The sequence below is a fragment of the Dendropsophus ebraccatus genome, chromosome 5 (assembly GCF_027789765.1).
Source record: "Dendropsophus ebraccatus isolate aDenEbr1 chromosome 5, aDenEbr1.pat, whole genome shotgun sequence".
Classification (NCBI taxonomy): domain Eukaryota; kingdom Metazoa; phylum Chordata; class Amphibia; order Anura; family Hylidae; genus Dendropsophus; species Dendropsophus ebraccatus.
In genome coordinates, this window is record NC_091458.1 from 73561572 (window position 1) to 73705750 (window position 144179).

Genomic DNA, 144179 nt, shown 5'->3' on the forward strand with positions numbered 1-144179 from the left:
AAATGGCGCCAAAAAATCCCAAAGTGCAAAATTGCGCATTTTTGGTCGCATCAAATCCAGAAAAAAATGTAATAAAAAGCGATCAAAAAGTTCAGCCTGTCATTGCAAAGTACAATTTGTGACGCAAAAAATAAGGGCTCATGTGGGTCTATAGGTGTAAAAATGCAAGTGCCATGGCCTTTTAAGCACAAGGAGGAAAAAATGAAAACGCAAAAAGGAAAATTAGCCTGGTCCTAACAATGGTTTAATTTTTTTTTAAAGCTATCAGATAAAATGAAAGTTATACAAGTTACATATCTTTCTAATCATAATGATTTGAGGAACATATATAACAAGTCAGTTTTATCCTTCAGTTTTATATTGGCAAATGGCGTAAATACAAGTACTCCCCAAATTTAAAAAAAAAAATGTTTTTTCTTTCAATTTCATCACACATTAAATTTTTTTCTGGTTTTGCAGCAAACTTTATGAAAAAATTAAGCCTTCCATTGCAAAGTACCATTAGTGGCACAGATAATAAGGGCTCATGTGGGTCTGTAGGTGAAAAAATGTAAGCGCTATGGCCTTTTAAACAGGAGTAGGAGAAATCAAAAGCGGGGAAAAAAAAATTAGTCCGGTCCTAAAGGGGTTAAACCTACTATGGACATGCGCACTCCAGCCTTGACGTCACAAGATAAAAGGATTAAGTTAAAAACAGATAACGATCAACAATTCCCTATTCCAATGCGGAACGTTTCTACTATAGGCACATTGCTTTCTAGAGGAACATACTGAGTTTCATTTTATCATTAAAGGGAACCTGTCACCCCCCGTGCCAGCGTGACAGGCTCCCGACCCCCCGCTACAGCCCCCTATACTCACCTGATCCCGCCGGGTCCCGCTTCTGGATCCGGTTGGGGCACGGAGATCTCAGCCGCTGCAGCCCAGCGCGCGCGCTGAGAGATGAGTCCAACGCTCATAGAGAATGATGGAGAGTCCGCTCCAGCCGCACCCTGGGCATTAGTAACCAAAATAATTTTTGCCTCCTCTTGTAGCAGTCTTTTATAAATGTCCATGTATCCAGCAGGATGGAATTGCTTAAGTCCCAAGAAGCTTAGACAATGATGATCTCCGTGCAGTGCAGTCTTTCCTTTACATGTTGAATTAGATGCGGTGCCCCTTTTCTGGTCTGTATTGACCTTATGTGCTCAATAAATCTTTTATTAAGGGGGAGAATAGTTTTCCCAAAGTAGAACGCTCCACACTGGCATGAAATGGCATATACAACATATGTAGTACTGCAGAAAATCATTTCTCTTATGGCATATTCAACTCCTCCTCCTTTCACATCCAGGAATTCGATACTCACTCTTGGAGGTGAAGACCATGTTCATGTCATTGGAATTCAGGTAAGAGACAAAATCCGCGAAGGCATCCTCAGTGTTATTCCATATAATGAACACGTCATCCATGAAGTGGAAATATCTAAAAATATCTTTGGCAAAGGGATTAGACGCAGTGTAAATCATCTTCCTTTCAAGTGGCACTGGATATAAGTTAGCAAACGTAGACTCAATGGGCCCATCGCCGTACCTTCACATTGCAGGTACCATTGGTTATCAAATACAAAGGTGTTATTTTGAAGAATAAAAAGTAAAGATTCACAAATAAATTCTATATGTTCAGCACTTTGGTCTGTTTTTTGCAATAGTTCTTTTATAGTGTTTACGCCAAGTTCATGTGGTATTTTGGTGTAAAGACTCTTCACATCAACTGTACATAGTACAGCTGATGGAGAGCAAGTGAAGTCTTCCAAAGCAAGGAGGAATTCATTTGTATCTTTCAGTATAAGCGGTGCAGATTTCAACATGGGACGTAGGAGCCAGTCTTAATATTTTGACAACGGTTCAGTTACAGAATTTATTGCTGAAACAATGGAGAGCCTTGGTGGTGGTATAAATCCCTTATGTATTTTTGGTATATGATACCATATTGGGCTTTTTGGATTTTTTGGTATTAATTTTTCGGCTCTTCTTTTTGACAATAATCCTTTCTCCACTTTTTGCCTCAGCATTGTCTGCAAACGAGATTGCACTTTCTCCGTTGGATTCTCCCTTAAGGCCCGGTAAGTCCGTGTGTCTTTTAATTGCCTTAAAGCTTCTGCCTTATAATCCTCCTTCCTTAGAATGACTATATTACCGCCTTTATCAGCTTTTTTTAAAATATTATATTCTCTTGTGATTTCAGCAATATTAGTGCAGATAATTCATCTGCAGTTAAATTGGAGGGTGATTTGGGGTACACTAGTGCTTTAACATCATCAATCACTTTTTTCCTGAAGAGATCAACACTGCTCCCTCCCGAGATAGGTGGTGTGAATGTAGATTTTAATCCCCCCATGAATTCTGATTTATTATCACATCTTGCAGTGCTTATGCTACCCATACCCTCCAATACCATTAATGCAGAAAGGCAGTCCTTGTCCTCACTAGTTGCTCTAGCTGACAGCAAGAATTTGCTAAAGCAGAGAAACTTTGGCAACAGAAATGTAGAATTGCATGTAGTAAAAAAAATATATATATATTGCGTGCTTATGAATAAACGTGATCAAAAGAAGACTTTAAATAGTGCGTTCATTTTAATAGAAGTCTCATTAATGTCAAGCTTTTTTTCCTTTTTTCTTTTATTCCAAATGTCCTTAGACAATAGAATTTGACCTAGAAAGTTCTTCAACACTCCCCTTTTATTTAACGAAAGACCAGGGAACGACCGAACAATGTCTTGATACACTGATCAATGTGTGAATGTTTCATGAACGATCAAAGATTAAAATAGGTCCAAATTCTATGAAACTATCAACGTTTTCTCGTTGGTCATTTAATCATTGACTGCAATTACACAAAACGATTATCTTTTCTGAACGATCTAACAATTTTTTGAACGATAATCATCCCATGTAATAAGAACCTTACTAACTCATTGCTCATACGGAGAAAACTAAAGATAAGAAGCAGCAAGCAAAATGTGCCCAAGGAACAATAGCTTTGTAAATAATGGATAGATAGATAGATAGATAGATAGATAGATAGATAGATAGATAGATAGATAAAATAAATACACCTCACTTGATCTTCTTATAGTGCTGATTATTCTTTTTAGTGTCTTGCCAGTTTGGGGGGTTTAAAGTTTGACATTTGGAAGAATTTGCATCCACACTTTGTAAAGTTTCTAGCTACTGTGATGCTCCATTTTTATACTTATTCACATTAATAGATATGCAAAAACTACACTTATATAATAGGTAACACTTTACAGGAAAGGGTACAATTCAAAACAACAAACACTTCATAATTTGCTTTTAAACTGCGGTGCATATCAGATTTCATCCTTTTTTCTCTATCTTTTCTGTTTCCATTTTTATTCTTTTTGAAGATTAAAGTCAGAATCTGTTGTGAATATGTGTACAGAGGATCTTCAAAATGTTTTCCTGTACTGTGCACTTTCATGTCGCTTTCTGAAGTAGGAGTTAGTACATGGCTTCCCTTTCTTTTCAGAGACATGACTTCTCCACTTTTCTTTGAGTTGTCTTGTTCCTTCAAGCTGTGACACAAACATCTGAAAAAAATAAATAAATAAAAGGAAATGTTACAGCCTGGAGTGACTATTACTTCCCCGTGGTGCTGATTTTAGTTCCTAAATGAACTACTGCAGTTCATCTTCTCTTCAACTGGAAAACCCCATTCTGTTGTTTGGTGTTTTTATAGTAAACTATCTAAAAATGCTGCCCTCAAACCCTAGGATATCTTTTTTCTTAAAAATACATATCATATGGGGTATTATGTTTTAAGTCGAAAGTTTAAAAAAAAACAAAAAAAACAAAAAAACAATAGTCAATATTAGAATCACACAGTGATATCAAGTATTCTGAGAACACAGTATTAAATAATGTAAGATAGTGATTTAGCTTTGAGGATAAACTATATTGAATAATTGCTTTCAGTATTTTGCAATAGCTAAAATTGAAAATTATTTTTTACATAATAAGATATTGCCTTCTTAATAATAACCCCTTAAGGACCGGGCCTAAAATGGCCTTAAGGACCGAGGCAAATTTTATGAATTTGACCTGTGTCACTTTATTCATTAATAACTTCGGGATGCTTTTACCTACAGTATCTGGCTGATTCTGAGATTGTTTTCTCGTGACATATTGTACTTCACGTTTCTGGTAAAATGGAGTCGATACTTATAACAAATCTTTATGAAAAAATCCAAAATAATGTGAAAAATGTGAAAATTTGTATTTTTCCAACTTTGAAACTTTTCTGCTTATATAGAAAATGGTTATGCCACATAAATTATATATTAAATAGCATTAGCAACATGTCTACTTTATGTTGGCGGCATTTATTAAACTATATTTCATTTTTTTTAGACAATAGGAAGCTTAAAACATTAGCAGCAAATTTCCAAATTTTCAGTAAAATTTCAAAATCAGATATTTTTAGGGACCTGTTAAGGTTCAAAGTGTATTTGAGGGGACTGTATGTTTCAAGGGTCATGTCGCATTTACAGAGCCCTAGTGCTGCCAAAACACTGGAAACCCCCCACAAGTGACCACATTCTGGAAACTACACCCCTCAAGGAATCTAATAAGGGGTGCAGTGAGCATATGGACCCCACTGGTGACGGGCACAAATGTGGAACAATGTGACGTGAAAGTGAAAATTTTCATTTTTTCACTTTCACATCACAAATGTGCCCATCATCAAGGGGTCCATGTCCTCATTGCACCCCTTGTTAGATTCCTTGAGGGGTGTAGTTTCCAGAATGGTCACTTGGGGGGGGGGTTCCACTGTTTTGGCAGCACGAGGGCTCTGTAAATGCGACATGACATTCATCATCCATTCTGGCCAAATCCAGCCTTCAAAATCCAAATGGCGCTACTTCCCTTCGGAGGCTTGCCCTGCGCCCACATGGCGCTTTATGTGCACATGTGAGGTATTTACGGACTCGGGGGAAATTTCTCTACACATTTTGTGTGTTTTTTTTCTCTTTTAACCCCTTGTGAAAATGAAAAATTTAAGGCTAGACCAACATAGTGTAAAAAATTTTATATTTCATTTTCCCCCCACATTGTTCCACATTTTTGCCCGCCACCAGTGGGGTCCATATGCTCCCTACACCCCTTGTTACATTCCTTGAGGGGTGTAGTTTCCATAATGGGGTCACTTGTGGGGGTTTCAACTGTCTTGGCAACACAGGGGCCTTTTACATGCAACAAGGCCCTCGAAATCCATTCCAGCCTCCAAAAGCCAAATGGCGCTCCTTCCCTTTGGAGGCTTACCCTGCACCCGCATGGCGCTTTATGTCCACATGTGGGGTATTTCTGAACTCAAGGAAAATTGCTCTACACATTTTGTGTTTTTTTTTATCTTTTAACCCCTTGTAAAAATGAAAAAATCAAGACAAGATCAATCATTTAGTGTAAAAATGAAAAAGAAATTTATACTAAATGTTGGTCTAGCCTTTATTTTTCCCATTTCCACAAGGGGGTTAAAAAAGAAAATGACCACAAAACGTGTTGGGTAATTTCCCCTGAGTAGGAAAATACCCCACATGTGGACATAATGTGCCATAAGGGCACAGGGCAAACGACCAAAGGGACAGAGCGCTATTTAGAGTCTGGAATGGAGGATGGAGGCCATGTCGCAATTACAAAGCCCCTGTGCTGCCAAGACAGTAGAAATCCCCCACAAGTGACCCCATTCTGGAAATTACACCCCATATGGAATCTAAAAAGTGGTGCAGTGAGCATATGGACCCCACTGGCGACAGGCACGTATGTAGAACATGTGCCGTAAAAATTTAAAATACAATTTTTTTTTTCACTTTCACGGCACAAATGTGGCCATCACCAGGGGGCCATATACCCCCTGCCCCCTTGTTAGATTCCTTATGGGGTGTAGTTTACAGAATGGGGTCACTTGTGGGGGGGTTTCTACTGCCCTGGCCGCACAGAGGCTTTGTAACAGGGGAATGGCGGCCATATCTATTTAGCTGGGGAAAAGGGACCATTCTAATTTATTTGGGGGTATTAGGCCAATTATTAGTTTATAAGGTTGAAAATGACAGGTGTCCATCAAATTCAACCTGTGTTGATCCAGAGAAAGGCAAAAAAAAAAAACCCTTGTAAGGCAGACGACAGTAGCCTCATCACAGGGGAAAAATTCCTTCTTGACTCCATAATGGCGATCAGAATAATCCCTGGATCAACGTGACCCCTGAAATAGGAATAAGGGACAGAATTTAGATAATGTAGAACCCCAATGACGTGTGGTGCGCTTTGAAGCGATCCTGTATGCAGAGGGTGGGGTGATCAGGACAGGTGCCACACTGGAAAATGGTGTCCTTCCTGATCCCCCTGTTACACCACACTCTGCACTTCTTCTGGGGTCTCCTGTTTTCCAGTGTGGGGGACGTCACCTGGAAAATGTTGCCCTGGTGCGATACAGGGTCCTTCATATCCAGAAGCGCTGGGTCCGCTCCATAGCTGCTAAATATTAGGGCTCTATTACTGCTTCTGATATTTCAGATCGTGCCGCAAGCTACAGTAGCTCAGGCAGCGAGGGACCGGAAGAGGGTGTGCTGGTATAAAAGTTATCCCCCTACAGGTGGTAACCTTTATACAGCAGTGGGAAGATCAGTTCCCAAACTATCTTCTCACTAACTCCGAGGATGGGGGTAGGGGGCATCTGGGGGCTGGATTCAGGTGTCCCTTCCTTCATACACTCTAAGGGTATGTGCACACTGCGGAATGGCGAAGGATAACCCTGTGTGCATTCCGCAGCTGGCACCCACCGGCGGACTGATGCGGGCACGCGTCTCCGCTCATGTCACACTCCATTCTATGAATGGGCGGATTCCGCCCTCTGTCCAAAGAATGAATGTGTTCATTCTTTGGACGGACGACGGAATCTGCCCGTGCATAGAATGGAGTCTATGACACGGGCGGAGAGGCACGCCCGCATCAGTCCGCCGGCGGGTGCCAGCTGCGGAATGCACAAAGGGTTATCCTTCGCCATTCCGCAGTGTGCACGTACCCTAAAGCTGGGTTCACACTACGCATATTTCAGTCAGTATTGTGGTCCTCATATTGCAACCAAAACCAGGAGTGGATTAAAAACACAGAAAGGATCTGTTCACACAATGTTGAAATTGAGTGGATGGCCGCCATTTAATGGCAAATATTTGCTGTTATTTTAAAACAACGGCTGTTGTATTGAAATAATGGCCGTTATTTACTGTTACATGGCGGCCATCCACTCAATTTCACCATTGTGTGAACAGAGCCTTTCTGTGTTTTTAATCCACTCCTGGTTTTGGTTGCAATATGAGGACCACAATACTGACTGAAATATACGTAGTGTGAACCCAGCCTAAATCTGTAAGTGTACCCTCAGGTACTCTCACAGAGTTTGGAGAATTTCACGCCATACCGTGATCTCTTATTGGGACGGTACTGGCGGAAAAGACATGTCTGGGGGGCAGCGTACGCTATGCTACCCCCAGACACATCACTGGATGATGAGGACGATGAGGGTGAATGGAGGAAAGAAGGATCCCCCCATTCATCCTCACTGGCTGTTTCAGTGTCGGAGGCAATAATAACGTATGCGTCTGACGCCGAAAACACCCTGGGGGCCATTTTTATATGGGGATTAGTATATGGGGTATTTAGATGTGTAGTGGTGTAGTGTAAAACTTTATTTCGTGTAGTGTAATAGTGTTTTTTACGTGTCTTTACATTAAGTATAAAAAAAAAAACTACGCCAAGAAAGGAGTTGCTGATAAATGCCGCACTTATGTGCGGCACTTATCAGCAAAACGTGGCTCTAGGATATAGAAAAAAACATCCTACGCCAAAAAGGAGGAGTTCCTGATCAGCGGCGCACTTACGTGCGATGCTGATCAGCACTCAGTGGCGATAGGTTGCGGAAACTAAAAAAAAAAAAAACACCTTTTTTCAACCCTATAGCAACTGATAAGTGTATAATATACACTTATCAGCCGCTAGGGGGCAGTAGGTCCTGAATTCCGGAAATTGCCGATGGGAGCCGAGAGGAGCCGAAGCCGGGACCGGCGGAAATACCCGAAGACGTGACGAAGAAGAGGACGCGATCGGGACCTGGAAGAAGTGATCGGGACGCCGGGATCAGGTGAGTATGTGCCAATACCTGCTGGGGACACCTCAGCTACCTAGCTGAGGTGTCCCCAGCAGGTATTTAACACTTTTTGGGGACTTATATCGCCGTGATCGGCCGGACGGTCCCGGCTGGCCGATCACGGCGATCGGGACGTGGCACCTTGGCCAACATTACTTTTAACAGTAATGGCGGTCGGTGCCGTCCTCGGACAGCACCGACCGCCATTTTTTTCAGATCGCCGCTATTGGCTGATCTGAATTGATCAGCCAATAGCGGCGATCGTCAGCACGGGGGAGTTAACCACCCCCCGTGCCGACAAGCTAGGATGGCCTGCTATACATTATAGCAGGCCATCTTCCCCGATCGCTGCGTGTGTACACGCAGCGATCGGGGAAACCGCGGGTGTAATTGTACGCCCGTTTGCGTAAAGGCAATGGTTTTGGGGGCGTACACTTACGCCCGCGGTTGTTAAGGGGATAATATTGACCTTGCAATAATAATAAACAATAACTGAAAAGAGAAAACAACACTTGATTCAAAATCCAAACAAAAGATTACATAAAAACAGCTGGATCGAACCTCAAAACGTTATGTGTCTACTTGTCAATGTGATATTTATTAGGGCTCAGCCATAACTTGAAAACCACTGAAACAGAGCATAATCTCTATAAAATGGCACCAGTCAAGGGGTGAGATATATCCGGTAGCATTAAAAGCCCAAGAGTAAGGATCTTTGTAATTTTGGCTGAATAGACACATAAAAGCAGAAAAAAGCAGATTGTCGGCAGAAAAAGACCACCTGGTCCATCTAGTCTGCCCTCATAGTATTTCATCACTTATTATCTTAGGGGACATACATGCTTATTTCAGGTATAATTACATTCAGTTACTGTAGATTTACCAAACATCACAACAGAATTGTTATGTTAAGTGAATGGATCAGAGTATCTTCAAAATTCTAGTTAGGTAGGATGTTTCCACTATTCAATGTTTGCCCTTGTCTTACATCCCCCATACACCTTCAATAAATGACAGACATTATATCTTCCGGCTGCCAACCTTCCTCCCCATGCCCAGGAATGTTCGGTATGGCCAAGCATTCCTGTGTTCTTTATTGAGAGTGCTCTCGCTGTGGCTAATCTCTCTGAACAAAGTGGTCGGGTATGATTTTCCATCACAGCTGACCCCTGTTATCACCAATATTTTCTGTCGGTGGTGGTTCTAGATGGTGAAGGGTTAGACCTACAGACTAAGGTATATGCAAACCTTTACTGATGCTTGTGGGGAATAAAAGCTAACCCATTTAATGCAACGCTACAAAAGAGCTACTAGAGCACAAACAGCTGGAGAAGTGCAGGGACCGCCACCCAGTTGGAGTCTGATATCTAGAACAGTTCATATAAGTAGGGACAGTGGGCTGGGTACAGTTTAAGTTCACTGTTCCCTAATGGATGTGACACTACTGCTGAAAGCACCTACTTTGCTAACACCTAAATATTATTGCAGATCAAAGTATACCCTTTTATGGCAATATTTTCACCCATAGCAATAGCTTCTTTTAGCTAGACAATGCACCTTATAACATTGAATCCACAACTCTTGGCTTGAAGAATTAAGGGATCTTCTACTAGAATCTTGGTAAAATATGACACAGGACACTTTCATAGTGTAACAGTCAGCAAGTATTCTGTTGTGCTAATCAACTGATTTGGGCCACACCAGGGAGCAGATTTTAAGGGACTTCTAGGTCTTCACCCTTTATACTGCTAGAAGTAGAAGCTGGACTTTTGCGGCTAGAGGACACCAGGTCACCTCCCAAGTGTGGTCCCAGCGACAGCAGCAGCTGGTTCCCAAGAAATCGACAGAGTCAGTACTAAGCAACGGGGAACAAGCCAAGTACACATGGTCAAGAAGCCAGGATGTTAGTAGGAGAATCGATGCCAGGGATGAGACAGGTATCATAGTCAGACAGGCAAAGGATCAGAGCAGGCGGCGTCAGTGGCAGGTCAGAAAATGCGAGTCAGCAACAGGAGAGATACATGGCTCAGACAGGGGTCAAGCAATAAGCATAATGCAAAGAAATGGCACAGGTTAAAAGACTTGCAGAAGCACACCTTCACATGGAGACAAACTGCCTCTATAAAGCAAGAGCAGTTGGCCGCCTGTGCACCCTAGTGACTAGAGGTTTCACTGCAGGAGAAGGAGGAAGAAGACAGGAACAGCCCGTGGACAAGCATGGAGCACAGCAGGGTAGCAGACAGGATGATGAGGCCGCTGGTGAGTCTCGTCTAACAGACTGTCCAGGAGTTGCCTCACAGACTGTCCAGGAAGTGAATGATGCTCTAATGCAGCTTTGGGAGTAGATCCCTCAAGAGACCATCCACCGCTTCATCAGGCATTAGAGAGAAGTCATACAGGCCCTTGGAGGCCACACACATTATTAAGCCTTATTTCCTTGTCTCAAGGTATTTCCACTAAAGTTGGATCAGCCTGTAATTTGATTTTCCACTTTGATTTAGAGTATCATTCCAAATCCAGACCTCCATGGGATATTAACCCCTTAAGGACAACCGTTGTACATTTACGCCCCCGCTGCCTGGGCCTTAATGTATGCCCTGCCGAGGTACCTGGCTATGGAGTGGGCTGAGGAGCTGAGCTCACCCCATAGCGGGTGGGGACCGGCTGCTATCTGCAGCCAGGCCCTCACCCTCAATGGCGGGCGACTGTGATCTCGCGTCTGCCCACCATTAATGCCTTAAATGTTGCAATCGTGCAGTGACCTCGGCATTCAGGTGTAAGTTACAGGAGTATCTCCTGTCACTTACCGATCAGGACCCCCGCAGCGTATCTGCGGGGGTCCTGATCACACTGCCTGACTGCTGGGGGTATACTTATTACCTCCATGCAGTCCAATCTTCTGAAAGAATCTGTCACAGGCCACCAGCAGGCTCTATCAGAAGATCACAGATAACACTGATCCCTGCTACGCTATGGCATAGCAGTGATCAGTGAATGTAAACCAATATATTAATGTAAGTTCCCTAAGGGGACTTAAAAAGTGTAAAAAAAAAAATCTATAAAAGTTACAAAAAATGTCCCATGGCCCCTCCCCCAATAAAAGGGAACACCCCCCTTCCTATTTTATAAATAAAAAACATAAAAATCATAAAGTTAATTAACATGTAATATACCATACTGTGTATAATCTTCCGATCTATTAAAATAAAAATATATTGTTTCCGCACGGTGAACGGCGTGAACAAAAAACGTTAAAAAAAAACGTAGGGATTGCCTTTTTAAAATTACATTTTATATATATTAAAAAAAAAATAATAAAAAGTGACCAATACGCCTGATCTAAAAAAAATATATATATATATATATATTAATATAAGCTAGAGATCGTGGCGAAAAATGACACCCCATATGACAATGTAGGTGAAAAAATAAAAGTGCTATAAGAGTCACAATAGGGCCATTTTAAATATATCTATTTGCAAAAAAAAAAGTTTTACTAATAAAAATAGTAAAACGTTAGAAAACCTAGCAAACATGCATATCGCTGTGTTCATACTGACCTATAGAATAAAGAAAAAAATGCCAGTTTAACCTTAAAGTGCATTACGTAAACACGGAACCCCCCAAAAAAGATTTGCGGATTTTTTGCGCATTTTTCAATCCAAATTCACTTCTTATATGATATTTTGGCGGTTTTGTTATTTATATTATGGAAGATTAAAACATGTCATAACAAAGTACACCTTTTTCTCCCCCCCCCCCACACACACACACAAAAAGCCCTCAAATGGCCCTGTAGGTAGATAAATAAAAGAGTTATGGGTCTTAGAAGACGAGGAGGAAAAAAACGAAAACGCAAAAGTGACAATTTGCCTGTCCGTAAAGTCATTTTAGCCCCCGTCCTTAAGGTGTTAATTTTGATTTACATTCAGTATGTTTTATTGTTCTCAGTGCATTCCTTGATGTAATCAATTTGTAACTAGAATACTGCTTATTTTTTTAGCAGTATAGTATTCTTACAGCCTTGGTTCATATGTTTTAAGTTAAAACCCAATATTTAAAATGTACCTGTCGTTATAACTTTCAAAATCAACAGTAGATGTGATATAAAGCAAGTTTGCAATTTACATTCATTATTTTTATTTTTATTTTTTATTGTTATCATGGAGAACATTTTTTTCCTCAAAGAGTCAGAAAAGAAGAAGTTCAGTATTTCCCAGGCTATCTTTTTTCAAGTAAAAAAAAAATCTGCCTTCAGGAGACTGGACCTGGATTTCTGGTAAGTTCAGCTTTGTTTTACAGCATGATAAAAAAATAAAAAATAAAATAATGAATGTAAATTGCAAACTTGCTTTATTTCACATCTACTGTTGATTTAGATTTTGAAAGTTATAACAACAGGTACACTTTAATACAAAATACATCCACCTGGATATGAAAAGAAGACACATTTGTTTATTTATATTAGCTATCATGGCTTATAGAAATGTAATGCTATCACTTAAACAATGTAATTTAAATTAAAACTGTAAGAAAGAAAAGGGAGAATTTTAACACATTTAATTTAAGTTTCTTGGTAACAACTCTCAGCTCATTGCCCTAGACTTTTATATTGTATTACTTAACCTTGGCTTCAAATCTACAATTTCTGCTTATAAATCTTATCCTTTCACTGAAGATTGTGTTAACAACATGTTTTCAACTAAGACACTGACATAAAGTAATTGCACATGCACAAGTAATCAAAGACATCCTCTGATGAGTGGATTTCTCTTGCAAAGCTTAGCCTTTTTGGTTTAAAGTCTAAAAAAATGCAGAATCATTTAAATTTAACTGCCATAATATGTCACATTGCAAATGAATTCAAAACATTTCAATGCCATTAACAGTTGGCCAAATTTGTAACCTAAAGAAAATGTCAACCTGACATAATTGGTGGAAAGATCTAGACTAAATGGAATGATGGTATGAGTGATTTATAGTTTGAGTTTAAAATATCTGTTATACATTCATATGGCTAAAATAGAACATTTTTTAAGTGCATGTCATGTTACAAATAGTAACATGGCCCTTAAACACATAATTGATGCACAAATGTAAGAAAGCTATAAACTAATCATGCTTATGGCATTGTATTCTCCTGGAAAGGGGTGCTACTTATAACACCCCTTTTTTAGTCCAACCAAAACAAAATTGCCCTCACTCAATGTTTCCTGTGTATTTTAGAGTACAATAGACGTGCACTCTCAACCTAAATACATGTGCTATACCTACCAATGCTTCCTCCCATGCCAATAACTACACTAGTTACCCATTTAGTGCAGAATACAATATAAATTCCTCTTACTTAGGCTGGGTCCACACTAGGTTTTTCCTATCAGTTTAATGTATACGTTTTATGGGGAAAAAAACCGATACAAAAAAAGGGATGCAAAAACGGATGCAATTGTTTGCCATTCATTTGGATCCAATTTTCATTTACTTTCATTATAAAAAGAAATGGATAGAAACAGATGCAGTTTTTTTAACGTACACAAAAATAGGGTTTACTATGTGTTTCTGTCCGTTAAAAGTAACCAAATAAAAACAGATACGTTGAACGAATAGAGAAAACCTAGTGTGAACCCAGCCTTACAAAATTCTGCACCTTCCTACCTCTCCTTTCTCATCTCTGTCTGCAGATCTACCTGTGCTCTACACTCCGCAAATGACTTATGACTAAAATCCTCCATAATCTGCATCCGTTAGATGGACCTTAGTCCCTTTGCCTTGTCTTGAATTGATGGTTAAATGTCTATCTCTGTCTGCGTAGGTATACTCAGTTTAATGAAGTGCTGAAAATGTTGGCTCTATATAAAATAATATTATATTATAACGAATAATAATAATAATACAAATAATAATTATTATTATTATTATTATTATTATTATTATTATTATTATTATTATTATTATTAATAATAATAATAATAATAATAATAATAATAATAATAATAATAATAATTATATTATTATTATTATTTTTATTATTATTATTAATAATCTGAACACTCTTCAAGCTATATGCTCTTTTATTCTTGGTGCTATCCTTCCTCTTTATCCCTAGTTTAAATACTTTACTATTCCTGCTAAAATTGTTACCCTTGAATAGCAGACCACTTTTAATCCAGGTGGTAAATGTTCTGCAGTATGTTACCTAACACATATATGGCCATTTCTTCCTAGGCTTACAAATATAGAGGTTAAAAAATCACAGATTTTTCTCAGCTTTTAATGTCAGACCTGTTATTTTGGATCCAAATTACTAAACTAAATAAAATATTCCTGATGAACAGATGCATTGATGTTTCATGTTGCCTTTTACACATATTATATGCCTTTTTACCAAGGACTGGTATTGGTACAAAATGTATTAAAATATTAAAAAATACGAAGGATAAAATGTGTTTAGAACATATGTCCTTAAATTAGCTTTTTTGGTTAGGCGCACAAAATGCTTGCTTTTGTTTTCTGTCCTCACTTCAAATTGGATGTTATTGGGGCACAGATGCGTGTATAACATGACACATAAAAGACTAGTCTTTAGTGAGGTGTTAATTTATGCTGGATCAAGAATGTTTCACAATTTTCTTTCTTTTGAATGAAATTCATGTAGCATGCACTAATGCCATAGTAACCAACACAACATCCTTTTGATGTAAGAGCATAATTACAATATTCTGGTCACATGAATGCCATCTATTCATAGAGTATTTTACATGTTCAAGTCACTTAATAATATTTAATTATAACAAAACATGCTGCAATTCCACTATATGATTCCTGGATCTGTGATCCTGTAATAAACTACACAAAGTCATACATCAGTGCTGCTAAACTTTGGCTAAACATCATACTGTAATATTCTATCTATTATAAAATATAATTAGTAATACATCATACACAAATGAGGAATTTTCAACTACTTTTTTTTGTATAGTAAATTATTTATTCAATAACCGTTTAATTTCATAATTATGGTTTGTACCATAAACCACGCTTTATAACTTAACTCTTAAAATGTCTTTAAAAACTGTTGTCAGAAAGTTATACAGATTTGTAAATTACTTTCAGTACTTATCAGCTGCTGTATGGTTTACAGAAAGTAGTATATTCTTTGTAGTCTGACACAAAGCTCTCTGCTGCCACCTCTTTCTAGGACAGGAACTGTTTAGAACAGTAGCAAACCCCTATAGAAAAGCCGAAAAGAGCACTGTGTCAGACTGGGAAGAAAAGAAAACTTCCTTCAGAACATACAGCACCTGTGTCAGGAGCAGACTATGCTCCTAGGATCACCAGAGCATGTGGCCGGCCTCCTGAAAACCCCAGCAGCATCCCTGGCAACTGGCCTGGACGGTTGTTAGTGGCACGCCAGTGGTGTCCATAGTTGCTCACCGTACCCCTGCAGCCAGTCGCTGCCAGTGTTTCTTGTTCTGGTTAGGCTGATTGGCAGATGGCTCTCCAGTCAGCTCAGGTGTATGACTGGAGGTTGGGACTCAATCCCTTCCTAAACTACTACTCCCATCATGCCTCCTTGACTGCGATAGAGCTTCCTTGTGTGTGCCTAAGCTAGCGTTTCTAACCCTGGTTGTGATTTCCCTGGTTTCTGATTCTTGGCTTGACTTCCTGACTTCCCTTCTGGTTTTGACTTTGTACTGCAACGTCCATTAGTTACTGACCCAGTTTGTGCACCTTGTATTTATTGTGTTTGCATTGTCTTGTCTCTGTCTTTTTATTTCACCATATCTAGTGTAGCAATCAGTCTTCTGGTTGGGGCCGGCATGTTTAGGAGTCAACAACTCCAAAAGGCAGAGACAGCTTGGTGGGTTTAGCGTCAGGGCTTTGCCTTGCCTTGCCTTGCGTCCCTGAGTCCTGTCCCAAAATGTATGTGATAACAATGTGTACACAGAACCTCATGATAATTTTATGTTTTTCACATACTGGAATAGTTTATGCATTATTCATTAATATAATAACATTAATTTTAATGGATGTTCATTATATAACATTTGATACTTGATAAAGCAGAAGTAACATGTGCACCAGAGCAAGGAATGACATACTTGCTTGTGGTTAGGCTTAACCAAAGTCCAGCGTGTGACAAAATACAAAGTATTGCCAGGGCAACAGTCATAATGCTATCCTCACATTATACTCCTGCCATTGATTACTGTGACACCCTGCTTGTTAATTCACTGCAGTCATTTTCATATCTGCACGTGACAAAACTGCATGCCAGGTTTGCAGAAATTTATTTAAAAACATTTCTATCTGGGTGTATTTTTTTAATCAAAATATTTTTTTTTATGAATGTGATTTATTTTTCATGTTGATGAATACATTTTTTAACATATTAATATCTGGAAGAGAAGGATTTAGAGGTAGTATTTTCTAAAAGCTACAGTCAGGTGGTAGGGAAAGCAAATCATATGCTGGGCTGTTTAGCTAGAAATGTAACCAGTAGGAAGAAGGAGATGGTGACCCCGCTGTATAGAGCTCTATTGAGACCACATCTGGAATACTGTGTCCAGTTCTTGGGCCTAGACTACAAAAAGATATTAATAAAATAGAATAGGTCAAAAGACAAGCTACAAAAATGGTGGACAGTCAGAAGCATCAAATATATTTCAATCCCATTCTAAATACCATAGTAAAACAGCCAGACAACTGCTTTTAGAGCAGTGTGGTGGTTGGTAATCTAGACATCAAGCTACCAACAATGGAAGGGGGAGAGCATATCAGGAGGAGACACATTTGCTAAATTAATGTATTTGCAAAAAATATTTATCTTAGATTATCTTATCTTAACTGTACGTCCTCGCGCGGGTGCGGGCGTTCAGAGCGGGGCTGCACAGCGACCCTGCTCTGAACCGTCACGGTCCCGGGTGCCTCATGTAGCCCAGGGTCGTGGCACTTCCCTGGTGTCTAGTGGCAGAGATCGCTCCTCCGGGGCGTTGTCCCAGAGGAGCGATCTCCATTACTGCTGCCGGCCAGGGACCGCTCCAAGATGGCGCTGTCCCCGGCTCGGCACTCGTTTGTTTTCGGCTGCAGCCGAAAGCAAACGAGTGCCAATCTCATGGATCTTTGCTGTATAAGTATACAACAAAGATCTCAATGAAAGATCAAAGTGTATATACTAGAAGTCCCCCAGAAGGGCTTCTAGTATATGTGTAAAAAAAAAAAAAAAAGTATTGTTATTAGTAAAAAGCCCCCTCCCCTAATAAAAGTTTGAATCCCCCCCCTTTCCCCATGTTATAAATAACAATTAATAAATAAACAAATATGTTTGGTATCACCGCTTGCATAATCGCCCAAACTATTAATTAATCACATTACTAATCTCGCACGGTAAATGGCATAAGCGCAAAAAAAATCCCAAAGTGCAAAATTGCGCATTTTTTGTCGCATCAAATCCAGAAAAATTGTAATAAAAAGCGATCAAAAAGTTGCATATGCGCAGTCAAGGTACTGATAGGAAGAACACATCATGGCGCAAAAAATTACACCTCACACAGCCCCATAGACCAAAGGATAAAAGCATTATAAGCATGGGAATAGAGCGATTTTAAGGAACGTATATTTGTTAACAATGGTATGAATTTTTTACAGGCCACCAGACAATATATAAGTTATACATGTTACATATCGTTGTAATCGTAACGACTTGAGGAATATATATAACATTTCAGTTGTTCCATAGGACACATGGCGTAAAAACGAAACCCCCCCAAAGAAAAAGAATTGTGTGTTTTCTTTCAATTTCACTGCACATATAATTTTTTTCTGGTTTTGCAGCATATTTTATGCAAAAGTTCAGCCTGTCATTGCAAAGTACAATTAGTGATGCAAAAAAAAAAGGGCTCATGCGGGTCTGTATGTGTAAAAATGCAAGTGCCATGGCCTTTTAAGCACAAGGAGGAAAAAATGAAAACGCAAAAATAAAAATTAGCCTGGTTCTGAAGGGGTTAACTGTTGATATGGGAATACCCCTTTAACCCCCTCACATCAGTAACATGTATATATACGTTCCTACTAAACATACCCAGTGCAGTAGGAATGTATATATACGTTCCTGACATCACTGTGTCTGGGGATCCCACAGCTGCGGCTCATTAACCCCTTAAACCCAGCTATGCTGCGGGGGTCCTGATCGCTTGTGCCAACAGGTGGGGGTAAGCTCCTTACCGCCGTCCTTTCGGATGTGCGATCCATGTATAAAGTCTGCTCTCAGGCAGGCTCTATACATAGATCGCAGATAACACTGATCTATGCTATGCTATGGCATAGCATAGACCAGTACATGCAATTTATTGATTGCATCTTTTACAGTAAACCCAAGTGTAAAAAAAAGTGCAATGAAGAAAAGTTTTTAAAAGTATTAAAAACCCCCTTAGAAACCCCCTCCCAATAAAAGTTTAAAATACCCCCTTGCCTATTATAAAAATATTTAAAAAATTGAAATAAATAAACATATTACATATTGTATCGTGCAGAATTGTCCGATCTATTAAAATATAACATTATTGTTCCTGCACGGTAAACGGCGTAAACGGAAAAAATAAACCACAGCAGGTTTGCTGATTTTAAGATATTATATTTTAGAAAAAAAAAATATAAAAAGCTATCAAAATGTTTCTGTTACACCAAAATGATATTAATAAAAACTAGAGATCATGGTGCAAAAAATGACACTCAAACCAGCCCTGTAGGTGGAAAAATAAAAGCACTATGGCGGGGAGGAACATTGCATTAATCTGACCCGGACTTTTGTGCATCAAAGGGCTCTGTCTTGAAGGGGTTAAAGAATTAAACATATACAGTTTGAAGAAAAGAAGGGAAGGGAAGCCTGATCAAAATATTTAAATATGTTAAAGGCCTAATAAGGCTTAGGAGGGAAGTATTTTAAGGCCATGTTCACTCATGGCATAACAGAGGCCATTCTGTGACACGGCCATGTGACAGAATGACCACTGTCTGAGATGTTCAACCTATCTGGTACAACAGTACTGGCCAGGTTAACATCACCTCTTTTTAGTTAGAATGCAGGCACATTCGGGTGTGCCCACGCTCCAATTAGCCATAGCAGACAATGTAAAGTACGTCCAGAGCCATACTTTACATTGTCTGCACAGTCTATTTTGTGCGTTTGCTATTCGATAAATAGCAGTCGCACAAAATAGACATGGCATTTTTCTGTGTGGCCACATGGAATCCCAGCTAGAGTGTTTACAGTGTGTATACACTCTGGCCGGGATTCCATAGTACTTACTGTGATTGGCCGCTGTGATTGACCAATGTTGTTTTTTAATTTAAAAAAAAAATACATAGGGTGAATGTGGCCTTAATAAGAAACTGAACTCAAGAACAAGGGGACAAAATCTGAAAGTTAGTTGGGAGAAAGATCAGAAGCAACAATAGAAGATATTACTTTACTAAAAGAATAGTAGTACACTAGCAAAAGAAAAGTAGCAAATTTTCAGCAGATGTGGTTGGTAAATCTATAGTGTAAGCTTAGCTTGCATTTATCTACCCTATGATAAAAATAAGAGAAATAATATATGACCAGACTAAATTGACTAGGTGGTCTTTTTCTTCTGTAAGGCTTTATTCATACTATGTTCAAAAAAGAGAAAAGGCATTTGCTTTTTCTATTTAAAAAGACGTCTGTTTTTACATTAAGGTCATTGAAGTCAATAGAATGACAGACGTCCAATGCACACAGTGTATGAAATGACAGACGTCTGCGCAAACATTAAAATAATTATCTTGACAATTATTTTTGGACTTCTTTTGCAAACAGCGGACATTATTTTTTAGTTGTTCACACACAGTTTTTCTTTTTTCACTGTCCTTTCACTATTTTTACTATGAAATTCAAGGAACTTTTCACGTAAAGACACACCCAACGTTGTCTGTACCAACAGTCATTGCACTGACGGACGGCCAAATTGAAAATGACAGACGTCCTTTTTTCTTTTTCAAAACAGAGAGAAGAAAAACATAGTGTGAACATAGCCTGCATTTGCTATGATTTTATGGACCTACTGTATTTTTCATTTTATAAGACACACCTGAATATAATGGCAGGACTACTTTAACATTTTCTATGACTGTACATTATACCCACACATAAACGCTCTGCTGCATTCACAATACACACTCTTCATAAAGACAGACAGACACACAACTCTGTTTATTTTGGTAAAAAGTGCATCTTTTAAAGCAAAAAATGCTGTACATGTCTAGTTTGAGATCCATCCACATACAGTCAAGATTGTATTTGTTGCCTAAATTCACTTTACTAAAAAAACAAAATGGGAGAGAAAAGTTATATTTCATTATTATGTGTTAAGTAATTGTAAAAAAATTGAAGAAATTTGTCTTGCATTTGACTTTACAGAGGCATTTACTGTTGAGTGGTATAAGGAAGAGCCTAATTAAAGCCACTGTAATTTAGGTACATAATAAATGTTGAGGTTGAATATTTTTTATAGTGGCCTTAACCCCTTGCCGCAAAATGACGTTTGGGGAACGTCATGTAAAACAAGTAGTTCCAGCAACATGACGTTCCCCAAACGTCATGGCTTCCCTGCCTCCCTCCGCTGTCCCTAACAGTGATCGGGCAGCGGGAGGAGGCTATGTCACACAGCATCCTCGTGTTGCCTCTGCCTGGAGGGGTGCCGCGCTCCCCGCAGGCAGTTAACCCCATAAACGTCACGGTCAATGCAACCGCAGAATCTATGGGGAGATTCTGTGTCCTCCTGCCGATCGGGCGGCGGGAGGAGGCTGCAGCACGTTGCCTCCTCCCGCCGCCACTTCTCCTATATCCCCTGGCCCCCTTCCGCAGTCCTCCGATACCGGCGGATCGCCGCTATTACTGACGGTGTTTGTTCACAGGGATGGAAATGAATAAATGATCAAAGCCCCATGCTCTCCGCCACCGGAGGTAGCGGAGAGCATGGGGCAGTGATCGGGCACCCCACGTGTGGTCCCGGTACAGGCGATTAGCGGTATATACTATATACCGCTGATCGCTTGTTCCCAGTGCAAAGAAGCACTTTTTATCCCCTGTCACCATAAATGATTGGTGACAGGGGATAAAAAGTGATGTGCCCTTACCCCCTCAGTCACCCTCGTCCCCCAGTCACCCCCCCTACCCCTTATACTTTACCTGATCCTGGGAGATCCTTCCTCCTTGACGGCCAGGCTGGTTGTGAAGTGCGCATGCGCGTCACAACCAGCCATCTCTGAAAATTTAAAGTGACAGAGACCAATTTGGTCTCTGTCACTGAACTATGATTACTGTGATAGAAAATATCACAGTAATCATAGTAATACAATGAAAATGAATGTGTAAAGTACAAAAAGTGAAAAACATACAAAAAAATAAAACACACTTTTTATTATAGTAATAATTGTAGTTTACTCCCAGATTACCCCTAAGCCCCCCAGATTACCCGTAACCACCCCTGGTTGCCCGTAAAAACGCCAGATTGCACGTAACCCCCCAGATTGCCCCTAACCTCCGCACGTTGCCCATAACCACCGCACGTTACCCATAACCACCGCACATTGCCCATAACCACAACACGTTGCCCATAACCACTGCACATTGCCTATAACCACCGCACGTCGCCCGTAACCACCCCAAATTGCCAGTGACCCCTCCAGATGGTCCGTAATCACCCGCGATTGCACATAACCAGCGCACGTTGCCTCTGACCACCGCACGTCGCCTCTGACCACTGCACCTCCAGATTGCCCGTAACCACACCAGATTCCAATAACCACCCAAAATTACCTGTACCCACCCCAGATTACCTATAAGCACTTCAGTTTATCGGTAACCACCCCAGATTGTCTGTAACCACCCCACATTGCCCGTAACCACCGCAGATCGTCTGTAACCCCCCCAGGTTGCCCCTAATCATGCCAGATTACACGTAATTCCCCCCAGATTGCCTACTACCACCGCACGTTGCCTCCGACCACCGCACGTTGCCTCCGACCACCCCAAATTGCCAGTGACCCTCTCCAGATTGCCCGTAACCACGCTAGATTGCCATAACCACCCCAAATTACATGTACCCATCAGAGATTACCTATAAGCACTTCAGTTTATCCGTAACCACCCCACGTTGCCTGTAACCACCCCATCTTGCCCGTAACCACCCCAGGTTGCCCGTAACCACCCCAGGTTGCCCATAACCACCCCAGGTTTCCCGTAACCACCCCAGGTTGCCCGTAACCACCTCCAGATTACCCGTAACCACCCCAGGTTGCCCGTAACCACCTTACATAATCTGTAAACTCATTTTTTTTATTGTATTTTAGTAACTGTGCTATTCTAATAACTGCAGTTTTGCTCCAGAAAATTGGCGCTCCTTCCCTTCTGAGCCCCGCTGTGTGCCCACATATGGGGCAACGTTGTACTCAGGAGAACCTGCATTACAGATTTTGGGGTAAATTTTTTCTCCTGTTCCTTGTGAAATTTGGAAATTTCAAACTAAACCAACATATTATTGGAAAAATATTTTTACTTTTTTAAAGTAAAGTAATATTTTCATTTTTTACTGGTCAATTTTGAATACTTTCTATTACAGATTTTTTTTTGGGGGGGGTATATTCTCCCCTGTTCCTAGTGAAATTGAGACATTTCAAATTAAACAAACATATTATTGGAAAAAATCTATTTTTTAATTTTTACTGTCTTCTTTTGAATACTTTCCTTTAATACCTGTGGGGTCAAAATGCTCACCACACCCCAAAATGAATTCTTTGAAGGGTGTACTTTTTAAAATGGGGTGACTTATGTTTTTTTTTACTCCGCTGGCACTACAGGGGCAGAAACTTCTTCAGCAAAATCTGAACTGTAAAAGCTAATTGGCGCTCCCTTCCTTCTAAGCCCTGCTTTGTGCCAATACAGTGGTTTATGCCCACATATGGGGTACCGTTGTACTCAGGAGAACCTGTGTTACAAATTTTGTGGTACGTTTTCTCTCCTGTTCCTCGTGAAATTGAGAAATTTCAAACTAAACGAACATATTATTGGAAAAATTTGGGTTTTTCATTTTTACTGTCTAATTCTGAATACTTTCTTCTAATACCTGTGGGGTCAAAATACTCATCCTACACCAAGATGAATTCTTTGAGGGGTGTACTTTCGAAAATGGGGTGACTTATGAGGGGGTTTTACTCTGCTGGCACTATAGGGGTACTGCAAACGCACCTGGCGCTCAGAAACTTCTTCAGCAAAATCTGCATTAAAAAAGCTAATAGGCGCTCCTTCCCTTCTGAGCCCTCCTGTATGCCCATACAGTGGTTTACGCTCACATATGGGGTACCATTATACTCAGGAGAACCTGCGTTACAAAATTTGCAGTGCTTTTTTTCTCATGTTCCTTTTAAAATGAGAAACTTTAATCTAAACGTATACATTATTGGAAAATTTTAATTTTCCATTTTTTTACACCCTAACTGGGTTCACACTACGTATATTTCAGTCAGTATTGTGGTCCTCATATTGCAACCAAAACCAGTAGTGGATTAAAATCACAGAAAGGATCTGTTCACATAATGTTGAAATTGAGTGGATGGCCGCCATATAACAGTAACTTACTGCCATTATTTCGATATAACAGCCGTTGTTTTAAAATAACAGCAAATATTTGCCATTAAATGGCGGCCATCCACTCAATTTCAACATTGTGTGAACAGAGCCTTTCTGTGTTTTCAATCCACTCCTGGTTTTGGTTGCAATATGAGGACCACAATACTGACTGAAATATACGCAGTGTGAACCCAGCCTTATAATGGTGTATACTTTCCTCAAGCCCCTGTAGTGTCAAAATGCTCATTATACCCCTAGATTAATTCTTTAAGGGGTCTAGTTTCCAAAATGGGGTCACTTATGGGGGTTTCCAGTATACAAGCTTCCTAAATCCACTTAAAAAAAAGAACTGGTCCCTAAAAAAATCAGTTTTAGAAACTTTCACAAAAATGTGATAATTTGCTAATAAATTTCTAAGCCCAATAACACCCTAAAAAAGTAAAATATGTTTACCAAATTATGCCAGAATAAAGAAGACATATTGGTAATGTGACTTAGTAACTAATTTATGTGCTATGACTTCCTTTTTTTAGAAGTAGAGAATTTCAAAGTTCATAAAATGCAAATTTTTCAAATTTTTCATGATATTTTGATGTTTTTCACAAAAAATACACAAAGTAGTGACCAAAATTTGCCAATAATATAAAGTGCCATATGTGACGAAAAAACAATCTCAGAATCGCTAGCATATGTTAAAGCATCACTGAGCTATAAGCGCATAAAGTGAGAAAGGTCAGATTTTGAAAAATGGGCTTGGTCAATAAGGCCAAAACAGGTTTTAGAGGCAAGGGGTTAAAGGGGTACTCCAGCGTGGAGGCTATTTTTTGATCTGGCTAGGGAGGAGGTGGCTGAGAGAAAAAACCTCCACTCACCTCCCCGGTTCCAGCGGTGGGTCCCGTATCACGGCACTCTGGTCCCCGGTTCCCGTCCTCTTCCTGATGTCTGACGCAGGCCCGAGACGTGACGTCTCAAGGCCGCTCAGCCTGTCAGTAACAGAGGCGGGATCCATTTCAAGTCCGCTCAGATCCCGCTTTGGTCACTGACTGGCTGAGCGGGCTTGAGACGTCACGTCTCGGGCCCGCGTCAGACACCAGGAAGCGGCCGGGAACCAAGGACCGGAGCACCGTGATACGGGACCCGCCGCTGGAACCGGGGATGTGAGTGGACGTCTTTTCTCTCAGCCACCTCCCCCCCGGCCAGATCAAAAAATAGCCCCCATGCTGGAGTACCCCTTTAGGGTGCGTTCACACCTACCGCATTCGCAGCTTATTTTTCCGCGGAAATCCGCAGGTCTGGTAGTGCAGATTTCAACCTGCGAGAAATCCGCGTATGTGTGCGTTTTGCGGTTTTTCTGCATCAAGTTTATCGCAACTGAAATGTCAGTTTAAAATGTCTCTCATTCTAAACGGACATTTCAGTTGCGATAAACTTGCTGCAGAAAAACCGCAAAACGCACACATACGCGGATTTCTCGCAGGTTGAAATCTGCACTACCAGACCTGCGGATTTCCGCGGAAAAATAAGCTGCGGATGCGGTAGGTGTGAACGCACCCTTAAGGGAAAAAAATGCCACAACAGTACAGATATATAAAAACAACATGCTATATATGCATTCATTTTTTTGTTTGTTTGTTTGTTTGTTTGGTTTTTCATTTATTTCTAAAATTTTATCTACAGTATGCGCCTCTGGAGGCAATTATGTAAATTATAACACAGCATCCATATACCCTGCTTGGAAAAGATTTATCCTTATCCTTCCAATACATAAGTATATTGAAGAGTCATTGTGGGATCACTGTATGCTATCTATGAATCATACCTACTGTACATTTTCCATAGTATGGGGGAGAAGCAAATTTAATCTTAATATCTTTTATTACATATACTGTAAGTTTCTATTATTTCAAAGAAAGAGCAAAGGTATAACAGTCAGGTTTTGTAAATTATAAGCTAAAAGTAACCTCTACTTATGCAGAAAATCGTTCTAAACAGTTGTTTTCCACCTGATAAGATAACTAAAGGAAATAAGACACCAGAAAGCATCTTATTTAGTACTACTGGGAATTAAATGAAAGCATACAGCTTTATACATCGAAAAAGAATGCAGTGGCTACAGAAAAACCTCTTTCTTCCACTGACTTTTGAATGTCTCTTTGTAGGTGATTCTATTTAAAGCAGCTGTGTGCATAAATATGAACATTGTACACTGACAATCAGGGATACTAATCTAAAGCCTTTTCTCCTTTGTATTTTGAATAGAACACTAGGTCAAGTCCTCTTCATATCTACATTTATGTATATTGCTATTTGTTAAATTCTTCAGTTTAGACATCTGGTGGGAGTGACCTTCTGTTTAAGTTCTTTACTAGTGATAAGCAGACCCGTGGACATTTAGGTTTGAATGGTTCGTTCAAACTCAAAGAATACCCAGACTTTTATGTGAACTCTTGCACAAGCCCGAAATACATTGAAGTAAATGGGGACCCAATCTTTGGGCCCCAAAAATGGCTGTAAGAAGGATGTAGAAATGCAAACAAAATTGTGGCAAGAACAAGGCAATTGTCCTGGGAATTATGGGGTAGGGAAAGTATTTAAAATGATATAGAAAATATGTTGAAGTGGACATGGATGTCCAGGTAGAGAAGAAAGAAGAATAGGTGGAGGTGGCCGTGGAAGGTAGAGGCTGAGGAAAAGGCAATATCCAATGTTGCAGATTTGCACCCAGTAGACAGCACTGTTTAGGATTCTTCCAACATTTCTCAGTGCAGCACATAATTGCTCATGTAATTGAGGCTGCCCTGAGTCAAGGACATGCTATTCTCAGTGAGAAGTGTCTCCTCTGCATCCTCCCAGCCACGCTCCAATGGCACCCGAAAGCTGCTCTGGGTGTTATCCTGCTGGAAACACACCTTGTCCTCCTCCAAAACTGTCCCCTGGCTGGACCGAGGTGTGAGCAGGTGGACTGATAACTGAAAGAATAGACTTTCTTCCTCCTTCTCTTCTTCCTCCTGTGCCACAATGACATCTTCCATTATAACCTGATGTGTTTTTTCCAGCAGGCGTAGTGTGGGGATAGTAGCACTGATGACTGCAATCACTGGTCTGTCTGCATCCCTAATCCTGCCCACACAGCCCTTGTGTGGTGTGGGGTTTGCCCCTCAAACAGATTAGTTTGAACACATTCTGCTGTCTCTTCCCCAGTGGCGCCGCAATGATGAGGCGACCTGAGTCGTCTGCCTCAGGCGGCGCCACCAGCTGTTATCATGGGGGCGGCATTTAGTGGCGTAGCTACCACGGTCGCAGCGGTCGCCGCCGCGACCGGGCCGCTACTGTACTGCCACTGTACTGCTCCCATCCCACTCCTTCTTGTGACCGCAAGCAATGTTTTGCCTGCGATCACAAGAGGAGGCTGGGACATCTGACTTGCGGGGCTGGGAGCATCTTGAGGGCAAAAAAACAGGTCCCGCGAAGCTCCACCCCCTCCGCTGGAAGCCCCGCCCCCAGCCGCGGTAAGCCCGCCAGCGCGCGTGACAAGAAGACTAGAGGAACCATTCAGGTGAGTAAAGATTTTTTTGTTTTAAAGGGCATGATGGGGGTGTAGTGGTATGGTGGTGGAACAAGAGGATGATGGGGGTGTAGTGGTATGGTGGTGGAACAAGAGGATGATGGGGGGTATAGTGGTATGGTGGTGGAACAAGAGGATGATGGGGGGTATAGTGGTATGATGATGGAACAAGAGGATGATGGGGGTGTAGTGGTATGATGGTGGAACAAGAGGATGATGGGGGGTGTAGTGGTATGATGATGATGACGGAACAAGTGGATGATCAGGGGTGTAATGGTATGATGATGATGGAACATGAGGATGATGGGGGTGTAGTGGTATGATGATGATGATGATGATGGAACAAGAGGATGATGGGGGGTGTATTGGTATGATGGAACAAGAGGATGATGGGGGGTGTAGTGGTATGATGATGATGATGATGATGGAACAAGAGGATGATGGGGATGTAGTGGTATGATGGGACAAGAGGATGATGGGGGGTGTAGTGGTATGATGATGGAACAAGAGGATGATGGGGGTGTAGTGGTATGATGGAACAAGAGGATGATGGGGGGTGTAGTGGTATGATGATGGAACAAGAGATTGATGGGGGTGTAGTGGTATGATGAAGGAACAAGAGGATGATGGGGGGTGTAGTGGCATGATGATGGAACAAGAGGATGATGGGGGGTGTAGTGGTATGATGATGGAACAAGAGGATGATGGGGGTGTAGTGGTATGATGATGAGGGGTGTAGTGGTATGATGATGGAACAAGAGGATGATGGGGGGTGTAGTGGTATGATGATGGAACAAGAGGATGATGGGGGTGTAGTGGTATGATGATGAGGGGTGTAGTGGTATGATGATTTAACAAGAGGATGATGGGGGGTGTAGTAGTATGATGATGGAACAAGAGGATGATGGGGGTGTAGTGGTATGATGATGATGATGGAACAAGAGGATGATGGGGGTGTAGTGGTATGATGATGAGGGTGTATTGGTATGATGATGGAACAAGAGGATGATGGGGGTGTAGTGGTATGATGATGAGGGTGTAGTGGTATGATGATGGAACAAGAGGATGATGGGGGGTGTAGTGGTATGATGATGGAACAAGAGGATGATGGGGGGTGTAGTGGTATGATGATGAGGGTGTAGTGGTATGATGATTAAGGAACAAGAGGATGATGGGGGGTGTAGTGGTATGATGATGAGGGTGTAGTGGTATGATGATGGAACAAGAGGATGATGGGGGGTGTAGTGGTATAATGATGAGGGTGTAGTGGTATGATGATTAAGGAACAAGAGGATGATGAAGGGTGTAGTGGTATGATGATTAAGGAACAAGAGGATGATGAAGGGTGTAGTGGTATGATGATGAAAGGGCAGGAGGATGAAGGGGGTGGTAGTATTATGATGGAGGTGTTTGTAGTATGATTATGAAAGGGCAGGAGGATGAAAGGGGTAGTAGTATGATGATGGAGGGGCAGGAGGATGAAAGGGGTGGTAGTATGGTGATAAAGGGGCAGAGGAGGGGACAACATGGGGGGCATCTGTAAGGGGGATAAAATGGGGGGCCATCTATATGGGGGATAACATGGGGGGCATCTATAAGAGGGACAACACAGGGGGCCATCTATAAGGGGGAAACATTGGGGCCATCTATAAGGTGGACTACATGGGGGGTGTATACAATAGGGCATGCACAGAGGGGGGCATGTACTTTAAGGGGGGTCACATAGTGTCAGGGCTACCTACTAAATGAGGGTGTAAAGTGGACAGTACAGATGTGCAGTTTTTAGAGAGATGATGGTGTCAGTGTGAGGAGCCTAATATGTCTGTCTGGCAGATTCTGTGGATTCGTGGCCCAGAGAAGTTCTCAAAATCGCCCACAACAGATGGAGAAGATGAAAAGGGAAGAACTCCTATCAGAGAAGACGTCCCCTATGAGTCACTTGATATAACTGCACTGTAATGTATATGGTGTATAGATCCTGTGTATAGTGCGTCCACCTCTATATGACTGTATGAAGTGATATTGGTCTATGTACAGAGGATTATATTCAGTAGCAGCGGTGGTGTTAGTCACTAAGAGGTGGTATTATTTGTTACTTGTTATCTGGTACTGTGTTTTATTGGATTTAGTATACTGGATTTGGTCAGTAACAATATGGTGGTGATGGTTGTGGTGTGGCGGTAATATTTCCCCTTGTGTACTGGTAATATTGGCAATATTGGTCTCAGTAAACAGGATTTGTTTAGTAACAGTATGGCGGTGATAATATTTCCTGTATACTGGTATTATTGGTAATATCAGTCTTGAGATATATATATATACCAATAGCATCGAGAAAGGGGGGGCCCAAGTTGACCTCTTGCACCAGGGCCCAAGAGACATTAGCTACGCCCCTAGGGGCGGCATTCAGTGGCAGATTATAATATGGGCGGTTCGGGCGGCCGCCCACATTATAATCCGCCACTGATTGTACCATGTACCAGAGACCCCCGCGCCCGGACAGCATCTGTAATTAGATGCTGGGAGCGGGGGAGACTGTATTCATAAGCGCCGCGGTGTAATGAATCAGCCACGCGGTGCTGTTACTACAGCGCGGCGCTTATGAATACAGTCTCCCCCGCTCCCAGCATCTATTTACAGATGCTGTCTGGGCTCGGGGGTCTCCGGTACCGGCATTCCACGGAACGTGGGAATGCAGCCTTTAGTCCCCCGGCTGATGTGGGGCTGCCGGAGGTGTCCCATCCTGTCTCCGGCAGCGCGCGCATCAGAGAGCTCCCTGTGCACTGGAAGTCACAGCGCGCGCTGCCGGGGACAGGACGGGACACCCCGGGCAGCCGCACATCAGCCGGGACCAGACCAGAGAGGCTCGACGGGGGAACGGATGGCAGGTGAGTTGTGTGCTGTTTTTTGTATTTGTTTTATCTGCTGTGCAGGGGGGGACCATATATAAGGGAGAGGGAAGAGGGGGACCATCTATAAGGGAGAGGGGACCATCTATAAGGGAGGGGGGGAAGAGGGGGACCATCTATAAGGGAGGGGAAAGAGGGGGACCATCTATAAGGGAGGGGGATAGGGAGACCATCTATAAGGGGGGGGGAGAGGGGGACCATCTATAAGGGAGAGGGGACCATCTATAAGGGGGGGAAGAGGGGGTCCATCTATAAGGGGGGAAGAGGGGGACCATCTCCTAAAAGATCAGCACCCTCCTCTTCTGACATCCTCTGTGCTGCTGGGACTTCTATAGGATTAGCACCCTCCTCTCCTGACATCCTCTGTGCTGCTGGGAGCTCTCCTATAGGATTAGCACCCTCCTCTCCTGACATCCTCTGTGCTGCTGGGACCTCTCCTATAGGATTAGCACCCTCCTCTCCTTACCTCCTCTGTGCTGCTGTGACCTCCCCTATAAGATCAGCCCCCTCCTCTCCTGACATCCTCTGTGCAGCAAGGGACCAAACATTATGTTTATTGGGGACAGCAGTTGGGGGGGGGGGGCAGTAGTGGATTATAATGTGGGCGGATTGCCCGGGTTGGGGGGCGTCATCCTATAGTTCGCCTCGGGCAGCAGAGAGGCTAGAATCACCCCTGCTCTTCCCCCTAGCTGTGCTGGCCTTACGATGGCCAGAAGAGGAGGTGGCAGAAGAGGAAGCAGGTAGGAGGAAACAGTGGTCAAGAATAGCCATCCAGTAATCCTGGATGGTGGCAAAACATGAAAGTACCATTTCCTTGTCAGGCACAGCCACCACTACATTCACCCAGTGGGCAGTTAGGAATTTTAAAATCCCTGACCGTGCTTACTGGTACACGTATCATGGTAATGTGGATCTTGGCAATGATGGCGTTGCACATAGCACACCATATCTTCTCTCTAACTTGTTGCTGCAGATAAGCGATGGCTTGCCTGGAGAAGTAGTGGCAGATATGAATGACATACTGGGGGACAGCCACCGCCATCAGGTTCTTGAAATTCTCCATCTCCACCAGCTTAAATGGGAGTATTTTAAAGGAAATATTTCAATGCTTCTGTTTATAACCAGAGACACTTCCCTGGCATGGTGTGGACATGGGTGGCAATGCTGGTGTTGGTACTACTACTGCTACAACATCTATTATTTGAGGGCAGACAGGTGGGCCTGTTACTTGGTGGGCTGACATAGAGGCTGAGACTACAGAAGCAGAAGAGTTTAAACATTGTATCCAGTTTTTCCTTTTGATGAAAAAAACTGTTGCTGTATACTACAGGGATCCTCAGCCAAGAGAATATCTCTTTTAGCACCCACATCTTACTTTTCTGGAAGTGCACTTCCAAAAAAGTTCTGAGCTACTAGCCTCTCAGCACAGACAACCCCACTGTTTTGCCCTAAAAATGTCAGTTAGTAAAGTTTTGAAGTTTTGCGGTCTACCTAGCTTTCCCTGCCTTCAGCACCAACCTCTCTTTACACTTACCAGCAGCAGAATAGTGTTCAGAAGCATGAACAGCGTTATTATACCCTAGGGTCACATGTCCCATCTAACCAACAAAGCATGGCTGGGATTGCCAGGGCAATGAGCTCAGCAGCCTTACAATAATCTTTGTAGATGAACAACGAACAGATACATGCACAGACATGTTACTGTTGGTGTATCAATTTGTGCACAAAAACACATAGGTTTGTGCACAAACTCAAAGTTGAAGATTCCAGTTCTCTCATCCCTATTCTTTACCTCGGCCCTTAATTTTTTCACCCACAGTGTGCAACAGAAACAGCCAGTCGACTCCACTATCAATGTCGATCCGGACAGTCTCTTTAAACTCTATGGAATGGCTTAATATAAAGCTGGACGGTGCGCAGAATCAGATATAGGTAGAGTCAAACTGTCCAATCACATGCTGAAGTAGTTCATACATGAATGGAGTAGTCTCAGCTGGATGAAGTGCACATGCGTACGAAACGGACATTGCTGACTTGCATTGTGCACCTGTAACTCAAGCCCTTTAATATAGCAGGAAAAAAAACATAGTGATGAGTGCCATTTTTTTTTTAGATTTCTCCAGCGTGTGATTGTTCTTTATTTTGTCAATCTAAGCAACTGTCCAGTCTACTAGATATTAACTCTGCCCAGAAGGTATAAATCATTCTGGTCTCAGAACTGGGCACAGTAGAAGTCTTTTCCTATCCTCTTGCTGCCCAATATTAGCTTGTGTTGCACTGCAAACCAGAGCCAATTAGCAAGTTTCTACTATTAGTCAAGCAACTAGCAATCGCTTTATTGTTTGTGTGGCTATTAATGTGTATTGTTCACAATTTAATAGTTTGTGCGATTCTGCACACTACAATACCAAATATGTTTTTTTCTTTACTTTATATTTCAAAAATAGGAAAAGGGGGGTGATTTTAACTTTTATGATGGGATGGCTTTTTTATATTTTAAAAAAAACCTCTGTTTTTACACTCTCTCGAGTTTTATGAGCAATTCCATGATAGATCATAGAGATCAATGCAGTACACCTGTACTTCATTGATTCATAATTTCTTTACACCTGCCTGATGCAGACTGTCTGAAACAATTGCTGATGTCAGGCCACCCAGGAAGCATCAAACTGCACTGAAATCAGATCAGGAGGAACTTTTCGAACTGCATATTGTTAATGGGCCCTCCTCAGACATCGGGACCCTGAGTGGAAGAAACCCTAAATATAAAAGTTGCAGCTAACTGTTAACTGTTACAGTTATATGACTCTCACTCAAGTACTATTTTATAACTAAGAATTCCCTATTACATAAATTGCACTCTTAAGCTATGTTCTTTTTTTAGCCATTGTTTCGTACTGACAGCCATTATTTTTACAGTCTTGTCCGTTATTGTAAAACGGTGGCTGTTATTCGCTTTGAAAATGAAGGCTGTTCAAGAAAAAAAAGGTCATCAAATGGCAAAAAAAAAAAAAAACAGAGATAAGCGAATTTAAAGTGGTCACGAAACAAAGCTTAACAAATTGCTTAATTTCGTTTTTACTGTATATTTGCTCATATCTAGAACATAGCTTTAATTTAATATAAAATTCTAAGATTATCTTTTAGTAGAGTGATTTAACATAGACATGCATTTGCATGCTTAGCACATCAACGCATATTTCCTAGATTTCAGAAACCCAAAATGAAAAAACTGAATGGAGCCTCGTGTATTTCAAAATAAGGATGTTTGGATCGTAAAATGTGATAAAGGATCACTTGTTTCAAAGGCATTACCATTTGGCACAGATCTCCAGTTCAATCTCTTTAAAATATTTACATAATAGAAGAAAGCAAATTCAAGAACTAAAATAGGTTAAATTAGTGTTCCATCAAATTCACGTAAACAGGAAAACTCTCTCATGGCAAAGCAAAGATCAATTAATCCTGCAACTTGGCATCTGGAGCCCACAACTGCCAAGCTTGCCTCTGTAGTCAGTTTTATTTGAATGCCAGACAACGGAGGATGATGTGCAAAAGCATGTTCTGCACCAGCAGCATTGGGAACCTTCCAAGCCAAATGAATATTACAATTGCATGCATGTGCTAATATGCTATGAATCTCTATCATTATAAAACTGTCAAATTAAAAAGATCTAGTTTTTACAATAATGATGCTTTAAGGTTGTGATCTATTACATACAGACACAAAAATATTAAATTTTTTTTATCATGTTCTTCAAAATCATTTACACTTGATTTGTTTTTAATCCAATTTCATATCATGACGAGTTTTGAAATCAGTCAGCTGTGGTTTTTATTTCTCATGGGGTTTCGTGTGAACTGTGGTTACTCATTGAGATTACTATGGAAAGTCACTGGCTACAAATCGTCATATCATTAAAAAACGAATGACAAATTCAGCTTTGCTGCATCTACTTTTCAGCTAGAGGGTTATGTTGCAATAATTGATGCAATATAATTCTTCCTTAGTCATTTATGTTAACTAAGCTGTAAGTTATTGAAAACAATATATATATATATATATATATATATATATATATATATATATATATAATTTTTCCCTTTGCTAATTTTTCCTAGCATCATTATATTAAATAAACTTTATAAATAATAAATGACAACTTTATTCAAGTGTAGCATACTGTATGCAAATCTCATAAAATAATAGCAGTGTCTGCACATGAGACTAATTATTAAAAATGGTATGTTGAGAAGTAAGTAGATACCATCTGAATCAACTTAGGAATAATGTACTTTCCACATAGTAGCAACTTCAGTCACCAGTATAGTATGTAAACTAGTTTTCTGAAGTAAATACAATTCAAACTATGCCACTGCTTCTGACTCTAACTAATGTATTAGGAAAAGTAGCAAGAGGTTAAAAGTTGCTCCAAAGTAAGAGTACGTGCACACTACTGAATGGCGACGGAAAACCCGTTGCGCATTACGCAGCGTGCACCCACTCACAGACTGTGGGGGGCGTGTGTGTCTCCGCCCGTTTCCATTCTATGCACGGGCGGATTCCGTCGTCCGTCCAAAGAATGAACCTGACAGTTTTTTTTCGTCGCCATTTAGTAGTGTGCCCGTACTCTAAGGTCGAGAAACTTAACATATTACTTGAATGCTGTGGCAGCATTAAATGGGTTCTCCAGGCTTAGAAAAAACATGTCCACTTTCTTCCAGAAACAAAGCCACTCTTGTCCTCAGTTTGGGTGGGGTTTTGCAGCTCAGTTCTATAGAACTGATTGGAGCTTTTTCAAAAAAGGTTTTTCAAGAAATTCTGGATAACCCCTTTAAAGTACTATAGTTAATGGAATGTATGTTTAAGGGGTTTTCTGAATTAAAATTACTTGTCCCCTATCCACAGGATAGGGGACAAGTATGAGATTGCAGGGAGTCTGACCTGGTCCTTTTCACCACTGAGATGAAAGCATTTTTGCTAAAATCTAGATGGAGCTCAGAGGCCATGGGGGTGTTCCCCAGCAAGGCAAAAGCCCAGATAAGTCAAGTCCATGTATGAGTTACCTAATTGCTGCCAGCCAGATGGTGTAGGCAGATACAAGCAGGTACAGAAGTGGTGAATAAGAGTGGATGGACTTGGCTGACCTGGGATTTTACCTTGCTTAGGAATATGCCCTGAGTCTCATTTACATATTACATATTTGGAGAGAAAAAGTTATGACCAGAGCAGGGCCATTTCTTGTGCTAGGCGGGCAAGGGGCGGGAGCTGGTAGTGCCCCCCGGGACCTCTCCCAGTGGGGTTAGTGTGCCATACGCCCCCCCCCCCCCGGACCTACACCTAGCCTGGCCACTGACACGCGCTGCCCTGCACGTGTATCTGACCTCCATTCTCCTGCTCTGGGTGCCCCCCATGCCCCAGACGCCCGCATCCTGGCTGCAAACATCAAACATCACCTGCTCAGACTATCCTGCCGCCCTGCATCCTATCCGTACCGTCAACACCCGCATCCCGGCTGCACCCCTGGCCCCTGGGCTCGGCTCCCTCCAGGTCGGCCGCCATTCCCTGGCCTGTACATTATCTCGCCCTCCAGCAAGCTCACTGATATGATGTCATTGCACCTGCTGGAGGATCTGTCCCGGCGGTGACAGGAGAGAAGATCAGAAGATAGAGGGACACACTTCATGCCAGGATTAGGTGAGTATAATTTTTTTGTGCTGGGAAATGCAGGGGACAGTGGGGCAGTATTACAACAGGGACAGCACAGGGGGACAGTATTACAATGAGGACAGCACAGGGGGACAGTATTACAATGGAGACAGCACAGGGGGACAGTATTACAATGGGGACAGTATTACAATGAGGACAGCACTAGGGGACAGTATTACAATGGGGACAGCACAGGGAGACAGTATTACAATGAGGACAGCACAGGGGACAGTATTACAATGGGGTGGAGCACAGGGGACAGAGCACAGCGGACATTATTACAATAAGGACAGTATTACAATGGGGACAGTATTAAAATGAGCAAAGTATTACAATGAGGACAATATAACGATGGGGACAGTATTACAATGGGGACAGAACACATGGGACAGTATTTCTATTAGGGCACAGTACAGGGGAAAGTATTACAATGGGACAGTATTACAATGAATACAGTATTCCAATGGGGACAGAACACAGGGGACAGTATTCCAATGGGGACAGAACACGGGACAGTATTTCTATTGTGACAGAGCACAGGGGACAGTATTACAAGGGGGACAATACGGTTCAGGGAAGAAAAAGAGTGCTGCACCTCACACCTATGGCTGATACTAGTGCCCCTAGGCTTAATAAAAAATACATCAGAATTTTGTGTATGAATGGGGGACATTGTGTACAAGGGGGGCAATATTACTATAGGGACAGAGCATCAGCTACAGTATTACAATGGGGACAAAGCACAAAGGACAGTATTACAATGGGGACAGAGCACAGGGGACAGTATTACAATGGGGACAGTATTTCTATTGGGACAAAGCACGGGGACATTAATATGGGGACAGAGCACATGGGGACAGTATTACAATGGGAACAGAGCAAAGGGAGCATTATTACTATGGGGACACTATTACTATGGGGACAGAGCACGTTATTACTATATAGAGGGTACAGCATGGGGCATTATTCCTATATGTGGGCACCGCAGGGGATCCTACATACATGGCGCAACCCACATAGCTACTGACTTCACTGCACATGACACAAAAATGTGGAAGGAAGGCTTTTCTGGCAGGTTCAGAAGAGATGAATTGTAGCTGGAAGAAATAATCATGGTGGTCTGGGCCAGATGGAGAGGGAAAGGAAAGTGATGTCTCAGATTAAAGAAGACGTCACCTGTGAGTCACTGAATGATTTCTGAAAGGTTGGGTAAGGCTGCTCTGTGCCATAATACACACACTACTTCTTTCTAGCAACATCCCGATCGAACATCACTCGGACATCATGGGGAGGGGGGGGGGGTTGAGGGGGGGGGGGTGGAGGCGCTTCTATCAAGATTCGTCCTGTAGTTAAAATTACCTAGAAACTTCCCCCACCAGGGACCAGAGCCCTATTTAGATTTCTTTTTACTCTGTTAACTTGGTCCTCCAGGTTATCATATAATGAGTTTAGATGATCTTATAAAATGCATAAATGCTAAGCATTTTAGGGCGTGAATCAGAAGCTGAAATGTTAGAAGTGTTTAGACATTACAGTAGCTTGTTGCTTCTTTGAGGTGGCTGTTTTCTATTTGCCCATAGCTAGTTTATGGTCTTCTAGCAGATAAACAGGTTGTCAGTCATCCTCAGCAGGCTTTCATAATATAATGTCGCAAGGTGGGATTTTTCATGCTTGTTTGGTGTTCACTTAGGTACTGTGTTTGCAGCAGACCAAGTTTTCTGGATTATTCTACTTGCTCTTGTGCGCTTAATTTTTTTTTTTTTTTAACAGGTTCTCTGTTTTAACATCCAGCCACTGCAGATCTTAGTCCATGCCTCCATATCAGGGGCGGTTTAACTTTACCATAGGCCCTGGGCTGTTCACCAAGCCTGGCCCCCCCACCCCACTGTAACTATGGCAGCACTAGCCTGGCGTTCATAGTAAAGGAGAGATAATGTCATGATGTACTGATATGTGCAAAATTGCCATAAAAAACCTGTGATTTTTTGGAAATCATGGAGGAAGTGTAGCCAGGAGACAGTACACCACTGAAAGTATAAGTCTTTTTGGGTGGCTATGGGCCCCCCAGGAGCTCAGGGCCCCGGGCTACCGCCTGAAACGCCCCTATTATAATCCACTACTGCTCCATATAATAAACTAAAGTCCCTATTATGTTATCTCTTATTGAACTGAGAACTCTGTACGTCTGTTCGCTGCTGTGAACAATCACTGATCAACACCAGGCTCCCACAAGCACTCTGAGACATCCAGGTATTGTTGAATTCAGTTCTCTTATGCTGGCGAGGGCGTGTTTGGGGAATAGAATTGGCAGCCAGTTGGACTGCACACTGTACGTGCATTTTTGGTGATTTGATCTTCTTACCAGTGTGATATTTGGCTTTCACATTATCCCAGTCCTTACAGACCCATTCAGTGCTGTGTTGCTTTCTATCTAATTATTAAAGTTTTTTTTGTTTGTTTGTTTTTTTACATTTACTTTCAATTGCTTACTGTCAAGATTGTACCTCATAAACCGATGGTTCCGGCTAAAGCCATTGCTGCAAAATTTACGTGCTAGCTAGTCCTTCTCATGTCTGCATTTCACTAGTGTGAACACAGTTTTATTCTGCTCTAGCTAGCTAATTGATTCAGGTCACGGTGGGTTTACACAGACAGATTTATCTGACAGATATTTGAAGCCAAAACCAGGAATAGACTATAAACAAAGAACAGATCATAAAGGAAACAATAAGATTTTTCCTCTTTTCTAATCCATTCCTGGGTTTGGCTTAAAAAATCTGTCAGATAAATCTTTCTGTGTAAACGCACCATTACTTTCATTCATTCCTTGGGAGGATTTCTATCAGCATGTATATCGTTACACCTTGTCTTATATAGTGACTGACAGCCTGGTCCTCCGGTCTGGTTTCTTGTTTCTCTGCTCCAATCATTTCTATGACCAGGACTTTGTATTAGTTAAAACTCAGACATTTCCTATGCCTGATGCCTGCTATAGGATTTTACTTGCTGTGCCTATATATTGCTCCTTATTTCTTCAGACTTGAACTCCTATTTAACTTGACCTCGACTTGCTTTTGACTACTCTTTGGTCTGTATTTTGATTGTCCTGGTCCTGACCTGTTTGTTGCCAACTATGCAACATTGTGTTTGTCTGACTTTGTCCAGTCTTTTGTTTCATCTTCTGTACTGCCGTATTCCAGTGCAGGGAACATCTCCAAGTTGTCCGCCATGATTTAGGGTGGTCTTGAGACAAGTAGGCAGGGACACTGGGTGTGGAACAGTGTCAAGGCTTCACCTGTCTGTGTGCATTTCCTTTGTGTGCCCTGTCCTGACTCATACTGTATATTTAGATGAGTCTTGTTGGAGATTTTACTTTTTATGTGTGCTATCATCTCGTGTATTATTGATTAAATTCCATATTGGCCATATATACAGTACTACAGTTTTTAAAGGGGTTATCCAGCATTAGAAAAACATGGCTTCTTTATTCCAGATACAACACAACTCTTGTCTCCATTTCAGGTGTGGTTTGCAATTAAGCTTTATTAACTTCAATGGAACTGAGTTGCAATACCCCACCAAAATTAGAGACAGGTGTGATACTATCTCTGGAAGAAAGTGGCCATGTTTTTTTAACGCTGGATAACTTCTTTAATGTAAACACATAAAGGCTTATCCTGAGTTGCTCTGTTGGTGGAAGAGGGAAGCTGGGAAAGTCTACTTACCACTCTTGACTTCTATCTGCCTTCACCAATCAATGGCTGAGGCGAGACACCACTGCAGCCGCTGAGTGGCAAAGCAAAGTCTGGAGGTCCAGATATCCGGAAGGATTGATTGTTACAGGAACATTTTTAATGCATTTCCACAGCTTTAAAGCTTATTAAAAGACTGCAAGCTTTTTGTTAACGAGCACATGAGTAACACACAGCACTCACTCTAGTATGGAGTACTACAGAGTAGCCTGATACTTGGGCAAATACTAGACCAGGGGTACTCAACAACTTTTAGTGAAGGTTCACTTACCAGGGTCTATTGTCAGTTGAAGGTCCGAATTGAACATCAGTAGGAAACGTGTTTTGTTACTTTTCACAAACGTTCAACTATTTACATACAGAATTGCTGCTTATTAGTGGGAAAACTGGCATTTTCTCTCTCTCACCAGCCCTTTCAAAATAGGTACAAAGGGGGTAATTGCCCTAGTAGTATATAGTCCCCCCTGTTGCTCCCTCCTGAAGTATATAGCCCCCCTGTGCGCTCTCCCTGTAGTATTTGGAATTAACAGCAATGTTTCTATCTTTGCAGATGACACCAAACTTTGTAGTACAGTACAGTCTATGGAGGATGTGCAGATCTTACAAGCTGACTAAGACACACTGAGTGTTTGGGCGTCCACTTGGCAAATGAGGTTCAATGTGGATAAATGTAAAGTTATGCACCTGGGTACTAATAGCCCACATGCATTATATGTCCTAGGGGGAGTTACACTGGGAGAGTCGCGGATGGAGAAGGATTCTGGGTGTACTTGTAGATAATAAGCTACAGAACAGTACACAATGTCAGTCAGCTGCTTCTAAGGCAAGCAGGATATTGTCATGCATTAAAACAGGCATGGACTCTAGGGACAGGGATATAATATTACCGCTTTATAAAGCTTTGGTGCGGCCTCATCTGGAGTATGCTGTCCAGTTTTGGAATCCGATTCATAAAAAGGATGTTCTAGAGCTGGAGAGGGTACAAAGACAGGCAACTAAACTAATAAGGGGAATAGAGCATCTTAGTCATGAGGAGAGATTAAAAGAATTAAATTTGTTTAGGCTATGTTTACACTACGTAAAATAATGGCCGTTGTTTTCAACGGCCGTTATTTTGAGGCCAAAACAACGGCGGTAGAATTACTATTGTACAGGTTAGTCGTGAAACTACGGCCGTTGTTTAATTTTTATTCCTAGCATGATTATAATCAGGATGAAACATTACTTTTACTTTAAATACTGCGCCCAGCCCGATTTTTTACATCAAAATCAAGTTTAATTCGGCAGATATTAGTTTAATGTTCGCGGCCGCATTGAAATCCACTGCCGTTGTTGCAGTATTACCGGCCGGAAATAATTGACATGTTCATTTTTCACGGGGCCATATAAACAACGGCCGTTATCTGATACGTAGTGTGAATTCAACGGCCGTAATTACATTGCATTGCAGTCATTATAGGGAACCTCAAAACCTCAAAACAATGGCTGTAGTTTTGCCACGCGGACAACGGTAATTATTTTACGTAGTGTGAACATAGCCTTAGTCTGGAGAAGAGACGTTTAAGGGGAGATATGATTAATTTATTTAAATATATAAATGGCCCCTACAAGAAATATGGGGAAAAGATGTTCCAGGTAAAACTCCCTCAAAAGACAAGGGGGCACTGCCTCCGACTGGAGAAAAAAAGGTTCAATCTCCGGAGGCGACAAGTCTTCTTTACCATGAGAACTGTGAATCTGTGGAACAGTCTACCACAGGATCTGGTCACAACAAAAACAGTAGAGGCAAGTTCTTAGACCAAAATAATATAAATGCATATGTAAAGAACCTATCACCCCTCCCCCTTCCCTGTATCCATCCCCTCCTTGGTTGAACTTGATGGACATGTGTCTTTTTTCAACCGTATTAACTATGTAAATTGTTGTATATAGCCCCCCCCCGTGCGCTCTACCCCTCCCATATAGCCCCCCTGTAGTATATGGCCCCCCTGTGTGCTCTCCCCCTCCCATATAGCCCCCTTGTAGTATAAAGCCCCAGTGTGCTCTTTCCCTCCCATATAGCCCCCCTGTAGTATATAGCCCCCCTGTATGCTCTCCTCTGTAGTATATAGCCCCCCTGTGTGCTCTCCCCCAGTAGTATATAGCCCCTGTGTGCTCTCCCCTGTAGTATATAGCCCCCCTGTGCTCTCACCCTCCCATATAGCCCCCCTGTGTGCTCTCCCCTTGTAGTATATAGCCCCCCTGTGCTCTCCACCTCCCATATAGCCCCCTGTGTGCTCTCCCCTGTAGTATATAGCCCCCTGTGCTCTATCCCTCCCATATAGCCCCCCTGTACTATATAGCCCCCCTGTGTGCTCTCCCCTTGTAGTATATAGCCTTCCTGTGTGCTCGCTCCCTGTAGTATATAGCCCCCCATGTGCTCTCCCCCTGTAGTATATAGCCCCCCTATGCTCTCCCCCTCCCATATAGCCCCCCTGTGTGCTCTCCCCCTGTAGTATATAGCCACGCCTGTGCTCTCCCCCTCCCATATAGCCCCCCTGTATTATATAGCCCCCTGTGTGCTCTCCCCCTCTCATATAGCCCCCTTGTATTATATAGCCCCCCTGTGTGCTCAACCTGTCCCATATAGCCCCCCTGTATTATATAGCCCCTTTGTGTTTTCTCCCCCAGTAGTATATAGCCCCCCTGTGTGCTCTCCCCCTCCCATATAGCCCCCCTGTAGTATATAGCCCCCCCCCTGTGTGCTCTCCCCCTATAGATGGCCCCCTTGTACATGTCACCTGGACAAAAAAAAACAACTAACTTCAACTCACTTAGCACCTCGCTCCCGCTCACTGTCGGCCTGGCCGCCGGCTGATAAGCGCTCTCTGGGGTTGTCCCGGGGATTCCCCAGCAGTGCGGTGGGAAGCTGGACACATGGGGGCCATCCCGGTACAGCGGAACATTATTGTCCCGCCGGATCCAGGTGGTTGGGAGGTCTGGGTCAGGACCGCATCCGCCAGTTGAGGACCCCTGTACTAGACTCTGTAGAGCGTGCTTGCTCAACTCTACATTCTATTCTATTACATAAAAATGTGAGGCCATGTTCCCACAATATCCTTTTTATGTAAAAAACTGCCATTTTTTGTTATTATGATGGCAGTTAATAATGATCATGATCAATAGTAATTATCGTAATTATTTAAAAAAAAAAAAAAAGCCATTATGTCACCTAAAAAGACATTGTCGGAACATGGCCTAATAGTGATTTGTAGATAAGGTAACCTCGTGCTCTATGTAACAACAACATGGTACTAATTCTCCTTTACTCACCTCTTTATGATGTCATGGAGGTATGATGTTTTGGTTAGAACTTAGTGCTACTGTATGCCAAGTAAGTAAATCCTAAATATTAATTAGAATAGATTAGTGTTCTAGGCCTACAGATTCTATACAATCTATATATCATAAGTACATACACATTACATTTTATTAATTTTTGTTTTATTCTAACCTGAACAAGTATAGGACAGCCTAAACTAAAATTTTACATTTGTTACCATATCAACTTGCTAACACTGTGTAAGGCTATTGCAAAAGTATTAAGTATTAACCCCTTAGCGACCCATGACGTATCTGAAACGTCATGGTGCCGCGGGGGGCGGGTTGGGTGCCGGCGGGACCCCACTCTGAACGGCGCTGATCCCGGCTGACATGTGCAGCCGGGCAGTGCCTTTATTAGCCGGCGCGGGTCTCGTTGCCACGCCGGCTAATTAAGCACCTGACAGCTGCATTGAAGTGCTTTATGCACAACATCCCTGGTGTCTAGTGGGATGGATCCCCCCCCCCGTGATGCGATCGCAGGGGGGAAATCCGTTCTTCTGCCCGTGCAGCAGGCCATAGCAATCTATGACCGATCCAATAGATCTTTGCTGTGTATATACACAGCACTAATCTCTATGAGAGATCAGTGCTGTTTATATACAAGTCCCCCAGGGGGACTTCTAGTTAAAGTAAAAATAAAAGTAAAAATGTTTTTTTAATTAATAAAAAATCCCCTCCCCCATTAAAAGTCCAAATCACCCCCCTTTTCCCATTTTATAAATATAAATAAATAAATAAACAAATAAATAAACATATTTAGTATCGGCGCGCGCGTAATCGCCCGAGCTATTAATTAATCACATTCCGGATCTCGCACGGTAAACGGTGTCAGCGCAAAAAAATTCCAAAGTGCAAAATTGTGCATTTTTGGTTGCATCAAATCCAGAAAAATGTAATAAAAAGTGATCAAAAAGTCATATATGTGCAATCAAGGTACCGATAGAAAGTACATGTCATGGCGCAAAAAATTACCCCTCACACAGCCCCATAGACCAAAGGATAAAAGCGCTATAAGCCTGGGAATGGAGCGGTTTTAAGGAACATACAGTATATTTGTTAACAATGGTTTGAATTTTTTACAGGCCATCAGATACAATAAAAGTTATGCATGTTACATATCGTTGTAATCGTAACGACTTGAGGAACATGCATAACAAGTCAGTTTTACCATAGGGCGAACGGCATAAATGCAAAACTCCCAGAAATCAAAACAAGTTCCTTTTTTTTGCAGCATATGTTATGGAAAAACAATGCCTGTCATTGCAAATTACAATTGGTTTCGCAAAAGATAAGGGCTCATGTGGGTCTCTAGGTGAAAAAATGCAAGCGCTATGGACATAAAGTGGAAAAAGCAAAAGTGCAAAAACGAAAATTGGCTTTGACCTTATACAATTGACAAATATACAAATCCCCAATATACACCTATTACGGGAAATGTACATTAATGGTGCGTTCACACCTACAGGATCTGCAGCTGATTTTCTGCAGCAGATTTCATTTAAATAACTGAACACAGCATCAAATCTGCTGCAGATCTGCTGCAGATCCTGTAGGTGTGAACGCACCCTAAGTGCGTTTTCCCTGCACTTACTACTGCATCAAGGCTTCACTTCCTGGATAAAAATGGTGATGTCATGACCCGACTCCCAGAACTGTGCGGGCTGTGGCTGCTGGAGAGGATGATGGCGGGGGGACACTGAGGGACAAAGGACACTGGAGGGACACTGAGCATCCCTCTGCCATCATCCTCTGCAGCAGCCACAGCCCGCACAGCTCTGGGAGTCGGGTCGTGACATCACCATTTTATCCAGGAAGTGAAGCCTTGAGGCAGTAGTAAGTGCAGGGAAAAAAGCACTTAATAAGCATTTCCCGTAATGTGTATATTGGTGATTTGTATAACTTTTGGGGGGCAATACAATACTAAATATAAATTTTCGTTGAACTTCTCCTTTAAAGAGAACATGTCTTGTTGAAAATAGGGTCCAATCTGCAGACATTGTGATGCAGAACAGGAGGGATTATGTAGTGTGATATATAATTTGTTTAGGTAACATTGCAAGCAACTCCGCTAATTGTGAGTTAAGTAAAAATGTGGGTGGTCCTGTCAATTACTTTTTGAGGAGTTTGAGGAGAGGTTTATATGACGACATGACAAATTATTAAGAAATTTGTCATATCTATCTATCTATCTATCTATCTATCTATCTATCTATCTATCATATATCATCATACTCTATAATGTGATGGGTTAACTATTTATTTTATAGGTATTCACAGTTAACCAAGCAAATATTGTCTATTTTAATGAACAAAGAGGGTACCCTTGTATGGAAAGCATCACAAAAACTAGCTTGAACAGTTTTTGAATATTTTAAAAAACTCTATAAATGGCTTTTATTAAAAACTTGATTAAGTTCACAAATTTGGAAATACAGTGGGGCCACAGAGTAGTAAATTGCAACTAAGGAAACATAATGCTGTATGAAATTATACTATGTGTTTCCAGATTCCTTAACTTTTTTTTTTCTTTTTTTTTTAAAGGTATGACATCATACCATGGGGCTGTATCTATGAGCCAGAAGTACAGTTTAAGTCATAGTCATTAGAGGGAGCACACACAGACAGACAGACATCAAGAGAGGTGAAAACGGAGGAGAGATCTATCAAAATAGATCAAATTTCTAGGACTGCAGGTTTAGTGCAATCATAGAGACATAGGGGAGATTTATCAAACATGGTGTAAAGTGAAACTGGCTCAGTTGCCCCTAGCAACAAATCAGATTCCGCCTTTTACTTTTCAAAAAGTCTGTGAGGAATGAAAGATTGAATCTGACTGGTTGCTAGGGGAAACTGAGCCAGTCTGACTTTACACCATGTTTGATAAATCTCCTCCATAGAATACATATACACAGTACATTTCACTTTTATATTCTAACTTTATCAGATGTAGGGGAAGTCTAAACTAAATTCTCTAAATTGTTATATATGATATGTCAAAATATGTAAATTGTATTAAATGTAAAATTTTAACTAAGGACTTGTAGACTTTCACAGTTAACCAAGCAAATACTGTCTACTCTACTGCACAAAAGGGAGGACTTGAATGCAAAGTAGCACAAAGGATTTGGAAATATTTTTAAAAACATACTCACTAATTAGTACACACTAATACCAGATGCCTTTATAATTCAACATTGGGATCCAAAGTTCAAGATTTGCAATTGGCATCAAAATCAAGCCTTTATATCTGTGTAGAGGATAAGCTGCCTATTCATAAAACTTTAGCCCCAAAGAGAAAAAGCCACCAGTACCAGAAATAACGTCAGCAACACAATGTCTTTGACTAGCCCCTCTTCAACCCGAGGACCACAAAACCTAAAGAAGCCATGCCCCCCCCACCCCCCAACCCGCAGCCTACTGGATTAAGTTTCGCACACCAAAATGTACACTTTCATGCTTATAAAGCTCTGGAGTAAACCTTCTTACCCTTGTAAATCAATATGCCTATAGGACACTCCATTCACTTTTGCATAAACTTAGCCTTGCCTCTGTTGGTCCACTTCTTGATTCCATTCTGGACTTTTGTCTCCAATGCTGATCGGTGTTCACATACCAATACCTTTTGAAGTGTCACTATTGAGGCCTATGGCCGACAACTCTGAAGCAGCCCTCGTTGTAAAGGAAAGAATATTCCCCAGGATGCAGACCTGGAGCTGACTCACGTTTCATTAGTGTCCTTGAAAACCCAAAGCAAATTAATGGACCTCTCTTTTTTTTTGTAGTTTATTTAATAGATTGTAAGTTTTTGCTAGCGGGGCCCTCACTTTGACAGCAATTAGCAGGTTGCTACAATTATACACTATATTAGTACTCTGTATTCCACCTGTTAGCATAATGTACTGAGCTGCCCTGCAGCCACAGCCTGGTACTCAGACATCCATAGAAGACCTGGATATCTTTAAATGCTCCCAGCTACTATAAAAAAACCATCAGCACTGGTGATCTTTTTTCAGAGAAGCCGATGGGCACAACAGTGCCCACACATTCTTTACATGTTAGGATCATGATTTTATTGAAAGTGTTAATTTATCTGGACTGTTTACTGAGCTTACATTATCCCTGCATGAAATACCCTATATTCTGTATTCTAGCTCCACCATATAAAACATGGCAGGCTAGAATGCTTGAAGTGCACTTAAAGCGACTCTGTACCCACAATCTGAGCCCCCCAAACCACTTGTACCTTCGGATAGCTGCTTTTAATCCAAGATCTGCCCTGTGGTCTGTTCCGCAGCTGGTGCAGTTATTGTCCTAAAAAAATACTTTTAAATTTGAAGCCTGTGCCAAAGGGGAGTATCTGTGCCCTAACTTTGCACCACCCCTCCATCCTTCCTCCCCACCCTCTTCAGCATTAGGAATGCCATTGAAACATCTTCTCCATGCTGAACATTGCACAGGTCCTTAACGATCCAGCCCATGTGCCGGGCTGCCACAGGTGAGGAATAGGAGGCAATCTGCCTGAAACATTCCTAATGATGAAGAGGTGGGGAGGAGGGACAGAGAGGTTGTGCAAAGTTAGGGCACAGATACTCCCATTTGGCACGGGCTTCAAGCTTAAAAGTATTTTTTTTAGGAAAATAACTGCATCACCTGCCGAACGGACCGCAGGGCAGATCTTGAAATAAAAGCAGCTATCCAAAGGTCCAAGTGGTTGGGGGGCGGGGTCAGATTGTGGGTACAGAGTCGCTTTAAAGGGAACCAATCAGCACAATTAGGCTGATATGTTTCTCTAGAGCACTGTATAAAGCTCCTGTGCAGCTCACAGCCAGAAACAGGCCTCTCTGCCTGTCACTCATCTCCATCCAGCGTGCTGACAGGCAGCGAGAGGTGACTCTCCAAGGGCAGGGAGCCGTCCAGATGACTACCTCCCTGTCTCTGCCTGCCACGCGCCCGGGGATTAAAACTTAATTTTCTCTGGTGCAAAGATTCTGCTGCAGCTGTTACATGCTGTGGGCTGCACAGGAGCTTTTTTTTACAGTGCTCCAGGGAATCATATCAGCCAAATTGGGCTGATTAGTTCCCTTTAACGACTGTCTTAAAAAGGTAACATTAAAACCAGTAGGCAGTGGTGATGGGTGGGACTTACTGCAGCAGGCATTGTACTTAACAACACACATTTCAATGATATAGCAGGGACCATATTCTATGTGGGCCATTGGGCTTTGAGTGACACAGCTGCTTATTAGTTCCTGTCCGGCCCTGATTTCATACTGTGTAAGTAAATGTCATAACTCTTCAGTGGATCATAAATGACAAAGCTTTTTTATTGTAAAGGTGGATGCTTCTTGGGAATATTATTCAACAGCTATTAGAAATCACAGTTTTATTATACTTATGGGGTTTCAGACTTTGTTGTTATTTAGCTTTGAAAAAAAAACTGAATATCAGAGAATTGTGTCTTAACACAGCCCAATAAAAGAAAGAAATATCAAAGCCAGTTGCCATTCAGTAATCATGCTATGTCTAATCTACAAAGATATAAATACACAACATTACCTTCTGTTTCTCGAAGGGGGAAGAGCAAATGATATTTCACAAGAGACTACATAGAGAGCCTTCTGTTCCTAAATTAAATATGCATGTTCCTAGTGAAGCCATATTGTGACTGTATAATATTACAGATGTGCAAAAACTAAATGTCAAACTAGATTTTTCCCTAATACTCAGTTTTATAGATCAAATGCTATCTTAATCAATAATAAATTAAAAGTATCTAAGGACAGTGCAAAGTGCAGAATGGCAGGATAAAAAGGACAGAAGATGGCAGAATCTATAGATTTGATTTGATAGAAGTAGAAGTTATAAACTATGTTACGGATAACCCATTAAGTAGTTATCTGTAGTTAGTTGACTAATGCTGTGCCTGCCCTTGCCTCCATGTTGGCTTTTGCTGGGCCTTCACTGGCATCCATGTTGACTATTGGTGGGCCTTTACTGGCATCCATGTTGACTACTGGTGTGCCTGCCCTTACCCCCATGCTGGCTACTGCTGGGCATTAACTGGCATACATGTTGACTACAGGTGTACCTGCCATTACCTCAATGTTGGCTACTGCTGGGCCTTAACTGGCATCCATGTTGTCTACTGCTGGGCCTTAACTGGCATCCATGTTGACTATTGCTTGGCCTTTACTGGCTTCCATGTTGAATACTAGTGTGCCTGCCCTTGCCTCCATGTTGGCTACTGCTGGGCCTTAACTGGCATCCATGTTGACTACTGGCGTGTCTGCCCTTGCCTCCATGTGGGCTACTGCTGGGCCTTAACCGGCATCCATGTTGGCTACTGCTGGGCCTTTACTGGCATCCACGTTGACTACTGCTGTGCCTGCCCTTGCCTCCTTGTTGCTGGGCCTTAACTGGCATTCATGTTGACTACTGGTGTGCCTGCCGTTCCCTCCTTGTTGCTGGGCCTTAACTGTCATCCAAGTTGACTACTGGTGTGCTTGCCCTTGCCTCCTTGTTGCTGGGTCTTAACCGGCATCCATGTTGACTACTGGTGTGCCTGCCCTTGCCTCCTTGTTGCTGGGCCTTAACTGGCAGCCATATTAACTACTGCTGGGCCTTTACTGGCAAATTATGTTGAATACTGCTCAACATGAAGACATGTTATCTCCTCTCCTCCTCCTCTTCCTTTTCCTTAAATTCTCAGCCAACAGCCAAGTCTTCTTCGGCCATGCAGTGTCTGGCCTAATTATTGGGAGGCTCAATTGCTTCCTCACTCACTTCTAATGGTTCTCTGTGTCCTCACGGCCATGCTCTGACGTCACACAACGTCTGCGGAGGAGCAGGGCTGTATGCCGGAGACCCGCCGATCGCGCCCCCGCCAACTAGCCAGCAGTTTTTTGTTTTTTTTTGTCTAGCCGTGGCCAGGGCCTCACCACCCCCGGTTGAGAGGCATCAGGTGTACCCTTGATGGTGACTGACAGCTGGCCTAGCCAGTTAGCTGTCAGCACCTGGGTTCGTGTTTAATTAGCTGTGAGTTTGGTTGCGTGTGACAAGGGGCGGAACCTAGTGGCGGCTCTGCAACTCGGCAGCCTCACACATGTGCCATGCCTGGCCCACGTCTTCAACTTAGTGTTGCTGCGATTCCTTAAAACTTAGCCCAATGTGGCTGACCGCATCTGTGTGCATTTCCGCAAGTCAACCAGTCAAACTAACCCCAACTGCTACAGTCAAATTCAAAGTCAAAGTCAAATTCCAAACAACGGTGGGGGGAGAAGTGGGGAGTCACATGATGCAGGGAATGTTACCCCAACTGCTAGAGTCAAATTCATAGTCAAATTCAAATTACCTTCCTTGTCTTGTCCATTTCAAACCATATTATCTGTGGATGTAATCTTATCTTAGTGGTGTCCTCTGCCATCCTTTCACCAGTACCTTCTACCTTTTTTCGATGTTGTAGCTGTTTTGAAGGCAGGATTAACCAGGCCTTTCTCCAGTACCGTCTACCTTCCTTGGATGTTGTAGTCTTTTCGAAGGCAGGATTTACAAGGTCTTTTTAATAGACACTTGCCCTCTCTTAGAGACTCTTTAAAGGATTTAAAGTGTATTCATTCGTTCAAATCAAATTCCGGGGGCCTCTTAAGAAGACTGTATTGTTATTCTTTGTCCCTACCTCTAAAGATATGCCTCTCACGCACAACTGCATGTGGGTGTGAGGCTAAATCGAGCCATAATTGTATTGTCCATCTTGGTCTGGGTCTATGGTGTCAGGCTAAGTTTTTGGGTGGTCCATATGCTACCGGTGTTTGAATGGTTCCATGTGTTCTTACTGCCATGCTGTGTCAGGCTAAATTTTGGGTTGGTTCAAATGCTAACTCTGCTTTAATGAAACTCTGTGTCCTACCCGCCATGCTGTGTCAGGCCTAATTTTTGGGAGGCTCACTTGCTACCCCCCTTTTAATGGTTCTCTGTGTCCTCACTGCCATGCTCTGACCTCACACTAAGTCTGCGGAGGAGCGGGACTGGTTGGCGGGGGCCCGCCGATCACGCGCCCGCCAACCAGCCAGCTGTTTTATTTTATAATTTTTTTTACTTTTACTCTACTGTGTCAGGCCTAATTGTGTCAGGCCTAAAGGCCGGTAATGGCCACTTTATGTTTTTTTTTTTTAACCTTCAATTTAAATTTTAAAATCAAATCGACTTCAATTCAAGTGCTATTTTGCAGGGCTGTCTGGTCACCTATTGTATCTCCAAGATACACGCCACTGTTTAAAGGAACAGACAGTGATAATGGTGGATCCTTGTGTTTTCTATTTCGTACCAGACAATCTGTGGATGTCAACTTGCGGGTGTTCTCTGCCGTCCTTTCATTTTTTAGCGCGGGGCCTCTTAAGAAGACTGTATTGTTATTCTTCGTCCCTACCTCCAAAGAGATGCCTATCATGCAAAACTGCATGAGGGTGTGAGGCAAAATTTAGCTATAATCCTGCTATTTAAGTTTTAGGCGCAGCAGCATTGCCGTGGGTAAGCGCCAACAGGGGGTGCTCAAACTGATGAACAGCACCTTCTACCTTCCTTGGATGTTTTAGCCGTTTTGAAGGCAGGACTGACAAGGCCTTTCATCAGTAGCTTCTAACCTTCCTTGGATGTTGTCGTAGCCTTTTTGAAGGCAGGATTGACCAGGTCTTTTTAATACACAGGCTACCGCAGCTCTGTGTGCTCAATGCCATGCAGTGTCTGGCCTAATTTTGGGGAGGCTCACTTGCTTCCTCACTCACTTTTAATGGTTCTCTGTGTGCTCAATGCCATGCTAGGTCTGGTATAATTTTTGGAAGGCTGACTGGCTACTGCTTTTACCTGGTTCACTCAGTCCTCACCGCCATGCTGTGTCAGGCTGAATTTTTGGCTGCTTCATGATATGCCACCTCTGTTTTAATGGTTCCCTGTGTTCTCACTGCCATGCTTTGTCAGGCTGAGTTTTTGGGTGGTACATATGCCTACATCTGTTTTAACCAGAATTAGGCATAATGGTGCCATTAGGCAACCTCATAAGCATGCGTACATACTGCCCCTGCTGTTTCCTTTCCATTTCCGTTGTGTTTCCATCAATTCCTGAGGTTGACAGGTTTTCACATGACCTTCCCTCTACCAAACTTGAGACTCCTGCAAAAATGCTTGAGTCTCCCATTGACTTCAATGGGGTTCGTTACTTGAAACAATCACTCGAATATCGGGTGAAATTCGTCTCGAGTACTGTAACGAGCACCCGAGCATTTTAGTACTTGTATTGAAGCACCCGAGCATTGTAGTACTTTTTAATATTATCCCTCTGTATTACATCATCAAAAATCCAACTGGGTAAATATTTCGAGAAACATTGTAAGGCTGGGTTCACACTACATATATTTCAGATAGTATTGTGGTCCTTATATTGCAACCAAAACCAGGAGTGGATTAATAACACAGAAAGGCTCTGTCCACACAATGTTGAAATTGAGTGGATGGCCGCCATATAACAGTAACTGCCATTATTTCAATATAACAGCCGTTGTTTTAAAATAACAGCAAATATTTGCATTAAATGGCGGCCATCCACTCAATTTCAACATTGTATGAACAGATCCTTTCTGTGTTTTCAATCCACTACTGGTTTTGGTTGCAATATGAGGACCACAATACTGACTGAAATATATGTAGTGTGAACCCAGCCTTACAGTGTTTCTAGAAATATTTACCCAGTTGGATTTTTGATGATGTAATACAGAGGGATAATATTAAAAAGCACAACTAATCAAAAAATAAATATCCCCCTTCGTACTATAAATATTTAACAAGGTGTTACCGTTATGTCAAGTGGAGAAGTGCATGCGTGGAGTCCAGATTTATCAAGTAAATATGAAATAGTAAATATGAATTTGACTATGAATTTGACTGTAGCAGTTGGAGTAACATTCCCTGCATCATCATTAAAAGTGAGTGAGGAAGTAAGTGAGCCTCCCAAAAATTAGGCCAGACAAAGCATGGCATTGAGCACACAGAGCTCAATGAGCTCACAGAGCTCATCATTAAAAGTGAGTGAGAAAGCAAGTGGGCCTCTCACAAATTGGAGTGAGTCCAGGGGCTGGGATATTTAGTGGACACGAATCCGGGTGCTGACAGCTAACTGGCTAGGCCAGCTGTCAGTCACCATCAAGGTTACACCTGATGCCTCTCGACCGGGGTGGTGAGGCCCCGGCCATGGCTAGACAAAAAAAAAAAAAAAAACAGCTGGGTGGTTGGCGGGGGCGCGATCGTCAGGTCTCCGGCAACTAGTCCCGCTCCTCAGCAGACGTAGTGTGACGTCAGAGCATGGCAGTGAGGAGACAGGGAACCATTAGAAGTGAGTGAGGAAGCAATTGAGCCTGCCAATAATTAGGCCAGATTCTGCATGGCGGAAGAAGACATTGCAGTTGGCTGAGAATTGAAGGAAGAGGAGGAGGAAGAGGAGGATGAGGAGAGGAGATACCAAGAATCTTCATGTTGAGCTGCTTTCCCTGGGTGGACAGTTGAATTCAGGTGAAATCCAGGCTTTGTTCATTTTTATAAATGTCAGCCTGTCAGCACTGTCAGTTGACAGGCTTGTACACTTATCAGTGATGATGGCACAAGCTGCACTTAAGACCACGCTAGCGGCAGGGCAGGCTAGCACCTCCAAGGTGTAAAGCACCAGTTAAGGCCACGTATGCAGCTTTGAAACCCAGTAGTTGTAGGAAGCAGAGTGATCGGTAAGGACGTTGGTATGGTCAGCAAGGTACTCCCTCACCATCTTGCTGAAGGCTTCCCCCCTACTCTGTCTAGACTGGGGACGGTTGACATAGTCTTGCTGGGGTGCCATGGCCTCTTCAGGCCATACACGTTCAACAACTAAGGATTGAGCATGGGTACCCTCTTCAGTGGCGCCAGCAGTCTGCTCCTCTTCCTCCTCTTCATCCTCTACTCCGTGGTGAGAAACGGACATCAGGGTCAGGGCAGGGCTATCTAGCGGCGGCTGTTCTTCACCCATCTCCTGAGATGAAGGCAAAGTGTCAGACTTCAGGCTGAGCAGGGAGGATTTAAGCAGACACAGCAGCGGGATGGTGAGACTGATGATGGCGGCATCGCTGCTTATCATCTGTGTTGACTCCTTAAAGGGGCCCAGTACCTGACAGATAGCACACATCCATGTCCACTCCTCATTGTAGATTTGAGGTAGCTGACTGACCTGACTACCGCTTCGCACAGAGGTTGACATCTGGCATTCCACAATGGCTCTGCGTTGCTGGTAAACCCTGGCTACCATCTGGAAGGTGGAATTCCACCTCGTGGGCACGTCGCACCGCAGTCTGTGAGCCGGCAGTTTCAAGCACCTTTGCTTTGCCCTAAGGGTGGCAGCATCCGTGGTTGACTTGCAGAAATGCGCACAGATGCGCCGCACCTTGGTGAGCAAGTCAGCCAAATTGGGGTAGGTCTTAAGGAACCGCTGCACCACAAGGTTGAACACATGGACCAGGCATGGTACATGTGTGAGGCTGCCGAGTTGCAGAGCCGCCACTAGGTTCCGTCCGTTGTCACACACAACCATGCCTGGTTTGAGGCTCCGTGGCATGAGCCAAAAATCTGACTGCGCTGTGATGCTCTGCAACAGCTCCTGAGCCGTGTGCCTCTTGTCACCTAAGCTCAGCAGTTTCAACACCGCCTGTTGGTGCTAACCCATTGCACTGCTGATGATACGGAATGGAGGTTACGTGCTCGTGGAGGGAAATAGAGAGGAGGAGGAGGAAGAAGAGGAGAAAGAGGTGTACAACTCATGAGAGACCCCAACCAAGGTAGGCCCCGCAATCCTCGGTGTGGGCAGCACATGAGCGGAACCAGGGTCAGACTCTGTACCAGCCTCCACCAAGTTGACCCAATGTGCCGTCAAGGAGATATAGTGTGCCTGCCCGCCAGCACTTGTCCACGTGTCTGTGGTTAGGTGGACCTTGTTGCTGACCGCGTTGGTTGGATGATGTTATCCGACCCTTGCTGGTGTAGGGCTGGGACAGCACACTGTGAAAAGTAGTGGTGTCTGGTGACAGAGTACCGAGGGACAGCCACCGCCATGAGGCCCTGAAAGCCTCTGTCTCTAACAGCCAATAGGGCAGCATCTCCAAGCTCAGCAGTTTGCCTATGTGCACATTTAGGGCTTGTGCATGCGGGTGAGTGGCAGTGTATTTGCGCTTCCGTTTAAAGGTCTGCTGCAGGGACAGTTGATTGCTGCGCTTGGACACCTTGCTGGAGGGTGTGGATCATCATGGAGGTGAAGGGGTGCGTGTAGGGCAGGAGGCGCTTGTGCCTGGGGCCTGGGTGGGGGGACTGACAGAGCCAGCACGTGGCACAGGGGAAGAAGCAGGGGTCTTGCAGTCACTGAACGGCCTTGGTTCCACTAAGTAGGGTGCTTAGCTCTCATATGCCTGTGCATGCTAGTAGTGGTTAGGCTGGTAGTGGTGGCTCCCCTGCTGATCCTGGCGTGGCACACGTTGCACACTACAGTCCTTCGGTCATCCGCACTTTCTTTAAAAAACCTCCAGACTTGGGAACATCTAGGCCTAGCCATGGGAGTTTGACTCCGTGATACAGTTGCTGATCTACTCACTCTGGCCCTGCTTCTCCCTCTGCCCACCCCTCTTCCAACTGGTCCTGCGGGTGAACTTGCCTCCCCCTCAGAAGCACGGTCTTCACTAGGCTTATCCACCCAGCTCAGGTCAGTCACCTTGTCCTCATCCACCAGCTCTTCCTCCAATTCCTCACTCTTCTCCTCACTTTGAGTTACATCCATGACAACAACCTCACTGTCTGACAACCGGGTCTCATCGTCATCATTAGACACCTCTTCCAACCCTGCTTGCAAGTCCCCACTCTCATCACCCACTGACTGCGTGAGATTCATAGTTTTGGCATCGGGACAGATCGACTGCCCCGGTTACTCAGAAAAGAGTTCCTGGGAGGATGGTGGTGGTGGATCTGAATCCCTTCTTTCCCTGGAGGGGCCAGGCTATGGGGAAGGAGGCTGAGCTACTAGAGCAAGGTTTCCACACCCTTGGGTAGCGTGGGTGGACTGTGTGGAAGACTGGGTGGTGGATAAGTTACTGGACACATTATCCGCTATCCACGTGATCACCTGTTCACACTGCTGCGATTTCAATATCGGTCTACCATGAGACCCCCTGAGTTGGGAAAAAAAGCTAGGCAGTAGACGTCTGAGGTGTGCCACAGCAGGTGCTGCTGTATCACCCTGCCCTTAACCACGCCCTCTGCCAACTGCATCGCTTGGAACACCAGGCCCACACCCTCGTTCTCGTCCTCAACCCTTACCCCTGGGGTTCACTATTTTATGGACACTGAACAGTATGGAACTCAGATAGACCTTGCGTATGAAATACAGAAATCAGGAAAATACTCAGGGTACTAGTTTTGGGGGTCTGAGGGATACAATCCAGTAGTGGCTGCACCTATACACACTCTGTGAAACCACCTTTACTTTGTGCAAGCAGTTGTGAACTCAGATAGACCTTGCATATGAAATACAGAAATCAGGAAAAATACTTGGGGTCCCACTAGTTTTGTGGGTCTGTGATATACAATCCAGTAGTGGCTGCACCTATACACACTCTTTAATACCCCCTTACAATGAGCAGTGACGTTCTATGCAGGTATACTACAAATCCCAGCAATACAATGTAGTACCCACTAGTTTTGGGAGGCTGTGCAATACAATCTGGTAGTGGCTGGACCTATACACACTCTGTGATACCCCCTTACAATGAGCAGTGAAGTTCTATGCAGGTGTACTACAAATCCCAGCAATACAATGTAGTACAGCAGCACCACCAGCCCCAAAATAAAAAAAGAGTACACTGAGCACATCTTAGGGGTCTGTATGCAACACCTAATGTCCCCTTTCTGCCAGCAGCCGATCACCACAGTGTGCTGCTGAAATTGTGGTAGCAGCACTGCAAGTTCTAGCCAGCAGTCTGTAGTAACACTATTAAAAAAAACGATTTTTTTTTTGTATTGCTAGTATTCCCTGCCTACTGAAACGCTAAATCCTACACATAGCTCCCGATATTTGACTATTTGATCAAATATCAAATCCCATTATAGTCTATGGGAGAAAAATCCTTGGAAATCAAGATTCGACCACTAGGAGGTCACCAAGTGCCCAATGAAACCTCAGGAAATTATGCCAACACCTCTGGAATGCATATGGGACATCAGGGGAAGCATGCCTGGGTACATGAACGTAAAGTAGAAGTGTACCTTTTGGTCTAGGGGTACTTGCCTACGTATTAGGTAGTGCGTAATATTAGCATATGTTTGTTTCTTGTTTATTCAGTACACTTGTGAAATACAATTTTTTGCAGAGTTATATATTGCCCAGCCAGTGACATGAATTGCACACATGAATATATTGCATATATACAGTATATCCACTTTTCAGTATTACGCCACTATCACAGACTATCAACTATAGACTCCAAACAAAATATAACCGCTTTTTATAATGGAAAAAATACTCGGACAACTTATTTCCTCTACATTAGCGTGGACAGAAACCCAAATATTGAGCAAAAGAAAATTTATCATGCAGCTATTTAAATCACAAAAAGCAAAGTTACTTTATACAGTCTCTCTGCCCATGCTGTTTAGCCAAACAACAGTCCTTTTATTTTTTGAGCCAATGGAAAAGCCTTGAATATGTTGGAGCAGTCGTCCCACCCGTCGCTTTGACTGCTCCAGTAAAGGCGGACCCAGATCCGCTGTGGAAACAGCTGATGCATTTAATAAAAGTGACAATAACCTACAGTTACTGTCTAAAGCTACCAGTTCACTTCACAAAGGCCAGGCACCTCGGTAACAAAGCGAACAGGACAGGGACACGGAAATGCTGCTGGGGTTTCAAGCCGCGGTCATTGTATTTCGCAAGTGTACTGAATAGACAAAAAACAAACATGTGCAATACATAAAAAATAACTTAAGTGCAATATATAAAAGTGGGACTTGTGAGCAGAGTTGGAAGTGGTGAAAAAACGCACTGTGGGTGTGAATGAGATCTAAACATGGGACAGTGTTAACACACGCAAATGCATAAGTTCCAAAAAAAAAAAAAGAATGCTGAGTGTGAACTGTGCATTATACTGTATACTAACAGTATACAGCCGTATACCGGATATACAATTGTTTTTACAACAAAAGAAATAAAGGGCTGGTCAATGCCTTCACTGGATGCACACTGCGCAAATCTGTAGTAGCAAGATAACAGCTATTATCCCACACACACTGTATACAGCCGTATACCAGATATAGAATTGTTTTTACAATAGCAATAAAGGACTAGTCAACATCTTCCCTGGACACACACTGCGCAAATCAGTAGAAGCGAGATAACAGCTATATTATCCCACACACTGTATACAGCCGTACACTGGATATAGAATTATCCCACAAACTGTATACAGCCATATTCCGGATATAGATTTGTTTCTACAATAGAAATAAAGGGCTGGTCAACGCCTTCCCTGGGTTCAGACTGCGCAAATCTCTAGAGTCAAGATAACAGCTATATTATCCCACACACTGTATACAGCCATATACTGGATACAGAATTGTTTTTACAACAATAGAAATAAAGGGCTGGTCAACGCCTTCTCTAGACGCAGACTGCGCAAATTTGTGGTAGCAATATAAAAAGTATTATCCCACAAATACAGTATAGGGGAGATTTATCAAAGGGTGTAAACTACCCCCAGCAACCAATCACAGCTCAGCTTTCAGCTCTGGTAAAATGAAACCAGTCTAAATTTTACACCCTTTGATAAATCTCCCCTATTGTGTATACACACTGCCTGTCTCACAACAGCTTATACAGTGTATACACACTGCCTGTCTCACAACTGCTTCTACAGTGTGTGTATACACTGCCTGTCTCACGACAGCTTATACAGTGTATACACACTGCATGTCTCACAACTACTTCTACAGTGTTTGCAGTGTCGGACTGGCGTATCTGGGGCCCACCAGAGGAAATAATCCTAGGGGCCCACCAATGAAGAAACAGTGAGAAAAGACATGTCAATCAGTGTTTCTGCATGTTATAAAGCTGGGAGCCCACCAGAGGATCCTTTGGTCTTCTGGTGGGCAAGTCCGACACTGAGTGTGTGTATACACTCCCTGTCTCACAACAGCTTATACAGTGTACACACACTGCCTGCCTCACAACTGCTTATAGAGAGTAGACACACTGCCTGTCTCACAACTGCTTATACAGTGTGTGTATACACTGCCTGTCTCACAACTGCTTATACAGTGTGTATACACACTGCCTGTCTCACAACTGCTTATACAGTGTGTGTATACACTGCCTGTCTCACAACAGCTTATACAGTGTGTATACACACTGCCTGTCTCACAACTACTTATACAGTGTGTGTATACACTGCCTGTCTCACAACAGCTTATACAGTGTCTATACACTGCCTGTCTCACAACAGCTTATACAGTGTGTGTATACACTGCCTGTCTCACAACAGCTTATACAGTGTAGACACACTGCCTGTGTCACAACAGCTTGTAAATGTCTGTTTTTATATAGTTTCAGCCCTAACAAGAGCTTTTGATGGTCCCTTCCTACCTAACTTCACCTAAAACCTTCCTCTCCCTGCTTTACAGACTGTCCCTCTCTAGTTCCAACCAGCAAGTGACACGAATCTTAAATGACTAGTCTTTTATTCAGGTGGTCACATGGTTTAGCCAGCCAATCACAGTTAGAGTTTTTTTTTAAAGTCCTGCCTACTCCTAGTGCCTGTCCCTACCCCCTGCATATTTATTGGCTGGAAAAATGCGCCAGGGGATGTGGGAGGGTGACTCGAATTTTTACTGCATTTTAGCAAGAATATTTGACTGTGGTCGAATACCTCAAATAGCGTACTATTAGATCGAATAGCTGTTCGATCGAATAGTATTCGCTCATTTCTAGTCATCAACTCATCTTTTGTCCATGTTTCACATCACCTCTTTGAAATGAACTCAATACATTCTCTTTTTGTTTCTCAAAGTGTAAAAATGAAAACTCTTTCTACCTTTTATGTATACATCAGCCAATAAACATTTGTGATGTAGAACAGCATATACCCATGCATGATTATCTAGTCTTTCAAAAATCCTCAAATAAATTGTTTTATTTTATGTAACAGGCTTGCAAATAACAGGATTGAAAATGTAAAATCTGCTAGTTGGAATGAAATATATATGCACTTTGCCTGACACTTAATTAAAGCAAAATTCGCTTTTCATTTAAAAATCATCAAAATGAATCCAGAACACAAAGACAGGAAGAAGATTCTTAGTGAAAACACAAAATGAGTGTTGAACAAATCAAAATGACAGTATATAGGAAAGTGAAAACGTCTTTTTAAAAATTTTCTTTAATGATTTCATCAAACAGTTTTGTAAATATGTGATGATATATGAAACGAAAATATGGTGGGAATTTTATGATAAGAAAATTAAAAATAATACTGTTATGCATCATGATTACAATTACAAGGAATATTTTTCTCCTAACTGTTATTGGAAATATTTAAAAGATGAGTTATGTCCTATTTAACTACACTATACACAACAGTAGAATAGTAGGAAAATTTAGAGAATACAGTAGTAGGCTATGTTCACACAACGTAATTTTGCAGTAAAGAACAAACGCTGATTGCAATAGAATGGCCAATGGATTTGCGGGCACACCCCACAGTGCCCGCAAATCAATAGTAAAAAAAGGACGTTCCTAGAGCCAATACAGGGGTATGAGATGCAGGAACATCCTAAATGCAGCCCAGAGGCCATCTGTTTAACAGCCTTCGTTGCTAAGCAATGGATGCTGTTAAACATGGTGTGAACATAGCCATAATCAAGAAAGTAGAAAAAATGAAGGGAGAAAAAAGTTCACATTGAAAAAAGGAGATCAATAGAGGTGCTGATAATTATAAACAAGCAGTCCTATGAAGTCAATGTAGCCTCCAACTTAACCACGCTTTGGTCTTTGTAGGTTAAGATTCCATTGATTTTCATTTAAAAAAAATATTAACTTTACTTCATTCAGACATATATGAAATATGACATAATATGAAATGTGTCATATCGCATCAAAACAGAAGCAGAATACATTTATATAACATCATTTTCTCTAGACTCAACAGATTCTTTTACCCTGGACCTGAAGTCTCTCACACCAGCTATACAGAATTATGTGTTGTAAATATCAGACAATAATTAAAGTGTATTCACATGCATGTAGGGCTTGTACAGCAATTCTAATTGAGCCCCTAACAATCATACAGCAAAAAAATCAACACTGTTTTGAAGTTAATATCTATAGTGTCCTGGTTGTAATGAGTTTCATCTGTGCTTGCTGTAAAGCCAGGTGGAGTTTTTGCATAGAACTGACATACAGGCTACTATAGACTTCTATGTGGAAGTGCAAAGAATACCGCAGGTTCTCTATGAGATCTAAAGAAATTGAACAGAAAATTTGAATAGAAAAAACAATGTGTGCATGGGTTGCCTTCTAAAAACAGCTGAGGTTGACATCTGTTTGATATAAGTACTTTGATACCTTAATCGAGAAATTTACAGAACCAATATCAAGGGTCTACAAATAATATATCAGTTTTTTTTTTTTAACTTCTAAACTGGTATTAACCCCTTGCCACAAAATGACGTTGGGAAACGTAATGTAAAACAGGTAGTTCCTGCAACATGACGTTTCAGGAACATCATGCAGTCCCGGCCTCCCCCCGCTGTCCCTAACAACAATCAGGCAGAGTGAGGAGGCTGTGTCACACAGCCTCCTCCCACTGCCACTGCCCGGAGGGGAGCCACGCTCCCCGGCAGTTAACCCCATAGGCGCCACAGTTTATGGGACCACAGCGTTCATGGGGAATCCAGAGGGAGATCTGCTCCCTCTGACCCCCCAGACTCCCGGCGAATGCTTGCGCGGCTCCAGGGAGGTTACCATAGCAATCCAGACGCTGCTTAGTGCGTCTGGGCTGCTATGGATTTCAACGATCAGGCCCCTGCACTGAGGCAGGGGTCTGATTGTATGAATGAGCTGTCAGCGTTCTGAAAGCCCATTTATTCTATAATACATTACAGCACAGATCATGTGCTGTAATGTAATATAGATGTACCTGAAAAAGTTAAAACAAAATAAATACATACATACATACATACATACATAAATGCACTAATAAATAAAATAAATAAATATCCACATTCCCCCCACCCCCTTCAAAATTGATCCCCTATGAATAAGATACACATATTTGGTATCGCCACGTCCATAATGTCTCCATCTATTAACCTGTTACATTACTTGTCCCGCCCAATTAACGACGCAAAAAAATAAATAAAAAAAATAATCAAAATTACATTTTTTTGTTAATCCCACCCCCTAAAAAATATAGAAAAAAGCTATCAAAACATCACATGTACCCAAAAGGTGTACCACTAAAAACGCCAGCTTATGCAGCAAGAAAAAATTCCTCACATAACTCCATTGGCAAAAAAAAAATACAAATATTACTGCTCTTACAATATGCAAGACACAGTTTTTATAGTATAAATGCCATGAACTATAAAAAAAAGTTATAGAAAATGGATATCGCTGTAATCGTACCAACCTTACGAATAATGATAACATGTCATATGTAACGTATAGTAAGCGGCATACAAAAAAAACAGCTGCTAAATTGTGTTTTTATTCATACCACCTCATAAAAAAATGTAATAAAAAATTATCAGGGTCCCCCGAATGGTACCGATGGAAATGTCAACTTGTCTTAAACAAATATTTTGGCACCACAAGGCCTCTGTGACATGGTAAAATGGCTAAAAAAATAAAATAAAGAAAAACTATTTTAAAAAGGCCCCAAAGTTCACCAGGCATCTGCCATGTCTGAGGCCTGTGGTTAAGTCAGGTGACAAACTAGGGCCACATATGGGGGATTTCTAGAAACATTGGAATAAGGGGAAAAATAGTAAATGGTATTTCTCAGTTAGTATTTGCTGTGTTTGAGGAAAAAAATTATTAAAATAGAATTTCTGCCCAAAAAAAATTACATTTTTTAATTCCCCCTCCAACTTGCTTACATTTCTGCGAAACACCTAAATGGTTGAAAAATCACTGGTTCCCTGGTGTCTAGTGGGGTGGATCGCTCCTCTGGGACAACACACAACCGGCTTGGGCCGGGGTCTGCGCCGTAATGGCGCTAATCCCGGCTCGGCACTCGATTGCTTCCGACTGCAGCAGCCGGAAGCAATCCAGTGCCTATCTCATTGATCTATGCTGTATTACTATACAGCATAGATCTCAATGAGAGATCAGTGTGCATATACTAGAAGTGACCCAGGGGGGCTTCTAGTATATGTGTAAAAGAAAAAAAAAAGTGTCATTAATAATAATAAAAACCCTCCCCTAATAAAAGTGTAAATCATCCCCCTTTTCCCATGTTATAAATAAAAATAAATAAATAAACATGATTGCTATCGCCGCGTGCGTAATCGCCCGCACTATTAGTTAATCACATTCCTGATCTCGCATGGTAAATGGTGCAAGCGCAAAAAGTCACAAAGTGCAAAATTGCGCATTTTTGGTTGCATTAAATCCAGAAAAATTGTAATAAAAAGCAATCAAAAAGTCACATATGCGCATTCAAGGTACCAATAGAAAGTAAACATCATGGTGCAAAAAATGACATCTCACACAGCCCCATAGAACAAAAGATAAAAGTGTTATAAGCATGGGAATAGAGCTTTTTAGAGATTTTAAGGAACATATATTTGTTAACATTGGTTTGAATTTTTTACAAGCTATCATAAAATATAAAAGCTATGCATGCTACATATTGTTGTAATTGTAACGATTTGATGAACGTATATAACAAGTCAGGGAGAACGGCGTAAAAAAATACCCTCGAAATAAAAGAAATGCGTTTTTTTTTTTTTTTTTTTTCAATTTCACCACACATTGAATTTTTTTCTGCTTTTGCAGTGTACTTTATTAAAAAATTGCAAGTGCTATGGCTTTTTAAGCACAAGGAGGAAAAAAGTAAAACTGAAAAATTTAAATTGGTACCGTCCTCTAAGGGTTAAAGAAATGTAAATTTTTCTATTTTTTGCACAAATATGGTTTTTTTTACAAAAAACTACTGAGTGTATCAACCAAAGAGTAATATGTCACGAAAAAAACAATCTCAGAATAACCACAATAATTAAAAGCACCGCAGAGTTATCACTACATAAAGAGAGACAGGTCAGATTTGAAAACTAGCCCTGGGCATTGAGGCCAAAACAGGCTGAAGAGGTAAGGGGTTAAAGGGGTTACCCAGCCAGTGCGAACTCAATGGATAGCCTGGTTGTTGAGTCTACATACTACTACATTGCCCAACACTGCAACATGGTCAACGTCACTCTCTTCTCCCACTTTCTTTACATACTGTAGTATTAAACTACTGTGAAAACCATTTACCCTTTTTTCACACTTCAAGGCCATATTGTACCACAACTGTGCACACAGATGTAGCCTGTGTTACCACAATTCCTGACACAATAATTGTATCAGAGAGCTCAATAAAATCAATCAGAATGTTCAGTCGGGATCATGTTAATACAGGCTACAGCTGTACTTATTTTATCTCACAACATTTAGTACTACTGTATCTCAACTTTCTATGAGCTGTGTCTTACACACTGTACATATTAAACTTGTTATAGAGTCATAAAGAGTTAGAGTTACATTTGTAAGTTTGTTTATTGTTAAAGGACAACTCTCACGGGACCTGGAAAAAAAAAAACACACACACACACAAACCATACTCACCATCATTCCAGTGACGAGAAAAGGCTGCCAGTGCGCTTGCCAATCAGGGCTGAGCAAGCTGGAAGCCATGTAATGCGCTCCAGCCAATGAAACGGCTGCTGGTGCGCAAGTGCACCAACAGTCTTTTCTCTCCCATTCACTTTACGTGAAGACGCCGAGGAGGAAGAAGACCTGGCCCGCCCCCCCCGGCTCTGATGTAGTCGTCACAAGATTGCGTCCGGGAGAAGAGGACGGTGACGACCGTTATTGGTAATGTATACTTTATTTAATTTCCGGGGGGTGTTGGGACCGGTTATTTAAACACATTACAAAGTTATATAACTGTAATGTGTGTTGAATAAGCTAAAAAAAAAATTCGTAGTTGTCCTTTAATACTTCCTTTATTAAGCCTCATCTATGCATCAGTTTTTCTTCCGGGACATAAGAAATGTGGATTGGTGTTGTCCTAGAGCAGAGGTCCTCAACTGGCGGACCCTGGTCTGAATGCGGACCGTGGAGGCCAGCTGTCTGGTCCCTTGCTGCAGCTTAGTATACCTGTATAATGAGCGCCTATAGTTACCGTACAGCAGCACTGACAGAGAGGGAGCCATTGGCTCCCTCACCATCAGTAGCTCTTGTGGCCGCTTTTGTGGTCACAAGAGGCCGCTCTGTCTTTGGTGCCGGTGCTCGAGTGACGTCACTGGAGCGCCAGGACAAAGGGAGAGTGGTCTCTTGTGACCGCTGCAGTGCGGCCACAAGATGGGAAAAGAAGAGGAGACCCTCAGACCCTGGTGAGTACAAGTGTTTGTTTTAATGTTATATGCTATATGGGAGAGGGAACACAGTGGGGCTATATACTACTAGGGAGCACAAAGCGGGGGTCTATATACTACTGGGGGAGTGCACAGGTGGTATGTGGGAGGGGGGCACAAAGGGGGTCTATATACTACTGGGGGAGCACACATAGGGGCTATATACTACTGGGGAGTGCACAGGGGGGCTATATACTACTAGGGAGTGCACAGGGGGGGCTATATACTACTGAGGGAGCACACAGGGGTCTATATACTACTGGGGGAGCGCACAGCAGGCTATATACTTCGGGGGGAGCGCACAGGGGTTTAAATACTACCGGGGGAGCACACAGGGGGACTCTATACTACTGGGGGAGCGCACGGGGCTAAATACTACTTGGGGAGTGCACAGTGGGGCTATATACTACTGGGGGAGTGCAAAGAGGGACTAGTTAACAAAACAACACATTTACTACTGATGTTCAGCTTGGGCCTTTACCTGACAATAGACCCTGGTAAGTGGTAAGTACCCCTGACCATTTTTAAAGTGATCAGTGATGCATCTGTTTTAATGTATTTGCAAAAACTGATGAGAGTAATAAATAAACAATAGGAGAAGCCTGCCTTGAGGTTACCAGGCAATTTTTCAGTAAAAACGGACAGCATATAGATGTTGCATCTGTATGTTGTCCATTTAAAAACGCACTGTATAAGAGCAGGTCCTACTTTTTTTGTAGAACAGATAGGTGGCCAATAATGGATCCTTTTAGAAAATAATGAATGACCACACTGAAATCAATGGGACCCTTTGATGTGTAGCTGAGACTTTAGGCTACATTTACACATCCATAAAACTAAATGAAAGGAATGAATATGGATCTTTTTTAATGCTTTATGTATTATTTTTAAACATCTTGTACAGTGCACTTTGTTATGTTTATATACAGTTGTGCTCAAAAGTTTACATACCTCAACAGAATTTTAGCTTTCTTGTCCTTTTTTCAGAGAATTTAAATGGTAACACAAACTTTTTTCTTCCATTTATGGTTAGTGGTTGGATGAAGCCATTTATTGTCAAACTAATACTGTGGGAACATAGACTTATGGCGCATTTGCATATAGAGGAATGTTGGGATTAACAAAAGTTATTCTATCTTCTTTCAGTAATTGAAGAAGGTTATTGTATCAATAAAAAATAAATGAATAAATAAATAAAAAGGTTATTGAAAAAACCATGTTAAAAAAAATCTAAAAATATTAAAAGCAACCATATTCTCTGATTTGAACCATGCACACATCTAAAACTGCTACCACATCATGGAAATTATATTACCCATATACTGTATATTATATGTCAACATGTACTTAAGCCTAGAGCCTACTTTCTCTGTCCTATTACCTAAAACAAATATTTCTGTACACAGGTGCGTTGTACTTGTTTACAGATTCCACATGCCAGCCAATCATGCTAATTATGAATGACAATGTTCAATTGTTAATGCTCAGTGGTTAATATTGATGTAGTTAGGTAAAGTACACATACTGTATTTCTCATGGCTATTCCCAAGAGAGTGAATGAATTATTTTACATTTAACATTTCTTTGATTAAACACATTTGATAAAATATAAATAGGAAAACATTTGCAAATATTGACATTTTCCCTGTCTTTGATTTTATAAAAATTAAATGATTCCAGTTTGTTTTGATACTACATGAAAGCCCAATTTAAGCTACAAAAAAGGCTGTTTGCTTAAGGCCTTAAAGGGGGAGAAAAAAGTAAGCAAAAATGCCACTTCTTTAGAAAGAACTCATAACTGCTGGAATTGGGGTTAATTCCAATCCACTATAACCTTTAGCATCGATGGTCAATACAACACAGCATCTCCAGAATTTGACAGAGTAATTGGGCTGTCTCTGTCTGGCACCATGGTTACCATGGCAACCAGTGGGCTAAAAAAATGCCCTCAGGGCTCCATTAGTGTTTGCCTATTTGGCTGCACCAGGGGACAAACAGAGAGTTATAACATATTGAAGTTTTAGGTACATTTTTATCCCTACTGCATATCGCTCAATGTTGGGTGGGGGGCTGATTTGCCAAATAAATGAACTAATTAAAAGAAAAACAGACATAAAGAAGTCAATAAATTGTATTTACACCAAAATAGTACAAATTGCAAAATGAATATTAACCCCTTATTGACAAAGGGCGTATATTTCCCTGGCTCGGCACTCGTTTACTTCCGGCTGCAGCAGCTGGAAGTAAACGAGTGCCTATCTCATGGATCTCTGCAGCATATCTATGCTGCAGAGATCTCTATGAGAGATCAAAGCACTTATACTAGAAGTCCCCCAGGGAGGCTTCTAGTATAAGTGTAAAAGTAAAAAAAAAAGTGTTGTTGAAATAAAAAGCCCCCTCCCCTAATAAAAGTCTGAATCACCCCCCTTTTCCCAGGTTATAAATAAAAGTAAATAAATAAATAAATAAACAAACATGTTTGCTATCGCCGCGTGCGTAATCGCCCGAACTATTAATTAATCACATTCCTGATCTCGTATATGCGCAATCAAGGTACCGATAAAAAGTAAACATCATGGCGCAAAAAATGACACCTCACACAGCCCCATAGACCAAAGGATAAAAGCAATATAAGCCTGGGAATGGAGCGGTTTTAAGTGACATATCTGTTGACAATGGTTTGAATTTTTTACAGGCCATCAGATACAATATGTTATACATGTTACATATCGTTGTAATCGTAACGAATTTAGGAACATATATAACAAGTCAGTTTTACCCCAGGGCGAATGGCGTAAAAACACATTTCCCCAAAATAAACAAAATGCGTTTTGTTTTTTTTTTCAATTTCATCACACATTTATTTTTTTTCTGGTTTGCAGTATACTTTATGCAAAAATTCAGCCTGTCATTGCACAGTACAATTAATGATGCAAAAAATAAGGGCTCATGTGGGTTTCTAGGTGAAAAAATGCAAGTGCTATGGCCTTTTAAGCACAAGGAGGAAAAAACGAAAACGCAAAAATCGAAATTGGCTCTGTCTTTAAGGGTTTAAAGGGGTTATCCAACGCTACAAAAACATGGCCACTTTCCTCCTACTGTTGTCTCCAGTTTGGGTGGGGTTTTGAAACTCAGTTTCATTGAAGTAAATGGAGCTTAACCCCTTAACGACATCGGGCGTAAATTTACGCCCTGATGCCGGTAAGGGAGTTCAGAGCGGGGCCGCGCGGCGGCCCCGCTCTGAACCGCGCCGGTCCCGGGTGCCGCGTGTAGCCCGGGACCGTAGGTATTAGCGGGCACGGTCCGATCGCCGTGCCCGCTAATACAGTAATCAGATGCAGCTGTCAAACATGACAGCTGCATCCGATTACCGGACGCAGCGTCATCCCTGGTGTCTAGTGGGGAGATCGCTCCTCCGGGATGTTATCCCGGAGGAGCGATCTCCGTAAATGAAGCCGGCCGGGGACCGCTCCAAGATGGCGCCGTCCCCGGCTCGGCACTCGTTTATTTCCGGCTGCAGCAGCCGAAAGCAAACGAGTGCCTATCTCATGGATCTCTGCAGCATATCTATGCTGCAGAGATCTCAATGAGAGATCAAAGCACTTATACTAGAAGTCCCCCAGGGGGGCTTCTAGTATAAGTGTTAAAGTTAAAAAAAAAATGTCATTATTAGTAAAAAGCCCCCTCCCCTAATAAAAGTCTGAATCACCCCCCTTTTCCCAGGTTATAAATAAAAGTAAATAAATAAATAAACATGTTTGCTATCGCCGCGTGCGTAATCGCCCGAACTATTAATTAATCACATTCCTGATCTCGCACGGTAAATGGCGTCAGCGCAAAAAAAATCCCAAAGTGCAAAATTGCGCATTTTTGGTCGCATCAAATCCAGAAAAATTGTAATAAAAAGCGATCAAAAAGTCGTATATGCGCAATCAAGGTACCGATAGAAAGAACACATCATGGCGCAAAAAACACCTGACACAGCCCCATAGACCAAAGGATAAAAGCGCTATAAGCCTGGGAATGGAGCGGTTTTAAGTGTCGTATATTTGTTGACAATGGTTTAAATTTTTTACAGGCCATCAGATACAATATAAGTTATACATCTTACATATCGTTGTAATCGTAACGAATTGAGGAACATATATAACAAGTCAGTTTTACCCCAGGGCGAATGGCGTAAAAACACATTTCCCCCAAATAAACAAAATGCGTTTTTTTTTTTCAATTTCACCACACTTTGAATTTTTTTCTGGTTTCGCAGTGTACTTTATGCAAAAATTCAGCCTGTCATTGCAAAGTACAATTAGTGACGCAAAAAATAAGGGCTCATGTGGGTCTCTAGGTGGAAAAATGCAACTGCTATGGCCTTTTATGCACAAGGAGGAAAAACCGAAAACGCAAAAATCGAAATTTGCTCTGTCCTTAAAGGGTTAATTGCAAACCGTACCTGAACTGGAGACAACAGAAGGGGGAAAAGTGGCCATGTTTTTGTAGCGCTGGATAACCCCTTTAAGGCAACAAAGAAGTAGTATTTTTCTTCTAAATCAACTGTTTTCAGAAAGTTATGTAGATTTGTAATTTACTTCTATTTAAAAATCTTGGTCTGAGATAGAGCTCTCTGCTGACATCTGTGTCCGTGACAGAAACTGTCCTGGGCAGTAGCAAATCCCCATAAAAAACCTCTCCAGCTTTGGACAGTTCCTCTCTCGGACAGGGATGTCAGCAGAGAGCACTGAAAAGAAAACAACATTCCTGCAGGAAATACAGAAGCTGATAAGTCCGAGTAGCCTTAAGATTTTTAGATGTTTATAACTTTCTGAACCCAGTTGATTTGAAAGAAAAAGATTTTCAATGGATAACCCCTTTGAGGGAAATAAGGCATTGCAGGGCTCTGTCTTAAATAGTCTTTAATACATAAATATTTCCAGTACTCGCCTATTTAAATTTCTCTTAGCATTATATTTAATATCACAACACACTACAGTTTAAGGTTGTTTTTCGCTCACAGATACTTTCCAGCTGAAAGCACATCTAAGACACCAATTAAAGCAAGGAAATCTTTAGAGATAGGATTATAGGCATCTTGTCACAACACCTTGATCTAACATGAATTTATGGCTAATATGTGGAAATACAATGTCCTCACTGCAATATACAAATGTATGAGACAGATGTTTAAATGTATTTTACAAAATAAATTCCCACAATAGCACAATAACTCCATGACTACTCATCTTTTAAAGATTGCATGTGTTGCAGTATGCACAAGCTGTTCATACTATTTCAATTGCTGTAATCATTTAGATTTTTTTTTCCTTTAACCCCTTCAAGACTAAGCCTTTTTGGGCTTTAACCCCTTAAGGACCGGGCCTAAAATGGCCTTAAGGACCGAGGAAAATTTTATGAATATGACCTGTGTCACTTTAGTCATTAATAACTTCGGAATGCTTTTACTTATCTGGCTGATCCTGAGACTGTTTTCTCATGACATATTGTACTTTACATTTCTGGTAAAATGGAGTCGATACTTATAACAAATCTTTATGAAAAAAATCCAAAATAACTTGAAAAATTGCATTTTTCCACCTTTGAAACTTTTCTGCTTATACAGAAAATGGTTATGCCACTTAAATTATATATTAAATAGCATAGGCAACATGTCTACTTTATGTTGGCAGCATGTATTAAACTATCTTTCATTTTTTTTAGACAATAGGAAGCTTAAAACATTAGCAGCAAATTTCCAAATTTTCAGTAAAATTTCTAAATCAGATTTTTTTAGGGACCTGTTCAGGTTTAAAGTGTATTTGAGGGGACTGTGTGTTAGAAAGCCCCACAAAGCACCCCATTTCAGAAACTGCATCCCCTAAACTCTGCAAAAGCACATCCAGAAAGTTTTTAACCCTTTAGGGAAGGCACAGAAATAAAAGCTAAGTGTGTAAGAAATTTGAAAATTTTAATTTTCTGTGTAGAGATTTTATTGTAATCCAATATTTTTCAAAATTATAAACTTATTACCAGAGTAATGCACCCTAATATTGATTGCCCCATTTCTGCAGTTTATAGAAATACCCAATATGTGGCCCTATTACGCTATTTGACGCAACCACAAACCTCAGATGTAAAGGAGCGCCTAGTGAATTTCAACGCCTGTTTTATTTGGTCATTTTTGAACGTACCACTTCAGGTTGGCAGAGGCTCTGAGGTGCCAAAACATAAAAAACACCCCTAAAGGGATACCATTTAGAAAACTACACCCCTTGAGGAATGTAACAAGGGGTGCGGTGAGCATTTGGACCCCACAGGTGCTTCACAGATTTTCGGAACAATGTGGCGTGAAAAAAGAAAAATTTATTTTTTACACTAAAACGTTGTTCTAGCCTTCAATTTTTCATTTTCTTAAATGGATTAAAGGAAAAAAAACACAAAACGTGTAGCGCAGTTTCTTCCGAGTACGGAAATACCCCACATGTGGACATAAAGTGCTAAGCGTGTGCAGGACGAGCCTCCAAAGGGAAGGAGCGCCATTTGGCTTTTGGAAGCTGGATTTTACTGGAATGGATTTCAAGGGCCATGTCGCATTTACAGAGCCCTCGTGCTGCCAAGACACTGGAAAACCCCCACAAGTGACCCCATTCTGGAAACTACACCCCTCAAGAAATCTAAGGGGTGCAGTGAGCATATGGACCCCACTGGTGATGGGCACAAATGTGGAACAATGTAAAGGGAAAGTGAAAATTTTCAATTTTTCACTTTCACGGCACAAATGTGCCCATCATCCAGGGGTCCATATCCTCACTGCACCCCTTGTTAGATTCCTTGAGGGATGTAGTTTCCAGAATGGGGCCACTTGTGGGGGGTTTCCAGTGTTTTGGCAGCACGAGGGCTCTGTAAATGCGACATGGTGTTCATCATCCATTCTAGCCAAATCCAGCCTCCAAAATCCAAATGGCGCTCCTTCCCTTCGGAGGCTTGCTCTGCACCCACCTGGCACTTTATGTCCACACATGGGGTATTTACGGACTCAGGGGAAATTGCTCTACACATTTTGTGTGTTTATTTCTCTTTTAACCCCTGGTGAAAATGATAAATTCAAAGCTAAACCAATGTTATAGTGTAAAAAAATTTAATATTTTATTTTCACGCCACATTGTTCCACATTTGTGCCCGTCACCAGTGGGGTCCATATGCTCACTACACCCCTTGTTACATTCCCTGAGGGGTGTAGTTTCCATAATGGGGTCACTTGTGGGGGGTTTTAACTGACTTGGCAACACAGAGGCCTTTTAAATGCATTATGGCCCTCGAAATCTATTCCAGCCAAATCCAGACTCCAAAAACCCAATGGTGCTCCTTCCCTTTGGAGGCTTACCCTGCACCCGCGTGGCGCTTTACGCTACACTACGCTTGTATGTCCACATGTGGGGTATTTCCGTACTCAGGGGAAATTGTTCTGCACATTTTGTGTTTTTTTATCTTTTAAACCCTTGTGAAAATGAAAAAATCAACACAAGAGCAATGATTTAGTGTAAAAATTAAAACATTTTTACACTTAATGTTGGTCTATCCTTGATTTTTTCCATTTCCAAAAGGGGTTGAAAAGAAAATTAATGCAAAACGGGTAGAGTAATTTCCAATGAGTACGAAAATACCCCACATGTGGGCATAATTTGCCATATGCGCACAGGGCAAGCGACCAAAGGGACAGAGCGCCGTTTAGAGGCTGGAATGGAGGATGGAGGCCATGTCGCAATTACAAAGCTCCTGTGTTGCCAGGACCCCCACCAATGACCCCATTCTGGAAACTACACCCCATAAGGAATCTATAAGGAATCTGCCCCCCTTGTTAGATTCCTTATGGGGTGTAGTTTCCAGAATGGGGTCACTTGTGGGGGGTTTCTACTGCCCTGGCCGCACAGAGGCTTTGTAATTGCATCATGGTAAGCCTCTAATGGGAATGGCGGCCATACCTATTAAGCTGGGGGAAAAGGGACAATTTTAATTTATTTGGGGGTATTAGGCCAATTATTAGTTTATAAGGTTGAAAATGACAGGCGTCCATCAAATTCAACCTGTGTTGATCCAGAGGAAGGCAAAAAAAAAAACATTGTGAGGCAGACGACAGTAGCCTCATCACAGGGGAAAAATTCCTTCCTGACACCATAATGGCAATCAGAATAATCCCTAGATCAACGTGACCCCTGAAATAGGAATAAGGGACAGAATTTAGATAACGTGGAACTCCAATGACGTGTGGTACGCCTTGAAGCGATCCAGTATGCATAGGCCATGGTGATCAGGACAGGTGTCACACTGGAAAATGTCTGTCTGACCTGTCTCACTTTATGCGCTTATAGCTCAGTGATGCTTTAACGTATGCTAGCGATTCTGAGACTTTTTTTTGTCACATATGGTACTTTATGTTAGTGGCAAAATTTTGGCTAATGTTTTGTGTGGTTTTTTTTGTGAAAAACATCAAAATATCATGAAAAATTAAAAAAAATTGCACTTTACAAACTTTGAAATTATTTGCTTCTAAAAACAGAAAGTCATATCACATAAATTTGTTACTAAGTCACATTACCAATATGTCCTCTTTATTCTGGCTTCATTTCATAAACATATTTTCCTTTTTTAGGGTGTTACACGGCTTAGAAATGTATTAGCAAATTATCAAATTTTCATGAAATCTCCAAAACAGATTTATTTAGGGACCAGTTCTTTTTTTTAAGTAGATTAAGAGGCTTGTATACTGAAAACCCCCATAAGTGACCCCATTTTAGAAACAACACACCCTAAAGAATTAATCTAGGAGTATAATGAGCATTTTGACTCTACAGGTGCTTGAGGAAAGTTTTCACAATTAGGCCATAAAAAATGGAAAATAGAAATGTTCCAATAATATATTTGTTTACATTAAATTATCTCATTTTCACAAGCAACATGAGAAAAAGCGCACCCCAAAATCTGTAACGCAGGTTCTCCTGAGTAGAACGGTAGCCAGCCGGACACAGCCGGGCTCAGAAGGGAAAAAGCGCCAATTAGCATTTTCAGGGCAGATTTTTCTGAAGAAGTTTCTGAGCGCCAGGTGTGTTTGCAGTGCCCCTGTAGTGTCTGCAGATAGGAACCTCCCCAAAGTCATCCCATTTTGGAAAGTGCACCCCTCAAAGAATTATCTTGGGGTAGGATGAGCATTTTGACCCCACAGGTATTAGTGGAAAGTATTCAAAATTAGACAGTAAGAATGAAATAATGTAATTTTTCCAATAATATATTTGTTTAGTTTGAAATTTCTCAATTTCACTAGGAACTAGGTTTTCCTGAGTACAATGGTACCCCATTTGTGGGCATAAACCACTTAATAGGCACACAGCGGGGCTCAGAAGGGAAGGAGTGTCATTTTGCTGGGGCAAAACCACAGCTAGTATTGGTTATTTGAATAGCAAAGTTGCTAAAAAAAATATATATTTATATATATATATATATATATATATATATATATATATATATATTTTAAATTAGATTACAGGTAATCTGGAGGTGTTTACGGGCAATCTGGGGGTGTTTACTGGCAATCTGGGGTGGTTAAGTGCAACCTGGGGTGGTTATGAGCAATCTGGGCTGGTTACTTGCTATCTGGGCTGGTTACTGCCTATCTGGGATAGTGATGGGCAATCTGGGGTGGTTACTGCCAGTCTGTGGCAATCTGGGGTGATTACAGGCAATCTGGGAGTGTTTACTGGCTATCTGGGGGTGTTTACTGGCTATCTGGGGTGGTTAGAGGCAATCTGGGGTGGTGATGGACAATTCTGGGGTTATGGGCAGTCTGTGGCAATCTGGTGTGGTTACAGGTAACCCGGGATGGTTACAGGTAATCTGAAGTGGTTACAGGTAATCTGGGGTGGTTACAGGTAGCCCGTGGTGGTAACAGGTAATGCGGGGTGGTTACAGGTAATCTGGGGTGGTTACAGGTAACCCGGGATGGTTACAGGTAATCTAAAGTGGTTACAGGAAATCTGGGGTGGTTACAAGTAATCTGGGGTGGTTACAGGTAATGTGGGGTGGTTACAGGTAATGAAGGGTGGTTTAAGGTAATCCGTTATGGTTACAAATAATCTGAGACGGTTACAGGTAATCTGGGGTGGTTACAGGTAATCCAAGGTGGTTACAGGTGATCGGGGGGGGGTTACAGGTAATCTGGGGTGGTTACAGGTAATCTGGGGCATCTGACTTTTTATCCTGTTACCAATGATTTACGCTGACAGGGAATAAAAAGTGTCTGCGGCATTTGGAACAAGCGATCATACCGCTGATTGCTTGTACCAAGACCACACCGGGTGGTCCCTGATCATTGCCCCATGCTCTCCGACACCTCCGGTGGTGGAGAGAATGGGGCTTTGATCATGGGCAGGAATCTATCCCTGTGAACAGAGTCTGTTCACAGTAATAGCGGCTATCTTTCTAACAAAAACCCACAAAAACTGTCGCCACATTGCAAGATCCATAGCGTTCTTATCTTTTACGCGACAGAGCTGGTTTTGGGCTCATTTTTCGCGAGAAGATCTGTCGTTTCTATTAATAACAAGTTTTACATATATGAGTTTTTGATCTCTTTTATGACGTATTTTCTAAAGCGGATTGATAAAATACAGCAATTCTGTTGCTGTGTTTTTTTTTTTAATTACAGCGCATGTCGTGTGCGGGGGGGGGGATGTTTTGTGTTTTGGTGCACTTTTTTTTACTTTTACACTAGCGTACATTACTGTACACTAGTGAAGTACCATAAAGTGATCTGTGATCACTGATACAATACATTGTACTACTACTGTAGTGCAGTGTATTGTATTATGCATCATGCTGACAGGCAATCTGCATAGCAATGCCTGTCAGCATGATGGCATAGCCATGGTAATTCTGGGGGCCTTCATTAGGTTTTTTTTTTTTTGTAACACTTTGGGCCACATGTATCATCCTGCGAACGGATGATTTTCGGCGGAAAGTGCCGATTTGCGTATTTTTTTAATACGCAAATAGCCGATCTGCGAATAAAATATTTGCAAATCGGCACTTTCCGCCGAGTACGCCAGGGGGGCGGGAAGGGGGCGTGTAGTGGGCGGAACTCAGATTCCGCGCGATTTACCATCCGTTCCGCCCAAATATACGCCGAAAACCTACTCCAGTCCTCAGCTGGCGTAGGTTTTCTGCGGTGCGCACCGGCGCACGCGGGATTTATGTAGAGGCAGTCCGCCTCTACATAAATCTCTGTAGCGCCGGAGCTGCGGGGGCATTTTGAAGTCCGGCGTAAAAAACGCCGGACTTAATAAATGCCCCCCTTTATGTTTTAGTCCCACCATGGGGACTTTACCTCAAAATTGCCTGATTACAGGCATACTGCATTGCAGTGCTCATCAGCACTGCAATGCACTATGCCTGTAAAAGGCAAAGCTGATAAGCCTGTGTAAAAAAAATAAAAATATTAATAAAAAATCACCCCCCCCTTTTTTTCATTTTATAAATAAAAATAAATAACTAAAATAAATAATAAAATAATAAAACTGAAATAAATAAACATGTTTGGTATCGCCGCGTGTGTAATCGCCTGAGCTAATAAATTATCATATTCCTGATCTTGCACAGTAAACGGCGTAAGTGCAAAAAAACTCCAAAGTGCAAAATTGCGCATTTTGGGTCGCATCAAATCTAGAAAAATTGTAATAAAAAGTGTAATCAAAAAGGTACCGATAGAACACATCATGGCACAAAAATGACACCTCACATAGCCCCATAGACCAAAGGATAAAAGCATTATAAGCATGGTAATAGAGCAATTTTAGGGTGCCTTCACAGGTACCGGATCCGCAGCAGATTTTACGCGGTGGGTTTGCAGCAAAATCCGCTGCGAATCTATGTAGTGTGAAGGTCTATGGGTTACATATCTGCAGCGGAATTTTCATTCCGTTGCTGATATATAATCCAGCCCTTTTAACCCCCTCAGCCCCGGCCCGGAACATACATCACCGGCTCCAGGCCCCTACTTGTTTCAGGGCCTCCCAGCATCTCCCAGTGGTCAGCCAATCAGTGCGCTACCTCGCTACTGCACACTGATTGGCTGACTGCTGGGAGATGCTGGGAGGCTCAGAAGCAAGCAGGAGCCTGGAGCAGCGGCACGGCAGCACTGACTGGCTAATGAGGAATCAACCCAGATGGTAAGAGCAGGGGGCACCTGGTTAAATGCTTGAGTCTCCAACTGACTTTAATAGGGTTTATGACTCGAGTAGTTTATTTTATTATATTTCTCTAAAACATATCATATTTTTTTAAGTTTTGCATAAAATCTCCATAGACGAAAAAAACTGTTATAGAGGTATCACAGTATGGTGATTCAAACCATATTTCTTTCTTTCTTGAGTTTAAATTTACGTAAAATATAATTACATAATACATAAAACATAATTAAACATTTATTAATTAAATGGTATGTAAAGAGAAAATGCAGGTGGCACTTACCAGGTGTCCAGCTTTATTCAGACAATAGAGGTAGCAGGGAAGAGGAGATTGGTGACCGCAGTTTTGCGGCTAGTGCAACTTTGACGAACCCTCACTTGACTCCTGCGTAACTCCTTTATACACACACACAACTTTATCAAGGTGAACATGTGAACAGATATATATACAGTACATTATAACAAAGTTAAAAACAAGAGTGACTAATTGCTTTATGAGGAGAATGTTACAACTGGACACCCGAGTTTGTAAAAATATTTTAATAATATTTATACATGTGAGTGCATAGACAACAAACTAATTCCTGCATGTTATAAAATCTGTAACTGTATGTACATTACCACCTAGTTTTACATATCAGGAATTATTAAGTAATTTGCAATATTGGCAATGTCCACAATTAAAGTTTCCCTTTACCGCTGTGGAAGTGAGTCAGGAATCCTCGGCTTATCGTTCTGCAAATCTAAACGACCATGCACTAATAAATCCTTTATGTTTTGTTTTTGCCTGAAAGCTACAATAGGAGAATGTGAAATACAATTGTTCAAGTATTCGTCCTGCTTCACTATATGCCAATTTTTATGGATACATTCTTTTATTACTCTATCTACTGGAGAGTGCACAAAGGAAAAAATAACCCTCTTTTTGTCAGCATTACTTACATTCCTGTTTCTATATTTTCTGGATCTGCATAACTGCCATCTATCCATATTACCTGCTCTTTGGAAAACTTAATCCATAAGCTTTGTGGGTTATCCTCTTTTTCTCAACAGTTGACTCTGTTCTTCTCAGTTCTTCTGCCTGTTTAACAAGTAAATTATCATTATTAAGTGGCACAAAAAATGAAATTTGCTGAACTGTGGGCTTTTTCAACCCCAAATTTAAGCCCACAGATATTTTTTTTTTAGTTTTTAGTACAATTTAGGGTAAAATGAATTATGTTTTTTTTAAATATTATAGGTCCTGCAAAAAAAACTCTTATGACTATAAGTGACTCTCAGAATGTGGGTTACATATTTTTAAAGCCAAAGTCAGGAACAAACTAAAAACTATCTTACTATAAAGGGTAAGATTGAGATTTCTCCTCTTTTCAGATCCATTCCTGGCTTTGGCTTCAAAAATCTGTCTGATAAATCTCTCTGAGTAAACTCACTATTACATTGTGTCTTAACTCTGCCAATGTCTGACTGAGTGAGTAGTTCCTGTGTGGACAGTCTGTAAAAAAAAAATCAAGTGGTAGCAAAGGGGTACTGGGAACAGTATAAACAGCTATGGGGTAAATAAACCTTTGCTTTCCGTATCTGGTTTCACTGCTGAGACCCCCACTGATCAGGATAAACAGCAGTTAGACATGTGCAACAATACATGTACAGCACGCTACACTTTCCCATTGTCAACCATCTCTGTCCAGGCAGACCCAAAGACTTATACTGAGGCTTCCTGGAAAAAGATCAATGCAGGACTAGGAATGAAATGCACCACCACACCATTACAACTCATTATCCTAATCAATGAGCATCTTAGAAGAGAAACTGATCGATCAAAACTTTGGATGGCCATTGTTATAAAATCCCTGCCATTATTTGTTGTTAAATGATGGCACACCAATAAAAACGTCCGTCATTTTGATGGTGTGTGAACATACAGTAGCCTAAAAGTAATTGTGTAATTTGTTGAACAAAGTCTTAAGCCCCTATTACACAGGGCGACGGAGAGGAGCAGGTCAGCGCTCAATTGCTCCTCGTTCCCTGCCTGCTGCTGTCACTATTATATTTATCGGCAGGGAGCGGGTGAGTGCAGGGGGAGTTGCGGGAGGGTTGCCTGGGTGATTGCTAGTTTGTCCGGGCAGCACATAGAAGAAAGCACTGGTCTGCTGCCACCGCTCTTCTTCCACGAAGCGACAGCAGCAGATCGTTGCTATCTAAATCATTTGTCTTTCAACACAATGAAAGACAAACAACAGAGAATGATCGTTGTTTTCAATTACAATAGAATATGGCCGATAACCGTTTTGTGTAATAGGGCCTTTTGGCTATATTCCCACAAGGTCTTTTTTTTGCCTGTTTTATGGCCTCCTTTTTGAACAGACATCGTTTGGCGCCTTTGTCCTACGAAGGAATTTTTTTGCCTTTGGGGACGAGTTTTTTCTGCAGCGACGTGGGACCGCCATGGGGTCCAATGTGGCCCCCACTTATGCTAACATCTATATGGCGGTCCTGGAGGAGGAGTCTGTTTATTTGTCATCTTTCTGGGGGCATGTCCGTTGCTGGCTCCGCTATATCGATGATATTTTTTTGATATGGGAGGGGTCAGAGGAGGAGCTATTGCAGTTCCAGGTTTTCTTGAATAACCTCCACAATGATTTGCGTTTTACCCTTGTGTCTTCCAGGTTGGAAGTACAGTTTTTGCATACACGTATCTTTAAAGTTGGTAACAAACTGGAATCTGATTTATTTGTTAAGCCTACAGATAGAAACAACATCCTACACTTTCAGAGCAACCACCCACGTAGGATGTTGGAATCCCTACCGTGGAGTCAAATGCTCCGTGTTAGACGGGTAGTGGGACAAGAGGAAATTGTGGATGAGAGACTTAGCTCCATGTGCGACAAGTTTATCGCCAGGGGCTATCCCTCGCAATTGGTACAACAACACAAAAACCAAGCCCTGTCCGTACGGAGATCGGATTTATTTACATCTAAGACACGCACGAAAGAAAAACGTATTCCCTTTATCTCTACGTTCTGCCCATTAAGTGGAAAAATTGCTAATGTCCTGAGAAAAAATTGGGGTATCCTTACTAAAGGTTGCCCCAAGGTAGAAGAATTTAGTCTCCCTCCTTTAATGTCCTATAAACGGACACGGAACATCCGGGATGTAGTTGTAAAATCTGACATAGGAGTATCCAAAGGTTCAGTACAAACATTGCTATCCACTTGTAAAACGGGATGTTTCCCTTGTCTGAATTGCTCCTGTTGTGGGAATTTAGTCAAGGGAGACACTTTCCATCACCCGCATACAGGCCGTGAATTTAAAATTAAACAGAGATACAACTGTAGATCGAGTTTTGTGGTATATTTAATCACTTGCCCTTGCGGTCTTTGTTATGTGGGTGAAACAACTAATGAAATAAGAGTGAGGATACAGAAACATAAAAGTACTATACGTACAGGTAAAGTTGAATTGCCAGTCCCACAACACTTTCTAGAAGCGAGACATACACTTAGCCAGTTGCGTTTTAGGGTCATTGATGGTGTCCCCCCGTTGGTCAGGGGAGGTGATAGAGCACTGAGGCTTAAAAAATTGGAATTGAAATGGATTTTTTTACTTAATACTATGAGCCCTAGGGGCTTAAATTTGGAGTATAAGGTATTGCCGAATATGTGATGCATCTAGTCCGTACTTGTAATATAATATTTGTTAGGATTCAACCATTTTTGCTTTTAGTGATGGTTTTATCATCTTTTAATCTGTTGTTTCTCACTGTTTTTAGACATGTCCGCTTGTCTGCCATGGGTCCACTAAATGATGAGCGTTCAGACTACAGAGGAGTTTATATTTTCTGCATCCTGATGTGATTTCAGCCGAGCCTTCTGCCATATTTGCTCCAGCTGCCTTCTGTGATTCCCTATGGGATTTATACTGGAAGCTGTCTCATAAGAACTGACAATCATGAAGTGATACTTTGACGAATGCGGTCCGGAGTTGCCAGCTTGCTACTGTACAGGAAGCCCCCTTGCCCAGGTCTATTTGCTACATGTGTTGCTATATGGTCCGATGGTACCACTGAGAAGCGGACACACGCGGACTGAGTGTGTGCTTTTGCGCTTATGGATGGAGGGACCACAGCACATGATATTGGTGGAACTACAGTACACAGCAATATGTGATGGGTTGCAGCTCATGACCTGAAATGGTGAGTGGAGAACTACATCAATAACAGTGATCTGTGATCACCAACCTGTCTGCATGAGGAGGAGCTGTTTATGCCGTATGTGCTTCTGGAGAGGCTATGGTGTGACTTTATCCTTGAACGCTCCGTATGTGACCTGCTTTGGATGCGGTTGAAGATCGGCTGGAGTACAGGACTTTTTACCGGACCTTTCCTTGTATTGTATTAATGTTTGGCAGGAGTTAGGTTTCTGCCGTTGGCACTGGCCGGCTGACTCACGTCAGGCTGAGCGTGGTGAGTTGCTATGGTTGCGATCACATGATCGCGGCTGTCGACGCCCACCTTGCTGTGATTGGTGTTGTTTAGCGCAAGCGCAGTAAGCGCCGTGAGACGCCGGCGCCTGTGCTTATCGCGCTCCTCTGTAGCTCAGATAGTGGATGCACCTGTGGGAGACTAGCGCCCTGTGAGTAGTTTTAACCCTATGGTAATAAATATAGCACTTGATGTTGTTTAAATAAAGTTTATCTGTAATTGTTGTTGAAACACGGGTTATTAAGGATTAATATGTGTTAATTATATGTTCCCTGTTCATTGGCTGATGATCCCTTATATACTGCATGTTTGTCCTAACTCTGTATGCTTGAGAAAGACCTATAAGGTTGAAACGTCGCTCTGTTTGCCATGCTGGAATAAAATTCTTTTTTTCCGTATTTCCGCCTAAGTGAGATGCTGTTACCATGCTACTGGACTTGAATCATTTGGCGCCAAAACACAGCAATATTATGCAAATTATAGCTGTAATTTACATACTACAGATTTGTTTTGGCACCAAAATTACGGCCATGAAGGCGGCCATAAAAAGACCAAAAGAAGGTGTTATGGGAACATACACACCATCAAATCACAGATGTTTTTATTGGATGGCTGTCATTTAACAATATTTTATTACAACAACAGTTATTTTATAATGCTGTTAAATAACGTCCACCAGATTAAAAAGGCCATCATAATTCTTACACAAATTTTCTAAATGTTTGTTATTGCACAGGTACTTTAAAGAACATACATGTTTATCAGTTGATTCTCCTAGTATCTAGTAGAAGGTAGGCAAAGCTGCAGCTTTGACAGGTTTTTCTAGTAGGATGTAACAGAAATTAAAATCTGCAGGTTTATTATATAGCTGGCAAATGTGTGAAGTTTTCTTCAATAATTAAGAATTTTCCCTATTTATATTTAAAACTTATGTTAATAAAATCTGACAGTGATTTTATTGAACACCAACACCCTTCAGATTCTGTCAACAGGTTTTAATTTAGTTGGTTTAGAATCAGTTTAAAGTTCTGATTTTACACTAATATAAATCCCATTAAATATGAAAAATTGCAATTTAAAGCTTTATCATTATATGAGAATATTACCGGCCACCTTTTTATACAATTGGCACTAATTATTACCTTTTTGATCAAATATTGCCCAGTTACTTAAATCTCTTATAATGGTCCCTATACAATTTAAGGCTATCTTCACACTGCGTAAAACTACGGTTGTAGTTCTCGCCGCAGAACTACGGCCGTAGTTTTGCGGGGTGGGACACAGCTTCATTTTGAATGGGATCCTGGCCGGAGCGTACACACATCGTATACGCTCCGGCCGGGATCCCGTGCAGCGACAGAAAAAACTGACAGGTCAGTTTTCTGTGGCGGGAATTCAGTGAATTCCGGCCACAGAAAGACCTGTCAGTGCACACAGTGAAGCGAGTGGCTCCGGGCGCTCGCTTCACTGTGTGCAATGGGAAGCTCTGATGCAGACGCGCTGATGCGCCCGCATCAGAGCTCCGCGGCCAGAAAGAGCATTGGAACGGCCGGTTGTTCACTTAATGTGAACATAGCCTAAGGCTATGTTCCCACAATGTCTTTTTTGGCCGTTTGAGGCGAAATAACAGCAGTTATTTAATCACAAAAACCGTCACTCATACAATACTATGGGCATCGCCACAAAGTCCACTACAGCCAAAAAATTTAAAGAAAAAATTACATACATGTTAGACTCCTCAGTATGAAGCAAACTAAGCTTTGTACAGTAAATATTTATATACATTGGTCGTACATCCATCACCACAGCCGTACTTAAAGGACAACTCCCGTGCTAAGGAAAAAAAAAAAAAAAAACAATCAGAAACATAGCTTTTATACTTATCATCTCTCCTGAGCTGTCACTGTTTGAATTTCCCACCGTCTGTGAAAATGAATAAAGGGAGATATGTTCCCGCGCAGACCATAAGTATAGAAGCAAATTTTATTGGTGTATAGCCACAGGTAACACGTTTTGAGAGTGCTAGGCTCTCTTCTTCAAACCTCCAGGATACTTAAAACATGGTACACATCGAGATATGCTAGCATCGCTTTGGACTTCCACGTTGGTTTAGGACCTTTGCACATGTGCACTCCGATCAGCACCATCTACATATGACTATGCATACCTGAGGGTTCTGCGGCTGAGAGTCTCCTGCAGCTGCCAAGTGTACATTATACCATTTACATGCTGTTATAGTGGTTGTGGCTTCTCACAACCACATCAGGTGAACCTGTGTGCAGTTTTATCGCCACAGTGCTTTTGAGTATATAGTGTCACCCTATGAGGCGCTCTGCCCTGTGTTGTTTTTTCTGTTTCCCCACAAACAAGTGACATGACTCACTCACTCACTGAGTCCACTCAGTAGCAGGAAGGAGTATGGGGGAGGGGGTCCTGTAGCTGGTTATGTGCCGGGAGTCAGTTACGAGTTATTATTGAGTTGCAGAATGTCAGATGGCTTACAGTTGCTCAGCCAATGGGAGCTGAGCAAGCTGAGTCACCTGACCAGGCAGGGGAGGGGGATGCTGGTGTAACAGGACCTAGAGCAGCCCTCCTGCTGATGACACATCGTCACTAGAAGGAGCTGATAGAGGAGCCTGGTGACGAGAGTAATTAGGTATGAAGGAGTTTCTTACACTTCCTGGTGAGGGGTGGAGGGGGGGAAAGATAGGGAAGGAGGACAGACAGGTTATTGAAGTATATTACAGTGTTATATAACTTTGTAATGTGCTTCAATTACTGGAAAAAGTTTTTCATGGGAGTTGTCCTTTAATGGGGAATGCAAATTATGAAAGGATACAGGTGATACTGCACTACAGGGCAGATTAACATAGAAATACAGTAGTGTCTTGGATTACGAGCATAATTTGTTGCAGGACGGTGCTTGCAATCCAAATCCACTCTTAAACCAAAGCAAATTTTCCCCTAAGAAATCATTGAAATGCAGATAATTGGTTCCTGACCACAAAAATAAGGAGTTTTTATTCTGAGTAACATGTAAAACAAATGAAACAAACATTCAGAAAACAGCTGAATATGTTATAAGTTACTGTACAGTATAGCAATCAGCATGTGGTGTATAATGTATAGTAAGGGCATAATACTGAAAAAATTGCAGCAGTTTGTAGATATAGGAATTGAGCTGCAGATCCCCATAATGCAGTAGTGTAGTACAACAGGCTAGAATAGAGAAGCAGGGCTGCTGTCAGAGGTCTGTGTGGTCACATAACAGCAATGGGGAAGGGGGGTGTTCAGCAGGGGCCAGTTAGAAAGTGAAAATCACAGAGCTCTGCAGGAGGACAGTGACAGAAACTTTTCTATAGAGCAATGTGTATAGCTGAGTGTAAGTGCAGACACATAACAGCAGCAGTGTGAATGGCTGAGTGTAACTGCGGGCACATTATAGCAGCAGTGAGTTTAGCTGAGTGTAAGTGCAGGTGCATTATAGTAAGAATTGAGTGGATAGGAAACACAAGGGCTGACAGAGACTTCAGGGAGCATAGAGGAATGAGCAGGGTATATGTGGGCATATAAATGCAGCACTTTCTGAACGGGAGAGAGGGGTTACAGCTATGAAAAGATTACCTCCACAGTCCTGTCCCCTAATGCATGAAGTGGATTTAGATTGAGAAGGTGAAGGAGACTTCCTTGGTCAAAGTAAATTGCTGTAGACCCCGCAGACAATGCCCCTCCCCCCCTCCCCCTCCCACCCAGTACAGGGAGCTCTTAAACCAAAGAAATGCTCTTAAATCAAGTTACAATTTTGAAAAACTGTGAGCTCTTCTTTAAAAATGCTCTCAATCCAAGTTACTTTTAAACCAAGGTACCACTGTGCATGTATTCCTGTAATGCTCTACCTGCAGACTAGGAGCCATCTCGGTCAGAAAGATGGCCCAAAAAGCCAACTTCTTCACAAATGATGACCCTCTAAAGTGTATGGGGGCTTGACTTTACACCAATAGATGACCCTTTTGTTCTTAGGGAAATGATCCACTACCAGAGTTGTTTTATCCTGCTTATGTAATACTGTGATACATATAGCTCTAAGCAGTATATAACATACCTTTCCTTCTTTGACTGACATTCTATTCATTTTCTTTAATTTCTGATTTTATGTATAGTTCACTGTGCACACTGGGAGGAATTAAATGTACCAATGTATTGGCACATGACACTTTACACCAAAAAACTTCTTAGAAAACCACAAATACACAGCAAAAGTGACCTACTGGGGTCTTTTTGAAACAAATGCCGTCATTTTTTGAAATTTAAAAACTGCTGGATATTTTGGCCATAGAAAAGCTTTACCAGACATCAAATAGTGTGCATCACTTTCCATTATCAAGTCACTGAAATACACTAACAGACTTTACTAGACTTATCATTTATTCCCCTCACTAGGTCAATAAAGATGCACAAGATTTGCTTACTACAAATATACCTTAAAAAATGCTTGAAAATTAAAAGAGACATGCAAACATAGGCGGAGATTTATCAAACATGGTGTAACGTGAAAATGGCTCAGTTGTCCCTAGCGACCAATCAGATTCCATTTTTCATTCCTCACAGACTCTTTGGAAAAATGAAAGTCAGAATCTGATTGGTTGCTAGGGGCAATTGAGCCAGTTTCACTTTACACCATGTTTGATAAATCTCCACCATAGGCTTTAAAATACACGCATTTTCTATTTTTTTATGTTTATTTTCGTAGTTTGAAAATACCTTCTAATAAAAATAGTTTATTTATCCTCAGTATATTCCCAGCAGTCATCAGTTTATAATGCAATCAATTATATTTAAATTCTATTATTTTGACATCCTTTAATGCATAAATATCTTTAACAAGGAAGTCCTATATAAAATATAGTCATACTCAATTTATACTGAAATCAACACAAAAAAAGAAAAATATTTCATAAGTGACAGCCATTTGGCAGGTGGCTAAGACAGTGATGGGATGTAATTCATTATGCAGATTTGTTTACTGGCTGCTGTGAAAGGAATTTTGCCTTACCAGATGGTCTATATGGTATAAAATTCCCTATAGGTAGTTTTTGCTGACCTGTTGATTATTTGGAACGTCACACCTTCAATATTTTTGTAGATTGCTTAAATAATTTGAATGTTTACCTAGTAGGAACATATTTTAAAATGTTTTAAGGCTAAGTATAAAGGCTAATATTTATTCGACAGCTTTTAACCCCTTAAGGACCGGAGCACATTTTATTAATAAGACCTGTGTCACTTTATTCATTAATAACTTCGGGATGCTTTTACCTATCCGGCTGATTCTGAGACTGTTTTCTCGTGACATATTGTACTTCACATTTCTTGTAAATTGGATTCGATACTTATAACAAATCTTTATGAAAAAAAAAACAAAATAACGTGAAAAATTTAAAAAAAAATAAAATTTTTCCAATTTTAAAACTTTTCTGCTTATACAGAAAATGGTTATGCCACATAAATTATATATTAAATAGCATTAGCAACATGTCGGCATTTATTAAACTATATTTCATTTTTTTTTTAGACAATAGAAAGCATAAAACATTAGCAGCAAATTTCCAAATTTTCTGTAAAATTTCAAAATCAGATATTTTTAGGGACCTGTTCAGGTTTAAGTGTATTTGAGGGGACTGTATGTTAGAAAGCCCCACAAAGCACCCCATTTCAGAAACTACACCCCCAAAACTCTGCAAAAGCACATCCAGAAAGTGTTTTAACCCTTTAGGGGAGTCACAGAAGTAAAAGCTAAGGGCCACATGTATCATCCGGCGAATGGATGATTTTAGGCGGAAAGTGCCGATTTGCGTCTTTTTTTAAGCAAAAATGGCGGATTTGCGAATAAAATATTCGCAAATCGGCACTTTCCGCCGAGTACGCCAGGGGGCGGAAAGGGGGCGGAAAAGGGGCGGAGAGTGGGTGGAACGGAGGGCGCGAACTCAGAGTCCGCGCGATTTATCATCCGTTCCGCCAAAATGTACGCCGAAAACCTACTCCAGTCCTCAGCTGGCGTAGGTTTTCGGCGGTGCGCAACGGCGCGCACGGGATTTATGTAGAGGCAGTCCGCCTCTACATAAATCTCGGTAGCGCCGGAGCTGCGGGGGCATTTTTACGTCCGGCGTAAAAAACGCCGGACTTAATAAATGCCTCCCTAAGTGTGTAAGAAATTTGAAAATTTTTATTTTCTGTACAGAGATTTTATTGTAATCCAATATTTTTCATAATTATAAACTTATTACCAGAGAGATGCACCCCAATATTTATTGCCCCGTTTCTGCAGTTTATAAAAATACCCCATATGTGGCCCTTTTGCGCTATTTGACGCAACCACAAGCCTCAGATATAAAGGAGCGCCTAGTGCATTTCAATGGCTCCGTTATATTTGGTCATTTCTGACTGTACCACTTCAGGTTGGCAGAGGCTCTGGGGTGCCAAAACCTAGAAAACACCACTAAAGGGACACCATTTAGAAAACTTAACCCCCTCAAGGAATGTAACAAGGGGTGCGGTGAGCATCTGGACCCCACAGGTGCTTCACAGATTTTCCCAACAATATGGCGTAAAAAAAGACAAAAGTATTTTTTACACTAAAACGTTGTTCTAGACTTCAATTTTTCATTTTCACAAAGGGATAAAAGAAAAAAAAAACACAAAACATGTAGCGCAGTTTCTCCCGAGTACAGAAATACCCCACATGTGGACATAAAGTGCCAAGCGGACGCAGGGCGAGCCTCCAAAGGGAAGGAGGGCCAATTGGCTTTTGGAAGCTGGATTTCACTGGAATGGATTTCAAGGGCCACGTCGCATTTACAGAGCCCTCGTGCTGCCAAAACACTGGAAACCCCCCACAAGTGACCCCATTCTGGAAACTACACCCCTCAAGGAATCTAACAAGGGGTGCAGTGAGCATATGGACCCCACTGGTGACGGGCACAAATGTGGAAAAATTTGACGTGAAAGTGAAAATTTTCATTTTTTTCACTTTCACGGCACAAATGTGCCCATCATCAAGGGGTCCATATCCTCATTGCACCCCTTGTTAGATTCCTTGAGGGGTGTAGTTTCCAGAATGGGGTCACTTGTGGCAGGTTTCCACTGTCTTGGCAGCACGAGGGCTCTGTAAATGCGACATGGCGTTCATCATCCATTCTGGCCAAATCCAACCTCCAAAATCCAAATGGCGCTCCTTACCTTCGGAGGCTTGCCCTGCGCCCACATGGCGCTTTATGTCCACATGTGGGGTATTTACAGACTCGGGGGAAATTGCTCTACACATTTTGTGTGTTTTTTTTCTCTTTTAACCCCTTGTGAAAATGATAAATTCAAGGCTAGACCAACATTATAGTGTAAAAAATTTTATATTTCATTTTCACGCCACATTGTTCCACATTTGTGCCCATCATCAGTGGGGTCCATATGCTCACTACACCACTTGTTACATTACCTGAGGGGTGTAGTTTCCATAATGGGGTCACTTGTGGGGGGTTTCAACTGTCTTGGCAACACAGAGGCCTTTTAAATGCAACATGGCCCCTCGAAATCCATTCCAGCCAAATCCAGCCTCAAAAAACCAAATGGCGCTCCTTCCCTTTGGAGGCTTACCCTGCACCCGCATTCCGCTTTATGTCCCATTGTGGGGTATTTCCGTACTCAGGCGAAATTGCTCTACAAATTTTGTGGTTTTTTAAAAAAAATTTAGCCCCTTGTAAAAAAGGAAAAAATCAAGACAAGATCAATGATTTAGAGTAAAAATTAAAAACAAATTACACTAAATGTTGGTCTAGCCTTGATTTTTTTCCATTTCCACAAGGGGTTAAAAAAGAAAATAAACGCAAAGCGTGTAGGGTAATTTCCCCTGAGTACGAAAATACCCCACATGTGGACATAATGTGCCATATGGGCACAGGGCAAGCCACCAAAGGGACAGAGCGCCATTTAGAGGCTGGAATGGAGGATGGAGGCCATGTCACAATTACAAAGCTCCTGTTCTGCCAAGACAGTAGAAACCCCCTACAAGTGACCCCATTCTGGAAATTATACCCCATAAGGAATCTAACAAGGGGAGCAGTAAGCATATGGACCCCACTGGTAACAGGCACATATGTAGAAAATGTGCCGTGAAAATAAAAAATACAATTTTTTTCATTTTCACGTCCAAAATGTGGCCGTCACCAGGGGTCCATATCCCCGCTGCCCCCCTTGTTAGATTCCTTATGGGGTGTAGTTTCCAGAATGGGGTCAATTGTGGGGGGTTTCTACTGTCCTGGCCGCACAGAGGCTTTGTAATTGCATCATGGCATCCTCTAATGGGAATGGCGGCCATACCTATTTAGCTGGGGAAAAGGGACAATTATTAATTTATTTGGGGGTATTAGGCCAATTATTAGTTTATAAGGTTGAAAGTGACAGGTGTCCTTCAAATTCAACCTGTGTTGATCCAGAGGAAGGCAAAAAACCCTCGTAAGGCAGACGACAGTAGCCTCATCACTAGGAAAAAATTCCTTCCCGACTCCATAATGGCAAAAAGAATAATCCCCGGATCAACGTGACCCCTGAAATAGGAATAAGGGACAGAATTTAGATAATGTAGAACTCCAATGACGTGTAGTACGCCTTGAAGCGGTCCAGTATGCAGAGGCCGGGGCGATCAGGACAGGCGTCACACTGGAAAATGGTGTCCTTCCTGATCCCCCTGTTACCCCACACTGCACTTCTTCTGGGGTATCCTGTTTTCCAGTGTGGGGGACGTCACCTGGAAAATGTTTTCCTGGTGCCATACGGGGTCCCACATATCCAGAAGCGCTGGGTCCGCTCCATGGCTGCTAAATATTAGGGCTTTATTACTGCTTCTGATATTTTCGGATCGTGCCGCAAGCTACAGTAGCTCGGGCAGAGAGGGACCGGGAGAGGGGGTGCTGGTATAAAAGTTATCCCCGTACAGGTGGTGACCTTTATCCAGCAGTGGGAAGATCAGTTCCCGAACGATCTTCCAACTAACTCCGAGGATGGGGGGGGGGGTCATCTGGGGTGGATTCGGGTGTCCCTTCCTTCATACACTCTAAGGGTACGTGCACACTGCGGAATGGCGAAGGATAACCCTTTGTGCATTCCACAGGTGGCACGCACCGGCGGACTGATGCGGGCGCGCGTCTCCGTCTGTGTCATAGACTCCATTCTATGCACGGGCGGATTCCACTCTCCGTCCAATGTGTTCATTCTTTGGACAGACGATGGAATCCGCCCATGCATAGAATGGAATCTATGACACGGGCGGAGACGCGTGCCTGCATCAGTCCACCGGTGGGTGCCAGCTGCGGAATGCACAAAGGGTAATTCTTCTCCATTCCACAGTGTGCACGTACCCTAAATCTGTAAGTGTACCCTGAGGTACGCTCACAGAGTTTGGAGAATTTCACGCCATACCGTCATCTCTTATTGTGACGGTACTGGCGGAAAAGACGTGTCTGGGGGGCAGCGTACGCTACGCTACCCCCAGATACGTCATTGGAGTATGAGGATGATGAGGATGAATGGAGGAAAGAAGGATCCCCCCATTCATCCTCACTGGCTGTTTCGGTGTCGGAGGCAATAATAGCGTATGCGTCCGACACCGAAAACACCCTGGGGGCCATCTTTATACGGGGAATGGTATATGGGGTATGTAAATGTGTAGTGGTGTAGTGTAAAACTTTATTCCGTGTAGTGTAATGGTGTTTTTTACATGTTTTTTTTTTAACATTAAGTATAAAAAAAAAACTACGCCAAGAAAGGAGTTGCCGATAAATGCCGCACTTATGTGCGGCACTTATCAGCAGACCGTGGCTGTAGGATATAGGAAAAAAACACCCTACGCCAAAAAGGAGGAGTTGCTGTTCAGCGGCGCACTTACGTGGCGATAGGGTGCGGAAAATAAAAATTAAAAAAATTGGGAAAAAAAAAAAAAAAAAAACTTTCTTCAACCCTATAGCTACTGATATGTGTATTATATACACTTATCAGCCGCTAGGGGGCAGTAGAACGCAAATTCCGGAAAAAGCCGAAGTTTGACGACACTGGAGCCGATGATTACCGAAGGGGACCGCCGGAAAAAGCCGAAGACGCGGACGAAGACGAGGACGCGATCGGAACCCGGAAGACGCGATCGGGACGCTGGATCAGGTGAGTATGGGTCAATACCTGCTCAGGACACCTCAGCTACCTAGCTGAGGTGTCCAAAGCAGGTATTTAACCCCTTTATGGGGTACTTATATCGCCGTGATCAGCCGGCCGATTACGGACGGCCGGTAAAGGCGATCGGGAAGTGGCACCGTGGCCACTATTACTTTTAACAGTAATGGCGGTCGGTGCCGTTCTCAAACAGCACCGACCGCCATTGCTTTCCGGGCCATCGGGTCACCGATGACCCGGAAAGCTGCAGATCGCCGCCATTGGCTGATCTGAATTGATCAGCCAATAGTGGCGATCGTCAGCACGGGAGGGGTTAATCAGCCCCCGTGCCGACAAGCAGAGATGGCCTGCTATACATTATAGCAGGCCATCTTCCCCGATCGCTGCGTGTGTACACGCAGCAATCGGGGAAACCGCGGGCGTAAATGTACTCCCGTTTACGTTAAGGCACGGGTTTTATGGCACGGTCGTTAAGGGGTTAAAATAGCAAGGCACAAGGGTGTCATGGATGTTTTCTATTTCCATTCTGTTCATTTGAAGGAGAATAGAAGAAGACTTTAGCCACCAATCGCTTGTCAGACTCAGGGCAGCAGATTATCAGTAACAAAGTTGCTGCTTTTAAAGCGGTTATCCAGCAAAAATCTTTTTCTTTCAATCACCTGGTTTAAGAAGGTTATGTAGATTTGTAATTTACTTCTATTAACCCCTTACTATCAGCAAACTGTATATATACGTTCCTACTGCACATACTGTACCCCTTGCAGTAGGAATGTATACAGTATATACGTTCCTGCACTGACAGGGCTTATTGATGTGTGCGGGACCGCAGCAGTGATAGTGGTTCAGCACACATCAGTTTCAGGAGCCTTAGGTAATGAGAGGCAGCTGCAATCCCACAGCTGCTTCGCATTAACCCTTAAATGCCGCAATCTATAGCAATTGCAGTGTTTAAATAACTCAGTGACAAATCAAGCTGCAGGGGTCCCAATCGCATGTACCGACGGACGGTGGTAAGCCTCTTACCTCCTTCCTGTCGGTTCAGCAATCTGTGTATAGAGTCTGCTCTCAGGCAGCCTCTATACATGGCATAGCATAGATCAATATATGTAATCTAATGATTGCATAATTTACAGTGAAAACAAGTTAAAAAAAGTGTAGTAAAAAAACTTTCTAAAAGTATTAAAAAAAAAAACTTATAACCCCCCTCCTAATAAAAGTTTAATATACCCCCTTGCCCATTATAAAAATAAAAATATAAAAAAAAATAAAAGAAATAAACATATTACATACCGTAGAGTGCAGAATTGTCCGATCTAAGATATTACATTATTGTTCCTGAACGGTGAACGGCGTAAATGAAAAAAACACCAGGATTGCTGTTTTTTTTTTATATTATATATCAGAAAAAAATTAAAAACAATCTAAATTTTTCTGTTACACCAATGTGATATTAATAAAAACTAGAGATCATGGCGCAAAAAATGACACCCCAACCAGCCCTGTAGGTGGAAAAGTAAAAGCGCTATGGCTCATAGAAGGCAGGGAGGAACATTGCATTAATTTGACCCGGGGTGGCATATCAATGCAAGCTGTGTCTGTCAGTGTAGTGTCCAGAGGCCAGAGGTGCTACCAGGAGACAGGCCAGTACACCAGGACACTTGGAGGAGGCTGTAGGAGAGCAACAACCCAGCAGCAGGACTGCTACCTCCGCCTTTGTGCAAGGAGGAACAAGAGGAGCACTGCCAGAGCCCTGCAAAATTACCTCCAGCAGACCGGTAATGTGCATGTGCATGTGAAACCAACTCCATGAGGATGGTACGACGTCTGCAGATGAGGGTTGTGCTCGCAGCCCAACACCATGTAGGATGCTAGGCATTTGCCAGAGAACACCAGGATTGACAAATTTGCCACTGATGCCCTGTGCTCTTCCCAGATGAAAGCAGGTTCACTCTGAGCACATGTGACAGATGTGACAGAGTCTGAAGACGCCGTGAAAAGTGGTCTGCTGCCTGCAACTTCCTTTGGCAGTGGGTCAGTAATGGTGTGGGTGGCATTTCTTTGGAGGCTCACACAGCCCTTCATGTGCTCACCAGAGGTAGCCTGACTGCCATTAGGTACCGAGATAAGATCCTCAGACCCCTTATGAGACCATGTGCTGATGTTGTTGGCCCTGTACTCCTTCTAATGCATGACAATGTTTGACCTAATGTGGCTGGGATGTGTCAGTACCACTAAACACAACGAGTAAACAGCATAGCCAACGTCTCATGGTTATGTTTCACCCAGTATTTATTTAATGCCTATAGAATCAATTAAAAATTCTTTTTATCTACACCTCAAAAAACATCTCCAAAACACATGCCTTTTGTTTATTAAAGAATCAGCCAAAACCCTACTTATTTTTATTCTTTCTTGCCTTTACTTGTACATTTCAATACAAATGAGAATATCTTGTCCTAATGCTCCCTATCCCTGTTCTATGCAGAATGCCACAACCATGTCAATCTTTTTCTCAAACCTCTACATTATGAGGCTATTTTTACACTAATTAAAAAAAGAGAGAGAGAGAAAAGGCCTTTTCTTTTTAAAATGACGTTTTAATTTACCTCAATGCAACGCATTGAAATCAATGAAATTACAGACGTCCAATGCACAATAACAGACATTGTTTGCGTGAACGTCAAAATAATGATCATTACAACTATTTGCAGACAGTTATCCTTTTTTCACAGTCCTTAATATCAAGTTCCATTGACTTTTCAAATAAAGACAGACCCAAAGGGCAATCAATCCACCTGAACTAAAATAATGTTCCAGTAAGGAGGACGCCAAAATGCAAAATGACGGACGTCAAAAAAATAAAAAAAACGAGGAAAATAATAACCCATCAATGCAAACGATTGCTCTTGTTGCTTACTCTATTTAAAATTCACATTAAAATCATCCATAATCTCAACCTCCCATGCAAATGTCTAGGATTTTTCTCATTCTCCACCAGTTTTAAGAAATGTACTATCCTGTACAATGCACTTTCTTTCCAAAATCCACAGTTTGAAATATTCCCTAAAAATACATTTATTTATTTATTTATTTATTTATTTTAAGAAAGGCATATCACTTTTCCTTATTGGGTTTCTCTCATTGTGATATCATTTGGATTATAGTCAACAAAACATTAAAACTATTATCTGCAGATACTGGCTGGACTCACTTAGCGGCTTTATGGATATGTGATGTGAAAAATCAAGAAGCTTTAATTTTTAGTTTATGTCCCCTTTATTTCCTCTTAGATTGTAAGCTCTTTCAGGTAATGGTCTTGTTCCTCTTTTGTGTGTTTGTCTTTTAAAGTATCTTACATTCTTTGTACTTTTGCCTCCTGAATTGTACAGTGTTAAGTAAAAAAATATAATAATAATAATAATAATTTTTTATATGGTAAATTACATAAAATACAATAAAATTTCTATAACCATTTAGTTCTGCTCACCCTAACCTTCCAGACTAAGGCTCTGTTCACAATCTGTGATTTCAGTTTAAAATGTAAGTATCAAACCTGTGCTAGATGAACACAGGTCAGGCATCAGCAACTTTACATTAACCTCAATGACTTACAATAGGGTCTGTCAGGTTCTGCGCACTTGTCTGTCATTTTGGCAATTAATATAATGCTGTGTGCAGTGCAATTTTTTTGTATTTCTATTCTTTAAAAAAAGGGACTCTTCAGCGTTGGCTCCTAAAAGTGTATATGTGACCAGAGTCTTATCCTTGAACATAATGTTTTTCTTTCCAGCCAGTGGATTGCAGCACAATTATTATTTTATTATTGTTATTATCCACTACATATTCTGTGTTATTGAATTGCTTTTTCATGTACTATTTAATCTTTTTGATTTATTGAAATATAAATAGAAAAATAAAAAATGACTTTTTATATGGCAGCCAATCTTGTGAGTGCTCATAGGGTTTATTAAGTAAGGTGTTTATTGGAAATCCAACAAATAAATAAAAACAATCTGTATAGCTTCATGTGTACAGCATTTTCATTTTCATTTTTATACAGATGCCTTGATTGATGTTAGTAAATAAATATAAATTTTACCTTGTAAATGTGTCATCCATTTTTCCTTTAAAATAACTGTCGCCCACCTTTTTCATTTCCTCTTGAACTTTGACTGGCAAGGGCTAACATTCTCCATATGAATTCCAATATATGTGTGAAACATTTCCTGCTCATGTTTACTTTTTTATCCTTATAGCCTTACCTTCCAATATATGATTGTACTAAAATTGTTTTTGGATGCGGTAAGATGAGATACAGAATAGATAGATTTTATTAAAACTGCTTCAAGCACTTAAAGTGAAGAGACATTCTGTTTTGTTGATTACACATCAAAAGCAGATATGTAATTTTTTCTCATTTCACAATATTGCTGAAGATTCTTGGTAAATCAGAACTAAGTCAATCAGGTAGATGGTTGTTGTTTTAGAACATAATACATATCTAGAATAATAAAAAGCTTTATAAATACTGTGGCTGAAATCTTTTTAAAAATTATTTTTATCATGATATGGACCATGAATAGAACATACACACACCTAAACATATACATATATATCACGAAATAGAGAAGTTAAAGGGGTATTCCAACTAGGAGCTAAAAAAAAAGAAATGCTCCTAAACCTAGCTGAACTTACCAAGTCCCCCTGAGTATTCTGAGCTGTCTTCCATCTTTCTAGCTGCAGCCATTCCTGGATTACATGTTTTTTTTTTCCTAAAAGCCATCCAAGATGGCAAACAAGCTTAGATTATGGGTGGGGATTGACCAGGGTTAAATGTTTCTTAAGTGGAGTACCCTTTTTAACTCTGTCCAGTGGAAAAAAATATCCCCTCTTTATTACAGTCTATTTGGATGTGAACCAATGTAGGGAGTTCATGAAGAGATGACCCTAATTTTCATACACAGTGCCAAGGTCTGATTGGTTGCTCTGAGAAAATCACTTCAGTTTCTGTCTGATAAATTGGGGCAATTTAATTAATTAATTTAAGTTAAGAAAGGACATATCTGTTCTCCCATCCCTGCCTCACAGCAAACTAACTCCAGATCTTTGAACTCCTAAAGAAGACCAAACATGGAGGTTTCAGTCAGCCATTTTCTGAATTATTTGCTGTTCATTGTTGGCCGTGCAGCTCAAAAGAAAGCTCCGCTCACTGCCGCCGTCCACTCGCTCAGTGGCACAACATTTTGCTCCCCTAAAAGCAAAGTGAGTGGCAATTCCTACTATGTACACATTGCTACTCACTACTGGACAGGAGCAGGAAATCTGGAAAATTCCTGTTCCTGTATGTACACATCGTAGCATACTAAATAATGTACAGAAGCAGGGACCCTCACCCTGCGCACGGACGTGCAGGGTGAGGGTCCAATATATGTGAGTCTAAATTAACTCTTATGTTACAAAATCACCTTCGTTCTATGTATTTACACATTTTTACAATTTTACAAAACTAACTATACATATATTGCACATATGATCCTATCCAGAGGAAAACCATTATTACAACTACTACTAATATGTATATAAAAATACTCTAAAGCTACATGCCTAAGTGAGACCTTTCAGGCTCAATGTCTCAAGCTCTGTAACCAAAGTGCTTCACGTCAAGGAAGGTGTCTGTGGTTCTCCTCACTGTGATTACATATCTCAAGCTGTTCTATCACTTACCACCGTAATTCCCAAATATTGTGCCAACATTCAAAAAAATGGCCTGCTACCGTAGTTTCACCAAACTCATTTTTCTTATCACCTTCTTTGTTGTCCTTGACTGTACTAAACCTTTGCCTGCTTGTTTGGCTGACATACCCCATCCCACATGGGCATTTTAACAGGTAAATTACCTATAATTACATGTATGAAAGCCTTCTATGGGATATTTACTATCTTTGGTAGGGTGTCTCACCTTACTCCCTTTAATAATACTGTTGTAATTTTGGCATTTCATACATGCAAAGGTACTTGTCGCCGCCATGAATGTTTGTCTACTTACTTTCAGTTTTCTGATGTCACTCCTGACCAACTTGTTAGCCAAAGATTTACTTTTCTTATACCCTAAAATCAGCTTAACCCTAAATAGATATCCATATTTAGGACCACTACTTAGAAAATCTTAATGTTTCAGCACAGATTGTCTTACTAGTCTAGAATTTCTATCATATGTCATACTGTACAACATTGAACTATCCATTTTGTCAACATTCTTTTTCTTCCGTTTTCCAGGGAATGTAGCGGCCTGTGAGCTAATTTGCACCAGTACCTTGGACTCAAACTTTCTAGCATGGATTTATGGCCAGTAGAGATGAGCGAATATGATTCGATCGAGTAGGTATTCGATCGAATATTGCGGTATTCGAAAGATTCTAATACAGTGGAAGTAGTGTGTCGAATACGCGGCAAACATTTGAAAGTCCTCCTATCGCACTTGGCGCTTTTTTTTATCTAATCACCATGAGGGACCCTGGGAGTACATACGCAGAGCGAAAGCGGCGTCTACCCTCATTGGATGGCTGAACCACATGACCTTGAATCTTAAATACAAGCCTTCTGCCTCTCGACCGCAGATGCGCTTTCAACCTAGTCAGGGAGAGTTCCTCGAGCAGGGAGAGATAGGTTTTAATAGCGTTTTGGCTAGGCAGGCTTACTACTGAACCCAAAAGTCCTTTTCAGAGCCAATATCCAGCAAAAAAGTCATCTCTGCATCCAAAGCACTACACAGTGCTAAGAAATAGATCGCAGCAGCAGCATCTACTGTATTTATTTCAGTACCCTGTGTGCACAATTGACTTAGTGTCCCTGGTTTAGCCCACTAACGGCACGTTAACGTTATACCTATTGTGCCAGTTACCCAGTTAAAGGCCCGTGATACCTAGTGTGCCAGTTACCAAGTAAAAGGCATGTGATACCCAGTGTGCCAGTTGCCCAGTAAAAGGCACGTGATACCTAGTGTGCCAGTTACCCAGTAAAAGGCACGTGATACCTAGTGTGCCAGTTACCCAGTAAAAGGTACGTGATACCCAGTGTGTCAGTTACCCAGGAAAAGGCATGTAATACCCAGTGTGCCAGTTGTCCAGTAAAAGGCACGGGATACCCAGTGTCTCTGCTCTGCTGCGGCCTAGTGTTCAGCGTACAGTGTAATGCGTGATACGCGCAAATCACATGACGCTCTACGGACGCACATTGGAATCATGTATGTAACGCTGCACAAGAAATACAAAGGAAATGTGTGAACATTGCTGTAAACGTTCGTAAAGCTTTTGCAAATATTTTTTATTCGCAACTGCGGACAGTGGCATTATAATGCGATTTTGGGGTGTTGGGTGCACCCAGGCATGCTCCCCCTGATGTCACAGTATCATTCCGGAGGTTTCATGGGGGACTTGGTGAACTCCAAGTGGTCGAATTTGGATTTCCAAGTGCAGAGAATTTCGCGTATTCGTTCGAAAAGTCGAATCTCGGTGCCTACTCGATTCAAATTCTTGAAAGTCGAATATTTCTCTACTTGCTCATCTCTAATGGCCAGAGTTCGTGGGTTTCTTTCTTTGAGGATCCAGCAGTACAGAGGACTACAGTCTGTAGGTATACAAATACAGGTGTATTAAACACCAATTTTTTCTCTCACTATTTTGTATAATATTATTGAAATATCAACCTAAAAAATACATATTTTAAAATACATATTTTAAAACTATGGGTACCTTGGACCTCTCACTACTAGACCACCTTTAGACTATGTTCACACAACGTATAAACAATGACTGTTATTTGGCGCTCAAAACAACGGCTATTGAAAATTGCATTTAAGTCTATCAACAACAGACGGAAATAATTGACATAATTATTATTTTCATAAAAAATATGTTGTGTGAACATAGTCTTAAGCTGATGCTAACCAGACCTGGATGTTGAACAATAAATATTTGTCTTTTATCTTGCCTTTCTTATACATGCCCACTGCATAATGTGCAATGTAATAACTTATTTTCATTACTCACCTCATGGCACCCTATTGGACATTTCCTAAATCTGTTTTACTCTTAGGGACTTAGATACAGTATGTACATAAATTTATCTATGGATTTTTGGATTTATGTTCAGATTTAGGTTTTACTAAAGGCATTTCTTTGAGTTTTCTAGTTCCAATTTAATTTACTTGTTGACCTTTACTTTTAATAATGTCTAATACAATAATTTCTGTCTATGTCCACATTTTAATTATGTAATGAAAGCACTAAACCATTTGAGGTTTTTTTTATTAATTAAACAGAGGTTTCAAATATATGTGTGCTTTAATCTAGATCTGTGGTTATTAGATTTAGTCTACTTGAAAACATGTACTAATAAAGTGATTTCAGGCACAAAAGAAAACAATGCTTAAAAAGTGCATATTTAGTTTTTAATACCATTTTTACAAAACTAATCCAAGGTGTGAGACAGAGGGAATAACTCAGATAAGTGAAAATGCTTTTTACATAACACTAAACTGAAAGAAGACAATATTCTATTAAAGTTATTGTGATTTGTGCCTGTGTTCATTATTATTATCATGCTTTCTGTTTATCTAATTTTATCATCTCTACATAACGATTGTTATTAAGCCCAACACAGAAGAAAGTCGTGAATCTTAAGGTTGAACAATAAACCTCTGGCCAAGAAAAATGTATAATAGGAAGAAGCCTGTTTTTTTTTCTGTAATTTATTTCAGTGACTAAACTATTGGACAAACAGAAGTGTGCAAATAAAATGCCAGCTAATAAAAAGAAACATTTATAAACATGAAGGATACATAAACTTAATGGTAGGTTACTATAACAAATCAAATACACAAAATCATCTCAAATCTGTGGAAGAAAAAAAAATGCTTTAATTAGATAGGGTATAAAGAAGAGATCACAGGAGGTCTGACCCCTGGGACCCCCTGCAATGTCATCTACTGGGATCCCAAAATCCCACCATTTTCTTTTTTAAGTACACTTTTTTGCTTTTAATAGCATTCTAGGCTGTACATTTTGAGGCCATGTTCACATGGCGTATAATACCAGCCGTTCTGTGACCCGTCTGGGTCGGAGAACAGAGATGTTGCTGAAGATCATCCCTGGCTGGTACTGCAGCCATGTGCGCCCACATCCCAATTCACCACTGCACACAATGGAGTGCTCCATTGTGTGAACTGACATGTTCTGTGCGGCCACTATTTAATGAGTTCAAAGAATAAGTTTTTTGTCCGGCCAGATGGAATACGTCCGGAGCGTATACTGTGTGGTATCCCAGCTCTGGCTGGGATACCATTCATTCCAATACAGCATATGTTTAGCATAAATCACGGCCGTTGTTGCAAATTGCAACAACAGCAGTAATTTATGCTAAACAAATGTTGTGTGAACATGGCCTAAAATAGTAAAAACCTGATGTTTTTTTTTAACATTCTAGTTATGTGTTTCTGTTATTAAAGGACAAGTGCCATGAAAAACTTTTTCCCAGTAATTGAAGCACATTACAAAGTTATATAACTCTGTAATGTGCTTCAATCACCTATCTGCCTCCCTTCCCTGTCTTTTCCCCCCTCCACCCCCCACCAGGAAGTGTCCTGACTCACACAGACCTGATTACTGTCATCACCGTCACCAGGCAGCTCCTTCTTGTGAGGATGAGTCATCAGTAGGAGGGCTGCTCTAGGTCCTGTTACACCAGCCTCCCCCTCCCCCTCCTTGTCAGGTGACTCTGCTTGCTCAGCTTATCTTCTCTAGTGACATGACTCCACTGAGTCCACGGCAGCAGGAGAGGGGGTATGAGGGGAGGGGGAGCTGCCTATGTGCCGGAGTCAGTCGGAAGGAAGATAAGCAAGTGAGATGTGACAAGTAATGGCTTGCAGTTGTTCAGCCAATGGGAGCTGAGCAAGCCTGTCACCTGACAAGGCAGGGGAGGGGGGAGGCTAGTGTAACAGGAGAAGGAGAAGGTGACGACAGTAATCAGGTCTGTGTGAGTCAGGACACTTCCTGGTGGGGGGTGGAGGGGGGAAAGACAGGGAAGGGAGGCAGATAGGTGATTGAAGCACATTATGAAGCACATTACAGAGTTATAAAACTTTGTAATGTGCTTCAATTACTGGGAAAAAGTTTTTCATGGCACTTGTCCTTTAATGTAGTGATGCCCTATAAACCTTTTGTTTTTGTTCTATGTTGTCTATGGGTAATTTTTATTTTTACATTTCTGTTTTAGAATAACTGTGTCATGGATTATCTCCTGAGCAGATATCTAAGCTTAGATTTTAACAAATCAAAGCTGATGACTCTGATTACACCTGAGCCTTGATGATTTGGGGAAGGCATCAATGGCTTGAGATCGAGCCACCAATCAAGTTGCTATTAAAAAATCCACTGCTGTGTACTCCAGGTGCCTAAAAAAGCTGGATGCAGTCCTGGGAGACTTTTCTGTGACATTAGCTGTGGCTAATGAAGATGAGATTGTCTATGTACTGCCTATAAAATTATTTTTACTCCAAACATAATTGTTGCAAAAACAAACAAACAAACAAAAAACAGCATTTGGCTTTGTTCACACAACGTCGGAAACAGAGAAAAGGCGTCTGATTTTGATATTAAAAATAACGTCCGTTTTTTGCTGTGATTTAACTGACTGCAATGCATTGCAGTCAATGGAAAGACTAACGTCCAATGCGTACAATGTATTAAATATCGGACATTTTTTACCTCAGACGTCATAATAATGAACATGATCCTTATTTTCATACGTCTTTTGCAAACAGTGAACTTTTTTTATTAGTTGCTCACACACAGTTTTTCTTTTGTCACCATTCTTTCTCCATTTTTTTCTATTAAATTCAATGGACTTTCAATGGACACCCAAAGGGCAATTAGTAATCCCAAATTAAAATAATGTGCAAACACCAGTCATTGCACTAAGGGGAGGCCAGACAGCTAAATTACATCCGTTATTTTAGACTCAAAATAACAGACGCAATTTTAAACAGAGCTAAAAAAAATTTGTGTGAACATAGCCTTACAGTGTCCATATTAGGACACAGTCAGAAGTCAGAGTGAAAAATAATTTTTACACAAGTCTGACACTTGACTCTTGATTAGGACATAGAAGTCAAAGTCAATAATCATTTTGACACAAGTGTGACACCTGACTCTGAGTATTGATGGTAACTGACTTCTGACTATTGACTTTGACTACTGACTTCTGACAACTGACTTTTCACTCTTGGCTATTTATTCCTGACTTCTTATCAAAAAATGTGTGATATCTGATCTCTTTAATGTCAGTAGTTACAAGTCCCTATTCAGTTTGTGGTTCACTTTCACTACAGTTGCTAGGCAGCCCCTAGCTTGCATTATTCAGGTAACAGAATAAAGTGATAGCTGACTTGTCATAAGTGAGAAGTCCTGTCTCACTTGTTCATTGCATACAGAGCTGAGTTTTGAAACACTGTATTTGTTCCAGTTTAGCAAATAGCTGACCTATTGCCTTGAAGCTTCCCTGCTTGAAAAATAAAAGTCTATGCAGGGCCGTTTTTACCGCCATTTGAGACTGGCAACCGCATGGGCTCCAGTTGTAGTGATTGCATACTAGAGCTCAGTGCATACTGACAATACTGCTCTGCAGCTGTGGGAATGATGCTACCAGGGATGGTACGTGTGCCGCAGGCCCTGCTGCTCCACAGTTGGATGCTGCTGGCCAAAGGTAGAAAATGTGCTCATCACTTAGTTTAAAAGTCAATCACTGTGACCGTCGTCCCGTGAGGTCCCCAGTCTCCCATGGCAGTAAAAACAACCCTGCATAGACACTTATTTTTCATGCAGGGAAGCTTCAAGGCTCCACACATTCAGTCAGTGCCTCTGCTCCTGGTTAACAATAGGTCAGCTATTTGCAAAAATGAAACAAATACAATGTTTTAAAACTCAGCTCTGTACGCTATGAACAAGTGAGACAGGACTTCTTACTTATGACAAGTCAGAGATCAGATACTGTATCACTTCATTTTGTTATTTGAATGCTGAACGCTAGGGGCTGCCTAGCAATTGAAGTGGAAGTAAAACTCAGACTCAATAGGGACTTGTAATATTTAACTACTGACATTTCAGAGATCAGATATCACACATTATTTGATCAAAAGTCAGGTATAAGTAGTCAAGAGTCAAAAGTCAGCTGTAATGTGTCAATGGTCAGTAGTCAAAGTCAGAAGTCAGTAGTCAAAGTCAGTAGTCAAAGTCAGTAGTCAAAGTCAAAGTCAGAAGTCAGTTATAAGAAGTCACTTATCAATACTCAGTCAGGTGTCACACTTGTGTCAAAACGATTCTTGACTTTTACTATGTCCTTATCAGGGGTCAGGTGTCACACTTGTGTAAAAATGATTCTTCACTTTGACTTCTCACTATGTCCTAATATGGACACTTTACTCCTTACCCTTCCACAGCTGTTGAATGTTCCGGTCCTAGCTGCAGTTTGCTGGGTATTGACTTTGGGACAAAACAGCAAAACACTGCATGTGTGCTTTGATTTGTGCTGATCCCAACATATTGGTTCCGTTGTGGCTCTACAGTGCTTTCTGAAAGTCTTCAGACCCTTTAACTTTTTTCACATTTTGTTAACCTGAAATATTTTACTAAAATAACAAAAATCTAATTTCCCCCCCATTAATTTGCAAAAAAAACAAAACTATAATGAGCGTGTAAAAACAGATTTAAAATTTACAATTTGGCAAGGACATAAGTATTTAGATCCTTTGCTATGATACTTAAACTTTAGCCCTGCGGTCTCTCATTTCTCACTATGATCTTTGATATGTTTTTACACATTGACTGGAGTTACTTGTGAAAAATCTAGTTGGGTGAACATGATTGAAAAGAGACAACCTTGTCTATGTAAGGTTTTGCACTGAAGCATGGTGGTGGCAGCATTATACTGTGGGGTGTTTTTCAAAAGCTTGGACAGGGAGGCTGGTCATGGCGGAGGGAAAGCTGAATGCAGCAAATTACTAATATATTCTGAATGAAAACCTTAACCAGAGTGTTGTGGACCTTAGACTAAACTGAAGGTTTACCTTCCAACAAGATAATGACCGTAAGCGCATAACCAAGACAGCACTGGAGTGGTTTAGGGACAACTCTGTGCATGTCCTTGAGAGGCCCAGCCAAAGCCTGTCCTTCAATATAATTGAACATCTTTGGAGAGGCCTAAAAATTTCTGTCCACCAACAGTCCTCATTAAACTTGATGGATCTTGAAAGGATCTGTGAAGAAGAGAAGAAAATTCCTATATCCAGATGTACAAATCTTGTGATATCATAATTTAGAAGACTCAAGACTGTTTTAACTAATGTGCTTCAAGTAAATACCTAGTAAACAGAATACTTATGTCAGTAAAATATTTTGTTTTCTTTTTCTATAAATTAGCAAAAATGTACATTTTATTTTATTTTTTTTAGCACGAGGCCACAATATAACAAAATGTGAAAAAAGTGAAGGGGTCTGAATGCAATTCATTATGCAATTCTCTGCAAATCACTGCAAAGCAGAAAAAATAAATGTCCCTTCTCATCCTTGTGGTACTAATCTGCTGTATGACCATGCATGCGTCATGATGACATTTATGGTACACCCAAAGATGTTATTGTGTGGCATAGAACATACAGTATGCCAGGTTACATTCTATTGGTGTAGGTGGATGTGCACATCAATGACATGTAAATTGTATAAGAGTAGACATGACATTTTTTTTTTAAGTAATTATTTAGGAAAATTGATTATTTCCATGAAGATTTTTTTTAATCTTTTGGAGTGTCTGCAAAGCAGAAAAAATAAATGTCCCTTCTCATCCTTGTGGTACTAATCTGCTGTATGACCATGCATGCGCCATGATGACATTTATGGTACACCCAAAGATGTTATTGTGTGGCATAGAACATACAGTATGCCAGGTTACATTCTATTGGTGTAGGTGGATGTGCACATCAATGATATGTAAATTGTATAAGAGTAGACATGACATTTTTTTTTTAAGTAATTATTTAGGAAAATTGATTATTTCCATGAAGATTTTTTTTAATCTGGTTGGAGTGTCTATATTTTTGCTACTTATTTTTGGTTTAGTAGTCGAACCATCTAATAGACAACATCAAGTTCAAAGCCAGGGTTTAACCCCTTAACGACGCATGACGGATATACCCGTCATGCTGCCATTAAGAATATGCAGTGAGGGCTCCCGGCGCCGTCCCTCTCTGCAGCGGGCGGCACCCAGCTGTTTTGTACAGCCAAGGACCGCAAACATTAGCCACCGCGGTCGGCTAATTAGCTAGTTAGATGCAGCTGTCAAAGCTGACAGCTCCATCTAACTAATGTCACAGCCCCATCCCTGGTGTCTAGTGGGGGAGATCGCTCCCCTGTGATGCGATCGCAGAGGGGAAATCCCTTCTTCCTACCCGGGCCGGGCCTCAGCGTCTGTATGACGGGTCGGCAATAGATTGCTTCTGGCTGCAGCAGCCCTAAGCAATCTAACACTGATCTCATTGATCAGTGTATTTAAGTACACTGCAGTGATCTCTATAAGAGATCACTGCAGTAATAATAAAAGTCACCCAGGGGGACTAAAAGTTACAGTGAAAAAATAAAAAAAGGTTTTTCATCAATAAGAAATCCCCTCCCCTAATAAAAGTGTGAATCACCCCCTTTTCATATTTTATAAATAAATAAACAAACATACATATTTGGTATCGCCTCGTGCATAATCGCCTGAATTATTAAATTATTACATTCCTGATCTCGCACAGTAAACGGCGTAAGCGTAAAAACCCGCCAAAAATAATGATTTTTGGTCACATCAAATCCAGAAAAATTGTAATAAAAAGCAATCAAAAAGTTACATATGCGCAATCAAGGTACAGATAGAAAGTTCACATCATGGCACAAAAAAACTACACCTCAGACAACCCAATAGACAAAATAATAAAAGCGCTATAAACGCGATTTTAAGGAACATATATTTGTTAAAAATGGTTTGAATTTTTTACAAGCCATCAAATAAAATAAAGCGCTATAAACGCGATTTTAACCCCTTCCTGCATATGGACGTACCGGTACGTCCAAATCTGCATACAGTTCCTGCAGATGGACGTGCCGGTACGTCCACGGGATGACAGGGGCGCAGGAGCTGCACTCCTGTCATCCTCGGCGGGGCCCGGCTGTCAGTGATAGGTAGTGGAGGTAGCGGAGAGCATGGGGCGGTCATCGGGACCCCCCCTGTGGGGTCCCAGTACAAGCGATCAGCGGTATATACTATATACCGCTGATCGCTTGTGCCATGTGGAACCCGGCACTTTTTATCCCCTGTCACCATCAATGATTGGTGACAGGGGATAAAAAGTGTCACCGTGCCCCCCCCCCCAAGTCGCCTCCCACCCCCCCAGTCACCCCCCCAGTCACCCCCCGTCCCCCAGTCACCCCCCTGCCCCTTATACATTACCTGCTCCTGGAGCTCCTTCCTCCTCGACGTACAGGCTGGTTATGAAGTGCGCATGCGCTCCATAACCAGCCAACTCTGAAAATTTAAAGTGACAGAGACCAATTTGGTCTCTGTCACTGAACTATGATTACTGAGATAGAAAATATCACAGTAATCATAGTAATACAGTGAAAATGAATGTATAAAATACAAAAAGTGACAAACATACAAAAAAATAAAACACACACTTTTTATTATAGTAATAATTGCAGTTTACTTCCAAATTACCCTTAACCCCCCCAGATTACCCGTAACCGCCCCAGGTTGTCCGTAATCACGCCAGATTGCACGTAACCCCCAAGATTACATGTAACCACCGCATGTTGCCCGTAACCACAGCACGTTGCCCGTAACTACCGCACGTTGCCAGTGACCCCCTCCAGATTGTCCTTAATCACCCCAAATTACATGTACCCACCCCAGATTACCTATAAACACTTCAGTTTATCCATAACAATGCAAGATTGTCTGTAACCCCCCCCCCCCCCAGGTTTCCCGTGACCACCCCAGGTTGCCGTAATCATGCCAGATTACATGTAACCCCCCCAGATTGCACGCAACCACAGCAGGTTGCCTCTGAACACCGCAGGATGCCTCTGACCACCGCACGTTGCCTCTGACCACCGTACATTGCCTCTGACCACCGCACGTTGCCACTGACCACCGCACGTTGCCACTGACCACTTCACCTTGCCTCTAACCACCCCAAATTGCCAATGCCAATTGCCTCCAGATTGCCCGTAACCACGCCAGATTACAAATACCCACCTCAGATTACCTATGAGCACTTCAGTTTATCCGTAACCACCCCAGATTGCCCGTAACCACCCCAGATTGTCCGTAACCACCCCACGTTGCCCGTAACCACCCCACGCTGCCTGTAACCACAGCAGGTTGCCTGTAACCACCCTAGATTACCCTTAACCACCCCAGATTGTCTGTAACCACAGCAGGTTGTCCGTATCCATGTCACGTTGCCCGTAACCACCCCAGGTTGCCCGTAACCACCCCACGTTGCCTGTGACCACCCCAGGTTGCCTGTAACCACAGCAGGTTGTCCGTATCCATGTCACGTTGCCCGTAACCACCCCAGGTTGCCGTAACCACCCCAGGTTGCCCGTAACCACCCTAGGTTGCCCGTAACCACCCCAGGTTGCCTGTAACCACCCCAGGTTGCCTGTAACCACAGCAGGTTGTCCGTATCCATGTCACGTTGCCCGTAACCACCTCAGGTTGCCCGTAACCACCCCAGGTTGCCCGTAACAACCCCAGGTTGCCTGTAACCACCCCAGGTTGCCGCGACCACCCCATGTTGACCGTATCCACCTCATGTTGACCGTATCCACCACAGATTACCCGTTACCACCCCAGGTTGTCTGTAACCACAGCAGGTTGTCCGTATCCACCCCACATTGCCTGTAACCACCCCAGGTTGCCCGTGACCACCCCATGTTGACCGTATCCACCCCAGATTACCCATAACCACTGTAACCACAGCAGGTTGTCCGTATCCACCCCACGTTGCCTGTAACCACCCCAGGTTGCCGGTAATCACCCCAGGTTGCCTGTGACCACCCCATGTTCACCGTATCCACCCCAGATTACCCGTAACCACCCCAGGTTGCTTGTAACCACCCCAGGTTGACTGTGACCACCCCATGTTCATCGTATCCACCCCAGGTTGTCCGTATCCACCCCAGACTACCAGTAACCACCCCAGGTTGTCCGTATCCACCCCAGATTACCCATAAGCACCCCAGGTTGCCCGTAACCACCCCCAGATTACCTGAAACCACCCCAGACTGTCCGTAACCACCCCACGTTACCTGTAATCTCATTTTTTTTATTGTATTTTAGTAACTGCGCTATTCTAATAACCGATACTAGCTGCGGTTTTGCTCCAGCAAATTGGCGCTCCTTCCCTTCTGAGCCCTGCTGTGTGCCCATACAGTGGTTTACGCCCACCTATGGGGTATCGTTGTACTCAGGAGAACCTGCTTTACAGATTTTGTGGTACGTTTTTTCTCCTGTTTTAAACTAAATGAACATATTATTGGAAAAATTCGAGTTTTTCATTTTTACTAGCCAATTTTGAATACTTTCCTCCAATACCTGTTGGGTCAAAATGCTCACCACACACCAAGATGAATTCTTTAAGGGGTGCACTTTCCAAAATGGGGTGACTTATGGGGTAGGTTCACTCCACTGGCACTACAGGGGCTCTGCAAACGCACCTGGTGCTCAGAAACTTCTTCAGAAAAATCTGCACTGAAAATGCTAATTGGTGCTCCTTCCGTTCTGAGCCCTGCTATGTGCCCATACAGTGGTTTATACCCACATATGGGGTACCGTTCTACTCAGGAGAACCTGCGTTACAGATTTTGTGGTGAACTTTCTCTCCTGTTCCTCAAGAAATTTAGAAATTTCAAACTAAAGGAACACATTATTGGAAAAATTCGCGTTTTTCATTTTTACTGTCTACTTTTGAATACTTTCCTCTAATACCTGTGGGGTCAAAATGGTCACCACACCCCAAGATGAATTCTCTGAGGGGTGCACTTTCCAAAATGGGGTGACTTATGGCGGGATTTTACTCCGCTGGCACCACAGGGGCACTGCAAACGCACCTGGCGCTCAGAAACTTCTACAGCAAAATCTGCATTGAAAAAGCTAATTGGCGCTCCCTTCCTTCTGATCCTCGCTGTGTGCCCATACAGTGGTTTACGCCCACATATGGGGTACCGTTGTACTCAAGAAAATCTGCTTTATAAATTTTGGGGTAATTTTTTTCTCTTGTTCCTCGTGAAATTGAGAAATTTCAAACTAAACGAACATATTATTGGAAAAATTCGAGTTTTTCATTTTTACGGTCTAATTTTGAATACTTTCCTCTAACACCTGTGGGGTCAAAATGCTCATCCTACCCCAAGATGAATTCTTTGAGGGGTGTACTTTCCAAAATGGGGTGACTTTTGGGGGGGTTCTATTCTGCTGACACTACAGGGGCGCTGCAAACGCACCTGGTGCTCAGAAACTTCTTCAGCAAAATCTGCATTGGAAAAGCTAATTGACGCTCCCTTCCTTCTGAGCCCCGCTGTGTGCCCATACAGTGGTTTACGCCCACATATGGGGTACCGTTGTACTCATGAGAACCTGCGTTACAAATTTTGTGGTGCTTTTTCTCTCATGTTCCTTTTGAAAATTAGAAACTTTACTCTAAACGTATATATTATTGGAAAATTTTAATTTTCCATTTTTTTACGGCCTAATAGTGAATACTTTGCTCAGCCCCTGTAGGGTTTAAATGCTCATTATACCCCTAGATTAATTCTTTAAGGTGTGAAGTTTCCAAAATGGGGTCACTTATTGGGGTTTCCAGTATACAAGCCTCCTAAATCAACTTAAGAAAAGAACTGGTCCCTAAAAAAATCAGTTTTGGAAACTTTCACGAAAATGTGGTAATTTGCTGATAAATTTCTAAGCCCCGTAACACTCTAAAAAATTAAAATATGTTTATGAAATAAAGCCAGAATAAAGAGGACATATCTGTAATGTGACTTAGTAACTAATTTATGTGCTACGACTTTCTTTTTTTAGAAGCAGAGACTTTCAAAGTTCATAAAATGCTATTTTTTTTAATTTTTCATGATATTTTGATGTTTTTCACAAAAAACTCACAAAGTAGTGACCAAATTTTGCCACTAATATAAAGTGCCATATGTGACAAAAAAACTATCTCAGAATCGCTAGCATATGTTAAAGCATCATTGAGCTATGAGCGCATAAAGTGAGACAGGTCAGATTTTGAAAAATGAGCCTGGTCATTAAGGCCCAAATAGGCTTAGTCTTGAAGGGGTTAAGGAACATATATTTGTTAAAAATGGTTTGAATTTTTTACAAGCCATCAAATAAAATAAAAGTTATACAAGTTACATATTGTAATCATAATGACTTGAGGAACATGTATAACAAGTCAGTTTTACCCCAGGGCAATTGGCGTAAAAACAAAACAAAAAAAAACTAATAACAAATGGTTTTTTTTCTTTCAATTTCACCACACATTGAATTTCTATGCTGCAGAGATCTCTATGAGAGATCAAAGCACTTATACTAGAAGTCCCCCAGGGAGGCTTCTAGTATAAGTGTAAAAGTAAAAAAAAAGGTGTTGTTGAAATAAAAAGCCCCCTCCCCTAATAAAAGTCTGAATCACCCCCCTTTTCCCAGGTTATAAATAAAAGTAAATAAATAAATAAACAAACATGTTTGCTATCGCCGCGTGCGTAATCGCCCGAACTATTAATTAATCACATTCCTGATCTCGTATATGCGCAATCAAGGTACCGATAAGAAAAAAAACATCATGGCGCAAAAAATGACACCTCACACAGCCCCATAGATCAAAGGATAAAAGCAATATAAGCCTGGGAATGGAGCGGTTTTAAGTGACATATCTGTTGACAATGGTTTGAATTTTTTACAGGCCATCAGATACAATATGTTATACATGTTACATATCGTTGTAATCGTAACGAATTTAGGAACATATATAACAAGTCAGTTTTACCCCAGGGCGAATGGCGTAAAAACACATTTCCCCAAAATAAACAAAATGCGTTTGTTTGTTTTTTTCAATTTCATCACACATTTATTTTTTTTCTGGTTTCGCAGTGTACTTTATGAAAAAATTCATTGCAAAGTACAGTTAGTGGCGCAAAAATTTGGGTTTCTAGGTGAAAAAATGCAACTGCTATGGCCTTTTAAGCACAAGGAGGAAAAAAACAAAAACGCAAAAATCAAAATTGCTACGGTCTGTAAAGGGTTAATGTTAGTTTATAAAATAACTAGAACTACCCCCCATACCTACCACCACCAGGCGAACTAAGAAGAATCAGGTATCCCCTGAGCAGCAATTCACATCAGGGTGCTGTCAAAGGCTTGAGAGCTTGAGATGAGAGAAAATGCTAAAAAGGTTATGCTATTATACAAATAATATAAGGCCACAAATAGTCTGACTCATCATATACAGTCATATGACAACTTATTCTGAAAGCTTTGTTAAAGGTGACCATTTAAACACTTTCTTTTTACCGACACCACAAAACTGTGTGCCTTTGAAAAGATTTCAAAAAGTTAAAAATGCAAATAGAAAGAATACATGTGGACTATTTAAATGCTATCTACCAGTAGGAGCCACTCCAGAGTAGAGTGACTTCAGATAAATAGATAAAAAGCATACAGATTGATGGTTTACACTATATAAAAGGAAAATCCATTCAAGAAAAAGTGTTGTCAAGGCAACTGTGATTTTAAATACAGACAAACACAAGATGTTTTGACATAATCTTCTCAGACAGGAAAAATATACACATTATGTAACAAACTGCAATTCGCTAAAATGCTCTAAAGTAGAGATGAGTGAACTTCGAGTACATTCGGGTTCGTCCAAACCCTCTGCTTTTGGAAGTTCATTTACAATACTGTATATATTGATGGTTTCAGATTGAAGATCCAAGAAAAAAGAATCACATTCAGTAACACTACTAATATGTTAAACATATGTAATAAATATACTTGTGACAAATTTTCTGTAAAATCTTCATGTTTCAGTGTTCCAGCCCAGCATATGAAGTCAATCAGGATAAAAGGGTGAAATATAGAAGCATCAGAAATGGGATGACAAGGCAACTGAATCTATCTCACCTGAAACCCATTCTCAGTTCCTTTTTGGAAGAAACTTAGAAAAATGAAGATCACAAATGGAGGACTATGTAATTAATTGGAACCCCTTAAAGTGACACTGTCACCCCCTTTGTGCATTCTGACATCTCTACTGTATCATGTCGCTTTTACCATATAGTGCATTACGTAGACATAGGAACCCCCCAAACGTTACCATATTGCATTCTTTTTTTTACGATTTCACCAATTTATATCTTCATAAATAATAATTTTGGGATTCCATCATACATGTTATGGTAAAATGAATGACGCCATTACAAAGTACAACTATTCCTGTAAAAAAACAAGCCCTTACATGGCTTGTAGATAGAAAACTGAAAGTGCTAGAGCTCTTAGAAGGGGAGGAGGGAAAAACGAAAACACTAAGATCAAAATTTGCGCGGTCCACTGGGTCATTTTGGGCCTGGTCCTCAAAGGGTTAAAACTTTACCCCTCAAAACAAGGCATGGGACCTTTATTAACCCTTTTAGGTGGTTAATTGAAATAAAAGCAAGTGGAGAATTGTATAAACTTTTCGGGGGAGATTTATCAAACATGGTGTAAAGTGAAACTGGCACAGTTGCCCCTAGCAACCAATCAGATTCCACCTTTCATTTTCCAAAGAGTCTGTGCGGAATGTAAGGTGTAATCTGATTGGTTTGCTTGGGGAAACTGAGCAAGTTTCACTTAACACCATGTTTGATAAATCTCCCCCTTTAACTTTTTTTTGTGTGTAAATTTTTTGAGAATGAGGAGGGGAGGGGTGGCGAGGTGGAGAAGAAAGGTCGGGGGGGGGGGTGTAAAAGGTGAAGAGGGGGCAAGGTGGAGGGAGGGGGCATAATAAGAGGGATGATGAGAGTGAGAGGGATCATGAGAGTGGATGATGACAGTGAGGGGGGATGATGAGAGTGAGATGGGATGACAGTGAGAGTGGATGATGACAGTGAGAGTGGATGATGACAGTGAGGGGGGATGATGACAGTGAGAGTGGATGATGACAGTGAGGGGGGATGATGACAGTGAGGGGGGATGATAACAGTGAGAATGGATGATGAGAGTGAGAGTGGATGATGAGAGTGAGAATGGATGATGACAGTGAGAGGGGATGATGTCAGTGAGAGTGGATGATGAGAGTGAGGGGGGATAATGACAGTCCGAGGGGATGACAGTGAGAGTGGATGATGAGAAGGAAGGGGAGCCAGGCGCTCACTGGGGCGCAGCAACAGTGGCAGCAGGGCAGAGAGTGGCATTGCTCAGACTCAGGTATATGGCAGCCAACACCAGAGGGGTGCCCGCAGACCCGCCGGCTCCGGCACACCCCTGCCCGCTGTGGCAGGGCTCTAGGGCCTGTCGCCGGGCATTAAAGCGGCACTGGCATAGTTGGCAATAGTCCCGAGTATGACGCGATAAGCCCCACCCCCATCGCGGTAAGCCCGACGCCCACTGTGGGCCGGGGCTTACTGTGATGGGGGCGGGGCTTACCGCATCATACTCGGACTGTTGCCAACTATGCGCTGGGTGTCATGAGAGGGAATTAGGGGCAGCAGCAACGGCAGCATTGCAGAGGGCCCAGTAACATGGCGCCCGGCGCCGGAGGGGTGCCCGTGGCCCCTCTAGCTCAGGCACACCCCTGCCGGACACCGGTCATCATGAATCAGCAGTGAAGACTGAAGGGGGGACCAGCCACACCAGCGGGGTAGCCATGAAGACAGCAGCCACAGTGCCAAGGGCTGCAGGGAAGGTATGAAGGGAGGGGGGTGGGACTTGGGCAGGGACCTATCTTAGAATCCGTACAAAGCTGTTGCTTAGGCAGAGTATGGATTCTCAGGAATGTAGGACAGTTTTGAACAAGTAGCTCAGAGCCAAACACAGCTCTAAGGGGACATTCATCTGCATGTATTTCAAAAACAGTTCACTTTTTACTATTACAATAAATTGCAAAAATTATTATTATGACTTAGGCTAACTAAAAAAAAAAATGTTTTTATAGTTGGGCTTTAACCCCTTCGTGCTGCAGCTAGTTTGGGCCTTAATGACCAGGCTAATTTTTCGAAATCTGACCTGTCTCACTTTATGCTCTTATAGCTCAGTGATGCTTTAACGTATGCTAGCGATTCTGAGATTGTTTTTTCGTGACATATGGCACTTTATGTTAGTGGCAAAATTTGGTCACTACTTTGTGTGTTTTTTCTGAAAAACATCAAAAGATCATGAAAAAGTTTAAAAATTAGCATTTTATGAACTTTGAAATTCTCTGCTTCTAAAAAAAGAAAGTTGTAGCACATAAATTAGTTACTAAGTCACATTACCAATATGTCTTCTTTATTCTGGCATAATTTGGTAAACATATTTTACTTTTTTAGGGTGTTACGGGGCTTAGAAATTCATCAGCAAATTATCACATTTTCGTGAAAGTTTCCAAAACTGATTTTTTTAGGGACCAGTTTTTTTTTTTAAATGGATTTAGAAGTCTGGTATCCTGAAAACCCCCATAAGTGACCCCATTTTGGAAACTACACACCTTAAAGAATTAATCTAGGGGTATAATGAGCATTTTAACCCTACAGGGGTATGGGCACACAGCAGGGTTTAGAAGGAAGGGAGCGCCAATTAGCTTTTCCAATGCAGATTTTGCTGAAGAAGTTTCTGAGCGCCAGGTGCGTGTGCAGAGCCCCTGTAGTGTCAGCAGAATATAACCCCCCCATAAGTCACCCCATTTTGGAAAGTGCACCCCTCAAAGAATTCATCTTGGTGTGAGGTGAGCATTTTGACCCCACAGGTATTACAGGAAAGTATTCAAAAAAGACAGTAAAAATGAAAAACTCGAATTCTTCCAATAATATGTTCGTTTAGTTTGAAATTTCTCAATTTCACGAGGAACAAGAGAAAAAAAGTACCCCAAAATTTGTAACGCAGGTTCTCTTGAGTACAATGGTACCCCATATGTGGGCGTAAACCACTGTATGGGCACACAGCGGGGCTCAGAAGGAAGGGAGCGCCAATTAGCTTTTCCAATGCAGATTTTGCTGAAGAAGTTTCTGAGCGCCAGGTGCGTTTGCAGTGCCCCTGTAGTGTCAGCAGAGAGAAAAAACCCCATAAGTCACCCCATTTTGGAAAGTGCACCCCTCAAAAAATTCATCTTGGTGTGAGGTGAGCATTTTGACCCCACAGGTATTACAGGAAAGTATTTAAAAGAAGACAGTAAAAATGAAAAACTTGAATTCTTCCAATAATATGTTTGTTTAGTTTGAAATTTCTCAATTTCACGAGGAACAAGAGAAAAAAAGTACCCCAAAATTTGTAACGCAGGTTCTCCTGAGTACAATGGTACCCCATATGTGGGCGTAAACCACTGTATGGGCACACAGGAGGGCTCAGAAGGGAAGGAGCGCCAATTTGGGGTGTGGTAAGCATTTTGCCCCCATAGGTATTAGAGGAAAGTATTCAAAATTAGACAGTAAAAATGAAAAACTCAATTTTTTCCAATATTATTTTTTTTTAGTTTGAAATTTCTCAATTTTATGAGGAACAAGAGAAAAAAAGTACCCCAAAATTTGTAATGCAGGTTCTCCTGAGTGAAAAGGTACCTCATATGTGGGCATAAACCACTGCATGGGCACACAGGAGGGCTCAGAAGGAAAGGAGCGCCAATTAGCTTTTTCAATGCAGATTTTGCTGAAGAAGTTTCTGAGCGCCAGGTCCGTTTGCAGCGCCCCTGTAGTGCCAGCAGAGTAAAATCTCCCAATAAGTCACTCCATTTTGGAAAGTACACAACTCAGAGAATTCATTTTGGGGTGTGGTGACCATTTTTACCCCACAGGTATTAGAGGAAAGTATTCAAAATTGGCCAGTAAAAATGAAAAACTTGAATTTTTCCAATAATATGTTGGTTTAGTTTGAAATTTCTCAATTTAACGAGGAACAGGAGAGAAAACGTACCCCAATATCTGTAACTCAGGTCCCCCTGAGTAAAACGGTACCCCATATGTGGGCATAAACCACTGTATGGGCACACAGCAGGGCTCAGAAGGGACGGAGCGCCAATTTGCTGGAGCAAAACCGCAGCTAGTAATGCTTATTAGAATAGCGGAGTTACTAAAATAAAATAAAAAAAATGAGATTACAGGTAATGTGGGCTAGTTACGGGCAACCTTGGATGGTTATGGGCATCCTGAGGTAGTTACAGGTAATCTGGGGTGGTTACAGACAACATGGGGTGGTCACGGGCAACCTGCTGTGGTTACGGCAACCTGGGGTGGTTACGGGCAACCTGCAGTGCTTACAGACAATCTGGGGTAGTTACGGGTAACGTGGGGTGGTTACGGGCAACCTGCAGTGTTTACAGACAATCTGGGGTGGATACGGGCAACGTGGGGTGGTTACGGATAAACTGAAGTTCTTATAGGCAATCTGGGGTGGATACCTGTAATCTGGCATGGGAACCGCAATCTGGAGGGGGTCATTGGCAATTTGGGGTGGTCAGAGGCAACGTGGCATGGTCAGAGGCAACGTGCGGTGGTCAGAGGCAACGTGCGGTGGTCAGAGGCATCGTGGCGTGGTCAGAGGCAACGTGCAGTGGTTACTTGCAATCTGGGGGGGTTACATGTAATCTGGCATGATTATGGGAAACCTGGGGGGGTTATGTGCAACCTGGAAGGGTTACAGACAATCTGGGATTGTTACTACTAAACTGAAGTGCCTATAGGTAATCTGGGGTTGGTAAATGTAATTTGGGGTGGTTACGGGCAATCTGAAGGGGGTCACTGGCAATTTGGGGTGGTTACGGGCAATGTGCAGTGGTTACGGGCAATGTGCAGTGGTTACGGGCAACGTGCGGTGGTTACGGGCAACGTGCGGTGGTTACGGGCAACGTGCGGTGGTTACGGGCATCGTGCGGTGGTTACGGGCAACGTGCGGTGGTTACGGGCAACATGCGGTGGTTACGGGTAATCTGGGGTAGGGTTAGGGGTAATTTGGGAGTAAACTGCAATTATTACTATAATAACAAGTGTGTGTTTTATTTTTTTGTATGTTTGTCACTTTTTGTACTTTACACATTCATTTTCACTGTATTACTATGATTACTGTGATATTTTATATCACAGTAATCATAGTTCAGTGACAGAGACCAAATTGGTCTCTGTCACTTTAAATTTTCCAGAGTTGGCTGGTTGTGAAGCGCATGCGCACTTCATAACCAGCCAGGACGTCGAGGAGGACGGAGCTCCAGGATCAGGTGAGTATATGGGGAAGGGGGGGGTGACTGGGGGACAGGGGTGACAGGGGGGTTGGGGGGGCGACTTGGGGGGTGGGGGGGACATCACTTTTTATCCCCTGTCACCAATCATTTATGGTGACAGGGGATAAAAAGTGCCGGCGGCACATGGTACAAGCGATCAGCGGTATATAGTATATACCGCTGATCGTTTGTCTCGGGACCCCACAGGGGGGTCCCTGATGACTGCCCCATGCTCTCCGCTACCTCCGGTGGCGGAGAGCATGGGGCTTTCATTCATTTAAACTTTTTCATCCCTGCGAACAAACATCGTTTGTTCGCAGGGATGGCGGCGGCCATCTTGGAAATGATGGCCGCCGGGGGAGGGGGGTTAGTGATTCCCTACTAGGGGGGGCTGATCTGGGGTCTGAGGGGACACTTATTTTTTGTGATTTAAATTTTTTATTAATTTTCAAACTTTACAGACATTTACATAAATAAGGTATATACCTTATACTCATGATACGAAGCAAACACATAAACAATTATAAGCAATACATTAAGTCCCTCCCCCCCCTCCCCGACATCTGAGTCTCTATATTAGCCTATTATTTTATATATCACTAATTCTCAGTATATTTTACCTTAATTTTTATGTCTCTTATCCTAACTTCTATTGGGGTAAAGCTGCAAATAGTACATGCACCATTTTTGCCAATGTTTGTGGGATCTTATAATCCCATCCATTCCTACAGCTATTGCAGTTTCCATCTTATAATTGTGTTGTACCTTAGCTATAACCTCTAGTGTAGATGGGATTTCACTAGATTTCCATCTTCTAGCTATGCTGCTTCGTGCTGACATTAATACATGCAGCAATATTACCCTGTCTTGGGGTGGAATGTTCTCAGTTTCCATTGAAATCAATGCCAGACCTGGACCCCAATTTGGTTGGTAGCCAAGTATACTTCGTATGAGGTCCTCTATTTGGGACCAGAACATCTTAATTAAATGGCATTCCCACCATATATGAAGCAGAGTGCCATTGCTCTCATGGCACCTCCAACATATCGGGGACATATTTGGAAAAAATTTTGCTAACTTATATGGTGTCCTATACCATCGGTATAATAATTTGCGGGATGCTCCTAGGTGTCCAATACAGTGTGATACTCTAGATGGAATACAATATACCGTGTCCCATTCATCCTGTGTAAATATATGACCTAGGTCCTCTTCCCATTTCTTTGTAAATGTAAATGATTTTCTTTGAGATAATAAAATTCTGTATGTTAGGGCGAGGCCCTTTTGACTTTCTTTTAAGTTGTATAGGAGTTCTTCATATTTTGTTGTTTTAAGATCAGATAATGAATTATTTAATTTGATCGTGTGAAGGCAGTGCCTCAGTTGAAGGTACTTATAGAAGTCTTTATTATAAGGGGACACTTATTTCATCTCCCCCCGCCGTGGATTCAAAAGCAGCGGCGGCACCGGTAATCCCCTTTACCGACGGCTGCCGCTATAACGTTAATAGCGGCGATTGTCGGTAAGGGGGGGGGGCGGGACGGACCCCACACACTGCCCCAATCCCTCAGCTACCTCCGGTAGCTGGGGGGATGGGGTGGGGGCCGTCCCGGCCCCGCAGCCTTATTCTCTGCCATCGCCGTAAAAAGCTGATGGCATCAGAATAAGGACCCTTAGTGACCGCCGTAAAAAGCCGTATCGGCGGTCACTTAGGGGTTAAGTTGTTAAGATTACAACAATATGTACATTATGTAACTTTTATTTATTTGATGGCTTTCAAAAAATTAAAACCTTTTTAAAAAATATACAGTATGTTCCTTAAAATTGCTCTATTCCCATGCTTATAACGCTTTTATCCTTTGGTCTATGGAGCTGTGTGAGGTGTCATTTTTTGTGCCATTATGTGCTCTTTCTTTGGGTGTCTTGATGGGGGGGATCAGGATCATATGGGATCAGGAATTAAATAAATTAATAGTTTGGGCGATTACGCATGCGACAATACCAAAAATGTTTATTTATTTATTTTTATTTTTTTATAAAATGGGAAAAGGAGGGTGATTCAAACTTTTATAAGGGAAGGGGATATTTTATTAATAAAAAGAAAATATTTTTTTTTACACACATGCTAGAAGTCCCCCTGGGACTAGATAGAAATATAAATAAATCCTCTTCATTCATTGCTGTATGTACTGTATGAAATGCATGTAATCTGCATGTAAAATGTACACAATCTCAGAAGTTATCAATAGAGTAAACGCAATGTTCTCATGAAACACTTTTATCTCCTGTCTCTTCACATAATATGAAGTTGATAAAACGTTGGAAACATTGGACTTCCTCACCCTTTGCAAAATAATCTGCTTATTTGTATACTTACTTATCTCCCTTCTGTAGAACTATTAAGTTCACAAATACTTAATATTGGCTAAAGTACTTATGTATACATTTCTGTGTTTTTGTTTTTGTTTTATCTTTTATCTTTCTTTCTTTACTGTAATGTTTATTGTTCAGGCCAACTGTAGGCCTTGTTGAAATTTTGTAAAAATCCAATAAAAATTTTAATAAAAAAAAAAAAGTAAAATGTACACAATCTCTAGCAGGATATCAGATTCCAACTTTCCTTTTTTATGTGGGTGGAAATGGGCTGGAAATGTAATAAGTCGTTTCATTGGTTGCAATTTGCAACACTGACATTTTTTTGGTTGAAATCATTTTATGCACCACTTTGTCTGCGTTACAGAGAATCCATGGAAATTCCATTTAAAAATTATTTATTTAATTTCAGTAACTTTAATGGATCTGGAACTTGAACTTTGAAGAGGAACTCCAGGTAGAGGTTAAAAAAATTAAACTTCTGAAGAAGCATAAAGCATTGCTTACCTATCTATTCCAGTTTTGAAACTACCAAAAATCCATTTGTTTTTTTTTTGGGGGGGGTTGTTCTGTTTTGTGTCTCTGCACTTCCCAGTTGAGCAGTTGTACAAAGTACTAAAGGTTCCATAATGCAATGCTTTCCCTCAGCTGTTCATCACAGTCTCCTACCCTGCACATTCCCTGCCCAAATCTGTTGCAGAACATCTAGGCTGTGTGCATACATTGCAGTTTCATTGTGCTACTGAATTATTTGCATTACTTTATCATTTCTTTGTTGTCCCACCCACACAGCACACTGTATTCTCTATCTGTAACACCACACAACACGCTGTATTCTCTACCTGTAACACCACACAACACGCTGTATTCTCTACCTGTAACACCACACTGTATTCTCTACCTGTAACACCACACAACACGCTGTATTCTCTACCTGTAACACCACACAACACGCTGTATTCCCTACCTGTAACACCACACTGTATTCTCTACCTGTAACACCACACAGTACGCTGTATTCTCTACCTGTAACACCACACAGCTCGCTGTATTCTCTACCTGTAACACCACACAGCACACTGTATTCTCTATCTGTAACACCACACAGCACACTGTATTCTCTACCTGTAACACCACACAGCACGCTGTGTTCTCTACCTGTAACACCACACAGCACACTGTATTCTCTACCTGTAACACCACACATCACTCTTTATTCTCTACCTGTAACACCACACAGCACGCTGTATTCTCTACCTGTAACACCACACAACACGCTGTATTCTCTACCTGTAACACCACACTGTATTCTCTACCTGTAACACCACACAGTACGCTGTATTCTCTACCTGTAACACCACACAGCTCGCTGTATTCTCTACCTGTAACACCACACAGCACACTGTATTCTCTACCTGTAACACCACACTGTATTCTCTACCTGTAACACCACACAACACGCTGTATTCTCTACCTGTAACACCACACAACACGCTGTATTCCCTACCTGTAACACCACACTGTATTCTCTACCTGTAACACCACACAGTACGCTGTATTCTCTACCTGTAACACCACACAGCTCGCTGTATTCTCTACCTGTAACACCACACAGCACACTGTATTCTCTACCTGTAACACCACACAGCACACTGTATTCTCTACCTGTAACACCACACAGCACGCTGTGTTCTCTACCTGTAACACCACACAGCACGCTGTATTCTCTACCTGTAACACCACACAACACGCTGTATTCTCTACCTGTAACACCACACTGTATTCTCTACCTGTAACACCACACAGTACGCTGTATTCTCTACCTGTAACACCACACAGCTCGCTGTATTCTCTACCTGTAACACCACACAGCACACTGTATTCTCTACCTGTAACACCACACAGCACACTGTATTCTCTACCTGTAACACCACACAGCACGCTGTGTTCTCTACCTGTAACACCACACAGCACACTGTATTCTCTACCTGTAACACCACACATCACTCTTTATTCTCTACCTGTAACACCACACAGCACGCTGTATTCTCTACCTGTAACACCACAGAGCACACTGTATTCTCTACTTGTAACGCTGATATTAGAATAAAGTAAAGAACCTTTTGATTTTTTTTCTTTTCATTTCCACGCACATATGATGATCAAGCATCTGTAATCTTTGAAGTTGAGCCCCAAAATAAGGCTCTGATCCTCTCTGCCATTTAGCATCATTTACATGTGTTACTGCATTATTTTTGTGAATACACTGCAGTACTGCAATGACACCATCCATCATGTGTGAACCAAGCCCTAATTACACTGCACACTTCTGCACAATTATAGAAATCAGTGCAACACCTGCTTCTGGCCGGTCAGAGATGGTGAATCACTCAGAGGATTGGGTTATCCAGGCAACCGTCCTGTGACATCATGCCCTGCCCCCTGTCTGCATCATCAGCCTGAACTCAACAAACACACACAATGTGAGACAGAGGCATGGAAGATTTGTCTCCTAAGGTGGGAGAGCAGTGGGAGCAGGAGACAATGTGGATTTGCACAGATGCCATTTTTCTTTACTTCCTGGATTTCTATCAGCTACCAGTGTGGCAGTGTGGCAGTGTGGCAAGTATGGTAATACATTATATAGACACATCTATTTAACTTTTAATAGAAAACAAGTTTTCCTTATCCGGGGGTTCCACTTTAACTATACAATCAGATCATTTCTGGTCATCTTTCACTGTAATGTTTGAATAGATGTTTGCACTGATGAAAACATCTTTAGCTGAAACAATGTTCAATAATGGCCTTCCTCAATGTCTAACAGACTTTTGTATTTGCCTTTGAAATATGTATCCATGTTAACTAGCGTGTAATAAGAACACACTTCACTTGTGCTATCTACAAGCTATAAATACACAATTTAACCTTACACTGTATAATAATTCCAGTCCTGGCGGTAAAGAACAATTACTACATTGTTGTCTGGCTGTGATTTATTTGTAACAACTTGTGATCTCATATTTGGACTTTTTACTTTGCCTTTTTAGTAAATATTGTAGACATGTTTAAATCTTTACATTCATTTCTTCCTAATCTTAGTTATTAAATAGAATTTAAAGGGATTAAAGAGGATATGCCTTTCAACTGGTAAATGAAAGATGTAGTCAGATATGAAAGTAGGGACATAAGATAGATAGCGTGACATTTGATTGCGCTAACATATAATTTCAAATGACAAGATTTTGTACCTTGCTGGATCTTTATCAGATAGTTACTGTGCCTTTTGTATCGATGCAAGCATCCATTTTATACACGGATCAAGGCTTAGCATAACCCTTCATAGATTGTAACTAGATATTTGTTCTCAAATGTTTTGGAAGTTTGGAGAATACATTTTTCCACATAAATGAATTCTGCTCATCTTTATTTTAATTTTAAGGGGACAAATCATTAGAAAAAAAACTATTACAGCTATAAAAATGTTGCTACAGTATAAGCCCCCAGAACTGTTTCCAGGCATATAACTAACGTTATGAGCATTACCTATATGTCCCGAAAACTTATTTAGGGAAACCTACCAATGTAGGCATGGAGACAGTCTCCTCATTTGTCACAGGAAATCTTGCCAACAATCATACCTGCCTTGGAACATCAGCGTATAAGAACTGACAGCATCACAGAGGCGCCAAAGCTCTCAGGGAGGTGTGATTGCTGGCAGCAGTGACTAGTTAGGTATGTTTTACTAAGTATGCTTTCGGGATATATAAGTAATGTTCATAGTAGTTACTTACAGTATGAGGCTGCGTTCACACTACGTATATTTCAGTCAGTATTGCAACCAAAACCAGGAGTGCATTAAAAACACAGAAAGGATCTGTTCACACAATGTTGAAATTGAGTGGATGGCCGCCATATAACAGTAAATAACTGCCATTATTTTAATATAACAGCCATTGTTCTAAAATAACAGCAAATATTTGCCATTAAATAGCAGCCATCCACTCAATTTCAACTTTGTGTGAACAGATCCTTTCTGTGTTTTTAACCCACTACTGGTTTTGGTTGCAATACTGACTAAAATATACTGACTGAAATATACATATACTGACTGAAATATATGTAGTGTGAACCCAGCCTTAGGCTGGGTTCACACTACGTATATTTCAGTTAGTATTGTGGTCCTCATATTGCAACCAAAACCAGGAGTGGATTGAAAACACAGAAAGGCTCTGTCCACACAATGTTGAAATTGAGTTGATGGCATTTAATGGCAAATATTTGCAGTTATTTTAAAACAACGGCTGTTATATTGAAATAATGGCAGTTATTTACTGTTATATGGCGGCCATCCACTCAATTTCAACATTGTGTGGACAGAGACTTTCTGTGTTTTTAATCCACTCCTGTTTTGGTTGCAATATGAAGACCACAATACTGACTAAAATATATGTAGTGTGAACCCAGCCTATGCCTGTAAACAGTGCTAGGGGGCATATAGGAACATGTTTATAGCTGTAACAGCACTTTTCTTAAGATTGGTTCCCTACTACACAAATCTAACCTGCTAATTTGTCCCTCTTGTGCATGGGACACTGAGGATCAAGGTAAGTTTCTTACCTTCATCATCGGCATGTTTTCCAAGTAGTTTGTTGTTACATCAACAGGTGGCTCAGAGCACTTGGGACAAAATTATTGCCTACAGTGCACTGATCCTGTCCTCCCCTGGCTGGCCTGTTCTGTTCATATTTATTAAGAGGGGCAGGCTGGCGGGGGGGGGGGGGGATATTGTTGCTTTGGGGGTGGTAGTACTACCCTCAGTGTTATAAACCTCTGTATTAGCTTTTGGTTAGATTTACCTAAGGCCTTTGCGGTCCGTTTTTTACATCAAGTTTATGCATAAAATTAATGAAAACAAACAGAGGTATTTGTGCGCATCTGATTAAAAATAAATCAAAATGCATCCGTTTTTTTCACGGTACACAAAAATGTGGTCAACCATGTTTTTGTGTACCATGTTTAGGCTATGTTCCTACAATGAAAAAATGACAGCCACCTTTCACTGTTTTCATTTAGTTACATGCCTTTTTTTTTTCAACATATACATAAACATATGTTTTTCTTTATAATGTAAGTCAATGGAATAGATCAGTTTTTGCCAAAGATTCAATGTACATGTTTTTCTCCTTTTTACAATATAAGGCTATGTTTACACGCTGTATAAGACTGGCCGTTCCGTTATTAAGCTGGTTCACGGAAGGGCCGCCCTCATTAAAGATCATCCCGGCTTTTACTGCAGTACCACCTGGATGATCTTTAGCGTCGCGGAGTTCTGATGCGGGCGCATCCGACATGCCCGCATCAGAACTCCCCACTGCACAAAATGGAGCGTGCGGCCGAAGCCACTGGCTCCACTGTGTGCACTGACAGGGTTTTCTATGGTTGCTATTCAATGAATAGCGGCCGCAAAAAACTGGCATTTTAGTTTTCTACGTGAAAGATCCAGGCCAGAGTGTATATAAGGTCTGCATATAAGTCTGCTATTTTTATTTTGTGATCCGTTGAAAATGGTCCATAATTGCATCCGTAGTGCATCTGCAAAAATGTTCAACTGGTAAACAAAAAGTTGATCCATGTTTTTCCTGGACATCAGGCAAGTTACATCTGTAATGTCCATGAAAACCACAGATCCTATAGGCTTGCAGAATGTGAATAGCACAATTGCACCATAGAAATCAATGGGCAATTAGCTGACTTGTGATTGTGAATCTACAATCACAGAAAACTTTGCAGGACGTGTGAATAAGACCTTATGTTGGACTTCATGTATGCACTCTACAAAAAAGCAATTCATGGATGCTTCAGTCACAGCATAAATATGCCATAAAACATGTTTCCATGTCCAAAGTACATCAGGGGAGCAGGTGAAGAGAAACTAAAAAAGAGGTTTCGGGCGTGGCTTAGCCATAGAGCTGTGTAGACGTGCTTCCGAGAAGTTCCATGCCAGCTGTTTGAAACAGCTAGAAATTCAGACTGTTCTTTTCTCTAGCAGTATGTTCAAGCACCAGAGGAACCCTCCTCACATTCCACCTTGCCTGGTGACCCGATTGGCCACCTCCATGCCCATTATCAACAGTCTTTTCAGTCTTCCACCCTGGCCATGCAAACCACATGGTAGCATGGCAACAGCATCAGCACCAATTCAGGGTCTCCCATCTAAGCAGGACCTTTACTTAGTCTTTCAAAGAATAGAAGTGGCCCAGCAACAGGCTTTAGAGGCAGTTTGAGAGAATGTAAGGGCTTCTACCATGCGTACCACCTCTAATAAAGACGTAATTACTGCCTTATCAACAAGAGTTACTATACTGGAGACAGAATCCTCCCAGTCCAGGTGACATTTACAGTCCCTAACCTTGCTCCTCAATGACCAGGAGAATTGAGGACGGAGAAATAATATACAACTGAAGGGGCTCCTAGAACGGGGTTCATAGGAGAACCTATTGCAGCTGGTCACTACTATTTTCAACATGGTCACCCACAGATGATGGATGCTACCGGCTGCGCAAGGTGTCCAGATTCTAGGCGCAAGACGCAGGTACACCTAGGGATGTGATGTACAAATTACATTACTACTCATATATAAAGTTTATTTAGAAGAAAGCCAGAGACTTTGGTCAGTTTATGTTTCAGAACTCAGAGGTCAGATCGTTACTTAACATTTCCGAACATTGTACATGAGGAGATTATAGAAACTGTTACTACCGCTGATGCATAAGTGTGGCGCCATCTACAGATGGAGACACTATTTCACGTCATTGTTAAAAAAGAGGAGTGCACGTTAACGCAAAAAAAAAAAAAACACAAGGAAGACCCTCCTGGTCTCTTCTTATTCCGGGACTCAGCCCCTATTTCAGTGCCAAACTCACTATTGCTGCATAGGGCTGCACTACAAGTGATGAACAAACATCCCGATATTCGGTTCGAATCCCGAACAAGAACATTTAAAAAAGATCATGATCGGTTCATGTTCGCCAAACATTCACAAACAAATAACGAACATACAGAAAAAGCGTACAATTTGCTCTATGCACATGCGTACAGTTTATCAAGAGCAAAATGTAAAGTACACAGTTGTGTTCACATTTGCGTATACATTTGTGTACACAGTAGCATATACAGTGGCGTACAGATTGCATACGTTTTGGTTAGACACATTCGTGCACATTATATATAAGGTGCAAAGCATAAATTACGCATTTGGTACATTCGCTGGTTTGAATATAATCAAAAATGATTGTTATAACCATTCTGATCATCAAACAAATTGTTCGTGATCAATGAACACGAACAATAAGGGTCATATTAGTACGAACATACGAACATTTACGAACATGTTCACTCATTGCTATACATGACTACTGGCTGGTTGTCACTTTACGTATGTGTAAACCCACTCGCGAAGACTTTACCTTTTACTCCTAAGCACACAATTTGTATTACAGGTTGGATTATTCATTTCTCTGCTGGCTCAGCTTTGTCCTGAAGCTGGAGCCCCTGTTATGTAAGATTATGTAAGGGCCAACCTAGATGGGTGGATGACGGTGCGTGACACCATCCATAAAGTGGCGGCCCACACAGACAACCTGGAACAAAGTGGATTAGTTCAGTGTGGGCACATTAAGTGCAGGATCCGAATAGCTGCCCCAACGGCGTTGGGGGACATATCTAAACCGACATTCACTTTCATTTATGACCTGTTTTCTGTTAATAGTCTGTTCCTGGCCTTGGCTGAAAAAATCTGTCAGATAATCAGACAGTCAGACATCTGTTGGTGTAATAGGGCCCTTAGGTACTGCCATACTATTATAATACTAAAAGGTTTGCATAGGATTCTAAAAATAGGTGTGTTATGATGCAGCAGATAGGGATCAGGGAAGAGAGAGGGTGGACACAGACAGTAAATCATGAACTTGCCCCCGTTTACTGTCCCTGCCTACACAGATAAGACTAACTTACAAATAATGGAGAGGAGGAGAGGTAAGGATGTTTTAAGGAGTTTCTTCATTCCAAAATACAGTAATACCTTGGTTCCTAAACACCTTGGTGTTCGAACACTATGGTATTCAAACTAAATTTCCCCCTGAAGTTTTTTTTTGTTGTACTCAAACGTTGTTCAGTATCCGAACAAAATCAGGGAAGATTATTCTATTTGTTAGACTATTGTTCAGCTGACAGTTATTAAGGGAATTCGGACACCTAGTTTACCGGAGCATGGATTCCTGTCATAATAACATAATTAGCCACTCTAAACGGGTGTTCCCCACAGCATAGGGGGGAAGAGAGACAGGCACTGGGTGGCGCCTGCCCCTTTTAGAACTTGGCACCAAATTCAAACATGACGCCAAGTTCTAACAGGACAGAGCTATGGGAGCTGCACGAATTGCGGGGACTCCTTTGCAGGCCACCTGCTCCTGTGCTTTAGCATCAGGACGAAAACTGGCAACCTGAAGAGGAATCCCTGCAGAACGCACCACTGCTCATCCAGCAGCAGTCTGCCAAAATATTCAACCCCCGATGCTTCTCCCTGACGCAGGGAAAAGCTCCTCTAGCCTGCCCCACCAGCCTGCTCCACCAGCCTGCCCCACCACACCTGCTCCACCAGCCTGCCTCACCACACCTGCTCCTCCAGCCTGAAGCACAGGTGCCTGCTGCTGGGGCAAGCCAGCAGAGGTATTCCCTTTGAAGGGAAGAACCAGCAGCTCTGGGGAAAGTGGACACTGACAAAAAATAATAATAATTCTAGGTTGACACGTTAAATAAATAAGAGATTTTATTTTATACAAATTTTTCATGACTGTCCCCCAACAGGTCAAAACTGACTTGGTAGAGTGTTTTGCTTTTATTTATTTATTTTTGTTTGTTTTTTTTAATCTGCATATTTCCACAAAAACATAATAGACCCATTTACTAGAAAAAACCTCTATGATCCTATGATAACTGTCACTTTTAGTAATACAGGTTGGCACTTTGGTTTATAACTGATTAAACATAAGAGGTAAGATATGACTCCTCAGTAAAACAAGTATTCAAAACAAACTGTCTTGCCTAAGGATACTATTAAACGGAACGATAATCAGCCGAATCGGCCCAATTTGGCCGATTATCGTTCTGTGTAATAAAGTCAACGATCAGCCCATGATCGTTGTCATCGGCTGATCGTTAATATAGGTTCTGACCTATAATCCTCGGCACCGACAGGTCGCTTAGCCAATCACTGGCCTGGACCACCGCAGCCAGTGATTGGCTGAGTGGCCTGTCAACTGAGACAGGCCACTCTGAAGCTGTAGCGCGTGGACCAGGGGGGAAGCACAGAGGAAAAGGAGTATGCAGTTTAAACAAGGGCTGCAAGGACATCGGTAACGATGTCCCTGCAGCCCTTGTTAAACGATTATCGGGCCGTTTACATTTATCATCGGGCCCCCATCGGCCCGCCTAATAGATGCTTTACATTGAAATCAGTTTAAAAGTTTATTTAGAAGTGGTAAAAAAAAGTATTTGAGAGAGATTAAAAAAAAAAAAAAAAATAGACAAAGCCATTTAGAACTATGCAGTATGGCAGCAGGGTAGAGGTCTGATTAAGAATCAGAAGCACTGGCTTTTAAGCAAAATTTCTGTCTGTCTACCATTAGGGAGTGTATTACAAATTATAGGCCATAAATTCAGAATTCGTACAAATTACACTTCATTAACTGAGAAAATATGAAGATGAACTATATTATCTACAAAAAGAATTTCTGTCTTTATTCTTTTTAATAAGATTTTCTTGGAAGGCTGAAGGTCTTGGAAAAGTTTATGTGGGGAGAAATCAGAGCAAAAAGTTTACATTAAGGCTATGCTCACATACTTTTTGGCAGTAATATGTAACAATAAATAAATAAATGAATATAATAGTAACTAATATAATAAACGAATATAATACTGTGGTTAGTAATAGTAATAAGATGGCCCCAGCACAGACCCAGAACACCTATAATTGGGTCTGTGAAATTGCTGACTGTCATATGTAGATGCACATTCTTAGTGTTGTCAGCAGTTATGGGTCCATGGCTGTGGACAGCTTTACGGACATGTAAATGAGGCCTTACACATGCTTTTTGTAGCCTATTTTTTTTTATGGAAACCTGTTGTATCTGCTACTATGAAAATGAGGCTCAAGTGGCCAGGGGGGGTTCTTAGCATGGCAAGAGCCCAAGTAAGTCCAGCCCATGTCCTTTTTATCTAGTTTCTGTCAGTCAAAAACAGTATATGGATAATAGGAAGTACAAAGATGTTAAATAAAATGACATGGGATGAAATTAACAAGGCTCCTGCTGTGCTGAGGAGTGCCTGGACACTTACGACAAAAAGGCTTATAATTTCCAGATGGTGAAGATAAATGACATAAAAAGGTATGTCCAGAATAATGATAGGAAGCCGTGTGGCTATGATAGATAGCAGTGTGGTTATTTACATATATATTTACCTGATGACAGGTGATGAACTTTATACATAGCAGAGAAGATTTATCAAGCAGTCTAACAGTAAGAATGCTCTTGAGAAAAATCAGAGGACATCTTTTAAATATTAATGAGCCCTGGTAAAATTAAAGTTGAGCAATTTACAGAAAAAATTAAAATAATCCATATTACTATAAAATCCTTAATCCTCCCAGATGCAATAATATTATGTCATCAGGCCTGCTGAAGGATCCATCCCTAAAGCTCCCAGGCTAGAGGTCAGACCTGAAGACCTTCTGAAGAGAAGAAGACCTGATCCATTCCCGGATTAGGTGAGTATAATGTTTTTTTTTTCCCTGTTGGACCAATGCAGGGCAGTGAGCATTATTACTTTAGGGACACAGCAGGGCAGGAGGCATTATCACTATGGGAGCACAAAAGGGCAGGGGGCATTATCACTATAGGGGCACAGCAGTGCAAGGTGTATTATCACTATGGGGCACAGCAGGGCAGGGGACATTATTATAATAGGGGCATAGCACGGCAGGGACACTGATATTATGGGAGAAAAACGGGGCAGGAGTTTTATTACTATGGGGGCACAGAAGGGCAAGGGGTATTACTACTACATGGGGCACAGAAGGGGCATTTTTATATGGGCAAAGCAGTGGCCATTATTACTATGTGTAGGGCACAGCAGTGGCCATTTTACAATGTGGGGGCACATCCGAGGACATTATTAATATATGGGGGCGCATCAGTGGGGGGAAATTATTATATGGGGGCACAGAAGGGGCATTATTACTATATGGGGCACAGCAGGGGGCATTATTACTATATGGGGACACAGCAGGGGGCATTATTACTATATAAAGGAGCACAGCAGGGGATCCTCCATACAGGGCACCACCCCTATACCTTCTCACTTTATTGCACATGACACCAAACAGTGGAATTACTACCATTTGCTGAAAAAGTGAGGAGCGTAAATGTTTGTCTGACAGGTTCTAAGATAAATTCTAGCAGGAAGAAATTGTCATTGTGGTCTGGGCTGGATGGAGAGGAAAGAAAAAGAAACATCTCAGATCAAAGAAGACACACGTCACCTGTGAGTCACTGAATGACATTTTTTTTTGTAGAACATTATTTGACTGGGGTGCCCCGAGGTAAAAAAAAATTCAACTAGTGCCCCAAGGTGGAGAGGGTTGGAACATACTGATCTAGATATACAGCCTAGCTTTTGCTTAGCTTTTCCTACTACCTGTCTGCACTGGTGACTCATTTTAAGGCTGTCAGAAATTACTACCCCTAAATCCTTCTCTTCTTACGTACTTGATACTACAACTCCTACAACTAGGGAATCCCTTTTATTCAAATGCATTATTTTTCATTTGGAAACATTAAACTGCACTTTGTAGTGCACTTATCTAGTAAAGCTAAACCTTTTCCGTATTACAGATTTCTCCAGGAAAAGGATCCTAAATAATGGTTTGCCTACCCAAACTGCCATTATAAAGTTTGGACTCAGAACTGTCCCATATAGTATTAGGCCCCCATACTGCCCCAATATAGTAGTAGCCTCTCCCTCACTGCCCCAATATAGTATTAAGTCCGATGAGAAAAAAATATTTTCTATCATTCCCTCACAGCTCCTTGTTTTCTGTTCCCCATGGCTTCACCTCCCTGAGCTCCCAGTGCATTCTACAGAGACAGTGCCTGCACTGGAAGTTCCAATTAAATTGACATTCTCTTTTTACCTCTTGTGCCACCCCGCTCACTTTCTGACAGCAGGTGGCGCCACTGGGGCATCCACTTCAACTGGTCTCATGGCAGAGGTGTCCCTGAATACACCTATGCCTGTAAACTATAATTGGAACACATGATGATAGTTATGCCATGATCTGTGAATGTGCACAGGGATTTTCATTGTATTGAGGCTGTTAATCAAGAGCATCAGGGAGAGAGGAGGGTAAATGTGACTGGATCTACTGTTTCCACCCCCCCACCCCCCACCCCCCCCCCCCCCCCGACTGGATAGCAGTAATTTACATGTAGCAGCCAAAGTTCTTTTTCTGTTATCTACAGCATCAGTTAGAAGAATTTCCTCACCATATGTACATCGTATGTACAATTATGTGTTTTCATGTGCACAGGCCTAACACAAAGGCCAAGATTTATCATTCCGTCTAAGACAAAGTTCAGAAACATTTTTGTCTCACACAGATAGCAGTCACAGTCCATGAGTTATGTCCGTTTTTTGTCTTAGACAGATTGATAAATCTGAGCCAAAGTCTTAATCCTTAGAATCTACCAGATTAAACTACATTAAGACTGTGCTGCATACACATTATGGTGGGATATTTTTAAGATTATTTGTAGAGGCAATTTATATTTTAGATGTCATAAAAATAAAAGTGGTTACAGAACTGCATATCCTTATAAATAGCATTTTTATTGAAAGTGAGTAAATGGCAGAAAGTCACCTTTTTCCTCAGCGCTTTGAATCCGGCATAGCGTTTCTAGCTTTTTGTGCTTCCGTCCATGAAATGACATTGAAATAAATATTTTCAGTACCAATTAATTACTCAGTTGGTGAAGCAAATTATTGCACATTACAGAGCTATATGTGTCAACAGCAAAAATAAAACAAAAAGCTAAAAAATACAAGTTGATTTCACTGGGACAGACACTTCAACACCTATTTCTATGTCACTGCTTAATTCATTGTCATGGAAACAAAATGTATCAAAACTGTTCTGTTTTCTTTCAGTGACCCAGTGAGCACAATTGCTACTGAAAAGAAAGGCAGACTAAGGCAATTTTTACAAATGATATGCTTCGGTTTGTAAGCCTTTCAATTTTGGATTTTGCTATTATGCCATACAAACAGATATAGCAAGTTCAATAGCATATATTTAACATGTCAAAGGACAAAAGGCAAAAAACTGTTATATGGTTAGAGGTTTTATTGTCCAAATGTAAACTATTCTTTTCATGTCTTTTTTATCATGTGGCTTTCACAAAATATTACTTATATATAATGTATATTTAAAAGAGTAAGTGACCATTAGGTGTTACACAAAGTCCATAGCAGGAAACTAAAGAGCTGCTTTACATTTTTGTTCTTCTAAATTGCTGTCTCTGAAACAAACAATCACCAATGAAGACGGCTCACAACTGAGATATTCCTGCCAGATATTTTTTGTTATGATTTATCTTTCTCCATGAATATATTTTGCTCAATCAAGACTAATTTTGCTTTGTTTTATCCTGGCCTTTACTGTTGGGTTGTCATGGAAACGGCACTTCATGTGATTCTTGAACTTCAGTGGCTGAATGCGTTCATGAAAACACCTCTCCTTTTCCTGCGTGGAGACACTAAGAGCCGATTTTGTGCATTGTGATTAGAAATTCACACAAAATCTATCAGCGGATAAATATAATAGCACATAGCTACATCAATTAAATAGAGTAGCCAATAATTTATTCTTTAATTAGAGCTTCCTTTTCCAGCTATAGATGTAACCTTTCAAGTGTTAAAAAAATAGGTGACCTAAGAGCTAATCATTAAGTATGAAATATAATTCTCTAATTAGTTTGTGAGATGCTAATGATAACAAATAGGAAATGGAACGTTTGCCAGTTCTGCCGAAAAACAATCACTTATGAGAATGATTTGTGAAAATAAAGCAACCTTACATTGCACCTAAAGCATCTGGGTCAAGGTATAATAGTTAAACTTTTATATTCTCAATTGAAATAACAAATATAAGTAAGAAATATTGTGTAAGTGTTGTCTTATTGCCTAAGGTTCTGTTCACACCTTATTTGTAATGCATGTTTGTTGTACATAAAAAAACATATATTTTAGTTGCATGCCGTATATAACGCTTAAGGTGTGTGTTTATTATTTTCATTGCACAGAAAAAAAGACAAGTTTGGTCAGCTCTCCTAGAACACCATTTACACTAGGCAGGAGCACGTTGCTATGGCTGAAATTGTAAACACAAAAACACAGAAAAATGCAACAGCTCACCGCATTGGCAAGATACAGACCCACTACAGACATGAAAATAGTTAAAAGCAGCCCCCCCCCCCACTGCCAAAAAAATTACCACAAAAATAATGAGGCTCTTGGTTACCATTTGCAAACAGTGTAAACCACCCCACCACAATAGGGTACAATCGTATCGGGGCAGACCCTACACTGTACTATGGCCTCTTCATGACGTATAATACACCTATGCTCTGGGCATGCAAGATCCGTCGGAGTGTACGGCCAGCCTCCCAGAGGTAGGACGGCACCCCTGACAACCAGTTTGTCCACTTGCGGGGAATGCACCGACAGTGACCCTAGTGTCCGGTCGGCCGATTGCTGGGGGCAAGATGGCGAAGGCGTTTGATGGTCTTGCCACGGCCTGGGCTTCACCGCCCCCAGCCGATCGGCACCAGTGTGCTATATTAATGTTGCTGAATGGTGGCCCGCACTGCCAGTCAGCTTGTATATGAGGACTGAGGCTGGAGTCTTAGCTCCAATAAGTATACTCCCCTCTGTGTCCTCTTTGCCTGCAATAGAGCCTCCATGTGAGAGTAAGTAAGCTATCGTTAATCCTGGCTGTATTCCCTTGTTTCCTGGTTCTGGCTTCCTGACTATTCCTCGGACTACTGATTCTGTACTGCGACGAACGACTGATACCAAACCTGCTTGTTGAATGATTCATTATGTTTTGTTTGTCCTGTCTGTGTTTTTGTGTATCCACTTGTTCAGGTTGGGGACTGTTGCCAAGTTATCCCCCGCTGCCTAGGGCAGTTGTAAGTAGGCAGGGACAATGGGGCGGGTGCCAGTACAGGGCCTCACCTGTCCATTGTCTTTGAGTTACATCTTGACACAATGTCTGTGCATGTAAGACTGAGCAAAGCTGTCAGAATTAAATATATTAGTAAATGGGCTACAAGCACAAGAACCAGATCTGCAGCCTGTCTCCAGTTCTGAAATGTATTAAAAGTGAAGAAAAAATCTAGCTAGACCTCTTAGATATTGTGGATCTGTATTGAATATATTTACACACAGGCTTAAGTAAAACCAGTCTTAGGCTATGTTCACACTATGTAAAAATACGGCCATTGTTGCCATCGGCAACAAAGGCCATTCTTTGTACGCCTGTGAACACTGCCTACATTTCTATGGGATCCCGTCCGGAGCGTACACGCTCCGGCCGGGATCCCATGCGGACCCGTAAATAACTGACATGCCAGTTTTCCGTGGTCACAATTCAGTGAATTGCGGCCGCAGAAACCCATGTCAGTTAACACAATGAAGCGAGCGGCTCCAGACGCTTGCTTCATTGTGTGCTGTGGGAGGTTCTGATGCGAGCGCGCGCAGATACGACTGCATCAGAACGCTGCGGCCGGAAAGATCATCCGGCCGATAGTGCAGTACTGGCTGGGATGATCTTGGCAGAGACTGGCTGTTCCGTGACACGGCCGGGTCACCGAATGGCCGGTCGTTCACGTAGTGTAAACATAGCCTTATATAGTAAATAATGATGACATTTTAAAGCATACCTGCCATTGCAAAATATTTTTAAAAAGCTTGCCTGGTTTTGTTAAATTATTCAGAGTTATCTGAATTACTCTCATCACTCATTACTTGTTTTGAGCCCCTTTGATCCCTGTCCATGGTGCGCAGCTATTTCTCATTTTCTCTGTTTCAGTGAACCAGGACTAATCTTTCATTTTATCAGAGCTGAAAGCTGAGCTGTGATTGGTTCGAATGGGCATTTTACACCAGCGTATGTTTTACACCCTTTGATAAATCTCACGCCTAATGGCCAAGATTTTAGCTCTGTTTTTCTGGAGAAGGAGTAATTTTTACTAATTAACAAATATGTGGAGAATCACATGGACTATCGAATGAAGGAGAGCGCCCATTTAGTTTCTATATTTACTGTAATTCACAACAAAGGAATGAAAAGGCTATATAGTATAAGTAATGTATCTTCAAACCATTATAAATAAGGATAGAGTTATTTTATTATTGGCAAAAAAAACCACAAATGTGAAGACAGTCACCAAAAACTGCATGGTCACAGAAAACGCACATTGTGAACAAAATTATAAAAATAAATAAAAATGCTAATTTGCACTTGCTGACTACGGACAATTTAGCTAAGGGCAGACCAGACTTGCCCAAGAATGAAATATACATCATCATGTGGAGACCTAGGTATTGCTTGATGACATAGCACAAAGATGGCACCCGTATCACACATTGAAGAGAAATATTGGCTACCTAAGGGTTTGACTAATATTTTATTTGTATAACTTTACCCCTGATGAAGCCTTCAAGAGGTGATATGCATGGAGTGTTATTTCATGCATCGGGACCCATATTATCCTTTCACCCTTGTGCCACGGTTGGATTGCTACATGCGGCCACAATTTAAAACATACAGGTTAAGGCTATGTTCACACTACGTAAAAGTACGGCCGTTGTTGCCATTGACAACAACGGCCATACTTTTTGCGGAGGGGAACATAGCCTATTGTTGTATGGGATCCTGGCCGGAGTGTATAGAAATCGTATACGCTCCGGCCGGGATCCTGTGCGGCGCCGCAAAGAACTGACATGTCAATTTTCTGCAGCCGCAATTTAGTGAATTGTGGCCATAGGAAACCCTGTCGGTTCACACAATGAAGCGAGCGGCTCGCATCAGAACACTACGTCTATAAAGATCATCCGGCCGGTACTGCAGTACCGGCCGGGATGATCTGTGCAGAGACCGGCCGTTCCGTAACCCGGCTGGGGTCATGGAACGGTCGGTCGTTCACGTTGTGTTAACATAGCCTAAAAGTACATTAGGACTTAGGAGTTATTACCAGGTGCGTGGGGCCTTGTTTCTTTAATTGTTTTTTAATTGTGTTCATAATGTGCATTTTTTGTGGCTATGTGGTTTTTGGTGACTGCCTTTATAGTTAACCTTTTCACGACCGTGGGTCATTCATTGCTCAATGCCCAGGTTGTTTAGGGACTTCAGCTTGTGGGATCATAAAGATCCCATAAGCTGAAGTCCCTTGCTCTGTCCCCTCTTCTGTCCCCTGCCACCATAGCCAGGACACCGGAAGCCTAAGGCTTCTAGGATCCATGGCTACCATTGGGGCTCTGTGATCATATCAGAATTCTCTGTCTGAAGCCCTAGAGATACCTCAGGCATAGGCTGGAGCGACATTAATTTACAGTGCAGGGCAGGAGGGGGTTAATCTTTTTCTTGGCAATAATAAAATGACTCTGTATCATTATTTATAACAGCAGTACTTGTAGTATAAAACTTTTTCTTGAATACTTTACTGCACTCATAGTTTGCTGGTGCCAATTCCACTATTGATTTACTATATTTAATTCCTTATCATTTCTATATGTGCACAATAAATAGTAAAATATGGAGCTTACCTGAGCATTTTGTTGAAGCTGTATAAGGCTCACATTTAGTGTTAAGTAGCAAGACATACATTGCCAACACTTGCTGCTGCCTAGCATCACCGTGAATGTTGCAAATTATAGTTTTATTAGTTAATTTGAAATGAAAGAACATCCATATAGAGGCTATTTGCATGTTAAAGCTTTTGGTTTTATCAGTTAATTTAATATACACGATCATAAATGCAGTGGGTATTCATATATTTGAAATTAAATTATCCTATAAAAAGTGTTAGTTTATAAACTAATACTGGTTACAATTTGTACGAGACAACCTACAAAAACATATGTCTGCTGTGCAGTGTCTTTTATATCACTAGTCACATAAAAAAAAAAAAGTTAGAAAAATTCCTTATACTATACAAAGTCAGAACAATGTCCAGTCAGTCACACTTTTTAAACATGTTAACCTAGTCTGCAAGAATCATAATAAGGCCATGTTCACACAACGTATGTTTTCTATAAATCACGGCTGTTGCTGCAATTTGTAGCAATGGCCGTTATTTATACAAAACATATGTTGTATTGGAAATAATTAGAGATGAACGAACCGGGTTCCGGTTCGAGTCGATCCGAACCCGAACGATCGGTATTTGATTAGCGGTGGCTGCTGAACTTGAATAAAGCTCTAAGGTTGTCGGGAAAGCATGGATACAGCCAATGACTATATCCATGATTTCCACATAGCCTTAGGGCTTTATCCAAGTTCAGTAGCCACCGCTAATCAAATGCCGAAAGTTCAGGTTCGGATGGACTCGAGCATGCTCGAGGTTCGCTCATCTCTAGAATTAATGGAATCCCATTATATACACATACAATATACACATAGGGGGAGATTTATCAAAGGGTGTAAAATTTATGCAAAAAACGAAGAATGGTCAGCACTCACAACAAAAAAGTCCCTTTAGATGGAATGTGGTGTTCTTATTATGGCTGTATGCCTCTCCACGAGCACGCGAGAAAAAACCCCCGGGCCCAAGGGCATCCAACAAGGTATAAGCACGAAAGTACTCTCCAGCTCGCTTGATTACTTTTAAACCTTTATTATATAATGTTTAAAAGGCCGACGCGTTTCGGGCTCTCTTGCCCTTATTCATGGCTCTAAACAACATGGAATACGGTGTGTTAGAACATACATATCTGCATATACAACCATGTAAGTAACAAAACAGATAAAAGAAAAAACCCACATATAAAGCATATATACATACAGAAATGTGAATGACATGCACAAAAACAAATACATGAAATTATACAAATTTTTTTTTTTTTTATTTTTTTTTTCATCTCACACACAACTTTATTATTTCCACTCTGCCCTACATACATAAGCTTAGACTTATTTGTGTCCATACAGTTTCCACCATTATTATTAGTTTCTTACATCCCAATTCGGTTTCTCTTCATCTGATATGCCCCACACATCTTTCTTTTCTTTTTTTCTACTTTCTGATGCTGCGTTCCAAATCGGAACGCATCACATGACTTCCCCTTGACCAGCTGCTCTCTAGCATGTGATCATCTGTGTTCCAGTTTGGAGCGCATCACATGACCTCTCTGGAGACCAGCTGCTTTCAGCACGTGATCGTTCATGGGTCCCGCCCTCATCTGCAGCTATTTAAGGATACACAGTGGTGAGCAGGCAGTTCTTGTGGCGGGGCTACTGACGCCACTCTGCTCACCTTTCTCCTTTATCATTGTAGGGCATGGACAGGGGTAAGTCTATCTTATCATCACACATTGAACAAACATTTGCCATCTTTATTCATGTTATTGTTTGTTTATAACTGCATTATGGCTCTCATATATATATATTTTTGTTTGTATCTTATCTTGTCTAGAATAGTCCCCCCTTATATTTTGGGTGACGACTTCTTAATTCATGGGTCGTCTTGGGACCTCCTGACAGAGGTATGCTATTTTAAATAACATTTGGTATCATTTGAACCGATAGTCAAACAAGGTTTTCTCTTGTACATATAATAAGTTCATCATACCAGTGTATTCGGGCAGTCTTTACATACACATGTCTATAGGTATAAGGTAAACCCATGTTCAATTAGTACCTAGACATATTTCTATGAAGTAGGAACCAGATAGGCACATTCAGGACACATCATATAAGAGGGTGTTTTGTGTTTTTTTGTGTTTTTTTTTTTTTTTTTTTTTTTTTTCCTATCCTAGCATTTTCATTCCAGTTTTCTTTTCATCCCAGTACTTTTTTCAATTCATACGTGACATTGCATGTTTTAATATTAACATTACTAATTTCATGTATTTGTTTTTGTGCATGTCATTCACATTTCTGTATGTATATATGCTTTATATGTGGGTTTTTTCTTTTATCTGTTTTGTTACTTACATGGTTGTATATGCAGATATGTATGTTCTAACACACCGTATTCCATGTTGTTTAGAGCCATGAATAAGGGCAAGAGAGCCCGAAACGCGTCGGCCTTTTAAACATTATATAATAAAGGTTTAAAAGTAATCAAGCGAGCTGGAGAGTACTTTCGTGCTTATACCTTGGTGTAAAATTTAGACTGGTGCAAACTGCCCACAGCAACCAATCACAGCTCAGCTTTAGGCAGTGCTGAAAGGAAAGCTGAGCTGTGATTGGTTGCTGTGGGCAGTTTGCACCAGTCTAAATTTACACCCTATTCTATCCAGCCGCACGACAAACTGGCATGTCAGTTTTCTGCGGCCACATGCCGCATTGGGGGCATCTGCATCCCAATTCACTACAAGTGAAGATCATTCGGCCGGTACTGCAGTACCGGCCAGGATGATCTTCAGTAAAACCGGCCATTCTGTGGACCGGCCGGGTCAATGAACGGCCGGTGTTATACGTAGTCTGAACCAGTCCTAAAGCTGTAAACTTACCTGATGTAGTCCCCCACTACTGCCGGTTTCCTGAGGGCCCATTCCCCACCACCATCTTCTTTTTCACTAATTTCGCTGATATTCCCTGGAGGCAGGAATTGCCCGCTCTGCCCAGACAACAGGTATTAGGATAAGGTATTCCATCATAGACATGTAATTTATAGTATACTAAAGGGGTTAATTCTCAAAGCTTTAGCGTTTTTTTCTTGTTTTTTTCTCAACCACTAAATAGCTGTCAAGAATTAAGACCATTAACCTTGCTCTGCAATAACAAATCTGTAACATTAGTTCCATTTTCTGCTCCAGTTTGGCCCATTGTCTTGAAAAGTAACATGAAAACAAACTAATGAGAAATAAAAAATGCATAACATGTAAAGACAAACGGAGTTACTTTAAATTATTCAAGAAGGTAAGTACGAACAGGAATTTTAATTGGAAGTCATTATATCATTTTTAAGGGAGAATTAAATTATTTTAGTGCTAACCCTACTGAAATATGCAATAACCAAAATGAAAACAGGATATTACCTTTATGCCACTAAAGCTGTAACCTCTCTTATTGTTGTTTTTATTCTGTTAGGGTAAAAAAACAATGTGTGTGGTTTATTCTGATTTATTCCACTTACTATTCTGAAACAAGATCTCTAGGTGAACATGTATATTTAAATGTATATAAAGAACAGTAAGATTCTGTATTAATCCATTGCAGTATACACTGAAACTACCATACACATAATAGTGTTTGTAGATTGCTTCACACTTAGTGAACTCTTTGTCAGACTGTTCCTGCAGTTACTTCTGTATTGTTTTAACCAGTTTGCTACTGTGCTCCATTAATTTTCTTCTTGCCATTGGGTCTCAATATCATAAGAGACCACTTCTTTAGTTGCTAGAACTCCTAAAGGAGTTAGGGGGCACAATCCATGGACAGTTTATAAATACACACTATATAGGGAGGCATTTATTAAGTCCGGCGCTTTTTACGCCGGACGTAAAAATGCCCCTGCAGCTCCGGGGCTACGGAGATTTATGTAGAGGCGGACTGCCTCTACATAAATCCCGTGCGCGCCGTTGCGCACCGCCGAAAACCTACGCCAGCTGAGGACTGGAGTAGGTTTTCGGCGTACATTTCGGCGGAACGGATGATAAATCGCGCGGACTCTTGAGTCCGCGCCCTCCGTTCCGCCCACTCTCCGCCCCCTTTCCGCCCCCTGGCGTACTCGGCGGAAAGTGCCGATTTGCGAATATTTTATTCGCAAATCCGCCATTTATGCTTAAAAAAAGACGCAAATCGGCACTTTCCGCCGAAAATCATCCATTCGCCGGATGATACATGTGGCCCTATGTGCAACAAAACAGACATCATCATTTATAATGATGCTGAGAGCTCCAAAACTGTTCAAATCTTTGCGCTATTACATTAACACACTGTCAGTACAGTAGCCCAAAGATTTAAAATTTATTCTGTTGGTCAATACCATGACAATGATATGTTTACAAAGCTTTACATTATTCTGGAACAAAATAGGTATACTTAAAGTCTTTGTGGCTGCATTAGGACTTATTTTTTGTGCCGAAATCTGTAGTTTTTAATGTTATCACTTTGATTTTGCTGAGAGTTTTA